Below are 135772 nucleotides of genomic sequence, written 5' to 3' on the forward strand. Positions count from 1 at the left end.
GACCTCTGAGTGCAAACTGGATTACATCTGGAGGGGCTCGCTCGGAATAACACCTCTGAGCGCAAATTGGATTACATCTTGGAGAAGCTCACTGCGGTCGTGAGTTCTCAGAATCGGCTCTTTGAGCACAAGAATGACAACATCACGGAGCGTAAGTTTGATAACATCATGGAGAAGCTCGCGGCTCCCCAACGGGAGATTGAGAGACCAGTGTCGGACTGTTAGAACAGCTTTGAAATTCATATGAGCTGTTCGCACTAAAGTAAAAACCACCATCACTTCATGCGGAGACCCCTTCGGCGCCAGCTGCGGTCTCAAGGCTGGAGCTGAACAAAACACCCTGATAACGACTGTGTTGAGACTGTTCTTCCCATTCTATGCAAAGCCACCTGGGTTGGCTGGAAGACTGTTTACTTAGCCTGGCAGGGCGAAGGACACTGTCTCAGCTGAACTCTGGACACACACACACACACACACACACACACACACACACACACACACATGCACACAGACATATATACACATGCAGATGTACACTCATCCCCCCTCCCCCCTCCAAACGCCTTCGACGCTTATTCCCTTCCAATGCTGACGGTGGATCATGGAGACCAGCGCATAGGCTGCAGGCCCGGATGTACTGTCTACATTGGCTGTCTCTCACCCTTTACCCATCCCTGTTGCTTGTCATGTGTTTCTTTGGTGTATTAAGAGTTTTTTTCATGTGCTATGTGCAGAGGTGTTTTTTTTTCTGTTCTCAAACTGATCTCCCTGTTGGAGCTCAGTCTGGGGGAAGTTATTTTTTTCTCCTTATCTTTCCTCATGTTGTGCTTTTCCATGTTATACCCCTCTGACCTGTCTTCCCCATGTGATGTTTGTGTAATGTGTGTATGGTCGGAAGGGTAAGACGGCGCTGGCAGGCTGGCAGCCTTAACCCAATTTCCCTCGGGATGAATAAAGTATGATCAATCAATCAATCAATCAATCATAAAAGTTCCAGTACATTTTTCATTTGAATGGTTCTATCTTGTCACCCAAAGGCCAAATTTTTAATGCATTATCCATTTTCCTTATAAATTGAATTGTAGTTCTGCAAATATTTACTTATTTTACATTTAACTGTGTAAAACGAGCACCTTTTCAGAAATGCTGAGATGATGGAGGGACATGCTGGAGGATATACATCTATCTCTCTTGCTCTTTCACATTTTTGCAAAATGGGTGTGAACCCATTGATGTCAACTATGCAACAATTAGTTTTTCTGTGCCTTATGGTGTAATTAGCCAGTACAGCAATATTTTACAATACACACCAGTACTGTATTATGCATATGCTGTATATGGTGCCGTAGGCGGTACTGCAAATGGACATTTGTTCCATAACTACTTGTTCTCTGTGGTAATTCTCCACAGCCACAGGATGAGGTCCTTTGGGCATTTGGCCAGGATGTCTCCAGGGCAGCACCTAGGTGATGCATTTTGGACGTGCCCCACAGTAAGGAGGCCCCACAAGAGACCCATATGTCAATATACATGTCTGCTGCCTATAAAAACATGTATCAGGTGATGTCATCCTGACTACAACCTGTTATTCACATACTGCACCTCCATAAAGAATATATTTGTACTATAGAAAATAAAAGCTAGAAAACAAATTATTAGTAATCATTAATTACAGGTCATCTATTTCTTAACACCCTTTCATGACAGATGAGTGTTTCCTTTTTTTATTGTCACTGATGCTTCTGGTGAGAATATCTCATAAACAACACGGGGCAGGTTCACTATAACCAAAACCCCAGACTCACAGTAAACATCATGCCACTGTTGTAAGATACAGCATCCACAGCAGTGTAAAGTTAAGGAAAGTTTCTTCATATTTCAGAGGTCGCTCAGCAGAGAATGATTTAAAAGTGTATGCATGATGTGGACTGTTAAAATTGATGACAATTAGCACACCAAAATATAATCAATGCTATTTTTTTTTTTATAAAGAAGGAAAACACATTTTCCTTTTTCATTTAAATATAAATTTTTAGATTAATTAAAATTAAAGCCCAATGCAATGCCAGCTTCTAGCTTTGCTTAACGGTGTGTAGAACAAACCTGATGACATGAACTCCCAGAAAACTTAAACATCAGCCAAACACATCCAAGCATTGAGGGGTGTGAGCAAAACAAACAAAACAAAGCTGACTGATCCCAAAAACAGTTGGTTATTGCAATAAACCCAAGAGTTATTTCTCAGAATGTTTTACTATGTTATTGGTTTATTCTGAGCAACATGAAGGTTAACAGAGCGAGAATTTTTTTCCTGAAGCAAAGTGATCATTACAGTCTCAATTGTTTGAGTTTGTACGGAGATTTCTCCACAACATGTGCTGTCCACAATTATTGACAGTCGGATATAATAAGTTGCTTTATTTGGAAATGTGCAGGGCTCGTCTCTGTCATCGTTTGACAGAACTGCACCATCAAGATGTGGCAATTCCCAAATTGGCCAGCAGGTGTCACTGTGGAGATGGGTTTCAGATTGTTTCGAAGCCTCGACACTATTGCGGCACAAATGGTTTCAATTTTTCAGTGTTTTACGAAGGCTCGGTTGGCCCATCACTATTTATAAGGTTTTTGGAAAGGAAAGGCAATGAATACAGAGTGCCAATCACACATGAACAGGAACAGAATCTCCTCCACTGTCTCACACACAGAAACGCCAGGCTTCAAGGCAACAACAGAAACCAGACTTACTGATCAGAGATGGTCTTTCTGGTTTTGAAGTGGGCCGCAGCACTCTTGTCTTTGGGAATGGCTGCACTACAATGACTTTACACTCAGCAGCCGTTTGGAGGAACATGTTAGAGCCGTTTAGTCCTGTACTCCTCCTGCACATGTGCTGAAGTTATCATAATAACGTGCATGCGTACGAGAAGGTTTTAGTTCAGTTTTGTTGGCATAATCAGAGAATGATAGGTATGCACCACTGACTCATGTGATGAGTAAAACACCTGCATGGTATGCACCTTACCGATTGTTTCTATCATGGAGACTTCAGTCTTTGCTTTCAGTTTAGGTTAGGTTTTCTTTCTAATTCTATTTAGAAATCTTATGTTTTCAAGATTGTCCTAATTTGTGCCTCTGCCTCTGTACTGTTCCTCATTTCTGTTTTACTTCTAGTTGATTGTGGTTAGATTTTATTGTCATTGCAGAGTTTATTATTGGGCATTCCTGCTTGGGTTCATTGTGACTCTTTAGTCATTTCTGTTTACTTCTTGTTATTTTATAATCCAGATAATGTTAGTGTTAAGAGTTATTTAAAGGTATATCCTTGTCTTTTTATGTATTTAAGACCAGCCTCCTCTAGTGTTTCCTCGTATGCCATTGTCATATCTATTTAGTGGTTTGTTTACTTTCTGTTTTATCTGAAAGTCCCTTGTGTGTGCTTACATAGTCCTGCCCTGCCTGTCAGTCATTGTTTCAGTATCTGTTTGTGTGCTCTTGTGTTCTCCTCGTGATCCTTTTTGGAAGTTTTCTTATTTTTTATTCTCATTTCTACTATTCGCTGCCCGGTGTTGTCGATTACTCCTCGACCTTAATAAAAGGTTAGTTTTTTGTTACTCCTTCTTACCTATGAAAACTGCATTTGGGTCCTAACCTGCACTGCATGACAGTTTACTTTGGAGGAAGTAGTTTCAATGCAATGTGATAATAGTATGTGAACTTTAGTTAACTATATTAAACTAAAAGTGTGTGTTGTTTATATGTGTTTTTGTATTTTAAAGGTGAAAGTAAGTAGTAAGAACTCCCTGTTTGACAGGTTGATTGTGGTATGTTAGCACTTTAGGTGTTACTAATGACTCTGAATCTCTTTCCTGGAACCTTCAAAATATATGCAATTGTTTTAAAACGCCTTTAAAATGCTCCAGTATTCATTGGATCAAAATTTTGATGCCTAAGTAGTCCAGTGGCTTTGAAAAACCCTGAACAAAAGTCACATCAGGAAACACGGCTTGTTTGGGAATAGCATGTTATGACTTCCTTTGGTGAATTTTGCAAGAATGTATGAATATTTTTCCTGTTCATCTCAATGTCAGAGTGCTCAAACACAGGTCACTTTGGAGCCCTACCTCTCCGGCATACTTTATTATAGAAACCTCATTCGAAGGTTATGAATTACGGGAGTGGCTGTAGCTCAGGTCACCTTCTAATCGGAATGTTGAAAGTTCAATCCCAATCTGCTTCTGTCTGCATGCCAAATCTCCTTGGGCATGATACTAACCCCAAGTTTATCTCCAGTTCATCCATCAGTGTATAAATGCGTATGAATGTTAGACAGAAAGCACTTATATAGAAAGATAGAAGTGTGCAAAGTGCTTTGAGTGGTCAGAGTAGAACAAAACTACATAAGAACCAGTGCATTTACCATTTTAATTCAATTCAGTTCATCCATTCTGACGCAGAGTTAACACAGAGAAACGAACCCCACCAATTCCATGTCTTTGGAGTACTGAGAGAAAACCTGTCCAAACATGTGGAGAACATGCAAACTCCACACAGAAAGGCCCGACTTACAGGACTTAAAGAATCTGTTGCTAACATCATGGTGCCAGATGCCACAGAACATCTTCAGGGGTCTATTCTATTCTATTCTATTCTATTCTATTCTATTCTATTCTATTCCTCAGTGGGTTAGGGCTGTTTTGTTAGCAAAATAGGGACCAACACAATATTAGGTAGGTGAATAACATGATGTCTGATTGGTGTAAGGTTTCTCTGACTTTGAGATTGTGGAGAACTTGGAGGACTTCCTACAAATTGAAGGAAAAACACATGCTGGGCTGGGATATCTTTGCTGTACTAATTATATATGTTTAAATGTGACTTAAGAATGATCTCAATCAAACTCCTTCTCTAACAGGAGATATCAATTCTTCTAGTTGCACTTACAGCCCCGATGGGAAAGAGGGAGCGTGAAGACACCCAGATGTCCAAGAAGATGCCAACTTCCCCATTTGACTACAGTAGTTCAGATGATGGTAAATATACTAAGATACAACACTGAAAACCTTCATATTCAAATGAAACTGCATGTTAAGCAACTTGTTTATGGAGCATAAAATTGGCAAAATTTGCAATGACAAAATATTGTCATCTTCAAAAGTAACATTTCTGCGACATAAAAACATGAAATGGCAGCAAACAAACTCATGAAAACATTTGTAAGTCTCAATTTTTGTTTTCTTTCTTTTGAGCTTCCAATCAGGTTCCATCAAATAGCCAGGACTATTTCAGCAACAGACCTTCAGAGACAACAAGTAACCCTTACAGGCTGTACCCCAACAGACCTCAACAGACAACAAGTAACCCTGACAGGCTGTACCCCAACAGACCTCAACAGACAACAAGTAACCCTTACAGGCTGTACCCCAACAGACCTCAACAGACAACAAGTAACCCTTACAGGCTGTACCCCAACAGACCTCAACAGACAACAAGTAACCCTGACAGGCTGTATCCCAACAGACCTCCACAGACAACAAGTAACGAGTACAGCCAGTTCAACAATCAGCAGGTCCAGAGCAGCAGTGCCTCCACAGATGATCCGAATCATGTCCGGCTCATAAACCACCTTCAGTTCAACAGCAGACCCCAACAAACAACAAGTAATGATTACAGACAGTATCACACAGTCCACACAGACTTGGCCGCCTCCACAGACCTAGTGCGCAATCTCCAACTGTCCAGAATGTGTGGCTGTGTGGCTTGCCACATCTTCTACTGTAACACTGTAGTGAGGCACAATGCTCTTAGAGGCCGGGAAGGCGGTGTCATAACATTAGAGATGGGCATACAGAATAGAGGCAATAGGCGGAACAATGGCTTTAGATACTTCATCAGCAGAAGTGTTATTCATTATCTAATGGTGATCCATATAATTATTTTTAATATTCTGCTTTTAGTAATGTCACTCTTGTTTCATGGCAGGATATAAATTACTCTCTGAACAAACTGCCACCAGCATTAGATAAAAATGTGGAAAATTTTTTGATTTCCTGGAGATGCCAGTTAACTTTTTAAAAACAAATGCAGTGGAACAAATAACTCTAATAGGGACTAATTGAGAAAACTGGTGACATCTGGCAAGGTGTAAAAATCCTGGAGGAGCATACTGTTCAGATGTCCACTGTGGCAGGTAGCTCAGTACGGGCAGGTGGAGGTGTGCTGCTGGTGGTCCTGTGGTCTGACTATGGCTACAGCATGCAGTCAACAAGGTTGTGACCACTGGAGCAAAGATTTGAGTGAATTTAATATAATGAACTTCTTCATTTTACTTGGGATATTTACTTATGTGCAACTTTGTTTTGCCATATTCTGTTTTCTTGAACTGGTCATTTGAAAGATTTCCCATTTAAAGCAAATCTGCACTGGCTGTTTCTTTAATATATACTCAGTGGGTTAATGCAGACTTTTTCCTGCTCCTGTGTCTTAATGAACAACAAACTGGCACTTTCTGTAATCACTCTGTGCAAGTCTTACCTTAAACTCCACCAGGGGGCAGCATTTCACCAGTGCTAAATATTTTTTCTTAACCTTTGAGTTTTATTTTCAGCCCTACTTCCATGTCCTAGAAAGGCTTCAGCTTTTGACCGTAATTAAGAAGGTGCTCCTAATGACAGGTCTGGTTGACTCACTGCACCATCTTGTGGCACAAATTGGTTAATACATGAAAGCGGAGCACAGGTACACCGATATTTTGGGCATAAAGTTCTGGCCGTTCTTAAGAGCTTCAGTTCATTTTGGAAGTAATTTACAAAACCTTTAAGTGAAAAAAGAAAAGCACAAGCACACAGCTGCACTATTGTGTGTTACCAACTAGTTTAAACGGTTTTAAAACATGTAAATGCTAATGGGCTTTAAACATGTTCACACTGAGAGTTAATAACAGTCCACCACTGCATGCATCTATGGCATTTCTAAACAAACCCAAGTTTAATGTCTGTCTCTGTGTCTACACACACACACACACACACACACACACACACACACACACACACACACACACAACTGTGTATTTATGTTGTGGTATTGAGTAACAGGGCAAGAGGCGGATGTGATCCACCTGCAGCTGCTGTGCACAGCGAGCGGTTTGGAGATTCAGGTCAGACTTGCGTTTTACACCTTCCTGCGATCTGTGAGCTCTGACACGCTGAGAGCAGCTCGGCACACATACATTCAGTCTGTTTTCTCATTTATTTTGCATGAGGCTGGCCAGACAGAGTCATTCAGTGAGGAACTCCTGTTATGCTACAGGAAGAAGCTGTTTGATTTCTAACCACCTTTCCTCTGTCTCTGGCTGAATATTACTGAGATGTCTGCTTGTGTCGGTGATGACTGATGGATAAGTGTTGGCTTTACAGCGAGATTTTAATTGCGACTCTTCTGTGTAACTCAGAATAGGATTAATCATCTTATTGCCTCAAAATCTCTTTATTTTTTATACTTATTTATATTCTGTATGATTGTTTTTGCTTCTCTGTTAAAGCACTGGATAAACTCTGTTTTTCTTTTTTAAAAAGGTGGCACTATAGAAATAAAGTTTTTATTAATGAGACAGCATTGAAATGTCAGATAAAAAAATAGAAATAGAGTTATATGTTTCACATGGCAACAGTGAGAGAATAATAAAGTGCACATTATTTTCATACTAGGTCAGTTTTCAGCCTGAAATGAGGAAAATACATGAAACCTGACTGAGGCTTTAACACTGCAGGTAAACCAGTGGTTGGAGAGAGGTGGAAAACTGGAAGAATCTGGAACTGGTTCTACAAATATTCACACAAAAGATCAAACTCTGTAGTAGAGTTTTGCACTTGGGGATTTCCTTGTTCGGCCAAGAAGAAGACTGCCATGTTTGTGGTCTGCAACGGGATTACATTCAAGACATCACTCATGATTTTGTCTACTCTTTTTGGACATGAATGGACCTCCCTTACTAAATGCACATGATGCACTTTGAGTAATATGATATAGGTGCTTCTCTGTGTTATTTATCTATGACCTGAGTAATGCAGTAATATTCCCTGATCAGTTTAAAGTACAATAAAATGGTCTCACGTTTAAGCTCTCTGTTTGATTTGGTTTTACTTTGCACATGATACAAATCACACAGAAAGTAAGTGAACACAAAACAAACGTGTGCCGAATCAACTAAATGACACAATCTGAAAGAAAAAAAAGATAAAAAACCTATAAAGCAAAATTAAACACTGACCAGTTTTAAGGCTTTTTATTTTCTGTACATACAACATTTTACAAAAGCACGAAATCCAGATTTTTAATCACGACTTAAAAACATAAAGAGGATAAAAAATGACATGCATCATCTGTACGTTGCTGTATTTGACACTCTTCTCCATGCAGTTAATTAAAACGTTAAAATAAATACACTATTTTCTATTTTATCAGCATTAACAAAATGAATCAATTAACAGTAAATTTGCACGATGGAGTTGAGCAGTCGATTAATGTTTGACTTTCTGTCACACTTCATCGAGGTAATGGCCATTGATTGGTGGAGAAACATCAGCGCTGCCATGAATTATAAAAACAATCTAATACATAACAGAAGAACAGAACAGGGATGTAAAATGCATAAGAATTTACTTTTCTCTTTGCTTTTTCTGAGTAATAAAAATATATCTCTACCATTTACTGTTTAGGAAGCATCTAAATAAGAAGAGAAGCAGTTATTAAGATAACAGGATTTGATCTTTATCTAATGCAGATCACGTGACTTTTTTAAGACTACAGAGGAAAATTAAAGAGAAGCGAGTCTAGTATCGTTTAGTGCTTTTTAAAGCATGTTTCAGTTTCTTATGTAAATATGTAGTTTCATTGATTGATCACATCCTGTGTTTATCAGCAGTCATTCAAAAATATGAATAAATATGTTAATAAAAATGTTTGAACAAATGACTATATTAAACTGTCTTATAATTGTTTTTACAGATCAAATGAGTGATGAGAATATTTAGAGGTGATGGCATGTGATGTGTGCACAAGCAAACATCCTCTTATGCAAGTTTCATGCATGTAAACCGAGAGTGCATCTAAGATTTCTCTGTCTAGAACAGACTGTGTGTGCTGCATGCTTGAGAACAAACTATACAGGAAAGCAAGTTTAATAAAGCTTAAAGCAACATAATTAAGTTCCAATTCACGACAACAGTCACCTCAAAGCACTTTATACTGGAAGGTACAAACCTCACAATATTGGAGAGAAACCCCAGTCTCAGTGTTCAGATGGTCTCCTGTGAGATCAGGCAATGGTGGGGAGGAAAAACTTAGTTTTAACAGGAAGCAACCTCCTCAGGGAGAGGTAGCCACAATCCAGTCTGAGCCTACAGCAGCATGATTATGGGATGGTTCAGAGCCTGTCCAGAGCTTACTATTAGCTTTGTAGTAAAGGAAAGTAATGATAAAGCTAATAGACTTTTACTGTAGAGGCCGGTTCAGTGCACATGTGCTGGAGTGCATGTGTAGCTGCTGGAGTACATTTGACGACTAATTAAGAATTCTCATTTAAATTTAATTCCTCATGGTTCTGAAAATGAGATGTGCTCGTAGTATTTCGGACTACATGCTACTGGTCCCAGCTGTGGACACCATTCCTCAGTCTTCCTTCAGGAAAATGATCTGTAAGCATCAAGCAAGTTTTTAAATTGTGGACCGTTGATTCTGTAAATGAATAATAATAATAAATACTACTACTACTACTAGTACTGCTTATAATAAAAAAAAAAACCCGCTAATTTAGCCCACATTTGAGAAATTATTTTGGTATGCGAGGTGTTGTAATAATGGAAGTAAATAATATAACAAAAATAAAAATACAAAAATAGTCATAATAACATTGTTCGACTGACTTTTTTAAAATTAAAACCTGATTATGTGTTTTTGTGTGGTATAAAATATTATTTATTTAATTTATCTGATGTAGCATTTCAGTGTCGATGTATGATCTTGTGATTTCTGGATTCCTAAAGATCAGGGCCCCTTTTTGTTTTTTAATGAATACACATAAGTTCTTAAAAAGCTGCAGATTATCTGTGTTTTTAGATTTTTAGATTTTAGATAAACTACTACCATGTCAAAAAAAAGCAGAACTCTATGTAAAATTTTCCCCATCTTCATTTCTTATGACCATTCTGGTATCTTCACAAATGGTGCAGCAGTATCCTGCTCACAGTCTCTCCTGCTTTGATAAATGCATCTACATTTCTTATTTCTTCATGTCTTCATGTGCTCTGGCAGGTTATCAGTCTTTCAGGTCTCTGCAAGTTGATTTAAATAAGACTGTACATTAGTGAAGTTCTTTGAAGATTTATATATTCAGCAAGTAGGTTTGCAAGGTACATTTATCATCTGAATATTCTTGAGTGTGTTGTACCTGCAGGACATTGAATAAGCTATTAGCATATATCATTTGTATGACTGTTATGTGGCATTTTAAGTACAAAACATGATGCTGAACTGAAATTAAAACTGTATTTGTTTAATGTTTTATTCTAAAATATGTGGAAAATCACTTAATAACATGGTCAGGACATCACTAACATGGTAACCACAGGCACAGTTATCCACCCACTTGCTGTTATTTGTGAGGGGCAGCCAATCGGAAGAAAGATAGCTTAAAGAGGGGAGGAGCTAAAACAGAGTTTTTCAAACAAAGGACAAACTGAGAGGCTACACCAAGATCCATGTAAGAAATAATAAGAATCATTTTGAGTTGCGAATCATGCAGAGTTATTGTAGAAAAAAAAACACAAGGTTAGAGGTCCATTTTGATTTCTTGTGTTTTTTGTGTCTACTTATGTAGAAGAGCCGTGCAGACAGTTTGTGCAAAAATTGAAACATTTTAGTGTAAGTGACAAATAATGCTGCCTGCTGAGTGGTTGATTGCACTAATAACTTAGTAGTCCAGTTTCTTTTCCAGTTATGCTCACTTCTACCTTTAAAAACTAACATGGCAACAGTCAAAACACTGACACTGAGGCTTCAAAATGTAAAGTCCAGAAGCCAGTGGGTGACAAGTCTTTGGTTTAAACCCTAAATGCCAGCTCAGCATCTGTCTGGGGATCATATGATGGCGCAGCATCTATAGTGAAGTTTCGCTCTCATTGTAAACTCCTAGGTATTAAGTTTCTGTTATCGACCAAACTTCCCTTTATCCAACTTTCAAACTTTGAAAAAAAGAAAAGCATGAGGAAGAAAGTCTCAAACCAGTGAGTGATGTCCTCACTCACTGGATCTCTGAAAACTGGGGTTCACTTAAGATGCTTGCATATTAGAAGAGATTCAAGACATTTTGCCACTTGGCGATATAACTGCTAGTGAGACAAAGTGGGCGGGACCTGAGATAAATTTTTCTCTATTTGCAGTTGAGTGACTGAAGTGACTCTCAGTGAGAGTGAAGAGTACCTGTGATTGACGTATAACCTAGTAGTAAATACATTAAAGGGTTACCTTAGCAACTGGAGCCTGGGACGTCTTCCAGCACACGGCCATCAGCTTCAAAGCAATGTGCGTGGAGCAAATTTTTAATAGCTTTACGTTACTTTGTTAAAATCTTTTATTTTTGATTAATTTGATTGATTAAAAAAAACAACAAGCCCCAACATGCACGTGAAAGACAGCATTGGAGCTTCTTTGAGCTTCTTCTTTAATATGTAAATTGTGTGGTATGTTTCATAAGTTTTCAAGTATATGTAGGCTTTCACAAAACATAAATACATACAAAATTTTAAAAAATAAATAATTGATCCAATCTTAACGATGCCAAGATTTACACTGGGAATTTGTGACAGAAGGATAGCAGCAAGAGTGAAAGGGAAGGTTTACAAGATGGTAGTGAGAGCTACTGGATTGGAGATGGTGGCAGAGGTGAAGATGTTACGATTTTCAGTGGGAATGATCAGGATTAGAAATTAGAACATCAGAGGGACAGCTCAGGTCGGACAGTTTGGAGGCAGCGCTGCAGGTTTGGACATGTACACAGGAGGGTAGTGAATATCCTGGACAAAGGATGTTGAAGCTGGAGCTGACAGACAGAAGGGAAAAGGGAAGACTACAGACAAGATTTACTGATGTAATTCAAATCAATTTTATTTATACAGCCCCAAATCACAACAACAGTCGCCTCAAGGCTCTTTATATTGTAAATTAAACCCTACAATAATACATACAGACAAAAACCCAACAATCATATGACCCCCTATTAGCAAGCACTTTGGCGACAGTGGGAAGGAAAAACTCCCTTTTAACAGGAAGAAACCTCCGGCAGAACCAGGCTCAGGGAGGGGCGGCCATCTGCCGCAACTGGTTGGGGGGAGAGAAGGAAAAGGGGGGGGGGACGTAGTGAAGGAGGCAGATGATCTGATGTGATGACTCCTAAATACTACTACTACTACTAATAATAATAATAATAACAATAGCTCACTTGTTTAATGTTGGGCTCTGATAAATAATAAAAAAAAACATGCTCTTCACCACTCAGAGAGAAGACACGGCGGAACCCGTGGCTTTTATTTTGATAAGGTGGACTGAAGTCGGAGGGAAGGCGTCGCTCTTGGTGCAGCTGCAGCAGCAGAGCGAAGACCACAGTCTGCAGGCGAACGCTGAGCGTGTTTATCTTCCGTCTTCAGTCGACTTCATTCACTCTACTGACCCGTCGGGGAAACTTAATTCAGCACAGAAACGGGACTTTAATTTGATTTTTTTTCCCCGATTAAAAAAAAAAAAGAAGTTTAAAATATGCTGCTGCGCTCAAACTGCGCAGGGAGAAGCGGGCAGGCTTAGAATAATCTCGTCTAAAGTTTGATTCGACTCCAGAGGGGAGGAAAGGTAAGCCGAACCACGATAAATATCAGAAATATTCAAAGCAAAAGCTGTTTGTTAAAAAGACTGAAGTCAGCTCCTGCTCACTGCTCTTCCTCTTTCTCTTTTTCTCAGTTTCTCACTTCTCCATCTCTCATGTTGGTCGCTAAAAAGCAAAATGTGTCGCTTTTAATTTAATATAAAATAAAAACAAATAAAACACAAAACAAGCTCGTTCTTTCAGACTTTTAAATTCAGTTGAATTCATTACTTAAGGCTAAACTTCTGTTGAGGCTCTGACATCTTCTGGTTATTCGTCAGTGCCAGTAAACTCATGGCAGAGCTTCACGCCTGCAGTAAGAATTTCTCGCATTTTCTGCCAGTTTCTCAGCTCTATTTGAATCGCGTTGTTTGTTCCCCATCATGCATGCTTAGAGTACCCCCAGCTTTGGGGAAGTGGTTATAAAAGCTATTGTTGGTGAGAAAGAAAGAGCTAAGTACACCCAGCCTACTTAGCTCATAACTGACATTAATTCATCAGACTTGTGAACAGCTGCTTCTCTGACTGCAGTTGGGTCAGACCTCATGTTAGAGGCCTGTTCCATCTCCTGAGCTGTGGTGAGCACATCCTCCTCTGCAAACACTGCACGAAGCCTGTGTTGAAAGAATGAGCATCAGGAGCCACTTTCTATTTGACAAACAGACTAAAAGTGGAATAAATTCAGTTTCCTCAAGTGTGGAATGTGAATCCAACAGAACGTGTCGAGGTCCAGAAGAAAAATGACAGAAAAAAGTTGTTAATTCAGTGAATATATGCTGCATTTTACTATTGGGTCATAAAAGTGGCTTCAGGTGCAATAGGCAATTTTGCATCATGTTCTGCTTTTAATAAAGCTATCAAAATTCTTATTTTTAAGCATTAGTTGCTAATTTCTCAAAGGAAAACACAGAGACCCTTTGTTATTTAACCGTTTTTAACTTTTCCAAGTTGTGAAGCGTTGACAAATGAGAACATTTATAGAGAAGTTGTAATGTAATCACAGTGTTTGCAGCTAATTAAACTTCCATCAACTCGATGTTTTTTCCCAAATCATTGATCCACCAATCCAACCTTATCCTGTTCCCATTGTGATGATGATACCTCGGCTTTGGGTATCTGCTGATGACAGTTACCATCTTATAGCAGGGTTACATTAATGAGCAGTAGTCCAAACTGGAAACGGGGCTAATATAAAAACGATTAAAAGCAGGTCTGCTTTAAGCTCAGTGTGAGTGTTTAGTGATATTTTAAATGGTCATGCTAGTTTGGCCTGTCCTTGCTCTCAGTGCTGCTGCGAGTACACACGGAGTGGAGCAGACCGAAATAACTAAGGTGAAATCATGTCAATCGAGTTATTTTACTGGAAGTGCAATAAAAGTTTCCCAGGGAGCGAAAAATAGTGACTCAGGTCTTTTGCGGCTACGTTTGTGTGTTTGGCAAACATAGAAAAAAGGCGGCGTCACGAGCGTGAGGCACCTTGTTACCTGTTAGCTTCCTCAGTGCTTTGTTGTGACGTATGAATGATCCACCTTCCCCAGTCAGTACTGGATTAGTATCAAAGCTGCATCCCCAGTTTAGACAGGCCCAAGGTGCCACTTTGGATGGGGAAATTTCACATTTACATTTTATTTTTTTTTCTAATTTATTTTGAATTTTACTCAACAACTTCAGATAAACAGATACTGCGCCACGTGGAAACTAACAGTTTAAGACTCCTTGGAAAGCGGTTCAGCTAAAGAGTTTAATCTAAATACGTATATGAATTTTGATGTAAAACACTCATTTATTTAACATAAAAAGCAAAAGAAAGCGACACAAAACAGCTTTTTGGATGTTTTTTTTTTTAGTTTTGGCTCCTAAAAATGATTAAAAGAAAGACTAAAAGCGAGTTTAAAGGAAAAACTGCTTATACATCTGATGCATCCTTTTACAGGGAACATATTCCTGGGTTAGCTAATAATGCTTCTACACTAGATTTAGTGAATGATTTTAATATTGTTGTGTCTGGTTTTACTTGGAGTTTTCCCATGCTGCAGTCCTCTTTGCTTTAACTACCTGTAACGATTGTACGCCGTGTGATCTTTCTCTACATGTCCACATACTGAACTCCTTAATATCCACTGGTTTATATGGTGGCTTTACAAATTCATGTTTTACATTTGCACCCTTTTGAAACAATAATCATGATGTGCGACAGTTTTTAAAATGAGTAAATTGTACTTTAGTGGCATTTTCTGTAGAGTAAAAAGAATTTCTGAGCAGCATGCAATTTCTCCCAAGTCATTTTTATTTACGGGGCACACAACAAGCAATGCTGAGGAAAACCTTTATAAATATTAATCAATCTCCCATGTACCTAAAAGGTCTGAAAGTAGTCTTGACTCAACAGTGTTTAATTTATAACATCTACGTCTGAGAAGCTTAAAGCAGCAAATTTCTGCCCTAAAATTTAGATTATAAAAATGATTTTGTTTGTTTTCCTCGTCATTGAAGATGATTGATAATTTCTCAATCAGTACCCATCAGGATTCCTGATATATTTGATATATTTGCTTCATTACCATCCCAGCAAAGTTGAAGCTTTATTTTTTGAAACTTCTAATTCAGAGAAAGATGTCAGTGACTTTGCACTGCTGATGAAATCTAAGAAGTTTCAGAGCACCGGTCTGAACTCTTGCATTTGCATGGGTCGCTGCACAGACGCAGTTTATGATGCAGGTGCATCAACATGAGAAAGACGCTTCTGAAAGTTGCAGTTGGTTGCTAGTACTACTGAACAAATGCGTGCAACCTTCTGTTTGCTTTTAGCATTTGGTAAGTATGCTGAAAAAGACACTAATTAAGTTCTAAACTAGTTCAGGTCAGCAATCGAGTTATTTTTAAGCACAACATGCTGAGATTTATCCAGTTTAATCCTCAGATATGGAAACATTTAATGCTTGTGGAAGCTGGAGTTACTGAATTTGAGGCTCTGAAATGCTTCTTTTTTTCCCTCTTTAGTACTAAATAATGTGACTTTTTGGCTAAACATGGCATTTGAAACATTTTTAGGCCACATAAATTCAGACTAATTGAGAAAATAATCAGTCTTGTAAACCATGACCAAACTGGATACAGCAGAGACAACTTTGATGGTCTAAATAAATGAGTACAGAAACGCTTTTAAGGCATATTTGAAACTGTACTAGCAAGCTCTAACCACAAAAGCCCTGGCTGCATACTGGTCAGCGTTTCAGCTGTGCAGCACATAACAAGGGGGTTTCCTGAAGCTGCAGCCTGTTTTAAAAAAACACCTTGAATTGCACCTGTTATTTTTTTTAATGGACAGTTAGTTTGATGAACTAAAATGAACCTTCATTAACTTTAACTCCCCTCGTTTATTCTGTGATTAAAAATCCTTTTAACCATTCGTATTAAAAAAAATTATTTCTTTTTGTCTGAAATCAGCACGTCAGGTTCACTAAAGCAGCGCTCATTGCCACACCGTCGGTGTTGTTCCGAATATTTCATTAAAACATTTCAAACATATACAAAAGTCTGTTTTAGTAGGCAGCATCATTCTTGTATTTGCACCAGGTACTACAGAGCAGCAGAGGTACAGTATTTATAATTATATGTCCACTTTTTGATATTTTTTAGCCACTTTAAATATTTACCCAATACCAAAAGAGAAGTCTTTCAACTTTAGTCTAAGGAGCTTGGAAAGAAAGCGAGTGGACTTAAGTTTCTTGAGGACGTTTCACCGCTCATCTGATCCGTGGCTGTGGTCAGCTGTCAATCCAAAGGTTTCAACTATTTATCTGTGAGTTTTACCCATCGCAACTCTTTAGTTATTACTGAAACAAGAGTTTATCAACTGTTATTTCACAATTTTTAGCTGTTTCAGCTGACAACCTTTGGTTTCTGTTGTGTAATCTAAACCCGCACTGATACTGAATACACAATGAGATAGAAATGATAAAATGATCTCTCTGCCTCCTGGTGTGTCCCAGCTCTGCTAACAAGAGCTTTAACTCTCGCACTGACATCCTGAAATTTCTACGAAAGAGGCCGTGATACAGCTTCAACTCCTCAAACCATGAAATTCTCCAGTCTCGTGAGACTGGATGAAACCACAAACTCAGTTTCTTACTCGTCTTGTTTAGAAACATCAGGTCCAGCTCATCATCGCTCGGCATCTTTCAAGGATTGGTCCATAACTTTAAGCTCATCATTTCAGGTCTAAATCTGTGACTTTTTATTGATGGATGTCAACTGTTTACCCATATCCTTAAGGGTTTCATGGCTTTTAGTTAACCATTTCAATCATTAAAATGGGATTTGCAGTTTTTACAACTGCTAATCTGTGACCTTTAGCTATTCTTTTGCAGTTGTCTTTTTTAGTTGTCATATAAGCAGTAAGGCTTGCAAAGATGACTTATGAGTTGTGACTTAATAAACTGAGGCTTTTAATCTAAAACAATTCAGATATTTTATAAACAAGAAATCAATAACAGAGTCTTTAAAATGATGAAAACTAAATAAGGCATTAACTGAGCTAACAGACCTAATACAACAACACATGAGAAGAAGTTTAGGGTACTTTTCCATCACTTGCAACTCTTCCTCTTATCTCCTCCCAAGGGTATGAGAGAGAGGAAGAAGTGCGAGAACAGACGAGCCGAAGCTGCCAACTGAGAAATCCTTTGACTTTTAGCTAATGTCACTTTTAATGTCAGTTACTTGTGACATAAATAAATTCCACGAAACTTGTTTTCTTTTCGGATCAAGTAAACCTACAAATAGAATCATACACCAGTACCAGTTCTCTTTTTTCTGCACTCTTGTTGATTTCAATCATCATTTGCCATTTTTTTTAAAATCTGGGTTATTCGTGGATTAGTTTTATCTGTTGCTATGATTAATTATGCTATTTCTTTTCTTATATTATCGTTATCTGAACCACATTATCAGACTGTGACGCATGCATTTCATGTGAAAAATAATCAAAATTAAGGTGTGGCTTTGTGTGAGACCACAGCTCAACAAATTTTTTACTGTTACATTTTCAGTCACGTCATAACGGTTTGCATATTCTGTTACGTGCATACATCACTGAGAGATGTATCACGTGACTCCTCAGCTACCACCCAATGACAGGACCCCCCGCCTCTCTTGTTTCACAATTTCCATGTCTAACCGTTATGTGTTGTGTCATAAAACTATTATAATATGGCACTGTGCACATGACTTAAATATTAAATAATTTAACTGTTAATCTGTGATTTATATTTAGCTGTTAATGCATAATTTTTAATGTACCACAATTCAACTGTTAATCCATAACTTTAACCAAATATTTGAACGTTATTTGTATAGTGTCCTTGGATTTTTGAAATGTGCTATATGATTCAGTTATTATCCTTCTTATTACCATCTGATGTTTTGAACTAACTGATGAATCTGTCTGATTAATTCAGCAGTTAATCCCTGATTTTTATTGGGATACTTTAGCTGTTCCATGATGTTCAGTTGAGTAAATCAACTGCTAATCCAGGATTTTGATATGGCTAATTAAGATGTTAATCCCTGTCTTGTATTTGTCTAATTCACATATTAATCATAACTTTTAGGTGAATAATTCAGCTTTTAGTCCTGGATTGTTATCTGACTATTTTGTCTGTTAATCCTTGACTTCAAAATAACTAATTCAGCATTTAATCCAACAACTTTTTTTTTTTTATTCCTTACTTTAGCTACACTTATTTTCAGATTGTTTTTGTCACTTTTAGCTGACTACTTAAAATGTTAATTCCTGTTTTTTATCAGCCAAATGTAGTTGGCAGTTTTCGGCTTTCATTGGATTACTTTAGCTGTTAATCCCAGGATTTACAATGATTAATCCAGTAAACTTTGAACCGTTTATTCCCTGTTTTGGCTACACCTTTTTGTGTGTTGCTTCAGATAACCTAGCTCCTCTATATTGGCTTTTACATACTTCCCTGGCACCTGCAAAAGTACCGCTGGCCTGGAATAACTAGTCTAATTAACAGTAACTGAAGGTTTTAACATCTGAATTTGAGTGAGGTTTCAGACAGCTGTTCATTAATAAAGATAAAAACCATTATAAGGGTTAAAATTTATTTTAAGGCTGTGTGTGGTTTAACAGGTGGCATTTGTTTGCTAGGTTAATATCAATGTTGGGCGTTATGCAGCTCTGTGTCTCTTGTCAGAACTGTGTGTGCTCTACAGCTGCAACGATAGAGCCAGCTTTTTCACGAAAGCTTACCACATCCTTCACTGTGTAACCACAAACAAGCGAAGGTTTTATTCACGTTGGTGGGAAAATAAAATAACCAGCTGTGATGATAACTGCTGTCATGGGATTCAGATCATTAACATTAGATCCACGTTTTAGAGCTCCTTAACTGGAGTTGACCCCTGTCTTCTCATCCTTTCTGTATACGTTTAAATAAACTGTAGGAAATGGAGAAGTGGCGTCTGTGTCTCTCCATAATGTAAAAATGGACGACAAATGAGGTTTTCCAGTTCCTGTTTACTCCTCGCATGTCATTCCCTTGTCTTTATTTCCATGTCCTATAAATGACACGCTGTGCATAAGTATACCAGAGCCCAAGGTGGTGATTTCAAATGTCTTATAAGAAATATTGAGCTCATTAGCACAAAAGGCTAAAAATATGTCGGCACTGCAAGACTGATTGGTTCGTTCCAGGCACAGGGTGCACACTGAAACCCATTATAAAATAAAATAAGTATCATTAGAGTTACTCTTGTAGTCCAAATATAAGTATATGGTGATGGAAGCATAATAACTAACATTTGGAAACAGCTTGAGCTCTTGTGGCTTCCGACAGACACACACCACACTGTCAGTTTAAATAAAATGCTGTTATCTGATTTGCACGTTCAAGTTTCACTGAACTGTTGCTGTCAACTTTTTTCTAACGTGGCATGAACGACCTGGAATGTAAATCACAACTTTGGTGTTTGTCTTCATCCCTGCAGAAAAAGCCCTTTGCCACTTCTCCTTCTTCACGTTCTTCTAAACCTCCCTGAAACTTCAGCCTCTCTCAATGGAAGCCTCAGGAAAGTATGACTTTATCGCAACAGAGGACGAGGAGCTCACCTTCAGAAAGGGTGATTTACTAAAGGTCAGTATATGATTAGATAACGAAGGCATGTTTTCCATTTCCCCCGGCTTGACACATTTTGTTTTCGCTTTTGAACAGATTATAAACGTTGAAGGTGATTGGTGTAAGGCGGAGATGAATGGACGAGAAGGATATGTACCACATAACTACATCGATTTCCAGATTCCGGGGTAAGAGGCGGACCTATAGCCTTGAACTACAAACAGATATCTTTTGAAAATCCAATGGATGTGTAAAAATCGTTCCTTTGTGGGGTCTTGAACTGAGGCGTGAGCTGCAAATTGACTCACGATGCCAATGTTTTTACCCTTTGAGTGGAAAATCTTCAGCGTGTGTGCACTGACACAAAACAACAGAGGCGGAGCGAGGGGCCTGGTGGAAAAGAAGTGAAAATAAGGTTAAAATCAGTGTCGAGAAACACAAATGAATTCAGTTAAGTGTCATAACTTTTGCACAAACTGCTGTGAGAGCTCGTAGTAGGGTTAGAGTTGGGTTCACATCAACTGTTACGACCCGGCTCGAAGTGACCGTAACAAGAGCGGGATGTCACGCGACTTCCCGCGCCCAAACAGACACAGCCACAGCATTGGACAGCATTTAGGCAATTTGAACTTTTTTATTGTTGTGAGTGAGACATTGAGCCTCAATGGGATTACCTGTATAAATAAAGGGTAAATAAAAACGACTAAAACAACATTGGTTCATTCTTGGTTTTAAACTTTTGTAACAATTCCTGGCCGCTTTGTGCAAGAGTGTGAGTGGCTTAGTTTAGATAACCAGCAGCATTGTGGCCTCTGTGTGCAGGTGGTTTAAGGAGGACGCCAGTCGCAGTGCTGCAGAGGACATGCTCAAGTTCAAAACTGTCGGGGAGTTTCTGATCCGAGGGTGCCAAACCTCCCCGGGCGATTTCTCCATTTCTGTCAAGTGAGTAAAGCAATGGGAAGTCTTAAAGTTTGGCTCACAGCTATATTTAGGCTGAAGCTAAACGCGTACTTTAGCGTGCCAACGTGCTGATGTTCAGCATGTTTAACTATGCTTAGTCAACATCTGGTTTGACAGTTAAAGGGGAAGTAAATTATAGAATATTACCGAGTCACTCATTCTGTTTGTTCAGCTCTTTGACAGCATGCTAAACATATTAGTACTTCAGCGTCTTCAACCAGCTTCAAACTGGATATTCGTTTTTTAATTCATAAAACAGTAAAGAAATAGTTTTACATTTGCTTCACATATAGACCAGACGGGGCTAGATCCAGATCCAGAACCATATGGTGTTGTTTTTCAAGAAGAACTCATCACATAACCTGATGTTTTAGCTTCTTTTTCTTTAAAAATGTAAACTGAACATCTCTGAATTTGGATAAAATGAGACAATCGAAAACATCACTTTGGATTTCTGATTACTTTTCTGCTCTTTTTTGACATTTACTTGATTTTTAATGATTAATTCAAGAAAAAGTTGCTAGTTGCACCATGTAATGTGTTATAAAAATTGTGCTAAATCACAAAGTTTTTCATTTGGCTCAGTGGTGAAAGTCTGCTGGTGTCTCATATTGACCGGTTTTATGTGTCATGTAAACGAAGGGAAGATGCTAAAGTTTTGTTTATGTTATGTTTCTACCAAGCGACTGGCTGCAAATGAGGTCAATCTCCAAATACTGTTAAATGATAACTTAACAGTACACCTTCTAAATATGGTCTAAGAAAATAACATTGTAAAAACTGTAACTCAAAATAATTTGTCCAGAAACCAGTGGGTGATGATGCTGTCTGTTTTATTAATAGTTTATGGTTTCAAGCTAAACTTCCAGCTCTGTGTGCTGTTTGAGTGTCACGTTCAAAAATGCCGAATCTTGGGTTTCAGTTGAAACCAAACTTCCTTTTTCCAACTTTGGTAACTAATAAACACCAAGATTTTGCAATGGATGGCACCAGCCACAACACCGAGAGGTTATTTGACCACACTGTCCTTAAAAACAGATGCGTATTCACTATGTAAAGAAGATTTATATAGGGACTTGCAAATACTTCGGATCTTACAGACTCCGTTAACCTATCCCAGAACCCCCACCGCTCCTGGTAGCCTTTTTGGTTTGAACCATAACCGGCTATACACTTATAAAACTGTCTCTTTGGTCCAACTACAGTTCCCATGAAACAGACCAATCGGATTAATATAAAAGTACGTTATATCTGCATTATTTCTCCCAGCCAGCAGAGGGAGACTCGTCTGTTTTTGCAAAAAGACAAGCTGATGAAAAAAATAACCATACTTGTCACTTGAACTATAACCCCAGTGAACATGTTTTTGATGAGTTTATAGTCTCAATGGCTAGTTTCAGGTCTTAGTTAATACTTAAGTCTTATTTCAATACAATACGAGGTTAATTTTGTAACAGGGTATCCTTTGTTTATAAACAAACAGTTAATTAAAAATATCATTAATTAATTGTGGATTTATTTTATTCAAAATCCTATTCAATATGGTTAGTATGGTACTAAATTCTGTGCTGCATGAATTTATTTTATCTGTCAACCGCACCACCAAAGTCAGTGGGCGGGACTAACACTGCTCTAGCCAAAGCCATTGCTTTGCTTTTGGTCAGTGTTTGTTTTATACTAAGTATAAAGAGTTTGAATTTTCATACTTGCTTGTTCCTGCGTGACAAGTACAGTCAGGACTGGAGGACACCTCAGAGTGAGACGGCAGGTTGATAACGTCTGACACTTGTACAGCTTCACTGAGTACTTTACTGCCTTTTTACGCCTCAGCCATAAAAGCCTGACGGGGTATTGTCGTCACCCTGCTGGGTGGGCGGGTGGCCAGCCAGGCGACGTAGACATGAGAGTTTGTGAATGCGATAACTGGAGATTAAAGTAGAGCTGGGCGATAGAACGATAACGATATGTATTGCGAAATAACTTTTTCTCGATAGAAAAATTAAACTATTGCGATAGACCTCATCTCTCTTGTCCTCTTAAAAAAAAAAAAAAAAAAAAAAAAGAACAGCCAATCCAAATTAAGTAGCGCAGAGTCAGACCAATCACAGCCGCGGCGTCGCGTCACGTGACTTGTTACGTACAGCACAAGTGCCAAGGCGCACATGTGTATTTGTTTTTGCAGCCGTGCAGCCCGGGTAATGAAGGAAAGGAGTTTGCCGACTAGAGAAAAATCAACCGAGAGCGTGAGCGAAGGCTATTTCAAGTCTGACAAAAAACAGAGTAGCGCGCACTGTAAATTGTGCCGAAAGCAAGTCTGGAAATACAATAAAGCGGTGCATGCTCAATCTCTGACTGAAAGCACTGATTCGTCATTCGGCTTTTGTCAGACTAAAGTAACTGTTAAAACTGTTTGAAAAGCTAAGCTATACAACAAGGAGAGATTGAGAATTTCCTTTTAGTTCTCAGTTTATTTGATATTGACAAAAGTTAGTCAATTTTGTCTGTTCTTCTGTAAAACAAACTTAAGATTTATTTTTAGAATTAAAATTTTGTTTCTAAGTGGAATTGACAATTTAGTTTTGTCTGTTTCGTTTGTTCTATTTTGAAACTTAAACGCTTTAGCGGCTGCCTTTTGTGTAGTTTGCAATATTTGCCTTTATTTATCTGAAACTGATGTCTCATGTTCCTTAAGTACATCTACCCTGTTGAACTTATTATGGGAAATAAATATTTAAATCAAAACAAGCTGCTGATTATTTCACATTTTACTTGTGAGCAACGGCACATTTAAATCTTACAAATATAGTTATTTGGCTTATATCGTGATATATATCATTATCGCCTGAAATGAAAAAAACATATCGTGATATGAAAAAATCTTATATCGCCCAGCTCTAGATTAAAGCGACTGATACCATCGATGTCTCTACTAAAAATCTTGGATGAGTTCGAATCTCAGTGGCCTCAACCTCAAGGTGAGAGGTCAGAGGGAAAGTTTTCTGAAAATGTAAACACAGTTGGATTAAAAATTCATTTAATTAATTCATTATGTATTTAACACATTTTTTATTTCCAGTTTTAATGAATTAATATTTTGGTAATGTATTTATTTATTTCATTTTGGCACTTTTGAGGCTGCACAGTTATTCATGTGAGGCTATTGTATAGTTTTTTTTTATAAAATGACACACAAAATCTATGTACTTCGTTTATATCAGGGGTGGGGAACTCCAGGCCTCAAGGGCCGGCGTCCTGCAGGTTTTAGACTTGTCTTTGATTCAACACAGCTGATTTTTAAATAGCTAAACTACCTCCTCGACGGCCGTTTATCAATGCCCAAGTACGCGAGTACGTACTCGCGTTCTTGGTGAGTACGTACTCGCCGAGAACGCACGGGAGTAAGTACCCGCCGAGAACGCGAGCACGGACTCGCGATATGTACAATTGGAACACCTGCGTACGTGATGATGTCACAGGTCCGGAGTTTTTACTGCCGTCCCCTCCTAATTTAACTGTGAGTAACATGTCATGAAGCTTAACTTTAATCACAGCCAAACCGGTTTACTCAGGAACAAATAAAACACTGAAATAAACCAAACATTAACATTTAGAAGTGAAACCTCTATTAATAAAAATAGTGTACATGTACATACGTGTACATACCTTAATAAAAACAAGCAGGTGAGATGTTAGAACGCTTTTATTTCTATTTTAGTGGACACTCAATACTATAGACAGCTGCTGGGGTTTCTTTAACCTGAGTAGTGAGAAGTCCGCGAGCGGGGGGGGGGGGGTTGAAAACGATGTGCCGGGAGTCCGCTGTCCCAAGTCCACACCGATGCATGCTCGATAAAACGGGCGGATCGAGAACACATCCGGGACTTTTTCGCGTTCTCGGCTTGATGCGTACTTCGAATTGGAACAGTACTTGGTCTCCGACTGATGACGTATCACGAGTACACGAGAACGCAAGTACGCATATTGATAAACGCCCAACATGTCTTGAAGTTCTCCAGAGGCCTGGTAATGAACTAATCATCTGATAAAGGTGTGTTGACCCAGGGTGAGATCTAAAACCTGCAGGACACCGGCCCTCGAGGCCTGGAGTTGGACACCCCTGGTCTATGCACGCTGTAGACCAAAAAAAAACCAGTCAAGAAAATCACCAAATTGACATTGGAATTGTTTGAATCATTTTAATTTGCATGTGCTTAAGAAAATAATAAGGGTTGTTTTTAAACTGCAAGTGTGATAACATCTATTAAAAGGTCAGTTAGAGTTCCCTAATATTTCGGCGTTACAGTGTCACGCCCTCTGAGCTCTTTCCTCTTTCGCTGGAGATTCTTATTTTTTATCACCAAAGGCAGCTGCAGAATAAACAAGTGAGGCAGAGGTGAAGTCAGTTTATCCTCTCGTGTCCGCTGTCAGACCACCAGCGCAGATTACTCCTTTTAGCTGCTCTGATTACAGGATCTGTCGGGACAGTTTGAAAGACTGTATGTTAGTTATAACACCCGTGAAAAATATCTCCAGTCCTAAACGGTTTCAAGAGTCATGTATTTTAATTTTTCAGTAACCAGTAACAGGTGCTGTCTTTTAGTATGTCCATGGGTTTTTAATGTATACAGTTGTGGTCAGAAGTTTATGTACACTCAGGCTCAGGCATGAATGTCTTGGTGATTTGGGGCTTTTAATGATTTCTTTGAACTATTCGTTTTCCAGGTTGGAATGACTGTACCAAAAACATCTTTATTAACTGTAATAAATGTGATTTGGGTGCACAAGTTTAAGTTTATTGTGGATTTTCTCCAATCCACACAGACTCAAAAGTATACTTACAGGGACATTCAGCCACACTAATGTTTGGTTTAATCTCATTTAGCAAGTTGCACCTCGACCAAACTCTTTTCGTAGCTTCTGGCATAATTATTTCTGGATATCTGACCATTGTTCTTGGAAGAATTGAAAGAGTTTCTTTAAATTTGTTCCAAAACCAGTTTTAATGTGTGTTTGGGATCATTGTTCTCTTGGAGCACCCAATCTTGCCCACGTTTTAACTGTATAGTAGTAAGTTCATTATTACATCCATGTTGTGCAATGTACCATTGGCATTAAATTAGCACCAGAGCGTGATGCTACCACCACCAAACATCCGTACAAACATAATTTGGAAAGAAACTGAATTTTCGGGGACTTCAGCATTGACTTCAGTTTTCAGCTGTAGATCTCTGTATGACTGCAGACTCTGTATAGTTGGGCGGTAGTTTTGCACAATAAATTCGCTGCTTCCTGGGTGTTGACTGAATTTTTGTTGTCATTTGCTTGAAGCAACACATCACAAGCACTGTACATACAGTACCGTATGATTGATCTATTTCTTCTGTGTTTAGCAGCTGTAATAGTAGTGAAAACGCTGGGCACACCTTAAATAAATAATATCCACACTTCAAGTGCCCTTAGGCCTGTTATGTGCCTGGAGTAGAATTATTTTTTTACACTATAAATTGACCCAGTCATGTGCTGAGGGAGTTTTTGTTTGATGTTGTAGTTTTGTGCATCGACCAGCAGAGGACAATCCAGATAAGGAGAGAGGAACCAGTGGGATGAAGGAAACAGGGAGTCATCTGTTATGTAGATGTTCCTGCGCAGTGGCTTTATAAAAGAACGAGAAGCAGAAAAAAACCTCAAGAAATTAAACAAATTTCAACTCCTTCTTTCAGGCCACTGTTTTATAAAAACCTCTGACCAGGATTAGTGCATCAAGGTTTTCTCTTTATAATAAAGGGCCACGAAAGACTCAATTTACTCAATTTTATTTCAGTTAACATCATTTACATAGTCTCACACTTGTTTCAATTTGGAAGTCTGATATGATCAAGGAGAGATCTTTCAGCCTGTCTCTAATCCAGTTTTAAGACCTGATTTACTTCAGTTTGGTCTTTACTGCATATAAATCTGCATATAAGTGGAGGTGATAGATGTGAATCGTCAAATTAGTGTAAAAGTATAGCCAGACTGAAGCTGTATGAGGGGCGAAAAACTGATCTTTTACCACTTTTTAAACCTTTCCTTAATAAAGTCCAAGAGTCTTTAGTCTAAAAACTGTAAAAAAAAAAAAGAAGTAATTTTTGTTCCTTATTAGTTCAAGAAAGGCTTCAAGAATCTGAAGGTTCAGTCTGCTTTTTAGTTAAATGAATAGAAGCCACTTCTCACTGAGGGGAAGCGGTTAGTTCTGACCCTGAAATGTTATCCACATAGTGTTGTGTAATTAAAAATGACCTTTTGATACAAGTAGAAACTTTGCTTTAGGGATTCACACATTATTTAGTCTGTGGGCCATGGATAGTAAAGATCTAAACTTTATCTCTTCTCCTCAGACATGAGAATGACGTCCAGCACTTCAGAGTGATGAGGGACAACAAAGGCCAGTACTTCCTGTGGCAGGAGAAGTTCACCTCCCTCAACAAGCTGGTGGAGTTCTACAAAAGCAACACCATCTCTAAAAGCAGGGTGATTTGCCTCAACGATGGCAGCCTCAACGACGGCAAAGGGTTCCCCTCCCCATCCCAGCCGGTAACGCCTCGAGCATATCTACGGAAATCAAAACCTGATTATAAATTTTACATTTTGCAGAAAGCATACAGTAATGTGTCACACCGAGATAATGGGATAAATGATGTGACAGTTTCTGTGGTATTGCAGAAGGTCAAACCACATTTCAGGTGTCAGGTTCTTTTACAATAAATTTGCAAAAAGATGACGTGTTAAATTTGAGTGTAATGAGAATTTTTTTTCTAGTCATACTGAGAACATTTTTAAGAAAGACTATTTGAAGCCAGCTCTGCAAAATCAGGGAAAATTAGTCTTTAATAGACTGAAAACATGACTTAGAAAACTGATAACCCATGATGATGATCTAAATGCCAAACACTCCAACGATGACATTTTCCAAAAGAACATTTTTACATGTTGATTGCAGAGAAGCTTTTGAACTCTTATTTTTAACCCTCTTGACCTTTAGAGAAGAACTCTCAGAGAATGTCCTGGGCCAAGATGGGCAGCATTAACCTGGCATGCTTTTGTTTTTCGATGGTAGGATAAGCTGGAAAAGCCTAAAAACAAAACTGTGCAGACAGAACTCCACACACAGGGGTCTCCAACTGGCTTCAAATCATAGACTGTGTATAAAACATGATGACACATGAAGGAGCTGACATTTAGAAACCTCAGCGTTAGCGTGCTGGATGCTGTCATACTCGTTTTTTGGAGCTAGAGGTTTCTATATTTAGACATATTTTACTGAGTTTGTTATGCTAGCAAATTGGACTCAGAGGTACCTGCTAATTGTGCTAAGGCTAATAAAATATGAGCTAATTGTGCTAAGGCTGAATATGAGAATTTCTCTTGTCATAACTGAGCCTCACATTATTTATTAAATTATTCCTGTAGAAATGTTCCAAAAGGCACCGACGTTGTACTGTAGCTCGGCAGCTATAGCTAATTTTAAACACTAACCACCTTTGAATGCGCAGTTGGTATCACGGCAGAAACTATCCACAAAGACCAAAACTGCTTTATTGACCACTCTGTAAAATGTTTATTTCTTTTAAAGCTGGACTTGTTGACATGGGACTGTATGGGGATCTACATTTGGGGGCAGCCTTAAGTGGCCATTAGAGGAATTGCAGTTTTCATGCACAGACTTCATAGTTGCGCTCTAGAATTTGCTGCTTTGGTTCAAGCCTCTTTGTAACCACTTAAGCCACTGTGTTAGGGGTGCAGGGGGGAAACTGAGACTGAATCAGATATATAAATGTGCTCAGTTTCACAATGCCTCCCTCCCTATTATTAATAGAGGCCTGTTAATGTTAAAGAAATGCTGTAAAAGTGAAGCAGCTGAATGTGAACGAACATGCGAAGAGGTTTAGCTGAACCCACTGAAAAAAGCGGAATGATCACTTTGTCATTAAAGCTAAGCTGCAGGAAAGCTGTAATGTTTTAAGCCTGTTCAGGCAGAGAGCGAGCGGGAAATACATGAAAAAATTGGAGTATGTTTTTAGTTTATGATTCACTGATAAAAAGCAGAACTGTGACCAGTTGCCCCCCCCCCCCTTGACTGATCATGTAAAAGAGTGTGAAGAGGAAATGAAAGCTAAGAAGGATCAAAGTGATGGAGGGAAACTGTAAAAATCCTGAGAAACTAAAAGCGCAACACAAACCTCTACGCGTCTTATTCGAGTCTTTGAATTCTGCGTCTTTCTGTTGGTAGAGATTTTATAATTAAAATATGTGGACGTACACATTTCCGAGTTCTGGGTTGGACGTTGTCCGAGATTTTGCTCCATGTTGACATGATAGCATCACACAACTGCTTCACACTTGTCGGCTGTGCCTCCGTTATGCAAATCTTTAGTTCCATGATCAGATCCCAAAGGTGCTCGATTAGACTGAGATCTGGTGACTGTGGAGGTCATCTGAAAACAGTGAACCAGACTGAGATGATTTGAGCTTTAGCACGTTACCCTGCAGGAAGCAGCCATCGGAAGACGGGTACACTGTGGTCAAGAAGGGATGGACAGGGTCAGCAAAATACTCAAGAGGACTGTGGTGTTTAAACGATGCTCAGTTGGTACCAAGGGGCCCAAAAGTGTGCCATAAAAATTATCATCACCACCAGTCTGAACCATTGATAACAAGGCAGGATGGATCCATAGGTTTGACCCTAACATCAGGATATTGCAGCAGAAATCGAACTCATCAGACTGGGCACAGTTTTTCCAATCTTTAAGTGTCAAGTTTTGGTGAGCCCGTATAAATCGTAGCCTTAGTTTTGTGTTTTTGGCTGACAGCAGTGGCATGCAGTGATGTGGTTTTCTGCAGCTAAAGCCCAACTGTTTCAAGGTTTGCAGTGTTTTGCATTCAGAGATGCTCTTCTGCATACATTTGTTATAATGAGTGGTCATTTTAGTTGCTGTTGTCTTCCTATCAGCTTGAATCAGTCTGGTCATTCTCCTCTGACCTCTGGCATCAACAAACCATATTCTGATGCTCTGTTTGAACCTCAGCAGGTTGTCTATATGCACTTGTTGCAATGTGATTGGCTGATTAGATATTTGTGTTATAAAGCAGTTAAGGAAGTTTATCTAATAAAGAATAATTCATTCTTTATTAGATAAACCTCCTTGAGGCAACTGTTGTTGTGATTTGGTGCCCTATAAATAAAATTGAATTGAGTTGAACTGAAAGGGAAACCAAAAAATGTTAGCTGGATGTTAGTTTAACCTTTGGTAATAAGTTCTTCATTGATCAACCACTCACGTCTACACTGAAAGCTCAGTAATGTTGGGTCCTCTGATGAAGTAAACCAATTAGATCAATAAATTTGGAGATACTTTTGAGAATGTAATGCACTTTTTTGTGTTTTACTTTGAAAACAATCAAATTTGAAAGCAGCTCATGCTAAAATTGGGCGTTCTTGTTTTAGGAACTTGTTAATTTGTATTTATGATGTTACATAAAGGTTTAAAGATGCACTTTTCTGCTTCAGTCTATTTTAGGAGCTTAAACGTAGACTCATATTACATTACCTGCGGTTGTTCTTGCTTTGAAGTCTCTTTCACTGTAAAAATCAATCATGCATAAGATGAAAAAAGTTAGATTTCTGAACATAAATAGAAATAAAAACTGTATCTTATCTACTTCCTGTTGGCTTCCTTCCTGCAGGTGAAGAGGGGGAGTTTGCCTGAGCAACGTACAACACCAACCTTCAATACGGCGCCACGTCGATCTTCAGACCAGAGTTCCAGCTCGATGGTATGAGCTACAGCTTTTCTTCCTCTCAGCTCTGAAGTCTCTGATAGCAAATAATGTGCAAAGGTTTTAGCCACAAAGATAACAATAGGTTCTTTGTAAAGCGCTGCTTCGCACAGAACTTTAAACCAAGTGCAGGAAACAGAAAAGCAAAATCTAATTTGCCTTTAAAGAGTTGAGACCAAGCTATTTTAGGCGGGGGTGTTCGTAATGTTTTGGCTCATTGTTCTGTGTTGTACAACAAGCAAAAGCAGGAACGTAAAGTGTGTGTTGCTCTCTGCTTTAAGGGCAGAAGACCCGAGCTGGAGGCGCGAGCGCATACGATCGGCCACACAGGAAGAAGCAGTCCTTCTACTTCGGCTCAGCCTCTGAGACGCACCTCTGAAACCTTGCCTCTGCCTCAGGTCAGCCCGGCCGTGCTTTGATGCTTACTGGCTGTGGTAAACACAGGAAACTGTAGACCAGCTAACATCATGTTGATACACTGCGTTTAGCCGGGTGACATCAGCGTTTATTCTAAACTTCAAATAAAACAACATGAAATGAAGTAGATCACAGCTTTAAGATTTTAATAAAAAAATGGAACACATATCTCAGTACTCAGAGTAAATGGTGATAAATATAAACAGTTGTGTGAAAAACTGGGTTTGCAGAGCCATATTTAGCAGCAGCAACTTGAATTGTTGTTTTCTGTATAACTTTCTCGGTCTCTCACTTCGCTGCGGAGGAAATTAAGCCCGCTCGTCTTTACAGAGCTGCTTCAGTTCATTGAGGTTTGCAGGCATTAATTTATACACAGCTCCTCCTGTAAGGTTGCACCACGTTTCAGGCACTGAGAGGTCTGGACTGTGACTGGGCCATTGCAGCACCTCAGTTCTTCTCTTTCCAGCCATTCATGCAGCCGCGTCATTGCGTGACTCAGTCTGAGCCAAGCTTTAGCTATCAGGCAGCATCACATTTGACTCGAGGATACTTTGGTGTACAGAGGAGATGTTTGTGCCGATAACACGTTTGGTTTTGTGCATCATGGTCAAACATCTCCACTTTAGTTTTATCTGTACAACGGATGTCTTGTAGTTTATTCAAATGTAACTTTACAAACTTAAGCCATGCTGCCATGAACAGTATTTCTTCTGGCATCCCTTCCAAACAATCCACACTTGTTCAGTCTTTTTCTAATTGTGCTGTTGTGAACTTTGACCTTTAATATGCTAACTGATACATGTAAAGTCTAAGATTTAGCCTCTTGGGTTTTTTAGCTGTTTCACTGAGCATTGCTGACCTCAGGGGGAAGTCCATGCACCCAGCAGCCAAAATCTCTGCTTTCATCGAAGTGTTGTGCCTCGCCAATGATCAGTAAATTAAGAGCATTTGATTAGCCGCTCCTGGCAGCCGCTTACCCTCTTAAATCCTGTGCAGTCGTTGTGAATGCACTCAGTTTTGTCCTGGGAACATGTTCTTTTTCACAACTGCCTTTACATAGAAGTGAAAAACACGTTTAAGCTCTATTAAAAACTGCAGTCAAATCACACCCACTCAAAGTGTCGCAGTCTAAAGCCACACTTTGCTTATTTTTGAATAACAAACTTTGAGTATCGGTATCAGGATATATCATAGTTTCAATAAACTGTACTGTCTGTGATGTAGAGGAACAGAAACAGAAGTATTTGGCAGTCTGGATGTTTGATCTGTTTTCTGGTAATTCAGAGGAAAAAAGTGCATTTTGGGTAAACTTTAAAGGCTCATTTCACTGTGTGCGATGTGTGGCTGCTAAACACAAGTTACAGCATATGACTTTTTAGCTAATGTTAAAATGCAGAAGTCAGGAAAAAGCAGCAGCTCCTGTTTTGTGTGGGGTAAGAGTCCAGTAAAGGACTCTCACAGCTGTGTCCGTCAGGTATTGATCACTGTTTGGTTTCCACCTGCAGAGACCATCCACGCTGCAGGTGAGGGCGCTCTACAAATTCACCGCAGAGGAAGACGACGAGCTTGAATTTTCCCCCGGCGACATCATCGACGTGCTGGATAACTCCGATGCGTCGTGGTGGAAAGGCAGGCTGAGAGGATCGATTGGGCTGTTTCCCGCAAACTACACAGAGCAGCTGTAAGGAAACGCCATGAGCGATGATTTTAAAACGCCTGCGCGCGTTCAGACTCGATCTGCGGCTGCGTCGGCTCTTGATGAGTTTCTGAACGTGAACCAGCAGGCTTCTGTATGCGCTGCGTGTCAGCCTCCTACCAGAGGACTGAGGCAGTGCAGCTTTATTTACAAAGGAGCAGAGACACCTGCAGGAACTTCCTACAGCTCCCACATGTTCACCTGGCACACAGGAAATGCTGCAAATGATGCCTGAGGATGTTGTTTGTATCATGACGTGTCCGTAAGCATGTTGTCTGAATGCTCGCTGGCCAGGCTGCTGATGAATGGACTGTCTGCTCACTTTTGACACATTTTTATCAAAAAATGTTATTGACTTTTTAAATAAACTTTTTTTTTTATCACCACCTTCATGTTTAAATGATGCTCACTCATAACGAGGGCCTTCTGTGGGGTTTTATCTTATCACATTTTACCTGTGATATTCCTGATATTTATTTGGGTGTTTTTATAGTTTTAAAGGTGAGTTTTTATTTATTTTATGTAAAATTTGATGTTTTATTCTTGGAGTTGGTCTCTGCATGATTCACAAATCAAAATAATCTTTATTTTTTATCTCTTACTGGGCTTTGGTGCAGCTACCAGCCCTGAAATTAGCCATTTTAGCTCCTCCCACTTTAAAGATACATTTTTGTATTTACCCCATGAATTAAACTCTCACCACTAGTGGGCAGTGTGTTACCAGAAAGTTTTTAATGAATCACATTTAACCAGCGTTAATAATGTCACATAATATCATTTTAGAGTCGTAGTAAAAATTATAAAAATGATTTCCACATCCATTTAAACTAGGCAGTGTAAGACCTAAGTGTAACGTCAATACAAAATAAATAAAATGCAGTTGTTAAGAATAAAAAAATAACTTAAAATGTGAAAGTTAAAAAAACAAGGTTGAGGTTCAGAATATTAAAGATGCAGTAAAACCTATAATTATATTTATTAGACCCTGCTGTATAACCGAGTCTTTAACAATAAAAAGAAGAAAAGACTGTTAATGATGTGGTTAAAAAGCCATGAAGCACTAATCGAGCTAACCATAGTCCTTGTGAATCACATATCGACAAAAAGCTAACATAGCAAACATAAACTGTTGCTGCATTTTTTTTTAATTTTTTTTTTATCGTTAATTTCCCAGACTCGGGGCTGGCGGCGATAAAAGTCGCTGTTCTACGACGTCTTCCTCTCCGTCAGTATTTCCTCTTCTTCTTATTGCTGACTGGATGCTACATGCACCCACTGTACCCTCTTGTGGTTCAAATGTGCAAATGCACTGTTTACGTAGCGCTTTTCTCCACAGTTCGAGCACACATTCACACCAGTACTTTTTTCTCTGCTCAAGCACTTTTTTTCACACCTTTACACAGTTCGACATGCAGACAGCCCTACAATATTTAACTTTAGCCGATTTGTCTTCAACACACTACAAACATGATATGGAAAGCATGGCCGAGGTTGTTTCTTTAAATTTTTTTGGCTGTTTTAATTAATTTTGAAAGCTTTAAATGTGTTTTAAACACAGGAAGTTGCATTCAGTGCTTTTAAGGCTTCACTTTAAGCTAACTTTCTTCTGATTGGTTGTCTCTCGCAAACAAGTGGGTTTGCAAGCAGGTGGGTGGGGCTTTGGTGCTCACAGCCAGAGATGAAAAAGTTTATATTCACAAGGTTAATGTGAACATGAACCAATGGAAGACAAAACCTGACAGAAAATTATAGAAATCATGGCAGATGTACTTGAATTATTGTCCACCTGCGTAAAGTTAACCAAAACTCCAGAAGTACAGGTAAGGAGAGTTGCCCTTCAAAATAAAATCCTGATTAAAGACAAAGAAATTGCACTCATTTTACTTTTTTGATGCGAAGAACAAAAAACTCATTTAAAACTTCCCCACTGACTTTGAGACTTCTGGAATTAAATAAAAAGACACTTATATACTTTACTTTTTCTTACAAAAATTCATGTGTGTATAACAAGCAGCTAGTTGTGGTGGTTGAAGGTGATCCTATCAGTAGCTTGTCGTACAGCTATGGCACCTGGAATACTGAAGTGGAGATGAAAACAGCCCAACTCAATACAAATAAACCCAATATCACATTTCTGACAAAATAAATTTGCTCATAGACTATAAAATAGAAAAAAGTAAAATACTCAATAAATCCAAACATCTGTGTCTTTGATGTAAGAGAAAGTTCACTGTCTGTTGTGGTGCAGAGCTGATATCCATTTGTTGTCCAGAGTCATTCAGTCAGCCGATGGAAGAATCCAAAAAGTGTGCAGATATAAAAGTGAGTTAAAAACACAGCTTTTTCTCTAAAGAAAGCTCACTGAAGAGTAGCAGGACAGCATCTATTTATAGCTGCAGAAAACATCCTCCATGTCTTGTGGAATGACATCAGTGACAGATTTTACTGAATCATCAGATGAAGGGATTTTTGAGCAGGGTACCAACGACACCTTTTAGTTTGCAGAGAGCACTGCTAATGTAATGTGCATCCATTTCTGTATCAGAAACTTTCACACAGGCTCTGTGTCTCGTTAAGATCCGGTGCTCTCTTACTTTAGGCCAGGGATGAGAAGCGATGTTTGGTTTCTAAGTGACTAAGATAACATGTGCAGAAACAGGAAACTTTTGCAGTAATATCTCCAGACAGGTTTTTTTTTCTTTAGGTGCTTTTGTGTGCCGGCACGGTGGCATCGTGGTTAGCACTGTTGCCTAACAACAAGAAGGTCCTGAGTTTGACTCCACCGTCTGTGAAGTTTGCATGTTTGTCGTGTTTGCGTCAGTTCTCGCCGGGTGCTCCTGCTTCCTCCCACAGTCCAAAGACATGCAGTTAGTGGGGTTAGGTTAAGTGGTAACTCTGAATTTCCCATAAGTGTGAATGGTTATCTTTCTGTTAGACTGGTGACCTGTTCAGGGTGTACCATGCCTGTCACCCTGTGGCAGCTGTCATAGGCTGTAGCTCCTCTGCAACCCTGATAATGATAAGTGGACATGAATAGATGTTTTTGTTTTTTCCCCTCATCACTACCAATCAGGGCCTGGTGATGTGTTCTGATATAGAAAATGTAAGATTTAAGTCCTTACTTTTTGTGCAAAATCCCAAAACACACCATTTGGGAACCTTTGCTTCAGAGCTATTATAGTTTTGTATTTTCTAATTACTTTTTATTTTTATTTTATTTTGACTTTTTGCTTTCAGTTCAGTTTAGTTTATGTTGGTTTCCAGATTGGATTTTCTTGTTTACGTTCAGTTTATATTGTTTGAACATGTTTAGATTTAGTTTAGTTTTTTTATTTTCACTCTTAGTTTTAGTCTTTTTGATTGTTATTGAATGGAGGGAATATGTCAATGGCAATATTTAGGAAAACCAGTACAGAAAGTACAATAACAAGACAGTAATAAAATTTAAATGTAATAATTTTTTTTTTTTACCAAACTGAAAAATATATCAACTTTTTATTCTTGGCTTTGCCTGTCCTGTCCGGCACTGTTGCAATCAGAATTCTTGTCTGAAAGCCAAGAAAGGTTGACTTCATAGTCATAGTTTATTCAATTTTTATCAGAATGGAGAGGACCGAACAGAATAAGGAAAGAGGAGTTGGGAAGAGAGTGAACAGAAGGAGAGGGAGAGAAAAACAGAGAAGAGGGATAAAGAAAGAAAAGACTGACAATCTGCTGAAAAACACAAACAAAACGAAAACAACACAGCGGGAAACCACAGCAACAACCAACACAACCACGAGTAACAGTAAATAATAAATATTAAATGTTACTGAGCAGCACATCGTGTTAATGATACATGATATGTTTCGAGGCAGCAGCTGACGTGTGAGTGTCTGTGAGTACTTATTTGTAAACCTGTGTGTGTGAGTGTGCATGTATTCACAAGGTTTTTCCATCTAAGTGTTTGATAGTGGGTGTGGGGAGCCACAGCTCTGCCCCCCAGGACATGAAGTAGGCATGGAGGAGACCCAGGTCCCTGACATCTACAGGCCCCATCAGAGCACGAAATCCCAAGGAGGACCACCGCAGGGGCAATCACGCCACCCACCTGGAAAAGGAGGAGAGCCCTGGACGGGGGTCACCCAGAAGCCACGGTGGGCCGCGCACGATCTGATAGTGACGACCAGCCTGCAGGCTCCACAAGCAGACAGCAAAGCCAGAGCAGACTGAGCCCCGGACCCAGAGACCCGAGAGCCCCCACACCCTGCAAGGGGCCCAATAGAGCCAGGAGGGCCAGGCCCCGCTGAGCAGCGGAGCCAGAGTGAGCCAGTACACACCCAAGCACCCAGCCCTGGACGACGAGAACTTTTTTCAAAAGTCTAGTTTTTATTTTTATTTTAGTTACCTAAGATGCTTTTCTGCATCTAGTTTTAATTTTAAATATATTTTTACTTGGGATGTAAAACAAAACTCCAATCCGACCTGCTGGAAGGCTTCGTACATAGATTTTGAACTTTTAGCTGCATTGCCATAAATTTATATATAAAGCTTTTCCTATTGATAAAGACTCCACCGGCATTACCATTTATACTACACCAAAGTAGTCAAGTAATAGATAGACAATTAAATGTTTTTATTATGCTGTGTCTACAGTTAAAAATATTTCTGTGAATTAAAAAAACTTGTTTTAATGTTTTAAAAGTACAGAACCGTCTGGGCAATGAGCCACTGTTAAAACTGCATTTCTACTTCTCATATTAGGTCAAGTAAGCGATTAAATGAGTAGTTAAACTTCTTTACAATGATGCTTAAGATCAAAGTAGTGTGTGCCCCCATAATATAAAATAAGTTTGACATCTCTGGTTGACTACAACAACGTTCCTCTACTCTGAAGGATCCACCACTGATAAACTTCCGTTGTTGCCGTTTGAAAGTTGTATTCTGAAAGTTTACAGGCCGGATAACGTGGGCCCTGCCTGTTAGCTCCGCCCCCTTGCTACCTGTCAGCACAGGTATTGCGGTTCTTGGGAAGCAGCAACAACAGCAGCGGGATCAGTAGCGGTGGCGCACTGAGGGGGAAGTTATTTTTAAATCTTTGGGCCATGGCAGAGTCTCAGCTGGTGTGCATGGATGATGAGCACGTTAACGAGAAGGTCCCGGAGTCCAAGCCGGAGTTTTACTACAGTGAGGAGCAGCGCGCGGCCCTGGAGCAGCTGCTGAGGAATGGGGACGGAGCCTTCAAGATGCGCCTCCAGGAGGACAACACCAAAGACTTCCTCTGCGCCCAGGAGGTCAAAGTCATCCGCAAAACCTTCCAGGAGTACGACACGGACAGCGAGTCCGAGTCCGGGGAGCACGACAAGTCCAAGGGCTCCTCCAGCGCGGACTCCGGGGTCCACTCCACCTATTGGCCCCAGATGTCCGACACAGAGGTCCCGACTCTGGACATCGGTTGGCCCGGGAGCAGCGGCGTCTACAAGGGGATGACCCGGGTGTCCGTGTACACCCACCCCCCCAAAGAGCAGGGACCGCACATCAAGGCGGTGGTGAGGAGGCTCATCCAGGAGTCACACAAGGTAACAGAAAAGAAGAGAAACCCTGCATATCCACCCTGTTTACAGCATCTAAACCAAACTCAAATTTAAGCACAAGTGTTTGAAAGTTTTGCTTTAATTATTCACATTTTTTTTCATAATAACCCACCAAATCTGGGACACCCTGACTTATACAAACTTCAGTTGTTAACCTGAAGTGATAAAAACAGTCAGGGCTGCAGGTGAGTGTTCACTTAGTCTGTGATGTAGTGCTTATAAAGCCAGAAAACAGTGAGAAGTATTCAGTTTTCTCCTGATTTAACTTCAAACCCACAGAGATTCAAATTCTACAGGCATGAAATAGTGAAACTTTAAATAAGAAGAAACCTCTGAGCTTTCCTGCCGAGCACTTTGCTTCTTACGTGAAAATGAAATCCATGACTTGCCTCTAAAAGTGCTGATACAAAAATGTGACTGCATGCATCAAACAATAAAACAGGTGGAATAAAACACCTGCAGATTCAGATTTAGGAAAGTTTACCAGTCAGCTCCTGCACCTGAACCAGACAAAGGAAACTCATTTCTCATACGGTGGAGCAATTAAAGGAGAAACTCCCTGACCTACTTGTAACAAAGAAGGAGAATAACACTGTAATACTAACAGCGATTGGCTGCAGACGCTCACCTGACCACGAAAGTCACAAAGACTCCCCCCCCCCCCAGACTGAGCCGGTTACAGTCAGTCCTCATGTTTCATGTCTTGCTAAATTCATCACGGCCTGCAGTAAATGTCAGTTTGAGTTAAAGCTTCAGGTTTTTAGGATTTATTTTGAGTGCAGAGGACAGGTGGAGTGAACTGTGAACAGGGCCTGCAGACAATGTTAAAAACAAAATAACAGGCAAAAGTTTTGATAATCGATCTTTTTAGGGTTAAAAAATACTTTAAAATAATTTAAAATCTCCATATAAAAAAGGGGGTTGCTGCCTGAATTGTTCCAAGAATAATTTTTGTACTGAGTTTGTTTTCGCTCCGCTGAGTCGTGTAGCACTTCCTTCCTCCAGGCAGGGTTCAAGTTTTTCACATTTGTTGTAACTCAAAGAGCTTTTTGTTGTTTTTCAGCTGTAAGTCAAAGTGAAAATAAAAGATACACATCTGACTTTTTACCTGGAATTTCCATCGTCACTGCACAGCGCTCTACTCCGGTGATCCGAGTTTCAGCTTGCAGCATAAAAGGGAATGATTGACTCATTCAGGGTTTCTCTGGGAACGTCATAGTGGGAAAAGCTGCTGCTGTTTTCTTTTCAAACAGAAACTCAGTTGTGTTTATTGCTTCATATATTCCCTCTGATATTCTCTGATACTTCTCGTGGGATTTCTGTACTTTTACATAAAGTAGTTGTACTTTTGCTGCGGTGTCTTGTGGCCTTCAAGTATAGGACTTAAACTGGCTTATTTCAGACAGAGGATGAGCTGAGGGGATGTACTGAGGTCTAGCATAAGATAAAAACTGATCATTTTGACCTGTGCTACTTTATTAGTGACCAGTAATACAAATATTGAACTGGAAATGTTGTGTGGTATGTCGCTTTTAAATACTTTTTAATAAACTGAGAGCCTAATAAGAAGAAAAGGTTCTGGAGGTCCAAGTAAGTCCACTGCTGTGTTTGAGGTTATTTTAATGAGTGGTTCTCAGATTTTGGCTAAAGGTTGTTCTGTTGTCAATGTTGTCCTGAAAGAGACGTTGTTGTGTTTCTATCTCGTTGGGTCCCTGCAGACAGGCTGGTTTGACTAAAACAGGATCACCTGATCGCCCATCGCTGTCTTTATGAACAGAACTACTGACATTAATGCACCCCCGAGGTGCTCCAAGGTTTTTCCTGGCTTTATCTGGTGTTTAGGTTCCTATTCCACATGTCGATGAGATTCTTTTGAGTTTTCTCCCGTGAGTTATCAGAATACAGATCAAACAATCAGGGTACCAGGACTTGATTTATTAAACTTTTCTGTTAAAAATGTAATTCATCCCATGATACCATTGCTAAAAGCTGATTATGGGAAACATAAAAAAGATAAATAAATAATAATTAAATATAAAATAAATATTTTTGGAACATTGTGATGCAGTAGGTGTTTCTAAAATTGATTTAGTTGGAAGTTTCAACAGAGATTAAATGTTTTTTTCAGCCTTGAAAATCTCATTGATTGAAGTTATGAAAGTTCAAAAATACTCAAATGGAAAAACTAATGAGAAGTGTAAAAGTGGCAAAATTCCACCTACTTGTGTGAGCTGTCAGAGGCTGTAACACTGACAAATTCCATATTCTGAAGGCCGCATTTTTTTAATGGTTTCATTAAGTTACTGAAGTTATGGAATCAGACGGAAACGTTTCTCAGATCTGTTTGATTTTAACCAGCACACTCACTGAGCGAGTGTATCCTCACGTCCTCTTTCTCAAAAACTTAATGACCAGCAAACTGCATGCAGCGTGTTTGAGGGACATCTGCAAGTTGTAGCGCTGCAGTAGCGTTGTTGTAACGCTTGTTCAGAGAATTTTCTAGTAAGGTTGAAGAAGGTGAGGGTTAACGAAGCCAGCGTGGGTTAATAAAATGATAAAAGCTAAATGAATGGGAGAGTCCTGTGCAAGTTTTAACAAGCTGAGTCATGAGCGATGCAGAAGGGGAAAGCTGAGCGGCTGAGTGGCAGCTTCGCATCACGACACGCATCCAGCAGAGCGATTAAAACCTCTCCCACAATCCTGCAGACCAGGTTAGGGTTGGCATTTAACAAACCACTCTTATTTTTTTCAACTTTTCTCCTCGCCCACTTGGAGTTTTGCACGACTCCGTCTGATTGGCTCAAATCCCAGGTGCGAAAATCGAAGCTAATGAGGAGAATCGCTCACTTGCGATTTGTTTTGGCAGGCAGCACCAGAGGCTGTATTTGCTGGGTGGAAAGACGAATAAAGATGTGCAGAACTCATCATATTTGAATAGTTAATAATCCACTTTATTATCCATCTACAGCAGTCTGCTCAGCGCCATGTCAGCTTAATGAATCAGTCACAGGCTGGGATTGCTTCCCTTCAGGTAAAATAAATCATCCCCTCCTAAAAGCCTGACAGATACTTGAAAGAGTCCTTGTGGAGTTTAAGTGGTGCACGCACACACATGCTAATCCTGGAAGCATAACATTACTCTACAGGAGATCATTATCGCAATCCAAGAGAAGAGTTGAGATGTACATATGAAAGAGCTGAGGTGACGGTTACCGGTCGAACTGCATTCAAGAGAAAAAGCAGAAAATGTCGCCTGAAAGGGAAAAAAAACAAAGAGTTCAGCGATTCAGGTGATGTCATGCGTATTTTCATGCAGAAGAAGAAGGTGCACTTCACCAGAATCCCGACAGGAGAAGTCATTTACACAAGGTGTTGTCCATTCACGTCACAGGGCTCAAGTGTTTGATCCAAGTTGCTACATTGGAAAGTTTTCCATTATATCACACGTGATGATAGACACCAGAGAAAACAAGCTAAAGCCCTGCCATGAACAAAGACTAGCAGCAGCACTCGCCAACAAACACCCAAACCTCTCCAGGTGTTTCCAGGTCGTTAAAAGTAGCAATAAAAATATGACATTTATCTTTTCTCATGTCTAAAGTGTCACTTCAGCTACTAAATAAATGGTGTGTAAATTCTTTTTTTTTTTTAGGTGTCTGTACATCATAAAAGATGAACATGGCTTTCGGGGCTGAAAAAAACTGATGCTAAATTGGATCAGAGTGACTGTGAGGTGTGTTTTTTAACTGTGGGCATTTGAAAAAATCTTGCTTAAATATAAATGTGTTAGCTGTGGACATCACTTTACCCCTGAAAGCCTACTAGGAGTAACTGTAACTGAGCTCTGAACTGAGTGGTTTCTGTTGTATTTCAGGCTTCTTGCAGAACAAAACAACTGTTTGCATCAGACGTTAGTGAGGGTGGTCTCTGCTTATGCAGCTACACCTGGAAAAAAAACCTGGAAACTGTTCTAATGGTTGTTAAACCACTTCTCTATGGGGGGAACTGTTGTGTTTTTCCTTATTTCCTGTAATATAGACAGGTACTGTGCTCCAGGTGGACCCTGTGAGCCAAAGGCTCTAAACACTGTTTCAGTTGTTCTTACTGATGATGGTTCTGTGTTACAGAGAAGTCCCACCCACCTGCTGTTCAAACCTTATGTTTATGAGCAGCAGCCAATCAGGAGAAAGTTTGCTTAATGGAGGAGGGGCTAAACCTGAAACTGCTTATGTCAGGCAGAGGGGGAACTCGGGGTCTGCTCGTATAAGACAAATAAGAGTTATTTTGAACTGTGAGTCATGTAAATACTTCTCTGCTGCTGACAGGTGCCTTTAATTAATTTTTAAAGCCCTCATTGAAAGCACAATGCTATTGGCAAATCTCTGTACCCACCTAAAAGGAGTGGTTGATTTAAAAACTCAGATTTCACAACAGCACCATCGTAAACCTGCTGTTTGTGGACAAACAGCCCAAACCTCTTTTAGGTGAACTTGTAAACCACTACAACTGAAGTGGATCTAATCTGCTCACTTTCAGCTCCATATTTTTACTCTTGGAGTCTAATAGAGTAGCTTTGCATGAGTCACGGTTCAAAATAATCCTTCTTTCTCTTGTGCTTGGTCTTGTTCCATCCTCTGTTGAAAATGAACTTGTACATACACTTATTTTATTACTTTAAAACAGGGGTGTCGAACTCCAGGCCTCAAGGGCCGGTGTCCTGCAGGTTTTAGAGCTTACCCTGGGCCAACACACCTGAATCAAATTATTAGTTCATTACCAGGCCTCTGGAGAACATCAAGACATGTTTAGGAGGTCATTTAGCCATTTAAATCAGCTGTGTTGGATCAAGGATACATCTAAAACCTGCAGGACACCGGCCCTCGAGGCCTGGAGTTCGACACCTGTGCTTTAAAACAAGTGTATGTTTATCAAGTTTATCAGCCAGAGCTCGTGGAAGGTCAATGCAATAAAACAGTCTTGGCAGGTGGAATAACCGTTGGCCATACCAAGTGGGCGTGTATGAAAATAACGCTTCAATTTCCAGAAAACCTTGAAATAGTTCAGATTAAGCATTTTCTGGATAGATGTTTTTTCCAAAATAAAATGCATCGTAAGCAGTTTGGATGAGAATTTGATGACGGGAGCTTCACTGAGTCATGCCTGGTTTACTGTGTTATTCAGACTCGTGTCTTCCTGGAGAACTAGTTTCAGTTTGCTGGATGAGTCCCAAACAAACTGTAATAGGGAAATGGGAAAAAAAGAGTCACATGATCTTTTGAAACTGCTCTTAAGGGTACAAAAACCAGAAGAGGCTATAAAACGTCTCAGTACAAACAGCAGTCTTATTGGTCTAATAAATCCAGTACATAATTAAACTGTATGCTGTAAAGTGTTATAAATGCATCTGTTGGAGATGTAGCTGCTGATTTCTTGCTCAGATTAGCGGTGCTGTGAGTCGCAGCCGTTGTTGGCATTTGTCCAAACTGTCTTTGCTAAAACTTTTAATCACCTGGAAAAACAAGTTATGCAGAAGTGTGAACTGCTGCCGTGGTGGAAGGTTACGTGTTTAAACTTCATATCACAAGACTAATGACAGGTTAGCGCCCCGGTGCCTTTGTTCGGACTGGCAGTGGGAGTGGTGGAAACATTCAGATGTTGTTTTAATGCTTAAATGGTGCGTCCCGCAGCCGGATTTAAAAGTAAATACACAGGAATCGTGAGCTCGGTGACTTTTACCCATCAGGCTGGTCTGAGGTGTTTTACAGGAAAAAACCAGAAGTGGTTTCAGCTTTTATTTCCTTACACTTACTGAATTACCTGTGCACTTGCCAGCCACTTTATTATATTCAAGAAGGTGCTGGAAACATTCCTCAGAGGTTTTGGTCCATGGTGAGAGCATGAGAGCATCATAGAGTTGGTGCAGATTTGTCTGCTGCACACCCATGATATGAATCTTCCGTTCCACCACGTGCCAAAGCTGCTCTACTCTGGTGACTGTGGAGGGCAGTGAATTCACTGTCATGTTCAAGAAACCAGTCTGAGATAATTTGGTGCTTTGTGTCATATGAAGATGGGTACACTGTGGTCATAAAGGGATGGATATGGTCAGCAATAATACTCAGTCCTGAACGGTTACTAAGACGGTCAAGAAAATATCTCCCACACCATGACATCACCGTCAGCAGCCTAAATGCTGGTACAAGGCAGGATGGATAAGTGCTTTCATGTCATTAAAGCCAAATTGTGACCCTACCATCTGAATGCCACAGCATAAATGTAGTTTGTTGCCCAAGACACTTTAAATTTGTGTGATAAAGTGATCAATGACGACATAAAGTTTGGACTTGTGTATCTGTGGATGCTTCCTCTGTAACTTCAGGGTTCAGAACTCCGAGTTAAATTGAAATCATAGGTATGCTGCAACCACACACTTGTGTTGTAACCTGACGTGCATCTTTCTAGAGAGGAAAATACTTGTTGCATTGTTGCAGTGACTGCAGTCATTTCCTCTAACTCATTTCTGGTTACTCCTTCGTGTGCTGCTATTTTTCAGACTGACTGGAAGGGAACTGAGCAGCTCGGATAGAGAAACTCAACCACCAATGGGTATTTTAGCATCACGGGCATAATGTGCACAAGTATAAATGCTGGCAATGGTTTCGGCCTGTTGCACAGCCTACAGTCTAGACTCTGTGTAGATTTAAAGCCAAATATAAATTAGCTCGGTCATGCTGTGACCGCAATAATACCATTAAATCCAGAGGCTTGGCTGAGCTTATCTTCAGTCATAGTGAAAAATAAATGTGTCATATCACACATTCTAATATATCTGCTGATTGACTGATACATGAGGACACAATAAAAATGACTGATTTGTTTTGTCTGTTAAAGTTGGTAACAAGGTATCTTCTGTCCCTCTAATTTATCTTTCTAACCATTCATTATTGCTGACTTTGCCTTTATGTGTGTGTCTAATATGAAATTCTTTTGTCTGTTTGTCTCTTTAACAACCAAAAACCTCCCTGATTCACATCAAAGGATGCCTTTGATGATTCTCTAAAAACTTACATTTCTGTTCCCATGACTAAAGGCACAAAAAGATGGGCTCTTGTTTTTTTTACTTAGTCCCAACGTCTTTCGGGTTTTATTTCATATATTTTCTGTTATCATGACACCAAAATGTGCACATGACTGCGGTGACATAACCGTGACGTCCGCTCGTTATTGATCTGTCAGTTACGAGTGGGTGTAAGTGTGTATAGATAGACTGCATTTTTACATGACTCATTTCACGAGTATAAATTTTTTTAATATCTTTAAAGTTCACACCAAGGCTACCAAATTAATTTCAGATGTGTGGGACGAAAAAGCAAAAGTAAAAGAGAAATAGTTTTGGTGATGGGGCTGGACCTGGAGTTGAACTGCCAACCTGACAGCTCAAAACCATCTTTACAGCCTCTGTAGTCTGTAGCTCCATGCAAAATGTACTTAAGTTTAACAGTAAGCAAATGAACTGGTATAAATGAAAGTCAGGACCACCTTATGAACCGTTAAACAACCTTAAACTAGCTTTGAAAGGAAAATTGCAACCAGCGTGCGGTGAGCACACATGGTGCGAACATTAGGGGATGCCCTCAGTCACATGCTATCTGCTTAAAATGGCACTAAAACTGCAACTTTGAGAGCCTCGATCCAGTTAATCTCAATATTTTGTGAATTATTTATTATATTTAAATAATATTCACATACTTGTATATTGTGTATGCTTGCTGTTAAAGTCTTCTTCTTTTGTTCAGCAATTGTTGTTTCCAAATTTTAAAAAAATATGACTGCTCAAATAACTGAAAAAGAGCACAAGTGTTAATGGATATGCACGAGTAACGTGAGATGGCTCCTCTCCCCTCTGTTTCTCCCAGGTGGTGGCCATCGTCATGGACCTCCTCACGGACCTGCAGATTCTCCAGGACCTGCTGGATGCTTCGTCACGGCGTGGCGTGGCAGTTTACGTTGTGCTGGAGGCCAGGGGAGTGCCCCACTTTCTGGATATGTGCTCTCGGCTGCAGATTAACGCGATGCATCTGCGGGTGAGCAAACAGAGCGCTGCAGAGAGAGGAGGCTCTCTAACACAGTAAACAAAGAGGAAATGAACATGGAAAAACAGCTCAGTAGGTCACTGCTCTGAGTCCTGGAACAATGACGATGATGGCTGGAATTATCCCAGATTAAAACTTATTCTGAATCATAGGTCAGGCTTTCTGGGAAATCGCTGACAAGTTAATTACCTCAAAGGTTTGATCTAGTTAAAACATGAACCAGGAAAACTTGGCAATACGTTTTAGATTAACTGCTCCTAAAAGGTCAGAACTAACCACAAAAACCTTAAAAGACATTTTCCCACTTAACCCTAAGGGTAATTTTAGGTTTGATTTCTCATAACTGCCTTTGCAGCAGTGCATTGGAGGTTACAGGAATTTAATTTGTGAAACCTGCCAATTTACTGCTCAGAAAAGTATCCAGCATCGAATGGATGAAGTAGTTTTTAATGGGACTTTTAAAGAATTGATACAGCTTAACGTAAAACATAAACAGTTGACGGTTAGCTAAAATTTTGAGTAAATGGTTGGAATAAAAATATAAAATTAACAAATTAAATAGTTAAGTCAGCAAAATAGTCAATGATTAAGGCTGAAAAAAGCATTTTATATAAGTAACTGAAATAGATTGCAAAGATTTGCACGAACTGTTACACTAGTTAGCTAAAAGTAGCGGATGTAGCGGTTAGCTAAAATTTTGAGTAAATGATTGAAATACGTTAAAAATAGGATTAAAGTAACTGATTAAATTGTTCAGTCACAAAAAAGTCAAAGATCGAGGCTGAAAAAAGTATTATCTAAGTAACTAAAACAGATCATTAAAGGTTTCGCAAGAAAGCTTTAACTAGTTAGCTAAAAGTAGCGGATGTAGTGGTTAGGTAACTGATAAACAGCATGAAATGCTGTCAGCTAAACGTAATCAATAAATTGTGAGGAAATGGACTTGTTGGAGCACTTGTGGAAATTATATGTGAAAATAAAAAGAAGTATTTTCCTTCCAGAGTAAAACAGGAAGGGTCAAATTAATAATTTTTGAGGAATTAATGGAAAATTGACTGCTGAGCCGACGCTAGCACGAGCTAACATGTAATTGCTGCTTCTTGTGGTGCAGAAGCTGAGAAGTGACATTAGGTGCTGATGTAGATTAAGCGCAAATAGTGAGTCATCTGTCATACTATCTTTACCGTGTCATAATACCCCGTCTTATCTGTTGTATGCAGAGTTTTTCAGCTCCAGTCTGGTTTAACCGGAGTGGTGGAATGGCTGGCCATTGTGGTATCAGTTTATAAGGCTGTGAAAGACCCTTTCAGAGTGCCGGGCTCTGTTACTCTTACCAGTGACAAGGGAACATTCATAGATCCTGAGAACAGATCCAAGGACAGTAACTTGACACTCTCACCCCACGCCAGGGTTGACAGCACAGGAGAGCCTCCTCCCAGTTTGTCTACTCAGCATTTACGTCCTTTTCTTTTCCTGCTTCCCTCTAAGTAAACAGAGGTGGCTAAAGTGTTTGGGTTTTAGCCTTTACTTATTAAGAAAGCTGACTTTGTTTCTGGGTGTGCCTGCAGAAATTTGACTTGGCATCTCTGTAAATCAGCCAGTCATCCTTGAAAAAGCCACGGATGCTCGATAGCTGGGGTCCGTTTACTCAGGCTTACCTGTGTGACATTTTTGACACAGGTAAGCCGGTGTGTAATCCAACAGGTGTTTCTTTTACAGAATCTCCGTGTGCGGATGCTAAAAGGTGCAGGGCTGGCCCTGTCCTTTGGAAAACTGCCAGGCTCCCTGTGCTCCAAATACATGCTGGTGGATGGAGAGAAGGTCATGTTCGGGTCTTACAGGTACAGGTACAAACCAGTGTTTCTTTTTGTGGTCAGGTGCATTCAAAGGAAGCAGAAAAGGCTTATAAGGCAACCTGTTTTAATTTATCATTTTATGTAAGATTTTATAGCACCCAGAAGAAGAAAAATGTAAATAAAAATATAAAGTCCCATAAACACATTTTATTAACAACACAACACAGAAAACTGAGAAATTTCATGAAAAATATGAACTTATTTTGAATTCAGTGGCATGGAGCAACAAAAGGCTGGTAAAGTGGTATTTCAAAAACAGCTGGAGGAATGTTTTGCAAGTATTTGTGTTAACCCTTTAAGACCTACCATAGAACCAAGTCCGCCAGAGGTTATATTATATTTTTACATGCTGTGGAGCCATTTTTGGGAGCATTTCAAGTTGCTATACATGAATACAACCATTATAGCCCAAATTTTAATAATATGTATGCATTAAGTGCATAGTAATTACATAAATTGCAAAACAGTGCAATAAACTACAAAACATTTGAAAATAATTTTTGTTTTTTTAACACATATTTCTAGTTAGAGAAATTTAAGAGGTTTATCCCTCAAAACTGTAAATACAAAAAAGTTGCACAAAATAGTTTCCCACCACATGAAATTTATTTTGAGTGTCTTCATAGTTTTACTTTTGAAATACACCAATTTTTATATACTATACTACAATCCTATAATGCAAATTTGCAAAAAAAACAGCATATGCATCAAAATAAACTATTTCCAGCAGTGCAATTTGAGTTCTAAGCATCCCAGAAACGATACAGAAAGTCATAAAGTCAAACATAACTTTTAAAAACACCAGTATAGGTTTATAAGGCCCTGAAGGTAAAAAAACTAAATTTCCGCGAAATGACGTCACTTCCGGTTTCGGGCAGGTAATGGCGGACAGGATAGTTCGCGCTGACGTCTATTCCAACGTAGAAAGTGTTATGAACAGCTGATCGGATCGGCAAAGCGTGTTTCTGGAATATTATGTTTTTGTTGCTGCAAGTGGTTTTTATGCAATTTTTGCAAAGCTATATGTGGAAGGAAACCGTGACCTAGGGCAAGCTGATGGCATAAGATGTAAGTACCACTCCTCCGGTTTCATATGCAAAAAAAATTATTGTGCTAGCTTACGTGGTTGCAGTTCTACAGGGATTTAAAAATAGTTATGCAAAACGGAGCGTGAAATGTCGCTGTCTTCTCTGTCTTTATCTTCATATCTTATACCTTTGTGCCTATTGAACTGGCAGTTTGCACATCTGGAAAATCTACCGGCACACCTACATTTGCTACAGATCAGCATATGCTCCCATCCAGACAATGACTTTTTCAGCTAAACTACAGACAGTTTCTATTAGAGTAGCACAGAATAGATGCAGTATGTGAACTGACCAGCCAGCAGTCCAGGAGCACCATGAAACTAAAAATACGACAAAGAAGACAGAGGACTGTTGAACAGCCAGAGTCCTATATCAGACCAGAATGGGAGAACAGTTCTCTTCTAAAAGTCCAGCAGCTGCTCTCCTTAGTTGTTTACAGGCTGTTGTTAAAAGAAAAGAGGACACTACACAGTGGGGAAACAGGGCCCTGTTCCAACTTTTTTGAGACATGTTGCTGCCATCAAATTCAAAATGAGCCAAGATTTTTCTTTATATGGTTTAAATATTTGATGCTTCTGTGTTTTATTTTGAATAAAATATAGGATTATGAGATTGCATTCTGTTGTTATTTACAATTCACACAACGTCCCAACTTTTTAGGAACTGTGGTTGTACAAAAATTAAATTATATTATATACAGCAAGGTGTTTGTTTTCTGATGTCTCTTTTCTGCAACGTCCCTATATGCTGTAAGGAATGGGATGAATTTAAATATTCACACTAACAGATAAATCATGTAATTAAGGTATGCTCTCGTTGGCAAATGGAAAATCCTTCAAAATAAAAGCCCAGCTTAGCGTGCCGAGTCCAGTTGGATGAGTTGTATCTTGTTTTTGGTCAAGACTTTGAACCGCTTGACCTCCCATATTCTACTCCGTGTTACGGTGACATGTTCAGAGTCACATTTGAGACTCATTTGGACAGTTTCACTTTTACACATAATACAATGTCCCTCTGACACAGTTTCACTCCAAAGCAGATTAACTGATCCTGACATGGTTATTAAATAGCCATTATTTGTGTTTCATTTGACTGACTTTTTGTAACTTTTGTATAAACCCAACATAATGAGAGCAGCTTGTTTGTGACTGTTAGGTGTGAGACATTTTCTCTAAAAGCAGCCGGCACACACAAAAGGAACTCCATTAAACCTGCAAATAACTCCTTACACACTCTGAAGCTTATTAATCTTGTGAAATGACCAAAGTGCTTTTTAAACACACTCGCTTCTTATCTGCTGTTGGTTCAGTGTGGGAAAAGATAAATGTATTGTTGTAGGTCCGCTTTTTGGTAAATGTCGTTGGTGACCGAGCCGGACCTTTATGACCTGGGAGATTATTATAAGGGAATCGTACCGCTTTCTCCTGAGTGCTTATTTAAAATGATTAAGTAGTTTCAGGGAAACCATTAAAACAATTAAAAACCTTACACTCCTAGGTGAAAGTATGACATTTAAATTAAATCCTGCACCAGGCGGTGATGCAGGTGAATTAATTATCCAGCTCTTAAAGATTTCTACAGTTGATTAAGTCACTTTTGTTTTAGTTTTTGTTTGCAATATCGACAAATTAAAGGCATTTAGCTCCTGTCTGTGCTCAATGTACCTCTTATCTTCCTCATTCATTTTTAATTGTATTAATACATTGCTTTGTTTTATTAAGTTCCTTTTTATTCTACAACCTTTTTCCAGTATTGCAAATGGTACTGCTGCCAGATGCACACAAAAAAGGGCTTTCTCTCCTTATCCTTCACATTAAAAGCCCTTGGCATATACAGTGCATGACTGCTGTAGTAGGCTGAAACATTTTACGGCACATTCTGGGATCAAAATAAAACCTTATTTATTAGTGTAATAGTTCAATTCAGTTTTTTTCATACAGTGTCAAATCACAACAACAGTAAACCAAGTAAATGAATGATTAAATGAATGATTTGAAACAAACAAATAAATAGATAAATTTTATCCCTGCTGGGGATAAAAATAATTCTGCAGAGGTGAACATATGTAAATCAGAAGTGGGGAGATCATATTACAACCAGTGCACGTCTAAATACATGTTGCAGTTAACGGCAAAAAAATATTGAGCCTACATTTCCATATAGCAGTGATATCAGTATGAACATTGAATATAAATGTCAGGTATCAATATAAACAGTAATTTTAATACAAGTCTACAAAGAAAAACATTCCTTTTAACCTGCAGCAATGACAGGAAGTACACGCATTTTTGCACGTGTTTAATAAATCAGGTTTCTGGTGCAGATTGGGCTATGACAAAAGCTAGCATTTATCTTTTTAAAAATCTAAATCCAGGACATTAAATCGAATATTAGTGATGGCCACACTGGGAAATGGAGATCACAGACACATATAATGCACTTAAATGCTTTAAATTAACTGAAACATCCCCGAAAGACTTCTTTGATACAGTTTAGTCTACGTAAAGGCAAAATAATGTCATTTGTTCAGTTTTAGTTGGTTGGTTTCCATAACCTCATACATGCTGATAAAACAGCTGCAACCATTAGTGCAAAGTTCAGAATTACAAAAGGGCTCGATTTCACCTCTGAGCTCCGAGTTTGACAGGATCCACACAGCCGTATTCTCGTTGTTAAATCGCAGTTCTGAAAGCTGCAAACACACAAAATGAGTCTGAATGCACGTCATCTGACCACATCAGTGATGAGGCGAATCTCCCTTCACTGACTAAAGTCGGAACTGGAGGGACCGATTTGTAGCGGGTGAAAAGAGCGCAGTCATGTCCTGACTCATGCGTGATGCCTCATTATGAATGCAAGTTTAAAGAGGCTGCAGCTATGTGGTCAACACCGAGGCCTCAAAAGTGATTCTACAGACGCAGCCGTATTGATTCTACATTTTTATACATCTTTGACTTTCTTACTCAAATCTAAGCAGCCATAACTGTAGTGAAGTTGTGAAATTAGCTGCAATGATTGGAGATGTATCCCCGATTCTTTTCACTAAATTTAATGCATGCATCTCAAACAATGTAACGCCACCAAAGAGTCAAAGTTGGTGCCGTGTTCATGGAAGAACCATGTGCAAGTTTTGCCTCAATGAGTTCCCATCGATCGTCTTATAACCCGACTTTATGCTGCCACTATCCACCAATTTTGTAGTCTCACAAAATTTGGCACCAATGTTAAGATCTGTTCTTACTCAAGTATTTTTTGGATGTTTTAGTTTTCAAAAGGAAACTTAAACAGGATATGAGGGATAGAGACAATAGGGATTATAAAGGAGGAAAGCCTGGGCAACTTTCACTATGAGCCAACAGGTGAGGTTCATGGTTGCGTTCAGGCATATCTCTTCACCATTGTTTTCCCACTGTATGCTTTTCATAGTAAAGCTGTAGACAAGTGTATCTAAAGTGTTTGTTGAATAACTGCATCCATAGCTTGAGGCAAGCTCCATCAGATGCCTTGTTGTGGAGATCTGGCCCTGTTGCTATAAAAAAAAAAAAGTAACTTAATTTGCATGAAATGTGTTCAGTGGTCCCATTTGGTGATGCTGATGTTAGCCTTAAAAAAACTAATCAGTGAAAAGAAGCGTGAAAACTTATGGCCGACACATCGAAACACCCCTGACATAACCGCCATATTGGATTTCATCAAATGGTCACAAATTTCTTCCAGTCTTCATCAAAATTTACACAGTTTACATTTTTAACTCTGAAAGACCCGAACATGGTGATGTAGCTGTTACAAAGGAAGCAAGGACATATCCCATCAAGGTCATACTGAAGCACCGTGAGGCAACTGTTGTTGTGATTTGGCGCTATTTAAATAAAATTGAATTGAAGTGAATCTCAGCAGCTGGTGATGAATGGTTACTGAACCTGCTGACTAGACTTTGAAGCACTTCTTGTTGCCCTAAAAAGCCCAGTTTGACCTCTGAGGTTGTTGGATTTCGCCAAAACCTGCTAAATAGGAGAGTGTGGGTGTATATATATGTATATATATATATATGTGTGTATATTCTTTAAATGGCCTTAAATAATAAAATACAAGCAGTTGTGTCTCCCAGTGTTTTGTGACATCTTTCTTGTCCATTACCACCACTTTGGTTTACACTCCTGTTTTTTTCCTGCAGCTTCACTTGGAGCTCGTCTCGGCTGGACAGGAACACGATCACGGTGATGTCGGGACACACTGTGGACTTCTTTGACAACGACTTCCGGGAGCTGTATGCAGTGTCTGAGCAGGTGGACCTCTACAGAGAGTTTAACATCACTAAACCACCACTTCCTACACCAGTCATGAAGCCAAAGATGCAGCACATTCGGCCTTTGCCTGTCACTACATCTCGCTTTCAGGTATCGGTTGGGGACTCCAGACAGATTGACCTGAAAGTTCCTGCGCATAAGTACCACAATCCCAAGTACTCGCTGGTTTTCGGGAACAGTTTGGGTCTGACGGGTTCGCTACAGGACTTGTCGACTCAGAGGGACTCGCTGGTGGGTGGGTTAAACCAGAGGAACGGTCTGCAGAACGGCTTTATTAATGCAAACAAAGAAAAGTTGGACCGAGCCTCCCCACAGAGTCCAGGTTCACCTACAGAGGAGGATGGAAAAGGAGGCCAGAAGAAGAACCAGGCAGACGGACCAAAAAAGCGCAGCTCCTTCAGGCATTTCTTGAAAGGCAGAGGAGCCAATCACAGTACAGACACTATAGAGGAAGGCGTGGTCACTCCTCAGAGCCCCTCCCCCATTATCACAGCAGACTGTAAAGTCTCAGTGGCCAATGGGGTCGCAGGAAATGAATCCGATGACTCGTTTCAGTTCACTGAGAAACCAGGACTACTGAAAACCAAAATCAAGAAGCCGTCGAAGTTCATTCAGAGGAGCGTGTCTATGCAGACCATCAGCACGGGAGATGAAGACGGTGCGTACGAGAATCAGTTATTGTGCGATTGAAGTTTGTGATTGTGAATTAAATTGATGGATTTTTTTTCCCTTTTATTTACCAACAGGATTCAAAAGTCGCCGCCGGCATCAGAAGAAGAACTGCATCCAATCATGAGAAAAAAACAAGGATATATTGACATTTGAGGGTCTGGTTGTAAAACCTGCTGCAGCGGGTGAGTCTCGGTATCGCCTTACTGCAACCAGCTGACGTTTCTTCACGAAAAATGAGCGCAGTGTGTCCCTCTGGACACGTATGCTGCTTCAGGCTGAGCTGAAGGCCGACACTAGAGACACGTTTTTGGCCAAAGTGCTCATGGGAGATTTTATTGACACTATTAAATTTATTTTCTACACTTTTTTGGTATTAAGTTATTTTACAACTAAAGTGTTTTCATGTTTTACACTCGTGAACCTAAAGAGTGAGAGAGGAGCTGATGACTGATCCAGGTGACATGGATGGATTACATAACACCTCTTAGTTATTCTGGTGTCCATGGGGACAGGAAAAGTGATCAGATGTGGTGTTGTACCTGAGTGTAACCTTACTGAGGACCCTTGGCAACAGTGTTCATGGGAGTGTGTTGTACAGACTGTGAATAATGTATGAGGACCTGTGCGTCTGCACTTTGGGATTTTGTTTTGATACGCAGGTGAAACAGGCCGGAGAATAAAATGTGAATCCTTGAGAACCACTTGAGACACAAATGATCTGAACTGTTGCAGAAATGGAATAAAAACAAAAGGAAAAAAAAGTGTTTGTGTGATTTGGTGTCAGTTAAAGAGCAGCATGCAGACAGACAGCTTGTTATTTTCAGAAATGTAAACCCAGGGAGATCGCTTTTTGAGCCCTGAGATTTGATGAGGATCAGCAGCGAATATTCAAAGCTTTGCCTGACTGCACAGCAGGAGGTGGGGGTCAGATCTTATGTTGCTTACAAAGTTAGAAGGAACACGATGTCTCCTGGTGAACTATAGCTGAGTGCTGCTGCGTGGTGAGAGGTACAGATGGGGAGGGGTGCCTCTTTCTGACCTAAAGCAAGTTCCTATAGATTTTCAGTTTTGTGCTTATTTAAAAAAAAAAAAAAGTCAATAAATCTCAGCCAATGACTGAGGCTTAGACTATGAAGCAGGTTCAGCATAAAAAGTCAGGCCTTCTTTACATTTAATTGCCCAACTTAACATAAAACTCAAGTCAGCTTTGAGAGAACTCACACTGTTAGCAGCTTGAACTCTTTCTGCATCAGGCTCTGACAGTAAAGGAGCATTTAATGCATCATTTGACTCTTCCTCCACACAATCTGGGTCGATTGCGCACCGCCTACTTCGGTCAGAGACATGATCAGATAGAGTAAACTAGAAAAGAAATCCACTCTGATGTTAAAAACAAGTCAAGAGTTGGTGATGCTGCAGAAAACTTTTTGTCTCCATGAGTGGATGTACATATTTGTTTCACCACTTAATGATGCAGGTGATTTAAACTGTCTAGAAAACTGGATACATTTAAATATCAGTCCATTCATGTCTGACAGTCCTAGCGGCCAATGACAGAGACCTGTAAATTAGTTTGTGGTCAGATCACAGAGAAATTAATCAGATTTGATCTACTTTGCATACAGACTGATTAATTTTCTAATGTCTGATCTATTAGCCATAATTCCAGCAGTGAAAAATGGAATTTGGGGTACACTAGGACCAACTGAATGAATGTCAATTCCTCTGACTATGTGGTGCTTTTTGCACTGGTGTAACTTTGCTGCACACTGCTTTGTTTCTCTCCAGTAGTTAATTACTCCAGTTACAGTTTGTAGTGGAAAAAATCAGTGAAAATGTTGAGCTTACAGAAGATTTTAAACCAAAGCCCTGAACATAATTTGCTCAGGACCAGGTTCTGAGTTTAGCATTAGTTACCACAATGATGTAAGGGTAAGACGGCAGCCGCCTTCATCACAGCGAAAACTCGTAGTATCTCGCTAACCTGTTTGGGGAGGGTTAGGTTATGAAGTGAGATGAATTTAAAGGTACTTATTATAAATTCCTGTGTTTAAATAAAGTGATTAACTAGCTCTAACAAATGTGTCTGTATCGTATTTAAGAGATGTCAACTGAAGCCAAATTAGGGCCGGGTTGTTCTTTTCTGTAATACCTTTTTGTACCACAGGATGGTGCAGCGAGTCATGTGACCTTTTTTAGCTAGACATATTCATATTTATGGCTTTTTGAGGACTGCTTGGTGCTTGCCCCCCAGTATTGCAAGGGCTATACTAAAACTTGGATGTTTTATGATGTTTTAATTACAACATGCTGACATCAGCCAGCTTTTACAGCAACATGCTTATGTCTAACCTGTGACTTTGAGGCATTACATGCTACAGTGGTGTATTTTATTATTTTTACCTGTATGATTAGAGCTGTAAAAAGCTAGAAAGCTGTAAAAACTTGAGATTTTAAGATGTGTATGTAGTGTGTAATTTCTTGAAGCTTTATGGCATCACTATAGATCATAGGGCATCGTATTGAAAAAACAAAAAGTGTGTTGTACAGCTCTCGCCATGCCCTTTCATTTGATATATTAGTCGATATGGTTTATCGAAAAAAAAATTTCATCGTCAACTTTGACCTTGGGCGCCAACAGTGAAGCTCAAGGTCGAATGCTTAGCCAGCTTGCGTACCCCACAGCCTAGCATATTGATGTGAAGTTTGAACACGATTCATAAAAAATTGTGGGCAACATAAAAGAGCTGTTATTGTTACCTACCATCACACAAAATTGAAAAATGATATCTTGAAAACTGCTAACAAACAGAACTGATCACACAGTTGTCGACTGAATATTGCGTCTGCGCTTTGGGATTTTCGCCCCTTCGGGGGAATAACAATTCTACTTCCTATTTAGGTCACAACCACTTACAAACCACTTTCCTGATGACCTTATGTGCTCTGCTTCTAGTGTAAAGGATAATTGGATGAAACATGAAGTTCAGTTTAGAAGCTTTGGTTCCTCTTTAGGTCAAAAAATAAAATCAGGTTGCAATTCACAAGTCCTTATAAATGTACACTGTCCTCAGTTTCACCTCTCATTTGTGACATCCTGTTTTGAAAATGCCAAGATGTTGTTGGTGATAATGCTCAGCTCAAAACTTCACAGAAAAACTTCACTAACCGATAGATGCTGCGATATCTGTGTCGGTCTTTTTTTACGGCCCAAACAGTCAGAATTCACGCAGCTTCAACTCCTTTATAGTCACTACAAAGCGAAACCTCCCAAACCCAGTATCACATGTAACAGCCATGCCAGTCCACCAAGGTTTTGCCGTGATACTGGGTTGAACATCTTTATCAGTTGTGTAAATTGTATAAAGCACTTTAAGTGCTTCGAGGTTATTTATCATACACATTATGGTGTATGATAAATATATGGTGTTGAATGCAGCCCAAGGGGACATGACTGCTCAGTTGATAAGTTCAAGTCATACTGAAAAAACAGTTACCTTTGCAAATTGTGGTTGCTCTAAGAGTCAGAAAGAACAATTATCTAGGGTATTTCCTCGGCTACCAATTTTTTAATCATAAGTTGTTTGCAGTTGTGTGTGAAGTTTCACACCCCTCGCTCATCACACCTGTTTCAAAACACAGAGATGGTAACTGTGAAAACATTCAGTTAGAAGCTTCAGAATGGCACAAATCAATCACAACTCAGTGGGAGACATTCTTTTATACTGGTAGCCAAGTAGAATACAATGGTTTTAATGGTCCAGACCCCTTGAGATGGCGAACAGAGGAGAATTTGACACCGCTGCTCTAAACACTGAGCTCAGTGTTGCCTTGCTCATGCATGTCTCATATGGGACTGATATTGTTCATATTTAAATACTGTAAGTGTAATTAGCCACACGTGAAATATGGATGTTAGCAGTAAAGTTTCTCGATTTAATCATTAATACTACAACCTTGCAGCTAAAGCCAAACTGGCTGAAACAAGCAAACAAACAAAAAAAAATCAAGTTCAGGTTAGTTTATTTGTACCTGCGGATAGAGTGGATCATCACAGAGGAGCCCTCCATCCTCGCATGCATGGCATAAGCAGGTAAGCCTAATACAACGTAGTTATAATAATAGTAACACATAAAAGCTGTTTTTTCATGCGAGTGATGGTTCCAGGAACCAGCTTTCACACCGTGCTGTTCTGCACTTTGTGACTGTAAACCTGCATCCTGAAGAAAGAAAGAAAGAGTGAAACTCACTGTGTGAAGGGTGGAACAATGAAAACATCTGCCTGCTGTGCAAGGATGCTGGGTTCAGCTGTGGCTCACCAATCAGCCTGTGAGACCGTTTCATAATTTGATTGAGTGAGTTTCTGTTTTTTACAGATAAGAATCCAAACCAAGCCTCTAAAGGAGAAGGCATGGCACTTTGAAAGTGGAAATAAGTAAGTTTGCTTCAAAGTAACTGTTTCAAAATAGTGCACACATCTCACTGTCTGACCGAATCGGGATACATCTGTCCGCCCCCTTCAAACAGCGGAGCAGTGAGCGTGCTTTTAGCTGGAGTGATCATTTTGCAGTAACCATGAGTCAACATGTGACTGTTTACTATGCTTACTAATATGGGTTTGGTATGTGTCATTTTATGAGTGGCAGATAAGGTGGTATAAACATAAACCATATCAGGCTACTGTGAGAGAAATATTCATGAAATTGACAAAGAAAACTACAGAGTTATTTTGACTTCATTCTTTGAGTTTGAGCTGTGTAGGTTCACATACTTTTGAGGGGAAATAGGTTTTAATTTTTCAGCAATTATTGTCTGTGAGAAGTGTGGGACAAAAACAAGAAAAAAAAAGCCAAAGTCAACTAAACACAAAGGTTAGATGATGCAAAGTTGCAAAAAGAACACTTTTTTTGGCACAAAGAAATGAGCCAATACGCTGTAGGTTTGAATAAAGCTGTGAGAAGATGTATATTTTCTTTTCTTTTTTTTCTCTCTTGTATGTTTGCTCCCAGGAAACCACAACTCTATCGCAACATCAGACACGCTGCATCTTCACAGGAAAAGCCTCCACACAGCACATATCATGTTAATCTGACAATAACAGGAGCAAAAATAACAAGATAACACATGATGTCGTACCTCGCACAGTAATCATCACAGTAATAATCTGGTTAACGTATTCAGCGAGTCACTGTAGGGGTTAATAATTCAGCATGAGCTTCCTGATCAAAAGAAAGGGTGTGGAGTGGTAATGTAGCGCCATCTGCTGGAAAAAGAACTGCACAATTTTAATATACGATATACTTCTTTAATACACGAAAAGTAGTTTGATTACCACACAAGTATAAAGTCATTAAATTTTACAAAAAATGATCTAAAAACATGCTGTACAAAGATTTATAACTTAAAATTCATTTGAATACACAATAACAAAAAAATCATATTTTCATTTACAAAACAGCTGGAACAGGTTTACAAAAGTGCTAAATGCATTTTTACACAAGCTAAAGTGTGACTACAGCACATCAGGGTCAAGAAACAAGTACGAGTGCTTTTTAACCTTTTGATACACATTTATAATAAACTGTACATTTTATTTGCTACATTGGTCTGTAAAATCATCCACTTTAAATATTCTAATATGAACAAATAAATATATGTAACTTCAAATAGTCTGCAGCCACGGGGAGACTAAGAGTTTACAAGTACACATACACAAACATCTGTGCCATTGTATTTGTGTTTTTGCTTCATTTCTGTGGTTAATTTTTGTAAAAAATTTAAGTTCTTTTTCCTTTTCAGTTCCTTATTCTGTTAAAATGACAGCACTCTTTCATTTTTATCTGGGTTGCGTTTATTCTCTCTTTTTAGATGCTCACAGATGAATCCTGCTGCTGTCTGATGCTGCAGATTTGTAATTAATGCAAAAGAAAGACTTCTATAAATAGCTGCAAGCCACAAACCTAATTCAGATCCCGATAACTGTGTCAAACCTTGACCTTGAGTCTCATTAGTTTGGACTGTCAGCAATGCTGTTTTCATTGGAAACCTTTCTAGATTTAATCTGTTTAATCCAAGTTAAATTGTGGAACCAATGAATCAAGAAATTCTCTCTACAGTGTTTATAGACCTGTGCTGATCCTGAATATGTGTTCCGATTTTTTCCAGCGTACAATAAAAATGATATTTTACTTTTATAATCATTTTTGGTTGCACACAAAGTCTAAATTAAATTCTGACAGTTTTCAAAAGTTGTGGCATTCTTCTGTCATCTCAGTCCTTTGATGTCAGGTGGTCATAAAACTCAGTTAAGTCGATCTTTCTGTTGTCTTATATTCCAATAAAAGTTTTTTTTTTCCTCCTGCAAGTATTGAAGTTCAATCATGCAAACATTATAGAAAACCAATACTCGTGCTCTCTCTGTTATCTCAGCCAGTGGCTGCACGCACAAGGACACCATGATGGGAGATACTTTCAAAAGAAATCGAGTTTTCAGTCTCAAATTCAATCTCTGAATTTACTTCATCAGTAGATTCAGCTGTGGTCCTAAACCAAACTCATGAAGTTTCTGTGCTGAGATTTGACAACTACCTGTTTTTCTCTAGGTATCCAATTTGGGAATCTAGCTGTAGTCTTGCAAACAGTGACCCTACAAGACCTCCAGTCTCTGCAAATGCTGGTTTATGACACACTGGCATCAGATGTGAAAAGGTGCCAGACTTTGGTCTTTTGTAAGTCTTTTTAAAAAAGAACTGAAGATGAAGAAAAGGCACATGTAGTTCCAGCCTTATTCATGCATGCATTGAATCTGTTACCTAAATGATACCAGGTCTGACCGAGCAAATGCCATCTCAGCTTTTACAACAAAGTGACCACTAATGTGAACATTGATTCAATAAGCTGATAAGTTCAAATGCTTTCATATTAACAGAAAAGTGTGCATGACTAAAAGGCGTGTATCAATTTATTTTTTGATACTTTGTTGGCATTTTGTGTCTCAGTGAAGTCAATATGTTTCACTTCAAAAACATTTTGTTTCTTTTTGAAGTTGTTTTCTGTCTCTTTGCAGTTGTTTTGCGTCTCTTTCTAGTCATTTTATGTCTTGCTAAAGTCTATCTGTGTGTTTTTTTAAGAAGTTGTTTTATCTTTGTGGTCATTTCCTGTGTCTAAAGTCATTTTATGTCCCTGAATTTTCCTTGTGTGTCTTTGTTATGTCTCTTTGAGGTCATTTTCTGTCTCCTTGTAGTTGTTTTATGGCTCTCTGGAGTCATTTGAGTCTTTTTGTGGTCATTGTATGTCTTCTAGGTTAGACTTTCATGATTGTTATAGCTTTGCAGCAGATGTTTGTCCATCAGACTTGTCGCCCCTGAAGTCGGAGCGGCAGTGCATTCATTTTGCAGAAGTAACGTGAAAACCACGGTTTACTTTTCTCCTTTTTACACTACAAGTATCACATCCCAATTTGCGCAGTTCTTTGAAATACAGAGCAATGACGTCTTGGTTTTATCTTTCGTGAGCAGTCATTAAAATGAAACATGATTCATCAGTCAAACTAATCCATGATCCACTGATGGTGCTGTGTCAGTCCTTTGAGGAAGTGTTGCTGATGATCTTTCTTTTGCGTAGTGTCACCAAGTCATAAAAAGGGTCCTTGGTGATGCTCGCCCTGAGAAACAACATTTAATCGATTTAGTTTGAAAACCGAGACCTTCAAGTAACAGTAGTAGTAGTAGTTTTTTTCAGTTTTGAGAACTTTGGTGAGTGGAAATCTCTAAAGAATGACTGTAAAATGACTTTATTGCACTCTTTGTAGGCCCCTCTTAATGCATGATCTTAAGAACACTGAGATGGACATTTTCAGATATTCAATCTTGATGATGACTGTAATCACTCTAACTTAGCATTAACCCTTAATCACTTTAATCTAAATATTTACAGCTTTCCAACCAGCCACTATTCTACTTCTAATGTCCAATAAAAATGTTAGCATGATACATTTTGATAATGATCCCATGTTGTGGCCGTGTAACTAACCACATGGTAGCTCATGTAATGAACACCCTCGTCGACCCTCACTGACTACCCACTAACAAGCACAGGTACTGATGTTTTGTCAAAGCCAGAGAAATTTACACTGGGTGTCTTTTAGCATCAGTGCTGTTAAGTGATTTCTGGGTACAAGCGTCTCCTGCATTGAATGCTTTTGTGTTTTTAATGGGTGTCAAACATAAGACCAGGGGGCCAAAATCAGCCCAGCAAAGACTCAAATCTGGCCTGCTGGATGGTTTTGCAAAATATGAACAAGGGTATACATTTTTCATGCTTTACAGCTAAGTGATAGTTAGATGTAATAGACAAACAATTACATGATGGAAAAATCCCTGTTTTCCTTTGTGTACTATAGATATTTCAGTAAAAAACAAAACAAAAAACCCCAGAAATTTTTCATTAATCGACAAAAACTTTACATTTTATAAAAACAGGACAGTCTGAGCAGTGAGCTACCAGAACTTTTTCTTTAATTTTACAATTTTATCATGTAGAAAAACTGAGCTGTGCTGTTGAAATTGAACATTTTTTAATCTTGTATTAAGATATCTCAGAGATTAAATGTGTACTTAAATTTCTTTACACTGACAGTGTTTCACTTCACTTAAGGTCAAAGTGGGCTGTATGTGGTTGACATCCCAGCTATACATTGTCACCCACCCACTTTTAAAATAATGACCTGACATTATGCTTGACAGGTTAACATGCTAGGTGGGTGTATAAAAGTCTGCTTTGGAGTGGCTTTCTTCATTTCTGTGCCTGCTTCTAAGTTCAGGTCCTCTTCTACTTCTCTAGCTGTGGTGTGCCACAGGGTTCTATTTTGGGGCCTTTACTATTTCTGATTACGGATAGGTTTACGCGTAGGTGCTTAGGCTCTATTAAAAGTCAAATGGATGACAATTTTCTCTAACTAAATGAGGAAAAAAGTTGTCTTGTTTGTGCTCTGCCAGATTTGTGTCTAAGATAAAGGAAACTCTAGGTCCCCTTCCCACTTTTGCGGAATCTTCAGTAGGATATCTTTTGATTCAGCCATCACTTTGGATACTCATGTTATATATCTCGTTCACTCTTGATTTTGTCTTCTTTGGAACATCTTCCAGATCTAAGTACTCACACCGTTGCTAATTCAGTTGCATGGGCTCCCCATTAACTTCATAGTCCACTTTAAGACTCTGGTTTAGACTTTTAGAGCTCTGAATAGGTGAGCACAAGCATAAATCAGTGAACTTTTACATCCATATGTCCCCAGTAGGCCCCATGAGGTCTTTCTTTGATCAGGGTCTAGTGTCTATATAGCACAGAAGGCTGAAAACTAAAGGAAATGGAGCTTTTGCATCAGTTACCTCCAGACTCTTGAACTCTCTCCCACTGTCTTTCTCTTTTAGCATTTTCTTATGGAGCACTTTGTCATATTTCTATAGAAATATGTAATAGAAATTTATTTTTACTAGCTTTACTGACTAAACTCGTGGTGTAGGCTATAGTGCACACCATGTGAAACCAGGCCTGATTTCAGTATGGCCATTAAGCTTGGGATCAGCACTTTTTCATAGTGAGTAATTCAAACCGCACAGCATCATTCATGACTAACATCCCTCAACATAAATCTTAAATTGAGACAATGACATCAGACTTGAAAGGCCTCTTGGGATCATATTTGGCATCATATGAATATAACAGGGGATCTGGAGGTGGCAGAGAACTAAAGTCACCAGAAAACTGAAAGAGGATGTAAAACACTGACTCCTTCCTTCTTGTGCAGATTTTGTCACTGTTTCAAACACATTTGCATTAAGCATCTAATTTTGCCATAGCTGGTGGTTCAAGGTGTCTATGAAAAGCACACTCTGTGCATATCTCTCAGAAACAGTTACAATTTGTAACTTTGTAGCTTTGACAAAACAACCTGTGAGGTAGAAAGTTCAGTTATATTTATTCTAACATGCAAGAGTCTTTGAAACTCCCAGCGCAATTTAAATTAATTAGCCAACACTTTAATATTTTATTTTTTAATCTAAACCATTGGTTATCTACAGATAACACCATTTCTTTGCTCTGTATGGTTACCAGGCAATGAGTGCATTATAAAACTGCAGGTTTAGATTTGAGATGACATGTAGGTCATATAAGTTTGATCACTGTTGCTTGTTTGAACTCTTCCTGATCATGTGCTTCACATTAAGCCTCGATAAACATGAGTCACTGACGCACGTGGCCGCCCACGTGTCCTCTGCAGCATCAGTTGCTCTCACCTGATTGCATCTATCCAGTCGTCCCGTTCCTCTGCGCTGGCTGCACTGAGCTTATACGACTGGTGTTTACCCTGGACCACTCTGCCTTTGTTCTCCGTCTTGCAGGCCTTGATCTTTTGTCCTTTAGGATTATATAACTCCAGGCAGAACTGTTTAAACACACATGCAGACCCACATGTAGCACCGTTACTGTGTGCATATGCCTTTTGTTTATTTTAATAATCTTCTGATAGCCTCCTGACTCACTGTTTTGAGCACTTGTGCTAGAAATTCATTTAGCAACTGCTGTATGATTCATTGAGGGCTGTGGTAGCAAATAATATGTGTGTGGAAACTCAGCAGTCATACAATGTGATGCAGAAAGTGAATGATGCTCTACCGGTTTGCTTGAGTCTTGTAGTGCCCTGACACACAGGTTCTCCAGAGGAATAATCCCAATTGGATCTTTATCCTACAGGATGAGAGTGAGGATGTTTGACATGGCCATGTTTTATTGTCATCATGACTTAATGTAGCGGCAGAAAAAAAAATTAAACGTACTGTTGTGTATTCAAAGTAGTACAAGCAGCTGTCTGTCAAAATGAACCACCTTCTCTTCCAGGTTTTAACTCGACCACCTGTAATGAAGCAAAAAAGACATTAGAAACCCGAGCAAAGAGAAGCTCTGACGTCCTGTCTTGGAGTCCGGGTTTATCGTGTGGTGTTAGTTTCTTCATCTCACCTATTTTAAGGAGCCAACCCTCGCGGTCTGGATTAAAAAACGTCAGTGTGAGGTCATTCCCATCATCCTCTGGGATTTTGAACGGCTCACTACGGATGCTTGTGTACAGTTTCTGAAAATCATTTGAAAATGCACAGAAACATCGAATAAGCATTTTTAAAGGTCTGATTTGAGTAATTTAGTGCAGTGTACACAAGAAATCATGTGGAAACACAGATGTGACATTTTTACTAAAGGTTAACAGATTAGCATCAAAGGAACCTAATGTATATCAGTATATCAATATGGAAAAAAAGAAGACAATGAAACAACAAAAAAAATCCCTGAAACTATAGATAACCATCAAGAAATAACCCCAAATGTGGGTCTTTTCCTGATTCCTAAACATCCAGATGAACTCATATAAAATCACCAGATTATTGTAGCCTGATCAATACCAACATTTTTAGATATTTTTACATGACAACAGTGATTTTTTTTTTTTATAAGATTACTTCATGTTGGGATACATGGTTAGGTCTATTAAATGAGTAAAAAGAACAGTATCTTAGTATTTAAAGAAAACTCAATACTAAGTTTTCTTTAAATACTCTGGAAAGAGTAGCTTTCTTCAGCCTATAATGTACTGCGTTTTTCAACCATTCACTCACTGCTTTTATTATCTATTTAATAAAATATATATAATAATTATTTGTGATTAACTATTCAAGTAACTAATTTCAACCAGTAATCTGCAATGTTTAGCTAACAGCTTTGTTCTCTTAGCTAATGACTTCAACTGTTAGCTAACATTTAACTACTAGCCATATTTTGTGATTGCATAATTTTAGCAAGCCACTTCAAATATTCATATTCACTACTCTTAGTCGCTAATTTTGTTTAGTCATGTTATTAGCCAAGCATTTTAACTGCTTAAATATTACAGTATGCTTGAACAAATCCAGTGTTAGCTTAACTTTAGATGTTTATCCAAAACTAACATTAAATTAGCACATTAGTCAGTTAAACTGATGGTGATACTTAATCATGTTATTAACTAAATAACACTGCTAATAACTGCTCCAAGTTTTTATCTGCTATTCTGTCATAAATGTAGTTTATTTAAACTTAAATACATACTTTAATAATTTAAAGTATGTTAATTGAGTGTGGTTTCTTCTTAGTATACACAAAATTAACAAACAAATTGCTGCCGTTAAGTTTTAATGATTTCTGAAGTATATTATTAATTTTAGCTATCTTTTCTTTTAACAAACAGTTTCAACAGTTTATCCACAGAAATTTTAACTAATATATCAACCATTAATTTGCCTCATTACTAGTGTATTTTAATCAACTCTGCATTACCTTGAGTTGTTACATTACATTTTCTGCTCATACTTACTTCCAGTAAATGCTGAAAATAACATAAACTTTACCCCGAGGTAACACTGTAACACGGAGGGTGATTTAAGGTATAACTGCATTTCACTGCGCAAGAATGATGTACTACTGGGGAAACCCATCAGAGATTATTGGTGTCAATAAAGAAGTAAGGGTAAGCTACGTAAGGAGATGAAAGAAATGCCCTGCAGTCAGTTGACCACCCTGACCAAGGAGCATTGCAGTACTTCTGCAATACATTTAAAGGATATCAGAGTAAACTATGATGCTGTCACCAATCAGCACCTTGGTTTTTCTATCACCTGACTGTATAGGTAGGGCCTGACAAAGCCATGAAATAATGAAGCCAGCTGACCGTGAGCAGCTCAGTGGGCAGGTCCTCGCCGTTGTTGATGCCTCTGTTCATGGAAACAAATCGCTGCAGAGTGGGTTTGTCTTTCACGTTGGGGTTGTGGAGACTCGTGTTGAGCATGATGATGGCGAAAGAGAGGATGTAGCAGGTGTCTGTAACAGAAAACCACAGTTTAGCTTTCTTCATCACCTTGTCGAGTGCACACATTATAAACATCAGCTGCTTAGGCCAAAAAAAGTTTTATTGGATAATCTGTTAACTCTAATCAGGGAGGCCTGAGATGTTTCTCTGGCTTTGGGTTTATTTTTCAGAAAGAAAAGCAGATTTTTCTTAGCAGATGATGAGTCTTGTATAGAATTTTGTAATTACAGAAGCAAAAATGTGTGTTTTAATTGGAGTGTGTGGGAAAATGAATCAGCCTCTTTGTGCTTGTACCTGTGGATTGGAAGACCCCGGGGTTACAGCCACAGTAGCGAGCTGCAAACGCCTCCATCATCCTGTCAATCTTTTGAGCTTCTCCTGGGAGACGAAAGCTCCACAGAAACTGCCTGCAAAGGTGGAAGAAAAAGAAAAACAACACACACAGGCTGGTAAGAAGGAGGAGGGTTTCGTCACAAGGACGAAAGCAAGACTAAAGGTAAAACTGCTGCAACACTCCAAGCTTCCTCTCACAAACCTCAGTGCTTGCACCAGATTCAGGTCTGAGAACTCGTGCAGACCAACAAACGCTTTCAGTATCTTCAGGTGCATTTCCTCCCTGTGTGACAACCAAAACAATGAAAGATAATTGAATAATGAAAACCACAGCCCTCAAAATCAGGCTCAAATATAGAATACACATTTACCCTCAGAGCACACTGGTTTCATAGCATACATGAAAGTCATGAAGTCATGTAAATAAGAACATTTTCAATCTAAGTACACCTTTTCCAGGCATTTCTAATGAAATACACTCGATAAGCTGATCATAAGCTATAAAAGCAGTATGCTAGTCTGGAGCATTCAGGTGTGTGTTGCTACAATGCTACAATCCTCCTATCAGGGAACATCTTGTAAGGGCAGGTACAATGATCAGAGAAATACAAAAAGTCAGGTTAAAGGTTAAAGTTCATGATGAGTATGGCTTGTTTGGAAGGGTGCCTGGAAAAAGCATCATTTAGATTTGCAAAGTTACATGGGAATAAACCACAAGAATTCTGATATGAATTCTATCATGACCGAATAATGCACATTATTAGCATATTAGCACAATCACCTAATAACAACTGTCAGCACAGTAGCGGAGGGGTGATGATTTGGGGACCTTGCAGTCTTTAAATGGATCTCAAACTCCTTTGTAAACCAAATTATTCTCAAATCAGTTGAGGCCATCTGTCCTGCATCTAAACTTTGTCCCAAACTGGGTTCAAAAGGACAACGATACCAAACACAGCAGCAAATCAGGACAGAATGGCTGAAAAACAAAAGAATCAAGGTGTTGCAATGGCCCAGCAAAAGCCCACAGCTCAACCTGGCTGAAATGCTGTGGTGGGACTTTAAAGGAGCTTTGCGTAAATGAATGCTGCGAATTTCAATGAATTGAAACAACTGTGTAAAGAAGAGTGGGCTGCATTTCTCCCATGCTGATGTGAGAGAACGATAAAGTCATACAGAAAGCGATCTGATAAACGATTGGTTTCATAAAACACTGAATCATGAGGTGCACTTTTTCAGTTTTTTAAAACATTGCTTCTGCATTTTGGTTCAGTTTTTGTTAAATAAATAATGACACTGTGCAATGTGTGACGTGCTGTTGTTCATCTGAGGTTGTATTTACTTCATTTTAAGATATGCAAAGGACCAGAGGATTCTTTTCATCATCTCGTGTTACGTGAAATCTTAAAGAGGAGTTTTTGACAAATGGTTGCAACCTTTGGAAAAAGGTTTGGTGTAAGTGTGCAACATCTGTCTACAAAGTGCTCTACAATACGAAAATGTCAAATTTTGGGCAAAAAAATGTTTTCACACATCACTGGAAAATATTAAATGGAACATTGAAACCATCAAATAGTGTTAGATGGTGCTTTCAAAACAGCTCACCACATTAGTGGTCTGCTTATGAATGCTACCCCCCGATGCTACCCTCCAACCCCCGAACACTACAGCCCACAAAAAAAACCCAAACAAAAAAAAAACTCCTCCATTTTCAAAGGTGCATGTATGGTTTTATGTTTAGTGTGCAAATTGAAACCAATCATGTATGTGGGTGGAAACCTGGTGAAAAGTGAATCTTGGTGGCTTTTTAACGTATCTACATAAACTGGTATAAAGTAACCTGCTGCAGTTTCTCATTAAATTGCTTAGTAAGTTCAGCACAAACATAAACATTTTTTTTCACAACTTTAAAGAAGGAGCAGGGAAACTTATACTAATACTCCACCTTTCTCCCAAGAAGTTTCCTATGGCGGTCTTATTGAGCCCCTCCTCTTTGTAAAGAAACTCTGCCACAGGCTCTGCTCGCCATTCAAGAAGGCCATTTTCAACCAGGTACTGGACACCCTGCAGCAAAGGGGGGAATGGAAAGTCAGACATGTAAGAAATGAATTTGAAAACTAGGAGGACAAGTTTTTAATCAGTGAATTAAATGTCTGTTGTGTGTTTTCATCGAGAAGGCAAATTAAGCGACAGGAAGCTTCGTGTTAGGTTTTGGCCGCAGCTTTTAGTTCTTCTTGTCAGTGCTGCTAATTCTAACCTAGTCTTATCACACATTAAAAAAGTTTTCTTCTTCTTCTTTTAAGTCACAGTCGCCACTAAGCACCAGCACACAAGATGTGAAGGGTTGAATGAATATTGCATGTTGTTATCGCTGCATCTCAAAAAGGTACTTAGAGACAGATCTTCAAAATATGACTCTTAATTCTGAGCGCATACTCCTGCTAACCAAATCAATTCCACTTAACACCCTTAACCCCAAGAAGACTTTAAACGTGTTATCCGCCCACTTGTCTGCAGGCCTGAGCGCAGAGTGGGCTCAGGCCGAGACACTCAGCTTTGAGCCGAAGACCCAGAAAGGAAGGAAGCGAAAAAAAAAGAAAAAAAGATGGAGGTCGCAGTGGTGAAGTGGCGTCTCTGCCCCACTTCAGGGAACAGGATGTGGTTTTTCTCGCTTTTGCTCACGTTGTGCGTCTGCGTCTGTGCACTGGTTGCACTTCTGAGCATCACACACACATCTCTCAACTCGACATCCGCTGTGTGTTGAGATATCTCTGTTACCGAGTTGCTGTTGACCTTCTGATACAGAGATGTTGAAGTGAGTGAAAGTAGAATTAAAACTTTTACTGTGACTAACAAAGTTTCCTTTAATCTTTTGAAATAAACAACACTGCATGTCAGAAGTAAATATAAGAGTATGCACTACGAAATAGCACCATTTATGTATCATCTACAGGTATACAGCTCAAGAGCAGTGACCCTACAGGTGTCGGCTCCTCCCCTTATCCTACTGGATAATGCTTGTGCCACCCACCATGGTTGGGTTACTGGATCAGGCACTGATATGCTGCTAAAAATTAAAGTTGAAAAATATAAACTATTATGTTAACAAACCTTGTCAAGGTTTAGGCACAAAGACAAACCTGTACATGAAGCCCAAGAAGTGCCTTTAGTTCCTCTAATGGCCACTTGAAGGTGACTTCAAATCAGTCCCCACAGATTCTTGTGTTAAAGGACTGAACTTTTCAAGAAAAATGATTGTTTGTCCATGTGGATAGCTTCCCCTTCATATACCCTTGGTACTTTTCTTTATTTTAAGACCTAAGTTAGGAGCTTTAGTGTAAAGTTATTGGAGTCAAAGGTTAAAATGACTACTTGGTCACAGTTGCAGGACCTTCATTATAAATTTTACATGACATCATGATAAACGTGACATCAATATCTGAGGCTACTTTAACAGAAACAGCACTGACACCCTTTTACTACAATTTAGTTTTTAAAAGAAACACTGAGGATGACTTAAAACAGGAAAAATATAGCTTATAGTGATGTTTGGTTGACCCATCCATCTGCCCGGACCTCCACCCTAAACAGACTTTCTGCCTCTAACATTTTTGCAGTCATGTGACCACTGACCATGTGATGTTAAGGGTTAGTTGGTAAAAATCTCCTTGCAACTGGTTTGGTCTGATTAGTGGATTGCTAATTAAACGTTTGTTTCAACACTGAAGCACAATGTTTGTATATTTTCAGCTTGTGTCGCACTTTTTCAAGTTTTACTTCTGCTCAGTGAGTAGTTAGTGCGTGCTTCAGACTGGTGTCTTCCATATAAACTACAGCCGACTACAGAAATCCATCTATAACATCACCTAGCTTCTTTGTTTGCTCCTGTCGCTGTCACTGGAAGTTATGGAGTTTTTAAAAAGATCTCCTGAGGTCACAGAGTAATGAGCTGCTTAAATAAACAAAGTAAAGGATTGTCTTACTTTGTAGATTAAATTAAAAATCTTTCCTTAATGTATGAAAACTTGTACACAAAAATATGATATAAACTCACCTTTTTGGAATCCATGTTAAATTTCTTTTTCCCACGTAGGAATTTCCTGTTCCTCGCAACATTTTTACTGCAACAGAAGACAAAAAATGTTGTAATGTTATAAATCATAAAGTTTTGTAGCTCATTTTGTTGTATATTTTGAACTGAGAGCTGTTTGCCTTTTTTTCGTGTTGAATATGAGGAGCAGACTGCTAGATTAATGTTTGGTTTCCTTTTGCTTCAGCAGTTTTCGATTTACTAAACATAAATAATACATATATTGGTATAAAAGGCAATGAAAAGATAACTTTGTGACTGATCAATGTTCAAGTTAAAATAAATAATTTTTACTGTGAATTCATTTATCACACTCCAAACTACTTTCCGATAACGAGCGCTTTGTGATAAGTGGTAGGTGTTTTTGTGGCGTGTGTGCAGCAGTACTCAGAAACTGAGGTTGTGATGCCAGTAATTCAGCTATGTATAAATGTAGTGTCACACTAGACACTTATTATTGCCTCATAAGTGCAACAGCAAAAAGCAGAAACTCCAAATAAGGACTTCCCATAATGTCAAAAGACATTTTTTCTCTCCAAATTTCTGTGACTGTAAGTGTGCTCATTAACTTTGTTTTATTACAGCTGGTGCTCCAGTTGGTGCCGGATCACACTGTCTCCTCCAAAACACATTGTCTCTAATTACCAGCCTCCAAAGATGACTAAAAACATCTGAAACATTTAGCAAAATAATGGCTAAAAGGTTAAAATAAAGGGCAGCACGGATGTGAAGTACCTGAATTAAACTGTGTGGATTGTTTTAAAAGGAAAGCTGTAAAAATTGCTCTCTGTGGAACAATTTATGGAGAAAGTGATTGGAAACGTCAGGTGAAAAGGCTTGAGAAGCAAATTTAACTGCAGAGGGAGTAGGTGGCCCCTGCCCCTCCTGACTGCTCAAGGCCACCACCAGCATATACGTTATAAAATACATCTCCGTCTGTGACATTAAAGCGATATACACATTCTTTTTGGTCCAGTATTATTAGTGATTCTCAAAGTGTGGACCACAGCCCCCTGTAGGGTGGTTTAGGTACTGCATATGAGTGAGGAAAGGTCGTTCAAATCACTGTAAAAACATTCTAATTAAATATTTCCAACAAAAAGCAATAATAAAAATAAAACAATTTTCTATCATGTAAAAGATGGACGTAGATACACCAGCCAACAGTTTGTGAAATCTCTTTATAAAGTCACAATTTGAGCTTTTGGGTTTCTTGAACTACCAGCTAGCTAAAACAAGGGCTGAATCTGACGATAAAACCGTGCTCTTTTTGGCTAATAACTCGTCAATCACAAATAAATACAAGATGACCTGAAATGATCAACTAATGAGCTCATCAGGAAAATATTCCCTGGGAGAAAAGGAGCTGAGAGCAGTTTTCCAATGGAAAATCCTTGTGTGAGTTTGAAAAACTGATGGTTGTCTGCTGATTCTGATTGTGCAACTGGTTGTACATGGTTGACCAGCTGGTTGCTCAGAAAGTGAGCATGCAACAGCCTCAACCTCTGGACAGCCACTTTAGATTGCAGTTGGTCAGGTCTTCTGATGGGAGGCAAGCTGTATTCAGATTGAGTGAAGTCACTATCAGACAGATTGCTGAGGGTTTGCAAAAAACTTTCTTTTTGCATTAAGGACTCAACTCAGCTGGTTGCCAGCTAGTTGTATTGTGGTTATATTCTTATTTAAAAGCAAAGGGTTTCCCTAATGTGACAAAAGTATCACTTAGAGATGCAACTAAGTGTTTGGGCCACAGAAAATGTACAGATTACATAGTGGGCTTTGGGATTCTAAATATGGGAATGGTTGGTCTGAAAAGTGGCATCCTGCATAATTTTTTTAGACCTCTGAGGTCTAATAGGTGGTAAACCTAACACTAACAACCTGAAACAGTTAATCCGATTTGTTCATCAGGCTTGTGCAGTGCATCATCACACTGAAATGCCCCTGCTTCTGACTTGGTCAAATGCAAATCTGAGTAAAGGTGGCTGTGCGACTGAGCATTACGTGTGGCGTAGGAGACTAAGCTGAATCAAAGTGTCACTTTAACAAGAGGAAGAAGCCATGCTGACTCAGAGAATAGCTGCTATAAGAGCTGTCCTCATACTCACTTCTGCTCCTTCAGTTCAGGGCTGTGGATTTCAGGCATGACGTGATTGATCTCTAACCTGAGTTTCTGCAAGAAAGAAGGCAGTGATGTTAGAGAAAGACCAAGGTTTGGTGTTACATCACAGATACTCACAGACTCAATGATTCATGGTCAGTTTGTTGACTATTATAAAGCAGCCTTCAAATCCCTCATATCTCAATTAAAAGTTATGTATGAATGGCCTTTTGTGCGCTGTGAAAAACTCTGCCGAGGCTGCTAGGAGTGGGTGCATACAGGAGAATAACGAGGCATTTTAATGAAAGACCTTAGAGGAAAATATTCACCGCAGTACCTGAATGTCATCCAGCAGCTCAAACTTATGTGCCTCACTCTGCCTCCTCTGTTCTGGTGGGAGTTTCATTGGAGCTGTTGGGTGACAGAAAGCATCAGTTACACTTCAGGATGGGGACAAATACACTTGATAATGCATTAATTAGACATGCAACTCTGTGGACCGTCTTGACAACCTCTCACACACCCCCGCTCATTTTCACACACACTCATATGTCACACATTCACCCTTCACAGGTTAAAGAAGTGGTCAATCAACACGCTTAAAATAGCTGCTTTTCTTCCTCTTTTAAACAAAAACAGGTTACTTTTGAGTGCAGTGCAGCCACTACAGCAGAATTTAAGTTCAAATAATTTGTTATAACATTGTAAAAAAGTTCAGTTTCATTCCTGGGCAAAGACATTATTGTGCATTAAAATTAATATGAAAATAATATGATATTCAAAGCATATTATGTAAGCAGTTTGAGTTCTAAACTAAACCACACAAATAGTCAACACAAACATCATCAAAACCACTTGTAGTTTTAAAGCAGCGGCAGCTTATGACAACGATTGAAAGTAAAAGATTAATAGGCATACCTTTTCCCCAGAGGAAGCTGTCTTTTCTGCGTATGGCCATGTTGTTGATGGTGCAGAGCGACTGACGGCTGCACAGGAAACAAACTCAGTCAGAGTGAAAAGAGGGCCGGCGCTGCCATTTGGAGACACAGCAGCGACACTGGAGGCGCTCCAGAGCTCAGCCAACAGCACCGCTTACAATTCATCTGATGACGTGAAACATGGTAAAATGGCCATTGAGCAACAGACAGCTCATTCATGACCTTATCGCTATTACATGTTATTACACAAATACTGCAGCTGTGACCACTAAAAATAATGTCATAACATCAACAGGATAAAATCAGGCATTTTTAATTTAAAACAACGGCGATTTTTCGGAGGTGGTGGAGAAGACATTCAAATGCACTGCTTTCACAGAAGCACTCCAGTTTATGAATACTGGATCAGCAGCTAATGCTTAAGCTATTAAAATATTTGTTTATTCAAAAATGACTGAGGAATGCTGATAAAAATGCATAAATGACTTAAATCTGAGGAACTCAAATTGCGACAGGAAAGATGTAGGCTGAAGCTTTCGCTTAAAACACCCACACTTTATACAGAGGATATTGTAAATATGTATTCTGCACTGCAACACTTTTACAACTAAAGTTCACAAAAAAGAAAGAAAAAAATGAAAAATGAAATGGCCTTCACAGAAGCACACTGTGTTAAAAATAAAAATGTGAAAGCAAGCTGCAGCATGAACGTTGCAAATGTGTCCTAATCATGAGAGTTTTTTTTCTGTTTTCATTTGGATGTGCACGAGTGTCTGGTTCTGGAAAAGCTTTAAAGCCTTCACATGAGTTATGAAGTGCACCAATAACACAACACGCCACTAGCAACACCAGACAGTGTAAATCTGAATGAAAATATGTTGCCTGGTTCATAATAGTGCAACAAGGGTTCTATGTATTATACTGTTATATGTATATGCAGAGTGAGTATATATACACAAAAATAACATATAACGTACTGTAGCCTCACAGCAAGATGGTTTTGGGTCTGAGTCATGCAGACATGCACTTACTGAGGTTACATGTGGGCTAATCGGAGAGTCTCAGTTGGCTGTAAGTTTGAATATGAGTGTAAATGGTTGCCTGTTTCTTTGTGTTAGCCTTGTGACAAACTGGTGAGGGTGTACGCTGCCTCTCGTGCTAAGACAGGCTCCAGCCTCCCTGTGACCCTTAATTGGATAAGCAGAAGAAAATGAATGCACATATACATAAAAGTATAAGAATAACATAGCAAAAATAAATATCACTAAGATTTGTTCATAAATATTGCACATTAGATTTCTCTGTTGGAAAGCTTTGTTTTGACTACATGGAGCAGTCCAGTCATTTGTAGCGCTGGTGGTTTGGGGGCATGTTTAGTGATCTGCTGCAGATCCTGTGGAAAGAGAAGACCCAATGATCATCACTGTCGTCACCACGCGCTGCAGGGACTTCCAGTTAACCATCCAGACATCACAGATATGCACAGGGTAGGTCATTTCTTCTCTATCAGCACGAAAAGAGCAGATGCTGCTGTGACAAGGACAGGATGTGTGTTATCTGTACGACAACCTCCACTGTGGTGTTGTTGATAACATGTAGTGTGTAGCTGTGCCGGCTTCTGATTTCAACGATGATCTCTTTGGTTTAGTTGACATTCTGTTCCAAGTTGTTATCAATGCACCACTCAACCAGTGCAAGGACTTGCTCAGTTTTTCCAAACCCTTTTTTCTTTATGTTCAAGAAAAATATAAAGTAAGTAACAGGATTATCCATCCATTAAGTGGAGAGAACGCACGCAGACATGAGAAGAACATGCAAACAGAAAAAGGGCCAAAGCCAGGACTCAAAACAGGAACTTTCATAGGCAGCAGTGCTAACCACCTCCCACTCTAACTGGAAATTGTAGCAGTTAAAGATGCAAAATGTAAGACTGATAATTTAAAAAAACTGTTAATGACATTCAAAAATTTTCAGCACAATGTGAAGTAAAATGGTGTGATGTTACATCAAAGAGGTCTGTGTTAGGAAAGTTGTTCAAGGAGAGAAGACACACAGGGATATACTACAAAGTGAGCATAATGGGTATCCATGTATGTGAAACACGCTGTCTAACCTTGTTAGATCTCCATGGTAACCGCTGCTGAACCCATAACCCGACCTTGTTTGACTTCATTTTGTTTCAGTCCATCCCATACACAACCATGTAAAACACCTTTTTGGTGTAACTTGTACACCATTGTCACCACCTTAGTTATAAGCCTTTCTGGTAATGCCCCAAAAACCTTTAAAAAAGGTTAATTTATTGTAATTTCATGCCTAATAAGGTGCTACACGTGCAAGATATTTGCGGCACGGGAACCTAAAAGTGAAAAGGTTTTTACAGGAGAGGGAGAGAAAATGTACTTTCCTCTGCCGCCACATCACAGCAGCGAGAGGAAGCATCAGCTACGTCTTCATCTGCATGAAGGCAACACTTGAAAAGAGCAACTTCTTTCATTTTTAAATATGAGGCCCCACCTAGTGGGATGTCACGTTTCTAAACACCAGAGACTGTTGCTATGTTTCACTGTGTCAGTACTTTTGGACTCCTTTAGCCTCGACAGCAACAAGTTTTCTATTTTTAAAGAAAGACTGACATAAGTCCTAAAAAGTTTATAAATGTTCAGTTCTTCAAAAAAGAAATTCTGATTCAGCAGAAAAAGGAGGAACCAGAAAGAGGCAGGGACTTTAAGCAGCTGATATGTTGCTTTTATTTCCTTCAACCATATGGTGTATGGAGTGTATGGCTGTGGTAATAAAGGACAATTTCACACAGTTTTTAAGCTGTTGGACAACAGTGGAGCTCTGTGGACACTTCGGATATATAAAAATCAGTGATAAAGCTATTACGAGGCAGAAGATATGCTACACAGTAAATTTAATTTCTCCATTTTGTAATGAAAAGTAAAACTTTTGGAGGATATACAGTAAATAAGTTGACTTTTTCATTCAACCGCTGATTGGAAAGTCTGAAAAGTTAATGTTTCAGTAATTTTGTTTCAGGACGTCAACTGTATCTCTGAGGATTTTTTTTAATTAAAGGAGTGAGATTAAGACATGAGAAGAGGAAGGATAGATCTACAAGAATCTGCAAACTGAGTAAACTAAGAAAGGGGGAAGTTACCAAAATAAATCACTGAGTGGAAACAAGGGAACTAAAGCAAAGAAAAACAGGAAACAAAGACAGACAAGGAGAAACTTGGTGAGCCTGGGAAATAATTATAAAAAGATGTTATCAATAAAACTCCACACTAACACTAATAAAGAAACTGCCCATGACCTTCATGCTTTAGACTGCTTTAAACACTCCGCTTCTCCTCCTGGATCAGACATACTGTTGTGGGGTGTCAAACTTATTATAGTTCCTGGGCCACCTGCAGTCTGATTTAACCAAGAGGATCTAGGCTGTAAAACTGCTGAATAATAAATGATAACATTTTCCCCTTTTTAAGTGTAAATAAGTACTTTCTGAGAACTTTTGCATGCAATGATTCATCAGCAGAAGATAGCTGAGGTCAAATAAATGTAATTTTAACAATATGTGTCACTTTTTCCACTCTACTGTCATTACAAAAGAGATGCTTCTGTCATAACCAGAAACCAAGCACCTCAGTGCAGCTCTTTGACTTGTAGGAAAAATACAGTGAAAAGGCTTAAAAACGATGTCGATATAGTCATACACTACAGTAGTATACAGTATGTCATCACACCTCCAGCTCCTTCGCTCCATGACCTCAATAAACACGTTCTTGCCAGTTTATGTCTTATTTAACACATTTCCTAAATTAAGGTCCTCATTAGAGTCAATAAATATAAGTATGATTTAGGGCGGCTGTCGTATGTGCACACAGTGCCAAAAGATTCTTAGTCACCAAACACCAAGATGATGATGGTAAAAACAGTCCATGTCTAAAAGATCTTATTGCAGGGAGAAGATGAACTGTGGGGCAGCACTAAGGTCCAGCATAAGATTCATGTGAATTAATTTAAGCTGTGACTCATGAGAAGCAACTGAATTCCAGGAGTCCAGATGGAATTGAGGCCCATAGGTCAACTTTAATGTGGAACAAATGGCAAAATCTGTAAATAGACAAAAACAAGTCATCGAGTGTGCGTAGGTGGATTTTTCTGTGCAATAAATCAGATATATTTTAGACCTCGTGAGTCAGGTTCATTGTCTTTTTATAACTTTTTGCTCTGTGATTCACTTACTGGGACTCTTCACAGTTCCTCTTTGTTTTCCTCCACAATAAACTCTTGATTGAAAAGACAAACTATCCTGTTTTTAGAGTCACATTTGCTGTCAACAGAATATTCCCTCACAAAGCACTTTATCAGGACCAGCAGTCAGCCAGTCATTTGGCAGGGCTTCACAGCATAAAACCCTCCTTCAGTTAACATGAGTCTGGCATGACTGCTGGCAGCAGATAGGCTGGTTTGCGAGAGTTTGGTCAGAAAGATGGATGAGCAGCAGTTGTTTGGATGGACACTCTTTGCTGATGCCAGAGTTCAGAGGTGGGTGAATGACAGAAGAAGATAACCTGTGTTCAGCCCTCTTCCTTCAGAGAAAAACAGAAAAAACAAATCTGAGTCTGCAGTGGGCACAGGCTCACCTTCTAGCGTTAAAGTTTGGTATTAGCAGCATGAATACACAGCCTGTAATGGGACTGACCCAAAGTTGCACTTCCTCTAATAGCCACTTGAGGCTGCTGCTAAACATTAAACCCCACAGACATTAAATTTTTAGTCATACTGAGAAAAAGGAGTCAATTTTATAAATGTTGGTCATTCTAAGTTTCAAAAATGAGGATCATCTAGATTATGCTCATTAAGTTTCACAGTCAGATCAACCCCTCTCTCTTTAAATCAATTTTCAACACAAAGATGATGATGGCAAAAATCCTCGGGGCTTCAAACACCAATGGATAATGTCATGATAGTGACATTCATCTTATCTTTTTCTATCTGCCTCTTAAGTCTGACATCATTAGCCGTCACCGAGAGTTTAAAACTGTCTAAATTCTTTCATTTGTATTAAAATGATCAGTGCGGCTGCTCTACCAGGTGTAACAATAAAGTTTAACATCCAGGCATCCATGAAAAACAGACGTTAGCAGTTAGTTAGCTTCCAGTTTCCATCTAAATATGATATACTTTGAGGGATTTCTGAAAACCTAAAATGTACAGCTCTGCTATCACTTTGGATAAAATGAAGAAGGAAAATTAAGCAGCAGGGACGTTTGTAGGGTTACTGAAGTTGGGCCAGCTGGCGTATAATGGTACGCTGCGTGTTGGCTAGCTAAAGAGCTATGGTTAGGATATTAAAAACACTTTTGCAGAGTGGAGCTGGAGGATGCATTTAATTTTTTTCCACTCAATTAAATGTGAGAGCCCCAGACGGGTAGAGACGAATGCAATCACACGACAGGAAAAACATGCTGTAAACGGACCAAACTTCATCAGGACAGCATCTGAGACAATCCGTCCAAAATACGAGGTTAGTCATTTATATATTGCTGCATGATTTGGATTATTTGCTATGAAAACTTTCTGATCCTCAGCTTCATGTACTCATTCAAGTCTTTGTTAACCTCAGAGTGGTGCTTTTCTGACCTGTTCAAATATTTGGTGTCTGGCAAACTGTGAGCCCAACCCGGTCTCATGGCAAAGCTGATGGGCTGTAGTTACATCGTATGGTTTTAAAAACGAAGCTTTAAAATGTGCTGCAGATGAATGCCAGTAATAAAAACTGAGAGAGGCCAACAGTGATCACTGACTATTTTTAAGGGCTTGTTCAGATTAAATAGAACAAGATACAAAGCATTAAAACACCTTAAAATGACAATAGCCTTAATAAACACAGTGTAGTTTGGACCCGGAAGCAGGGTTTATATGTCATCCCTTAACAACCGAATGGTGGCTTTTATATGGAATTTTTTATATGAAACAAAAAACTAAAAAAGTAACAAAAGAAAAAAAGCCCAAACAAAAGACAGCCAAAATTTGCAAAAATATGCTGCAATGCAGAAGAGAATTCAGAGTACAGGAGACAATCTGTCATACACTAGATTTCAGCTTATATGCTGAGTAAATAATTTGCTTAAACGGAAACAAAGGGAGGAAGTGCAACTACCGGCAAAGAAAAGGAAATGATTACTTTGTGTGCCTGCAGGTTGGCATACAACCTGTGCTGTGTAAAGTCTGCTGCTGGTGGTGTAATGGTGTGAAAAGTTTCCATAGCACACTGAATGTTGTTTTCAGTGTTGTTATTGACGATTTGAGTCCATTTATGGCCACAGTTTGCCATCTTTCAGTGGCTATTTCCAGTATGAAAATACACAGAATTGTCTCTTTCCTGGTCACCAGCTCTGAAACCAATTAAAAAAGTCCCTTTGGGATGTGCTGGATTCACATCATAACAGTGCAGCTAACAAACCTGCAGAAATAATGTGAATCTCAAACAAACGTTTCCCACATCTTGTCCAGACCAAGAAATTAGGTTGTTTTGACAGCCAAGAGAGGCTCATTGCATTAGTATTAGTGCGGCGTTCCTAATGAAGTCCTCACTGAGTGTATTACTGCTGTTAAAGAAGCACTTCAGTTGTTAAGCATACTGACTATTCATTTATGAATGTGTCATAAAATATAAAACAAACCCTGATTTTATTATTTAACGCCTCTCTATGGTTCAATTGAAGCTGCGCGTGCAAACATTGTTAATCATAAAGGAGATAGTATACACAAACAGGGAAGGTTTGGTTGAGAATATTACTTTAAGTTAGCGTGTGACTGTGCTGCTGCAGGAAAAACTGACAGAATGTGACTCTGTGTTACCAAAAAACGAATTCGGCAGAGACATGAATAGGCCAGATAAGTCTGTCAGTTCGTTCTCAGATGGGTTGTTCTGAGCTGACCCTTGTCAAATTAGATCTATTGCCACCAATGCCAATCAACTGGAGTATTTGTTACGAGATGAGGTAATCTGCCTGCTGCAGACTCTTCTGTCTGCATCGCTTTGACTGATCTTGCTGTAATGGCTTTCATTATTGTACTCTGTCCATTATGAAGAATCCATTGTTCCCACTGCTCCATTCATAGGAGAATAGTTTGTTGCAAGGCAAACCACAAAATGGATTTAACTGGGTGCTGGATATTTGTGCGGCGGTCCAAGATGTTCTTCGGCCTTGGATTTTTGTTTCGTACTGAAAAGTCACTCTGCTGTGAATAAAAAAGGACTGCAAAAAGATACAAAACAATCACAAGTGGCATAAAACGTAGACACAAAATAACAGATGAGACAAAAAAGGATGCAATAGAGACACAAAACAATTACAAAAGAGATGTGAAATAATCAAAAAGAGATTTAAAAGCACAAAAAAGAGAAAGTAGCCACAGAGCCTCTAAACAACCCAAATCTGTACAAAAGAACTACAAAGGGATAAAAAAGAGTCACAAAACAAACACAGAATAGATACAAATTAACCACAACGGGACACCAAACAACCAAAAATATCACAAAGCAATCTTAAAGAGAAACAAATTAACCACAAGGAGACACCAAACGGAAAATAAGAGATAACCCCCCCCCCCCACAGAGACGTGAAAGAACTACAGACACAAAATAATCCAATTTAATTTTATTTTGATAGGGCCAAATCAAAGCAATCGCTGGTGGTGTGCAATACTCTAAGATTTGGTATTGATCCGATACCGAGTAAATACAAGGCCGATTATCGCCGATACTGATACTTTTTAGTAATTAACATAGATGCATCACCATTGCTAAATGTGAATGGGTTTTCATGACCTTTAAGTGTTTTGGGGGGGATTTTTCCTTTAAGTTATTAATTAGTTTAAACCCAGGACAGAAATACTAAAATGAGTAAGTCTGTAGCACATCTAGTTGTAGTTTAAATATAGTAATCATACTGTATCTGTTTCCCAGTTAACACAAAGGGGTAATTAAATCAAATCTGAGCCATATTATAACTGGAATGTTTGCTTTAACTCAATTATATCAATGTCTTAATGTAATTGATGCTTTTTTAGTTGATTAAAGTAAGAATTAGCCAGCTGCACTTTAAAAATTACAGTAATGCTGAAGATAACTAAAATATTACTGTTACCACCATCATGTACCTGGATACTCTCTGCCATACTGCACTGCTGGGCGGCCTGGCTAGCTGAACATGCTTGCTTCTTTGCCTAACGCTGCTGAGTCACGTGACAGGACCAAACTGTGGCTGCTCTGCGCTGTGACACTTGAAAGCAGCGGCACTTACACAGGCAGCCAGGTTGCCCCTTTGATTAAACTGCAGCAGTGCATGCAGGAGAGAAACAGAAACTAAAGTATCGATCTCATTACACATGGATTGGATCGACCCGCCCACCACTAGCAATCGCCTCAGGCGCTTTATATTGTAAGGTGATGACCTAGTTCTACAACAACAGACCTAAAATAGCTAATTAGAATTACAAAGGAGACACAAAGAAACCCAATTAGAGAGACTTAAAATAACCAAAGAGAGGTACCAAACACTCACAAAAGAGACACACTTAAAACAACTAATCATCTGAAAAGAGGCACTAAATAAAACCCTACACATAAACTGAGCACAAAGAAGCCACAACTTGCATTTAAGGGAAATTAACCACAAAGTTTAGATAAACTAAGTTTATGCAAGAGTTTAAAATCTAAAATTACCCAGCTCTTCACTGGGCTGATGATTCAGTCTAATGTCACATTACCCCCCTCTGTGTCCTCCTGCCACTTTTGGCATAAATGCAAAACCATATACAGTACAGATTGGTTCAGAAACATTTGTGCAGAAACAGTTTTCCTGTTTTTATATTTGCAATCAAGATGTAACCAAAGGATTTATTTGGTTTTAATACAAGAGATTCAACAATCTCTTTCAACTGACTATCTCATCTGGCTACCTTTCTAGTGGAAGATTTAATATCATTTATTATCCAGTGTTTACACAGACAGATAACTGCATGGGAAAAGTGGGCACATGCCCAGGGCATTAAGGTTTTATTATTGTATAGCATACAATGTTTATTTAAAGGGTATTAGTTAGTAGCATGATTACTGTTGGTCTGGTGGGAGAAAGGCAAACTACGAGAATCGGCAGAGCATAAACTGTCAGCAGATGTGTCAGAGTGTCCGGATGCTAATGCTGCTAGAATGAGTTCACAGGATGACTGCAACATTAGGATGAGTGATGTTTGTGGTGCAGCAGTGCTCACACTACCAAACCAACTGTCTGAAGTTAAGAATATTCTCTGGCTCCTGTGGAAAGCTACTGAGGAAAAAAGCTTTTCTTAATGATATAGGATGTTAAAAATCAACTGAACTGGATCAGAAGCAGGACTTTAACAACTGTATTTTTCTCTCAAGAACATCACAGAAAGTTAGTGCTTAGCAGGGGCACTTCCAGTTGTTTTACATGGGTTGCCTAGAAAGGGAGCCAAGAACGCCTTGAGGCGACTTTTGTTGTGATTTGGCGCTATATAAATAAAATTGAATTGAATTGAATTGAATTGAATTGAACAAGATAATTATATTATAAATATTTTATTATATTAAATAGTTTAAAATCAGAGCAAAATCTAATGTAGAAAAACTGTAAAAATCACGCACATAATTTCATGGACATGAAGATTTGAGTGTTAGTACAGATTTGTTACATGAAAAGTTGACCTACACACAGCAGAAGACCACGCCAGGTGGAACACCTGTGATCTAAGAACTGGAAACTGAGGTTGCAGTTCACACAGGCTCTCCAAATTGGACAATAAAATATTGGAAAAACGTTCCCTGGTATGATGAGTCTTGACATCTGGATGGTAGGATCAGATATTTTGGCCACTTAGTAACAAATTTAGATCATTTAAAACTGACAGCATACCTAAATATTGTTGCTGACCATGTAAATCCCGTATCCTTCTTCTTGGGAGTATAAGGTGTCCCAAAGCTCAGACTGTTTTAAAATGGCTTCTTGAACATGACAGGGAGTTCACTGTACTCAAGTGGTCTCCACAGTCACCAGATCACGATTCAACAGGACAGCTCGTGTGTGCTCCAACAAATCTGCATCGATTGTGTGACGATTTCATGTCAACATCAACCAGAATCCCAGAGGAAGCTTTCCAGCACCTTGCTGAATCTGTGAACTGAGGTATATGTAACTTATGACACCTAAAGAGATTACATCAGAACTGTATCTCAGTAAACCTTATGAGTAAAAGTACTTAGTTACATGCTTTCCATTGTTGGACACTATAAGATTAACTCTATCCTCATGGCTTCAGTTGGGGATGAGGGGGGTCATGTGCCCAGTGCTCAGGAAGAACACTGTTCACTGCACTTTCGTTCAGATTAAAGTGTGTGTTTGACTCCTAAAGATGTTTATGTTGTGTTGAACATGGCAGGTACAGAAAGCAACAGAAGAGCAGTAATCTAACAAGATGTCAAAAAAGCGAATGCAACAAACACAAACTCAAAGTAATGTGGCTGGAGTTGTAAGCTGCCTCGTGCTATGAATGTACGTTTTTCTAATGGAGTCATTTGGCAGAGACGTAGACAGACACTTACATCGATCAGTATGCGTCTCCAGTCTCTATGAGCCTTGATTCAGTCAAAGCAAAAATAATTGCCTCCAAAGTGGGCTCCAGCAGCTGCGGTGGCGACGGTCTGAAACAGCAGCAGCGAGTCATGAGGACGAAGCATTCGGTCTGAACCTGCTGCATAAAGCGCAGGTGCGACAGAAGAGAGGCAAAATTGTCCTTGATATTGGTAATTATTGAGGTGCCATCCATCCCATTTTGTGCCATTTAGAATCTCCTCGCCTGCATAAACAAGTGTACTCAGTGTTTTGATTTGGTCATTAAGTCCCAACAACAGGCCCTCATGCCAAAGCAGACACACTTCCACATGTGAAACTTTGATTTCCAATACTCCTCTTTAGCCTCTCGCTTAAGGTCATTGTGTTTGACTAAGTTGCCATGGTAACCACATATCTATAATGCAAATGCTGCCTTGTCAGATCCGTGAGCTTTAGGTAAGGAAAGCAGATCTATTTACAGCAGCGGTGTGTAGGCATAATGCACTATAACAGTGTTGGAAAGTCACATAAAATGTAGCAGTTAAGTATCTCTGCTGGATACTCACATTATGTTATATAACAAACATTTGATACAGTAAACAGTGTACTTATGACATCATCGTTAAATGAAACAATCGAACTGCAAAAAGTCAACAGAAAAAACAAACAAACAGTTATTTGAAATGGACTTCTGAGCAAAACATGTTCAGATTCAGTTTTAATCCAAGCAGTAAACCCTGAGCTGAAAAATGACGTCAGTGAAAATCTGCAGCTCCTCTAATGACCATGAATCCCGTGTCAACTTTACAGCAGAAATAATCATGTTTACAGCATGCAGCAATATACAGCTCTATACAGGGTGAATTCCTGTATTACTAATCCATTTGGATACCAGTAAGGCTCAAAGTTAGAGGTGTGGTAACAGCTTTACCTGAAACTGAATCACTGAACTACACCTTGTCTGTCCAAAACTATAACACATGTATATACAAGATGTTTAATAGGTGGTATGGCTATCTCCCATCTACACATGACATATCAGAAATGCAGAAAGACCTACACTTCTCTGGCAGTGCGTAGGTGGGCTTTGTTCTGTTTGAGCAGAACAAAGCCTACCTGCGCACTGCGGGGGTGCCGCAAGACCGACACAAATACCACACGGCACTTTCATAGACATCCAGGGCTGCAGCAACAACTCGGACATGCATGCCATGCCAGCATCCAGCAGACAGTGTAGTCCAGCCTCGGTCACCCTGAGTCAGTTGCACTACAGTGGCACTAATGACGTTGATATTGTGTGTATTTCATTTATGCCCAGTAAACAAATTACCAACTTGAGTGACATCCCGTTCTTAATCCATAGGATTTAATATGATGTTGGTCCACCCTTTGCACCTATAACAGCTTCAAGTCTTTTGGGAAGGCTTACCGCAAGGTTTAGGAGTGACTTTATGGGACGTTTTGAACATTCGACACTGATGTTGGACGAGAAGTCCTTGCTCATAGTTTCCACTCTAAATGATCCCAAAGGTATCCATGGGGTTGAGGTCAGTGTGCTGCAAGCCAGTTAAGTTCTTCCACTGCAAACTTGCTCATCTATTATGGACCTTGCTTTGTGGAAGGTGCCCAGCCATGTTGGAACAGTAAGGGGCCATGAAATTGTCCAAAATGTTCCTTTCACTGGAACTAACTCCTGAACTCCTGAAAAACAACCCCACACAACCAAACTTTACACTTAACACACTGCACTCAGAGAAGTACTGTTCTCCTGCAAACTGCACAAACCAGACTTGTCCATCATATTGTCAGACAGTGAAACCTGATTCATCACTCCAGAGAACACGTGTGCACTGCTCTGGAGTCCAGAGGTGGCGTGCTTTACGCTGCTGCATCCGACACTTTGCATTTTGTATTGTTTGGGTTAGGGTTGCATTAAAAATGTGATGAAATGCGGGGCGACCCCTTTGGTAGCAAAAAGTTCAGTTGTAAAGATGTTTGAGAAAATTAACCCATTTCTCACTTAGAGATGTAGAATCTCTTTAATATTATCACTATAATTGATTTATGACTTCGACTTTTATGACTTGTGTTTGCTCCTTGGAAAACAGAATGATTAGTACTACAGCAAGTATTAAGATATTTATAGTGGATTTGTTCTCACAGAAGCTTCATAATCATGAAGTTTGGCTTCATAATTGTGCACTTAATAGATTTCAGAGAATACACAACTCAGAGAGATACAAGTGAATAATAATTAATTTAATTACATTAATTAAATCCCAGAAAAGGTGCAGACATACTGAAAAGGGAAGAAAAGAACAGCAACACTACACCTGAGAATTCAGCACGTGGCAGCAAAATCACACTCTTTAAAAATTTAATTTCTGTTTATGTACTTAAATAATTCTCCTTTACCATTACCACTTTACTGTACTCAGGCTTTAAAAAAAGATGTTTTAAATCGAGCCACGATGAAGTCAGTCAGGTGTTTTGGGTGCATCACACAGACAGAGAAACCTGTTTATTACTTTATTACCAATTAACTGAGCAGAAGGTCACATTAGCTTTCAAATCGCATTTTAAAATACTCAAAATGACACCACAGCATAATCAAGAGGGCATGCTTGTGGGGGTTCTCGGTATCTCGTGTCATTTTAAGGGCTTCGCAGCAGTAGCATAAGGTCCTTTGGACCACTAAATACTGAATACTGAGACGTTTTGATATTACAGATATTACAGACTGTTCATATGTCTACACACTGTCACATAATTTGCTTTGAGCTTCAGCAGATTGTCCTTTGTGAACAGCTGACCTGCGCTCCTACCACGATATTCACTGCTCTTTATAGATTTAGCCAACTTAATTCAAAAAGATATAAGCAGGTGTAATGTGAGCAGATTTCTAACCTGTGGACTTTATGAAGCTAGTATAAAAGGCAGACTTTAGTGAGTGAATCTAATCAGCTTCATCACCTAAAATATAAATTGATATCTGCGACCCGTGATGTAACCTAGTAACAGCTCCCTAGATGTAACCAGCCCAATATAGTGCATCACTGTAAGTGTTATCACAGTAAATCAATTAGATTAAAAGCAGTTTGATTGATATAGCACCAATTCAAAACATCAACAGCCTCAGGGCATTTTATATTGTAAGGTAAAGATCCTACAATAACATTTGTGCAAACTAACCAGTTTAGCCTGGACTAAACTGTGTAGTGCAGTGTTTTCATGCAACCACTGAATTACAGTGGTTGCATGAAAGTCACAAGAAACAGTTTTGTGTGTTTGCTGATATTGGCTGCTGCTGAAAAATGTTTATACCTCTTCTAGCTAGATGCTTAAGTACTACTGTATGATCACAGCTCTACGTTTGTGCCATGAAGGCATCACTGCGATGAAAAGGAAAAAGGCTGTGCTGAGAGTTTAGGAGGGCTGTGGGATATCATTATTTTTTAAATTATCAAGCAAGTATATAAATGTTACCAGAAGCAATGCCCTGCTGCAGGAAAAATTACTCTCATTTAATAATTATATGCATTAACCAGCCTATCAGATTTAATTACTCAGTAACTGAAGGTGCTGTTCCGGCCCACAGATGCAAACATCACATTTTTTACTTTTATTTTTGACTGGATACCAATTTTACTGTTCAGAAAAATTAAAATTACCTAGTTTGATTTCACCGAGCTATTTCTGTTTGTTTGTCAGAGTTGCTGGATCTGAATCCATTATAGTTTTGAGGGATTATTGACCAATGCAAGCTTGGACACAGCAAAGTTTTTAGCCTTGCTGGCTAGTCTAAAGTAAGAAAACCCTTAGAAAATAGCCAAAGCTAAGCATGGTTAAATGGATGATGTTAGGGTTGCAAACATAATTTGAGATTAGTTTGCCGAATGTGGCTAACGTTAGAAAGCTAGCATCCACATCCACTTAATTCACACTTTGTTCATTTATAACGTCTTGCCACAAAAATAGAAAGGTGCTGCTCTGGCTAGTGGTGGGTGGCGTCATAGCATCTTAGAACCAAAAGGGAAAACTGTTTTATCAAATAAGAATAAGGTGTTAAGAATAAGAAGAATGTGCTAATTGTTTTCCTGACTCTTTACATCCAGCTGCAAGCCACTCCAGTGCAAGTGCAAGTTTCTGGTGTTTTTTGTCGTTTGGAATTATGTTAGTCTACTTTGTTATTCTAGGGTTGATTTTGTAGTGACTTGGTTATTCTGTTTAGCTTTTGTTTATTAGATTCCCCCTTGTGTCTCTGCCCTCTGTGTGTCTGTGTGTATTTAATTGTGTGAGTTCCTGTGCCGTGTTTCTCCTCATGTTTTATTCCGTCATGTTTATTTATGTTCCCCAGCTCGTCATGTTGTCTCTCCCCCTCCAGTCTGCGTCTCTGTGTACTTCCTGTTTTACTTTGATAGTCTCCCATCAGTGTGCGTCATGTTGTGTTTGCTCTTCCCCTGTCTCGTTATGACTATCCGTGTCAGCTGTGTTCCCCGTGTGCTCCTACGTCCCTCGTTATCTTTCTGTGTACTTACGTCAGTGTCTCCCTCAGTTCCGTGTCGTATCCTCCCTCTTCGTGTTATTAGGTTATGATTTTCCCAGTCTAGTTTGTATGGATTCGCCATTCAGCAAATAAAGCTGGTTTTGAGTTCACGTCCCATCTTTGAGTTTGCATTTGGGTCCTCTCCTGCCTCTGCTACACAGACGTTTGTGACCTGATGAAGCCAACAGAACCACATCATCTGCAAAAAGCAAAAATCAAATGCTGAGGCCACCAAAGGAGTTCTTCACAAATACATAAAACATATGAATATGAAAAATATGGAAAGTTTGTCTTGTTGTTTTCCATCGTACAACCTAACACAGCTCTAGATAATGCCCTGGACTGATAAGGGATGGGAACTGATAAGAATTTAATGATTTGATTCCTTATTGATTCTCATTGGCTCCACTTTGGGAGTCACCGTCAGAGCATATCAAAGTCATTACATTCTGCAAATTAATTGCATACTGTGTGGTCAAATGTTTGCACGTATTGGAGTAATTTCCACTCTTTGCTGTAAAGTGTTGAGTTATTACTCAAAAAAAGTAATTATTAAACATCTTATACAGTAAACTTTCTTAAAAGTAATGCAGTACATTACTTAATTACTCCCAGGAGAAAGAAATTCATTGTACTACTCATTACATTACTTTCTCATTTCTCTATAGAATGACCCAATACGCATTGTCTGATAATTACCATTTATCAGTATAAACTCATAGGCTATATAGTCCCACACACCAACACATATCCCTATCCTACTGAGGAGACATACATCTTTTTCTTAGTATTCAGGTGTGAACGCAAACTTGAAAACCATCACAAAGAGAGTTCAGACTGATCACCACAGTGATTGTAGAAACATGAACAGATAGAATCGGAGGCTGCAGCTTGACTGCTCATCAATTTGTTTTCTGTTGAAGGTCAGGGTCAGGTCTGCTGGTCTGGGCTCGGCATTCATCAGTCTGGGTCCTTAGCTAGCTCAGCATTAGCATGGATTAGCATGCTTGCAAAAAGCTCAAGTTGTCTTGGCAGCTTAAGTCAGTTGTTCCTGTTCTGGATGCACTTTACCATCACGTTCTAGTCTACTGTGCAATAATTATAAAAGTAATGTCCAAATCCAACTGTAGACTGCTAATAATTTTCTCCTCTGACAAATTGAAATCAGCTGATTGTAGCGCAAGTACAAATGGAACTGATAAGTGAGGTCAATAGTGAAGCAGACTAACAATTCCAAGGAACTAAACTACTGGGAACCAATGTTCCCTCTAATTTTTCATGTGTCTGAGCGAACACATAAACTCCCTGAGCGGTCCCTTGGACCACTGTGAGCAACAGTAGACGTGTGCACTGTGGTCACGCCAGCATCGAATCCATCCAAGTTACATGGTTTATTAAAATAATCAAATTACAGAATTTACATTTATGTTAGACTACTTTTAATTAAGTGCTTTAGCCCACTTACAATGAAAATTTAAAAAAGTCTTGTTCATGACCTGTGTAGTATGTTAACACTATTGGAAGTAAAAATAACTTGAACTCCAATTTTGAAAACACAATTTTCTTTCTTTTTTTTTTTTTTTTTTTTTTTTTTTATAAAGCTCTGACTTGTATTATGAGTCTGTGGTCTGGGAGAGAGTCCTGTAACTCTGTCTGCAAAATACAGTGACCAATGTTGGGCAATTAATTATATAATTACTACTTTTAAAAAGTAACTGAGTTTTGCAAACAACAGGTTTTTTTGCAGCTATTTACCTAAAAATGCAGCCAAGGCGTTTTTTAAAATAAACATTTCAAATTATTTACAGAACAATCAGCTGTTCTGCATCAAATCTGATGCCACATTAATTATTTGTGCCACTCCAAAAAATAATTTCTGTCCACTATGAGATGAAGGAGAACAACAGCCTGATACCTGCAGGCCTGACAACAGGAGATGTATCACTGCTGTAACACCTGTAACATTCAGCAGCCGCCTCATTGCCCTGACACACACAACAACACTATTGACTACACTACACACTAACTACAAAAAACAACACACTAACTTTAGACTCCAAACATGCTAAACGTCGCAAATCTCTCACATCTCAAAACACCGCCGTCAATCCTAAAACTTCCCCCCTTTCTAAACATCTAAATGCCATGTTGCCATATCATTTTTTGATTGGTCGACATGGTACATTTTTCCACCAATAGGAAAGGGTGGGGTTTCTTTTGGTTTTGGTTTTGCTCACAGGCGGAGAGTGATTTCGGGCGTTTTCCTTATAAAACACAGTTTTTACCGTTTCTTCCCGCAGTAAATATAAACAGCGACAGTATTCAGGAAAAACAAACAAACACTGCATATATTTTTATCATAACTCTGGTTTTACGTGGCCTATCAACACAATTTAAAAACTGGTATATAGTCCACACATTTCCCGTCAATTGTTCCGTCTGTCCTGCTCACATCTCTGATGGTTGGACACGTTGTCATTAACGTGGCTTCACTCCACATTAGCCACGCCGCTTTGCTAGCTAAAACACCGGTGTCGGCACATAAGGACGCTGTCATAGCCTGTCAACGATGTTGATATACGAATATGAATCGCATCATTGGCTGGACTATGGGATAATGTGGCATCGTTCTAATCCCATACTGGAGCAGCCAGCCACTTACTGACTCACACTGCAAAACAGAATTGTTAATTCAGGTTAGATTTTTTTTGTGCGCAACGCAGATTTTCTGTGCGCAGAGACCGTGCCAGCAGTGCGCAATTGCGCACGCACGCAGCTTAGAGGGAACATTGCTGGGAACCAGCTCTCTACAAGAACCAGTTTCTAGGCATGACAAGGGAGAGTGGAGGGAATGATAGCACTATCATATAATGTATGTAGTTACTGTGCTGCATCTCCAGCTGCCTTGGAGTAGTATCAGAGGTTAGGGACCGTGACCTGCTTGCCATTTAAAAAGCATTCTTATGGCTCCCCTCGCTGACATTTAAGTCAAAATATTATTTCTTCTTCACAGAGCAGTTTCTCTTCTTCTTCTGATCACAAATGTGGTCATTTAGTGTTCAAGGTCAGCTGAGAAACAATCCATGTGCCTTTGTGACAAATGCATCCATCATCAAAAGCAGCGTGATGACTCACTGCCTTTCATTCACCGGCTTCTTAAAAGATGATGAGCCACATGTAAATGCTTTTTTAACTTACATTCACTGACTGAAGGCTGCGCTGTATTTGGACAGAAATAAACTTTTGTCCTCTCTGGTTTTCATCGACTCCTCCTCACAATAACTATTCATCTGCTCCTCTGTCAGAGGCTAAAAAACACTCATTTCCAGAGGAAAGCTGAATGCCCCCAAACAACTCCTCAATTATGTCTGTGCTGAATCATTTACTTTAATTTGTGCAGCGTTTCATTTCTTTCACAGATAGCAAACCAGGTCAAGATGATTGTGGATGTTTCAAAACCAAACTGTCGCTCTTGTGGGCTCGTTGATTTTTGTCCTTGAAAGAAGGAGCCAGAGTATTGGTGCTGTTGTTGCTGCATCTTAAATGTGAAAATTTATATTCTCAGTTAAACAACAACTGATTGTTGACTGATTTTTTTATGCATTCAGGTTTATTCGTTTCCATTAAGGTATGAATCACCACTTGACCATGACCATAAATATATTTCCTTGATCTCTAAACAGTCACAACGTTTTAACATCTGTGACCTTTACCATGAGCAGATTGAGTAAAAAACATCACAAGAAACACACACAGGGGAGTTTACCTGAACTTGAAAGGGTTCCCCATTCATTTTAAACATAAAGGTCAATACGCAGACTTTAAAAACAGTTATATATAAAGTTTTCTGTGACGACTGAATCTTATCAGTATTTATCTCAGTTTCAGTTTTAACAGTGTGACAGGTAAGTTGGAGATCACCAAACCACTTTTTTGATGAGCTCAAATTGTTCCCCATCCACTAATTTGGTGTTTATCTTATTTAGAAGACACTTGTAGCTCAGCACGTATGTCCAGTCATTTGAATTTGTCTGATTTGGAGTGTACATCCCTGCAAGTTCATGGTTTTTAGGGACAGAGGCATAAAAGCAAAGATGCAGAAACATCTATGCATAAATAAGCACCAGAAGCATTTGAATACAAAAAAGATATACAGTATAACATATTACATAAACACTAAAAATTACTCATAAAAAGTTACAGAAGAACACAAACAAATTAACAAAATTACAGAAACACAGAAATTTAGTTTAAGGAGCTAAACAGCTTTAGCTGAGTGACGCTATTCCACAAAATCCACAGTTCCTCTAATGGCCACTTTAGGGTGACTCCAAAAGGGAGTTGATCGCCATACTCTCTTAAAGACTCAACAGGCACAAATTTACAACAATACATACTACATAATAAATCTTATTTATAGTCTGGGACAAACAGTTTTGGCCTCTATAGATAGTTTCACCTCTCATAACAACTCTGACCTCTTCAAATCTCTGTGTGAGCTGCTGAAGTCTTCTGGAGCATTTTAATGGATTATTGGACTAATACTATGTCTTGTGGTGAATTACAAACCATAACCGAGGTTTGTGCTTGAATTTCTGAGAGTGGAGAGAGATGGGACCCAAATGCAGACACGGTGATGCAGGATGATGTTAAAGTGAAAGTGAGCCTTTATTTTGGGTGGCTGTACAAAAAACTCCTCAAAGCAACCAACGAAGGGATGAACTGAAAACATTAACAAAACCTAAACTGGGTGAAGCTACACAAACGAACATGAGGAGCAAAGAAAACACAACTAAAACCTGAAACCGGGAATGAGGAGCATGAGACATGAAACATGTAGGATGACAAGCAGCGGTAACGCAGACGATCCGATAAAGAACAGAGGGAAGCACATGCTATATACACACACGCACACAGGGAAAGGAGGAAACTGCAGACAGGCAGGGAACACAGCTGAGACTAATCAGACGAGACGAGATAATGCGAAAGCAAAACTCAAAACACTGAACATGAGACTCTCCAAAGTAAAACAGGAAATACATGAACGTGGAGACAAAGATGACACGGAGGAACACAATGGAGGCACACTATAAATAATGAACAAATGACCAGAAACTAACTAAAACGATAAGTATAACATAAAACATAAACACGGAGTCTGTACCATGACCATCTATATAAGTGAAAAATCATTGATCAATAAGGCTTCAAAATGCAGCGTATAAGAACCAGTGTGTGTCACGGCGCTGACATCCATCTTTGAGACATCAGCCGTTAATTTGTTCCTAACATGTCTAAAAGTAGCCCAACTAAATGTAACCCTTACTTATTTTTTTAACTGTAACTCTTATAGCTTGGAATTTATATTTGTGAACTACTGATCGTTTTCTTACGCCTACTCTCATGGATCTTTATTTATTGTGCATTTAGGTTTGCTTAGATATATTCTCTAATTGAAACCTATTAAGCTCTTCATCGTTGAGTTGATCCCTCCCATCTATAAATCTGCTCAATGTAAACTTGATACATAATGTGGAAAATTACCTTTAGTGTAAAAGATTAGAAACAACCATGATTATGGGTAAGGCTATGGCAGGTCAGTCATGGTCTGGGGGAGTGCAGGGTTTTTTCCCCATAGAGCCGGTGGTTCCACCTCTGGGTGGAGTCACCGCATTCCAGCGTGCAATCTGAACCTGTTAGCAATTAAGCTACCGGTACTTAAGACCAGCGCTTCGCCAGATCTTCAGCTAACCTCTGTTAGTGTATGCTGTCACAGTTCTCGTGACATTGTTTACAGCGATATTTTCTGCTTACCAAGTGTTTCTCTGCTTGCAGTCCTCCATCCGATCTCCACGCTCTGACTCTGACAGTACTCATCTTCATTTGGTTTAACGGAAGAGCTCATGCTCACTTCTCCTACCTGCCTGCCTCCCTGCCACAGTTACTGAATACCACGGATCATCACTGGCTGGAACCATCACCGCTGCACTCGCTCCACTTACCCCTCTCATGCCAGTCCTTCACCTGCAATAAGTAAGACAGTATTTGCCCATGTTTGCTCTCTCGTGACCTGCACCGGAACATCTTCTGAACCCTGTCTCCTCTCGTTACAGTGACTCAAAGGCTCCTGGTTTCGTTCCCCGGCCTGACTCCCCTTTTCCCCACGCCACAGACTTTCATGTGTATATAGTTTCCTAGTACTCCACGTTTATTGTACACTTCATGTTTGCTACTCCTTAGAATCTCACATATGTTTCATAGCTCACGTAGCATGATAGTTGTAATTCTCTGTTTGTAAATAAAGTCTTGTAATCACGTTTACCAGTGCCTCCGTTTGTATCTGCAATTGAGTCTGTTTATCACTGTCATAGCAAGAAAAATACTTTTCTTATTTATATACATCCATCCATCCATCCATCCTCATCCGCTTTATCCGAAGTCGGGTCGCGGGGGCAGCAGCCTAAGCAGAGAAGCCCAGACCTCCCTCTCCCCAGCCACCTCCTCCAGCTCATCCGGGGGAACACCAAGGCGTTCCCAGGCCAGCCGAGAGATATAATCTCTCCAGCGCGTCCTGGGTCTGCCCTGGGCCTCCTCCCGGTGGGACATGCCCGAACACCTCACCCAGGAGGCGCCCAGGGGCATCCTTGTCAGATGCCCGAACCACCTCAACTGGCTCCTTTCGATGTGGAGGAGCAGCGGCTCTACTCTGAGCCCCTCCCGGATGGCCGAACTTCTCACCCTATCTCTAAGGGAGGGCCAGCCACCCTTCGGAGGAAGCTCATTTCTGCCGCTTGTACCCGCGATCTCGTTCTTTCGGTCACTACCCACAGCTCGTGGCCATAGGTGAGGGTCGGGACGTAGATCGACCGGTAAATTGAGAGCTTCGCTTTTACACTCAGCTCCCTCTTCACCACGACGGACCGGTGCAGCGTCCGCATCACTGCAGCCGCAGCACCAATCCGTCTGTCGATCTCCGGCTCCCTTCTCCCATCACTCGCGAACAAGACCCCGAGATACTTGAACTCCTCCACTTGGGGCAGGAACTCATCCCGACCCGGAGTGGGCACTCCACCCTTTTCCGGCTGAGAACCATGGCCTCAGATTTGGAGGTGCTGATCCTCATTCCCGCTGCTTCACACTCGGCTGCGAACCGTTCCAGTGCGAGCTGGAGGCCCCCCACCGATGAAGCCATCAGAACCACATCATCCATAAAAAGCAGAGATGAGATTCTGAGGCCACCGAAGTGAAAGCCCTCCGCCACTTGGCTGCGCCTAGAAATCCTGTCCATAAAATTATGAACAGAATCGGTGACAAAGGGCAGCCCTGGCGGAGCCCATCACCCACCGGAAACAAGTCCGACTTATTGCCGGCAATGCGAACCAAACTCTCGCATAGCGGTTGTATAGGGATCGAATGGCCCGTAACAGTGGGCCAGACACCCCATACTCCCGCAACACCTCCCACAGGACACCCGAGGGACACGGTCGAATGCCTTCTCCAAGTCCACAAAACACATGTAGACTGGTTGGGCAAACTCCCATGCACCCTCAAGTATCCTCGAGAGGATAAAGAGCTGGTCCAGTGTTCCGCGACCAGGACGAAAACCGCATTGTTCCTCCTGTATCCGAGGTTCGACTAACGGACGAACTCTCCTTTCCAGCACCCTGGCATAGACTTTCCCGGGGAGGCTGAGGAGTGTGATCCCCCTATAGTTGGAACACACCCTCCGGTCTCCCTTCTTAAAGATGGGGACCACCACCGGTCTGCCAGTCCAGGGTACTGCCCCTGATCTCCACGCAACATTGTAGAGGCGTGTCAACCAGGACAGCCCTACAACGTCCAGAGCCTTCAGGAACTCGGGCGGACCTCATCAACACCAGGGCTCTGCCACCGAGGAGTTGTTTAACTGCCTCAGTGACCTCGACCCCAGAAACTGGCGGGTCATTCCCCTCATCCCCAGACTCTGCTTCCTCCTCGGAAGACGTGTCAGTGGGATTAAGGAGGTCCTCGAAGTATTCCTTCCACCGTCTGACAAATATATAAATAAAGAAACCAGAGGTCATCACTGGAGCATGTGAGAGGGTAACTTAGCTTAAGCCCTGTTGGTACAACCAGCCTCTGTACATTACCTCTGTTCTCTCACATGGTGGTGTTTAAATCCATGTGTGGTGTTTCCGTAATAAAGTTGCGAACACTCCCAGAGTCTTAATGGGAAACCATCACTGAATGGAAGATTGGAGGGCAGCCACAGAGTTCATCAGGTTCAAACAATAAACACACACTAGAATTAGTATTTGTATGTATGTATATAGTACAAATTAGTCATGTATACTATTTTATTGATTTCTGTATTTTAAGCATCTATCTCAAAGACTATTGAACATTCTGAGATAAATACATTTCTCTCCTCTGCAATGTGAAGGTGTTATTGCTTCAAACATAAAGGACCCTTTAGTGTGCTGAGCCACTGTCAAAGTGCTGCAGTCTCTGAGAGGCTATACAACCTTTATACTGTGTGAACATACATGGAGTGCGATGTGATCTCCTCTTAGGGGAATGCTTGTCCTCCGAACACTTTAGAGGCATTGTCTTTGCAGAGATTGCAGGTTTTTGGTGCCATGTGCATTTCTTCAAGCAGTAAAAACAGAAACTTTGAAGTTAAGATAAATAAAACCAGATACTGATTCTAGGGTGAGATTTACTAGTGTTTCTATTAAAAATGCTCAAAACGGTTTTGTTTGTGGGACTTTTTTTAGCTTTCTGTCAGTTTTTCCTGCAGATGATTACACCCTTGCTTCTATGGAAGTGCTGCTGCATGACAAGCAGAATAACAACAATCCCTACAGAAATGACATACAGACCATGCAGATAATCAAACAGCAGAAACTGATGGGAATAACAAAAAAATACATCTTATCATACACAGTATGAGACAAGAGGACAATTAAGATGCTTCAAGGGAAGGATTTGAGAATATATCGTGTGCACTCTTGTGTGTACTGTCATGTATTTCACAGAAACATGTTGACAACACTATCACGAAACAACAAAACTAAAAACAAAAGGAGACAAGTGGCCATTAGAGAAATTCCACTTTGGCATTTCTGCATTTTCTTTTTCAGTTGGTTTTTGCATCACCAAGCTTAATTTTGGAGTGCTGAATGCATTAAATAAAAAGTGCTACAGGTAGGCTGCAGGGTATACCAAATAGAGACAATGAGGAGACGATGAAACTCCAAAAGAATGGAACAAGAGACATAGCCAGGAACTCAAACAGAGAACACAGGAAGGTGAACAGAAGGTCTGACAAAAACAAAAAGCAAAGGAGAGACACAGGTGTCTTTAGGGCACGGCAGAACAAACCACTGGTTGCTAAGTGGTTGCCAGGTGGTGGTGAGTGGTTGCTGATATCACTAGGTGAAGATGATTGCAAAGAAGATGCAGCACCAACAACCTCCTTGTGATGACTTTGATTTCTAGCAGATTGCATTAAAGATACAGACTCGTCTTTAATAAGCACTCAGCAAAAAAGCCAAATGATAGTGAAACTTGGAGAAATAGATTGCTGAAAATATGCAGGCCCTGAGTCCAGTTGCTGAAACCTGTTAACCACCAGCCTTTTGTAACATGTTGGTTGCAGCAGTAAGTCACAACTTTTACTTTAAAGTCTTAATTTCTGGTTTATGGTGCTCTCTTTACAGTTAACAAGAAGTCGATAAGAGTTTGCAGACAAGTTGGAGTCTTCCTCACAAACAAAGGGCAACCATAATATTCTGATAGCAACCGATTTGGTGACCGACTTCCTCTAGCGACTAGCGGTTAGCAGGAGTTCAGTGACTGGTGTCTAGACCTGGGCTTCAGCATTTGATTTAACAGTGACTGCCAGGAACCTCCAGCGCCCACTCATAACTGTTTGGAGATTACTCATTTTTCCCCCGTGACTGGTGTTTGTCAGGGTGTCACTGACGGATCTCTATGTCTCTGTGACTGGGCCTTAAGAGAAAACCCAACTCTGAAATAAAGAACAAATAATCAAAAGAAAAAGAAACAAATAACATGGAAAAACATGAAGACAGACAGGGAACTACAAAGAGCAGGGAGAAAGAGAGGAATCAGAATCAGGAATTATTGAACTTTACGTGTAAGGAAGAGCTCATTTTTGGCTACAACTGGATGTAATTAATGCACAGCACTGGCTGTAAACCAGGGGTCTGCAGGGACTTTGCAGCTTTTAGTGTGCAGCTCATTTAGCATGGTCTATAAAGCAAATATGACTTTTTAAAGACATGTTACGAGAGTGTTTCAATTATGTATATGTGTTAACTCATTCTCACAGAGTCTGTGAGGACGTGCTCATATTAAAAATGTGGGTATAGAAGTCTCAGAACTCTAAATGATCAGATAAAAAAGACTCATGAATAGATGTGGAAGTACACTCCAAGATTCAATTAAGAGATGTAGAGTTCCTGCACTTTACTTAATCTTACTCTCCTCTCTTGACATTTTGAAACCTGGTGAGACTTGAGACGAGCAGAGGGCCAGTCCAAAGAAAAATGAACTTGAAGACAGGGATTAAAGGAAACTAAGAAGTGGGTCTGTGAAGGTTACAGCCTGAAAAGAGAGCCACTTATCTAATCGGAGTAGCAGCTGGTTCCCGTCAACACGGATAAAAGGAGCACGGAAACAGCTTTACTTTTTCATTAAGAGTGATAAGCGTTCAGCGTAAGTAGCCGTCACACCTGAATACACAAACACACAAGATGCGACTCTGATTTTATTCCCATGTGTGGAGATGAGGTGATTTGTAATATGGCTGACAGAGTGATAAAAATAAATTATCTTGGTTTAAAAAAATAATTCTACAGATGGGCCACATAGGGTGGTGTACTGATTTGTTAGGTAACATTTCCCAAAAGTTATAGATTTAACAAAAATAGCCCTGAAATCTGATAAAGCCTCCAGCCGGCTTAAGAGGCTCCAGTGAGCCAGATACACGGATGCATGCTGTGGTTATGCTTTGAATCACAGACACGGATGGCTTGCACACCTTCAGCTATTTAGGATTCAAAATGGAGCAGCTGCTTGTGGCATGATGGCAAAACCTGCACTGCAAACTGGCAGATGTTGATTTGTACAGCACACGCCGACCCTCAATTCTTTTTATTTTCCTAGGAAAATGAGATATGGATTCAGCAATTACATCTGCAAACATACATGGAAATGAGGTATTAAAGGCAAAAACAGAGTTTGTACAATTCTGCCTGAAGCCTGTTAGGAAAGCTTTCTTGTGATTTCTTTAAGTAATGATCAGGAATAGTTCTCAGGGCCTCTGGAAGGACCTTCAAAGCTCTTCTTTAGATGTCAGCTGCCTTTTGTTTTGTTCTCTGTCAAGCTGATCCCACACTGGTTCAATCATGTTAATCTCTGGGGAAGCCAATTCATGACCATTAGTGTTCAATTTCAGGTACGCTTTTGCCAAAATGACTGTTGTTCCCAAACAGACACATTCCAGATTGTACTGATTGTACTGTACTGTAAGATCCCCCAAACCACTGGATGAAATGCAGCAGAGTTTAGCCCTGCCACGTCTTCGACTTGTCCAGTTTTCTGCAATTTTTAAGGACAAAACTGCACATGCCAAGTTTTCTACTAATAGCTCTTTGGGAATCACCTTGTTGGTGCAAAAATACTATCTCATGCTTATCAAACTGTGTTAAGTTTAGCTTTTTTTTCATCGATTCAACCAAAGAAATTAGAACAAATGTTATTTTTTGTGACAGGCTTCGAGTAAAAAAGTTCCTAAAGATGTGATTTAAAATGGATTTTTTGCTAAGTTGTCTGTTATGTGGAGACACAAGACTGTTTTTTCTCTTGAGTTAGATGCATTTATTTAATGCTAGAATGATTCATAGGTCAGTGTTAAGTGGCTGAAAAAACAAAAAATATTCCTATGAAAATTGTCAGATAAGGACCGGGCTGAAAATCAGTGAAAAAGAAAAGAGAAAAGAAAAGCTCTGAAAGACCTTCAGAAAGTGTGTAGAGTGATTGCTCAAGACCACTTAAAAATGACGAGAAGGTCTGGCTCTGGGAAAGAAAATGATGAAGAAATGAAGGGTGACTCGAGACTTTTGCACACTACCTTATGGTGGTGTACCCAAATCCTCTGTTAAAAACTAAGAAACATTGATCATATTATGGCCGCAGCCTTTCACCGTTTACCACAAACATTAATGCTGGTATGATCACAGAGGCACCACTGAGAGTTAAGAATGGTTCGGACTGAGCTGTTAATGAAACTGTAATGTTATGAAGCTGTGCATATGAGTAGCAGAAGTAAAGCTTGCAAGAGATAAAGCTACTTAAGCCTTATTATAGAGAAAAGAAACTGCTGAGGCAATTTTTATTGGGGTTTACTGGCAGCAGTAAAGACTAGACTTCATGGAGTCATCGAGTCCAACGGATTTTCATCCAAATATTGAAAACAAACATCATTTTTAAAACTGCGTTGGTTTGTCCAGTTTCATTTATGTCTCTGAAATTGGTTAGCTATATATAAAAAATATCTATAATTGCTAAAAAGTTAATGCACCTGTGGATTGTTTAATTTGAAAACTACTGTGAAGGTTCATCGAAGCAAACTACAAAAACACAGTCACTGTCCAAACACTTATTGTGTGTTTGCAGCAGATGTCAGACTCCTATAATATGAGGGAAGATTTTAATTATTTGTTTTTTCAGTTATACATATCTAGAGTGTGGAACCATCTGTTTTCATAATGATTCTTAAAGCTTTCCAAGTAATGAAGATGTTTTATAATCACAGTCTGTCTGGAAGGATGATGACTGTCTTATTCCTAGTGAGACACTTTAGATTGAACGGTTTGGAGGAATTAAACATCTGTGGGAGGTGTAGTTGGCTCCTCATCTACAGGTTGCTTGAAGGTTAAACAACATAAACAGCTGATTATGATGCAAACTAGCAGTTGCCAGCCTGATAAAAACATCTTGTAATTTGGTGAGATTGGGTCTCAGTCACGCAGGCCTAGAGACCTCCTGGCAACCTGTGGTTGAAAAGGGGAAAAATAAGGTTTCCTCAACAGGTTGGTGAACGGTTGCTGGGGTCTACTGGCAGTTGCAAGATAAAATTGGTTGGGTAGAGGTATACAGTGCAGCAGCGACAACCTTCTTGTGACTGCTTTGGTCAGATTACTGCGGCCACTTATCTGCAACCCATTGCCAACTACTCACTGAGCAGTGAAGAGTGTGATGTAATGGGCTGAGGCCCAATTTTTACTTTGAAGGTGAAAACTCTCAGTTTTAGGTTTGTGTTACACTTTTTCAAGTTTCTGTACTACTCAATGAACATTAAGTAAGTGTTTGCAGACAAGTTGCTGTCTTTCACACAAACCGTATGACTGTGGCAACCAAAGCAATTACAAGGAGGTGCAGCCCCCTCTTTGTGACTAATTTCACCTAGCAACAGCCAGCAACCACTTGCCAACCGGCTGGGGAATAAATATTTTTCCCTTGCGACCAGTGGTTGCCAAGGGTTCTCCAGCCAGTCTCTAGGCATAACGGGAGTCTTAGACGTTATCATCAAAACAGGAGAAACATGCAGAGTCAAAAATGACCATGGCCGCTGAGGTTATCTACTAGGTCCAGTCTGCACATAACTGAGTAGTCTTGTAAAAAGCTTCACCATATTAAAATTGTTTGCAGTGAATATTCATGCCTAAAATGTCCACCCTTAACAGATTTAATAGATTTGAACAACATAATTATGCAGCAAAGCCTTTATCAGGCTTAGACTTAAAATATTAAACTTCATTTAGTAACAAATGCAGTCCAGCCCTGAAGCTTAGTTTTTATTAATTTGTCTTTTTTCTTCCCAAACATTATCCAAAATAGAAATGGAAATGTGTGATGTTTGAATAGGAAGATTGAGCATAATGAAAAGACAGTGCTTATGATAAAGTGCACTGATGTCTGAGGGAAACTAGGCTGCATTTGGTTTGTGATTAAATGTTTTTTTAATTGTTATAAATCCATTAAATGGGTAAATGGGAAATGACAAGTAAAATGAATGTCCTTCTGTTTAAAAAACATGATCTATTCATTCCTGTGTCCATTATTCTTCTTTTGGACAAAAAGGGTAAAAATTTTAACAAAATTTAATTTAAATTTGCTTTTCTTTTTCTTCCCTTTTCTCTTTGCCTGAAAGCTGAAAGAATATGTTAGTCAGTGAATGGCAGTTACATCACTGGAGTGTTCATTGAGAGACAACAATTTGGATGTCAAATCAGCCCTTCTCTTCTCTGGTCACAGAAGGTGGAGGTCAGGGATGAAGCTGCCAGGGATGTAGTGTGTTGTTCCAGTTCACCTCAGCTGAAGAACACTTCGCTGTACTTTCCGCTCAGTTGCTGAAGTACATCGTTTGAGTTAAGTCGACTCCTTTTTCCTATTTGTCTTTTGTTCGTCTGAGTCTTTATGATTGACAGCCTGAGGTTCTTTGTACAAGTGCAATCTTTCCATTATTCTACAGACAGGATCGATTCTCCCTCTTACAGAGGTTTCTGTAATGCTTATTGATGAAACTGCCCTGGTTTTCTGTATTTATTTAAATATCTTTTTGTGTGTAGTTGCTTAACAACAAGAACATAAGTGCTATTTGGTGGTTGCAATGCAAACCAACTTTTCAGGGTCTGTCTTTTGAACCAGAATGGAGGCAGTTCTTTTGATGCCCAGGTATAACTGTACGGGCGACTCCAGTTCAACTGGTCAGACAGTTCCTTGTCTTACTTTCATAAAGAGAAATCTGCAACAGTCCTGGATATGGATGGAGCCACCATAACATCACCCTTAAGTTTGTTGTCTCCCTAATACAAAACTTCACGTTTTAGCTTTTTGGCCATTGCCATGCATTTATGGAGCCTAAAGTGACCATATTTAAAGGCTGGCATGCTCAGTTATGAGCCAAGGGTTGCATCCATATGTCACCCTTTTTAACTTAGTAGTCAAAATCGGTCAAATCCAGAGTAATCTGTCATCCAAAGTCAAGGAAAAAACAAATATCTGAGAATCTACTGTTGTTGGGTTCAGTTAGGATGGTAAGGAGACTGGCAGTGGCAACTCAACTTAGAAAAGAAAAAACCCTCCACTCAGAATGAGACACTGACAACAACTTAAAGGAAAAAAGTGATTTGAGTGTATTCAACATTTAAATGGTCCAAAAACATAGACATGAACAAAACATTTAAATCATTTCAAACATGTAATCTTCAACAATGTCCAATACATCACTTCAAGTGTCCATAAATGTGTCAGGTACGCTGTCCATTTCAGTTCAGTGCACTTAATATTCAGTATTTGGTAAGTGTTCAAAGCTATTTGGATTGTCTTTAGTCACAGTTCTGCTTTTTGATGCATTAGTTTTTGTGTTAAGTGGTATCAGATCTGACTCCAAAAGTGAAAAAAGTAGCAACATAAAGTGTCCTGAGATCTCAGTAAAAAAAAGTGCAAATCGTTGTATCCTACCACCCTCCAAGGAGCAGGTGGCCTTCAGATTGAGAGTGTCCTTTGTAGGCATCTCCAGTGGCATCCAGTCCTTAGATGGCACCGCTCGGTCCGTAGCAGCAGATTTCTACCACATAAAAAAACAGCCAGTACATTAATTCCGTGGCTCAACACGTTACAGGACTGAACCTTTCACAACAGCTTTTGGGCATCTAGATCCCTGCAAGAAAGTTACCACGCTATGGTGCATTCACGGTGCATGGGAAAACTCAATACTTAACAAAAAGTACCACTTAAAATTAGAATAAAAATAGAATACCATTGGCAATAAAATAACCATGGGTTACACATACAATGCACAGATACAGATATCTGCTAAATAACTGACTAATTTCACTGACCAGAACCACAGCTCAGACTTCTTGGATGGGGTGTACTGCACTGCAAACACAGAAGTCCAGTTAACAAAAGTTGAAGCTACAGCTACAGCTGCCTGCGTCTGCAGGACTCTCCTCCAAGTGGCCACTAGAGGAACTGCAGTGCCTTCATGTTTTAGCCCTGGAGGTTTCTTCTTGGCAAAAACAAGCCAGCCTTTTCCTGTTCTTTTAACACTTTCAACCTAACAATGTAACAGACACTGGTGGGTGGGGCCCAGTCTAATTACTTATTGTCTTGTCTGCTCTCAGAGTGGATTATCAGTCCTTTATCAATCCTCTACAGCCACACCAGACATGTCCAAGTCCTCCTTCACTACATCCATCGGTGGCCTTCCCTTGTTTCTCCTGCCTTTCAGCTCCAAAACTGTTGCAGTTTTATTCAAACCACTGATGTGTGAAGTCATCCTTGATAAGAAAGCATATTGTAACAGTGAAGTTGTTAATAAATATTTTCTTTAATATAATTAAACAGGGAAAAGTCTTTTTTTCTGAACTAAGTTCCTGCAATAACCTACAGGAGGGCAGTGATGTGTGAAATTATTTCTGGTGACACTATGCTGCCCAAGTTGCATGCTTTTGTAGCTGTTTTTTTTAGTGTTTTTTGTAGATGGCCCTTGAACACTCATTTCACTGCACATCTTTCCAATGACAACTGTTTCATAAAAGTGTCCAGCTCATACTCTTCATGAAAATGGTGATTTAGCAACATACATGGAAATAGGGTTTGAACACCTTTGTTCAGCATCTTAAATATTCTGTACAGTAAGTAGTCTTCATGAGTAGTTCTTCAGGACATTTAAAGCTACTTAGTTAGATAGTTTTTAGGCCTGCCACTTCTTCTTTTGTCTTCCACCTGTACAGTTTGCTCAGATGTTTTAAGAACACACTGCAAATGATCCAAATATGGCAGATTTTCAGCAAATAGCTCTTTGGGAACCATCACGTTGGTGTAGATTTTATACCTGTCAAACTGTGTTGTTTATTTTTTGTAGATTGAACTAAAGAAAGTGAAACAAACGATGTGTTTTTTTGACAGGATGCTAGTAACAAAGTGCTGAAGATACAATTTAAAATTGGTTCTTGTTGTCTGTTGTTAGTTATATGTAGTTGTCTGTTATGTGTAGACCCAACACTGCTTCAACCCTTAAGCTGGGTGTCTTTTTTATGGTTGAATGATTCACAGTGTTAAATGGCTTAAAAAATGGACTGAACATGAGTGAAAGTAGACAATTGTCATGGTCCTCTGTCCTCGCCGTGCCGACCTGCCTGTTTCTGTCTATTCACCTCAACCTCTCTGACACATTCTTCTGCTATCCTGCTTTGTGTAGTTATGTGTGTGTGTTTCTGTGTATGTGTGTGTGTGTGTATCTGGGTGTGCTGGTTTTTTGCAGTGGTGGCAATCAGTGGAGATTTCTCCCCTTTTGGTTCCACACACCTTCTGGCAATCACACACCTGCCTGTGATGACCTCGTCAAGAGCCACTACTTAAGGCAGTGCTTGAGCTTCTGTCTGCGATGGCTACAGTCAGTGTAACCTCAGCTCTGGTGTTAATTTATGGTTCCTGTGAAGAAACTTGTGTCTCATGTGTAGAGAAACCTGTGGAGTGGAGCTGTGAGCAAATAGTTAATACTGAGCGAGCTGTAGTGGAGAACAGCCTTCTGGAGTAAAATCACTGGCACCTGGGACCAAACACGACTGTGGAACCGAGGTTTTGGGATTGTTGTTGTTGCACATTTTTCACTTTAAATAAATTCATTGTTATTCAAGGAGTCCTGCATTTGAGTCCTGCTTTGCCTCACAGCCAACCTGACACCACTGTCCAAAGAAAAACTTTAAAAGACCTTCAGAGATCCTGGAGAACTAACCAAGCCTCAACACCAACTAAAAAATATTGCAAGAAAGTCTAACTCCTTGGAAGAAAATATAAAGAAATGAGCGGTGACTTTTGCACAGTACTGTATATTAAAGCCAAAACTTCATATAAACGGGTTGCTCTGGCAGATAGATTGAAATTGTATTGAGTGTGTTAATTGTGTATGGAGCCACAGGTCAGTGTATTATTAGTGCCAGGTCGAGTCTCAAACCCAGATAAATAGGGACGAATCTATCAGGAAAGCCATCCGGCATGAAATCAAATGTGCAGAACATCAGGCATGAGATACTATACTGGATCAGGGTAGACCAGGATAACAATGACTGCTACTGGTGCCATTAATCAGCAGGCTGAGTACTACTACTGAAACTGTGCTACTGCTGGGTAGAGACACAAGGATGCAGTGAGAGAGGAGATGCAGAGGGTTGGTGTGACAGAAGAGAAAGCAAAGGATTCGGTGAGATGGAAGCAGATGAGTCACTGTCATGAACCTTAACAGGAGCATCTGAAAGAAGAAGAAGCAGAAAAAGAAGAAGATTGTGTATTTAGACTGTGTTTCATAAACAATCTGGCAACGTGGGTAAAATTAAACACCCAACTTACTAATTCGGCAGCTGGGAAATGGTGCTGAAGTTTGAACAATTCTACAAACAACAGTTTGCATATCAAAACCAACATGCCACACAATTTTAAAGTCGTAAAGTATCTTGTAAGAACCAAGCAGTTCTGTCAGCTTTTATGTTCAGTGCCTCGGGCCTTGAGTATTAACATATCACAAGTGACGTGTCTCAAGATGTTTGGTATAGAAACAGTTTTATAACAGCAGGTGGTTCCACGTATGGCTTTGATTCCAGTGTCTGCCAGTAGCAGCAGCTTCACAAAGGCCAAGTGGATGTGCAGCCTCCTCCCTCATCAAAACCAGAAAAAAGATCAGTGGCAGGCTGAGTGCAGTCCACACTCTGGCAGATGTGCTTCATTCAGAGACAGTCTGCATGCCCCAAAACTCGAGTTTTATTCACCAGAATTTTCTTTGACTACAGCCCTACAGAGCAGGGAGGTAAACAATGAGCTGAAACTCATTATAAAAGCAGCAGCAGATTCAGCAGATAATCCCCTGCAGGTTCATCACGACAAGAAAGAAGTGCTGTACAGTCCTTGAGTAAATGTAGCTTGCCCCACTAAGAAGCAGTGAACCTTTAACATCTCTCCTGTCTCTGTTTACTAATTCATACTAAACACTGAAAAAGAGCCACACTCATTAAACAGCTAAAAGGCAGAGAGCAGGGATCTCATTAAGAAGATCCTGTTTTTGTTACGCGCTCGCCCACACCTCATCATCACATCTGACTCATCAGAGTCTTCGCAGGACTGTCTAACAAACAGTTAAAAGCTAAAAGTTAAGGATCACACTTTAAGGTGGATGCCTTCTGAGCCCTAGCGGCTGCTTTCGTTCACCCACGTGCAATCGATAATCCCTCTATTTTTATGCATGTGAATTTAATTAGACAAACATTACATCAGGTAATGAGCTCGAGCTGGAAGCAGGGTCTGACATCCCCTTTAAACAAAGACATCCAGAAGATGTTTTAATTTGACAGTTTCATTGACTTTGTGGAGCTGTTTTTTTTTTTTTCCTTTAGGGATCAGGTTTGCCATTTACAGTCTGTGCTATTTGTAATGATAAAGCAGGCAGGAAAGACGTGGGCAGTGTCCGTGACCTTTTTGATGCTGTAGGAGTCTGGTCCCTGAGGCGCTGTGCAGCTTGCACTCTTCACATGGATGGTAAACTACAGCAGATAAAGAGAATGTAATACCAAAGCTATAGGATTGTTACGTATTGTGCCCGGTCCAGACTGAGCAACTAAAAGGATAACCTTGATTTTTTCCCAGGCAGAGCCAGTTGACAGCTCTTTTGCTGAGACCTAATCTGAACCATGGAAAATATGAATGGGAAAATCCGATAATAGACCTTCTACAAAAGGCTGGTGACAGCAAACACGTGAATGTTAGTGCTGCAGCACTTCTGTTTGTAGCCTTCACAAACATTTTTATATCTGTTTCCTTTTTTGTGTTTTTTTTATTAACAGCAAATTTCCTGTTGTTCTCTTTTGTTATTATTTTATTGTGATACAGTGAAAATTTCTCATTTCAGTTTGATGCATATTTGTGAATCTGACTCAAAATATGCAGTTTTGCCCTAAATTTTTCACAAATCCAGCATCAAAGTAATTAAGTAATAGAAAAACCATAAATGACAGAAAATTACCTTAGAAATGTTGTGGGGATTTTTTTTTCCGGTTCAATAAAAAAAATGCTTTGAGTTGACAAAAACATTTTGCTTTATAATTCCAAGAGAGTCAGCTCAACGAGCTACCAGAACTTTTTCTGCAAATTTACACATTTATTTCTTACAATTTAAGCCCAAAGAGTCGTGCTGACAGATTCTACAGTGTTTCTCTTTCATTTGGAAAAAAGAAATTGCACTTCTTTTTCTTATATTAAAATACTGCTGTAAAAGCACTGTAACACCAAAACTTCTCATCCGTGAGATAATAAAGGTCTATTCTATTCTATTCTATTCTATATCTTAGGCACTAAATGTGTAGTTAAACTTTACACTGACAGAGTTTCCCTGGCCATGACTTTAGGCGACGGTTGTGATTTGGTGCTATAAAAATAAAATGGAATTGGACTAAATTGGTCCGGCCCACTTGAGATCAAAGTATGTTGTATGTGGCCCACAGTGTAAAATGAGTTTGACATCTCTGCCCTCGGAAAATATCTGACCTGATTTTGAACTCAAGTTCATACAAAATGACAAAAGTTATACTTAAGCTATGTGCAGTATAATGGAGGCACTGGTGAGTTGAAAACCTCTTTTGGGGTGCTCAAGCATCCCCAAATTTCATCCTAGTACCCCCTAAAAATTGCTATAGTAACAGTAGTAATAATAATGTATTTTGGTATTATCTGACATACTGGAGTCTCTACTGGAGATGGTGCAGCTTAGAAGGAAAACAGGTTTAAATGTCCAGTGTTCTTGATGTCACGGGGTTAGGGTGCACACACACACAAGGGTACTGGATGCTTCAATGCTAAGGCTTGTCATCAATAAATAAGACGTGGTGCTCGGGACAGAAAGAGAGGAAGAGGTAATTTCATGTCACAAACTTTAGAAGGCAAAAGTGCAAACTGTTCTGATAATGCCCGGGTCATTGCTGTGACTTAAAAAGTGTCTGGTTATGTGTATTTGCTCTCCAAATAATATCAACAAAGTTCGCTAAAGTAGGCTAAACTGTTAGAGATTGTGAGCTTTCTGAGTCACAGTCTTCTTGCATATCATTCGCTGCCTGCCAAGGAGCTGATGTCCTTTATTATTTTAGTTTCCTGTTCTAGTTGAATTGGGCTTCATTATTTATTTAAAGTACACTTATGGATAATGAGCTCAAGCGCCAAAAGGAAAGATGCTGTTCTGAAAATTACATTTTTTCATATGTTACCTCTTAACTGACCGCCAGTAGTAGCAGCCCAATATTCAATTCCAATATGACTAATTGATATGAATGGAGAGGAAAATAGAGAGAGAGAGAGCAAGAGATGGAGAGCTGTCTGAAGACAGCAAAAACAGACAGCAGAAAGAAACAGGTAAGAGTGGGCGTGTGGCCAAAGTCAACACCACTGTTATAATGCAAAGGCAGCTTCTGTTTTGCCTGCATTCACCAATGGTGATTTCACACAACTAAGCAGTGTGCTACATTGTAATCAAATGTGGAGTCTCCCTAACCTGATTTTATAATATCTTATGTCACCTTATTTAAGGTGACATAAGAGTTAAAGGGAAAACAATGATTGTTTAGCCAGAAAAAAGATTGATTTGTATGATTTTTAGAGGAACTGGAGTGTTTAATCCTACATTATTTGCTTGATGAGTTGGTGGACGGCCTCCGTGTGACTGAAACGATGTTGTGTATGTTTCTACTTTGTTCTGCTTTGCTAAAAATAGTTCTTCAACTTGCTTTAGAAAATTCTGATAAACATGACTAAACCTTTGCCTCAGGTTTGATAATTGAAGGGTCCACTCCAAAACAGCTGCATTAAATTCAGATGTGCAATTATTCTTCCAAATTATTTTTAGACACTTCAATCAGCCATCCAACTAATTAGGTGGCTTTTAAAAGAAACACTGTAACATGTATCTAATTAAACTGACATTTGGAGAGTTATGAAGGGTTGATGACATTTACTAGGAGCTTACGCCATCATTCACTCACTCTCTGGTATAAAACTCACAATACTAAAAGCAATTTATTAACTATTTATGTTTCATCAATTATAAATTGCAGTGCACGACATAAATGACGTTGTCACTGGGAGCTGAGCCCTACAAAGGGTTTTATCCTAAAATCGCCCCTGACTCCAAGACTAAGCTCAAGCTGCAGTATGGATATACTCTTAAAGTGTGACCTTATTATGGTGAGCCAGTCTCAGGACATACGGGGGTATTGTCGACCACTCTTATCTGCATGAAAAGCACCAAACCACTTTGACATCTGGTAGTCCTATTCAGTGCCTTTTTGTCTTCAAGTGGTCCAGAAAAGAGTGGCCAGTAGTAGGACCCTCTCTCAGCCTTTGTGTGTAACTTTGAAGATAAAACAAATCAGGTGACATCTTCGCTTTTATGCACTTGAGCTCATTTTAAATGTTTTGCAATCTGTTTAATCTGCAGTGATGCATCATATTCTATAAAGTCATGTTTGTAGTGCGGCTGTTCTGCGAGGACCACATAACACTAAAAACACAGCTCAGAGGATCACAGCTGAAGTTAAAGGCAGGGTGTGACATGGTTAAATGTAAATATCTGCAGGGGGACTGAAAATATTAATGAAAAGTAAAGTAAAAAATAGTAAAAGAACAGGTTCAACTTACACATTTAGTCAAGTAGGTAATCTAAAACTGCTAGTGGAGACTCCATCTATTCTACACGCCTGTTTTATTAAACTAGATGTAGCAGGAGCTCATCACCATGCACTACTTTGCTAACATGCTAAAGCAGTTATTAACAACTTTTTCCCAATATACTCTAAATCTACCCCACATGGTCAAAGCGGGTAGTAAAAAGAAACATGTCTGTTAATGATGATAATTAACGGAAGTTTGTTAAGTCGCTAACCCTAGCTCTGTTACCACAGAAAGCAGAGCTAGCTACAGCTTGTCTGCAGCACGCTCGTCTCGAATCAGTTTTCCGTCAAGGACCAGAAGTTCATCCACAATGTGCAAACACCAGATAAAGCTACTGGCCTCTCAGCTTCACAAACTTGTTAAAAGGACACAGGCGCACGCCATCAGAGTGGATCTGGCTTCCACAGACAACAGCCAGCTGCAACCATGAGATGGCAGTAATTTAAAGGACAGATGCAAACAGGCCAGAAGCTTAATGACAAATTATTATTTTCGATGAAATGAGAGAGATCACTTTAACTTTAACTGGTTTTAATTTATGTCTATTTTTAGATTTCACTGGGCAAGCACTGCTTGCCTTCTTAACCTGACTGGATGGCCTGAAAATATGAGGCACAGTGAGTGTAAGTTACAGTAATAAAGTTGTAAAAACAAACAACTAAAGCACAATATAAAAACATGAATGGAAACATTTGAAGAGTGATCAGTGACTCTTGATTGCTGTTACCTTAATGTATCGTGGCTACATAAAGACACACTGCAAAACAATTTAAAATGCTCACTTTCAACTCAGCATGTTTATTGTTGAACTCCACTACAATAGCTTTGCATGATTCAAATTTCAAAATAATCCACATGTACTTCATATTGTCCTTTGGTGTAGTTCCTCAGTTCATGCTCTATCTGAAAGCTTAATTATTTCCATTTAATTAAATATTTTCTGACTGGCTGCTCTTTTCACATCATGTAGACGGGGCTTCCTGAATGACCATATTAGGGGCTCTCTCTGACAACAGAGACCCAAGAGTAGAAAAAACTGTGAAGCCCAATTGTTTAGAACCTTATGAAATTAGAGTTTTGGCAGTTTTCATGCTGACCTCATTATATAAAACTTTCTCCACGTTTCAGATGAGCATACATCTGTCACCAAGTAAGCAAAAGGCACTGGTCCTCTTAAAAAAAACAGTATTTTTGTAATCTTAATGGTAAAAAAGGTGATGTCTGTTCTTTTAATGAAGAAAGCTTGACATTTACTGAAGAATACGACTTATCTTCCTAAAGTGACATTTATTTGGATAAACTGACCACATATTTAAAATCCAAATGGGTAACTACTCATCTAAATATCCATCCTGTTGTAAAAACTATAACATGCTTGGTAGATCACTTCCCTTAAGTGTGTTTTTAGTGTATTTTTTGCTGTGTTCTGCTCATATTTTGCCCTTTTCCCTGTGTTTTTATACACACTCTATAATACTTTCAGTACTGGATGGCCCACATTCTTGTGGAGGTTTCACCTTTCTTTCACAGTCTGTTTTCACCGCAGAGGACACACATATATTGTATGTGAAATGTGGAATGAATCTTCATCTGGTTGGCCGTGCATGTGCACTCACACAGACTCACGCGCTGTTGCGGCAGCAGATGGGCTCATCATCCTTGTTGTCATGGGTGTTTTAACGAGAGTGAAGGCCTCCTTTTGTAGCCTTGGAGGGAGAGAAACGCTTTATTTCAGAGAACCGCCTGTTTGTGAAAGCACAGAAGAAGTGATTATAGGGAGTCTGGAAAAAGAGCTGCACTAGCGGTCTGTTGATTGGTTGCACCATTCAGTCCATACATCTGAAAGGAAAATGTTGATGACAAATCTGCCGAATGAGATCTGTGGTGCCAACAAAGCAGCGCTAGCACACAGGCCGTAAATTAGACACATGCTCATAATAAAACTATATTAAAAGATGTCTTTCTTATTTATCAGCTGGACTAAAAATTCTTTTACCCACATTGTCACCAATCTTGTGAACATTTGATGCACATACGATATGGAGTTAAATCAGGGCCATAATGTTTGTTCAGTTAAAAAAAAATTTGAAATCGAAAATATGTAAACTGAAAGCAAAAGTCACATTTTTAGAGTGAACTTTGAAAAAGAAAGAGTTGGATTTAAAATTTTCAGATTCAGATCTTTTAAATTAATGTACAAAAAAAAATTCTTCAGGTTCGGATTTTTCTCTCAGCTTCAAATTTTTTTTTTCACTTTCAAAAAAAAATTCTTCAGGTTCGGATTTTTCTCTCAGCTTCAATTTTTTTTTTTCACTTTCAGATCTCTATTTTTCAGTTACAGACTTTTGGCCCTGTTTTGGCGTGGTGGGCGTGGCTACACACAGAGGGGCGGGGAATCATGAGTGACAGCAGACCGCTGCAGGCTCAAGATGGTCCATTTTTCATGTTGCCTTCAGGAAACCTGGGAATGAACATAATTTATCAAACACCTCCTGCACTGTATTATTTGATAATGTTTAGAAAACATGTCATGCATAACTGCTAAAACTCAGTTACTAAAGCTCTTTCAAGCAGTAATGTGTACAAATTACGCCGTAACTGATCAATTATGAGACGTTTTCCCAGCCACTAGAACTGGTCATTTCCCATGCTCTCAAAGTAGCGCGCATTGTATCGGGTGGGGGCTGCTGTTAACTTGTCCCTCAGTGAACGATGGCGTCGTCTTCCAACAACATTGCTGGCGCGAACAATCAGGTGAGTGTTCAAGTTTGGAACAATTACACTGCAGTCTGTGAATACTACGAATTTAAGAAGTGGCTATTGTTACGGTTAATTTTTTTTTCTGTTTTTTTATTTTATAACGTTTTTTGCTGAAATGCTAGCTCAACAGAAACGCCTCGCTATCATTTTCGGCTGAAACTTACTTCGAAAGGTAAAGTAATATTAACAATTTGATCCTTCCCCAAAAATATGGAAAACATTTTAAAAGACTCCATAACTAATCGGGCTTAGGATGCAGTCTTCTTTCTCAAACCATGGTATCGGGGGAGTTTTAACGAGTACTTTAGAAAATCTGGTATCGAGGCCGATACCGGTATCGGTGCATCCCTATGTTTAACATATTTCATAATTTCTGTTATGTTTTACCTATTTTTTTTTTTTTTTATATATGTGTTTTTTAGAATGTGAACTACAATTCTACAGTGGAAGCCGCTGCACAGAATCTTATTACTGTGCTCACTCAGAATCTTTCTCAGGGACAGCACCAGGCAGCACAGGGAGTAAGGCAGGAACAGGGACCTCCCTCTGTAGATCAAGAGATGGCAAGGTTTTAAATTAAATATGAAAATAAATGATTTAAAAAGTTTTTAACCTTTTTGGTGTGTTATAACTGTGCTGTCATTTTCATGTATTTTTCTAATTCCGTTCAGATCTTTCCCTGGTTTCTTTGGAAAAAAAAGTTTTCTTGGAAAACGAAAGATGCATAATCCAAGGATCCCTGTGACACCACCTTTTAAAGCATGGAAGCCTTTCAGTTTCTATGTATACTTGCTGAACTGTAATGCAGTAACAACACCTACCTCCTCTGAGGAATTTCAGCTTGCACAGGCAGGACTGGGTAAAAGACATCTCACAATGTCCAGGGACATGAACCATGAAGAGGTTAAAGGAATAAATACATAGATTTTCAGACTTATATGTCTCTGTAAAGATCATCAAGTCTGCAGGCATCACAATATTGATCTTCTTCTGCAGTTATTTGGACTTCTTCAAAGTGAATATCCTAAAATGCAGGGTCTGACTGGAGGATGGTTGCTCTACAAGGCTACAGGTAGTGTCACGGTCTGGCATGGCGGACCGTGGGGATGTGGGGAAAGGAGGACCCAGTCGCGGTACTCTACGATGCAAACGGTGCTCTTTATTTACAGTGAATGGAATAATGACAATAAATCCCCTGTGATTTCCCCTGACTCCCGTGTCGTGTCTCAGTGCTCTCCGCTCCCGTGTCTCAGCACTCCGCGTGCTGGCTGCTGTCTGGCGCACCACACTTCTCCTGGGGACACAAATAGAGGCAGCCGTCAGGACACATACAACCGCGGGCATACACATACACTAACTAAACTGGAAAACTAACGTGGAGTCTAACGCAATGATCCCGCGTCGGTGGGAGCTCCAAGACTCTCCTAAGTAGCTCCCCCGACGAGCCCTGATCAGCAGCAGGTGTGTGGCTTTGGGTGTGGCCAGGCCGCCAGCAGGGCCACACCCACCAGGTCTGCAGGTGCTTGACATCCTCTTACAGCCAAACACATATATACACACACAAACAGTAGTGGCAGCAACACCAAAAATATATATACAATACAAATAATATAACATAAGGCCATAGCTGGTCAGAGATCCTGGGTCGCTCAGACCCAGGACCCTGACAGTACCCCCCCTCTAAGGGTCGGCCCCCGACGACCCCAAAACAAAACAAAACCAGAACACAACCACCCCAGGGTGGGCGGCGGGGGGTAACAGGACGGAGGGCCGGAACCAACCCCAAACGACCAAACTGTCAAAACTCAAAAGTCCCAGAGGCTCAACCGCGACTCCAGCGGAGGCACAAAACAGTTCAATAACCCCCCAAAAACGTGGCGGGAGAAAAAACAGTTCAGGCGCCAGTAACTATAACACAAGAGTTCCGGTGGCCTACCTCGGGTCCCGTGATAGCAACAGAAAACTTCAGGCGGCCTGCCACGGGTGCAATGGTGGCGGTGCCGCAGCTCCGGCGGACGGCCACGGATCCGGTGGCAGCGGCGCTGCTCTAGTGAGCAACAGCGAGGTGTGGCACATGGCCGATGACGCGCTGGTCGCTGACGTGGACGCGCTGGACGTGGATGGTGTGGAGGGCGCGCCGGACGTGGACGACGTGGAGGGCGTACCGGACGTGGACCCTGCACACTGACCCCCCGCGTAGGCTGATCGGACTCCTCCCGCCCGCCGACCTCCGATGGCTGTGCGCACTCCTCCGGCCTGCCGAGCCCCTCTCTCGATGGCGGGCACTCCTCTTGCTCGCCGAGCTCCTGCTCCGGCTGCAGCTGCAGCTGCAGCTCCGGCCCCTGCAGCTCCAGCTCAGGCGGTGCGCGCTTCTCCGGCCCGCTGAGCACCTCCTCCGGCTGCGACGCGGGCTCCTCCCGCTCGCTGACCTCCAGCTCGGGCTCACTGAGATCCTCCTCCGGCTGCGACGCGGGCTCCTCCCGCTCGCTGAGCTCCAGCTCGGGCTCACTGAGATCCTCCTCCGGCTGCGGCGCGGGCTTCTCCGGCTCGCTGAGCTCCACGGTCGGCGAGGCGGGCTCCACAGTCGGCGAGGCGGGCTCCTCCGGCTGCGGAGCGGCTATAGATGGATGATCCGGAGGTGAAGATGGCGACGCGGTAGCTGCAGGTGGTGCAGATGATGGTCGAGCGGGTGATGTGGATGGTGAGGCCAAGAGTGCTGCGGTCGCTGCAGTCCGATGGGACGCTGGTGGAGAAGTAGCTGCAGAGGGTGGAGGTGATGATGGTGTGGCAGCTACTCGTGGTAAACTGGACAGTGATGCAGAAACAACAGACGGGTGAAATGATGGCAGAGTTGGTCCACCAGGCATATCGACCTCCAACTGAGGACGAGGATGAGAGACTGACTGAGTGACTAGCTGGGCAGCAGACTGAGTGACTAGCTGGGCAGCAGACTGAGTGACTAGCTGGGCAGCAGACTGAGTGACTAGCTGGGCAGCAGACTGAGTGACTAGCTGGGCAGCAGACTGAGTGACTAGCTGGGCAGCAGACTGAGTGACTAGCTGGGCAGCAGACTGAGTGACTAGCTGGGCAGCAGACTGAGTGACTAGCTGGGCAGCAGACTGAGTGGAGGGTGATGTGGCTACTATGAAGGGCGGAGAGGATGAGAATGTTACAGCTGGCTCAACAAATTCCAGGGGTCCAGAGGCAACTGAGGCCTCCAGTTCAGCCTCTGGGGAAGCCCTGGGGAGAACTTCTGTCTCCATACGGCCAGTCTGGGCCAAAAAGTCATCTGGGTCCGTATGCTCTGACCTCCCTAGCTCCAAGTTCACAGTCTCAGAGTGAACTTCTTCTGACCTTTTGGAGGTAAAGCAAACAGTTACTGACCCCACCGACTCTGAGCTAACTATCTCAGGGCTGACTATGCAAAATTCTGCCCCAGAATTAGCACTCAGACCACATTCGTCCGTCGGTGGTCCAAAAATCTCCACTGGGAGTTCAGTTACACCTCTTACAGTTTCTCCATTGTTAATTGCCATAGTGGCTATAGTCTCTATTTCCGTGTTCACAGGAAGGGAATTTACAACACCGGCAGAGTCCATTTTACTCACTGTGGCGTCCAGAGCCGCTGGTCCTGAGTCTTCAACCGGCACAGGAGTGAGTGTAGATGTGGCTGAACGCTGCTTGCGAGGACGCCTTCTCCTCCGTGAAGGCGGGGCCAGGTGTATGGAAACCGTCCTCCGCTGTTCATCTGTGTTTTCATTTTCAATGACAGGATTAATAGAAACAAATGAGTCCGGTTTACTCACTGCAGTAATGAGTGTTGTTGGTCCGTCGCCAGCTGACCGGGCTGAAACCGCAGGAGTGGGTCGAGGTGTAATGGAGTGATGATGGCGAGTGCGACATCCTTTCTGTAATGGAGGATCAAACAATTGTGCTGCAAGCATCGACGGGTAAGTCCTCCGCCGATGCACGAAAAACCAAGCGGCTAGAGCGTCTAAGAGAGCAGCCGTACCTTCCTTGCTCGGACCACCCAAGCCGAATAATTCAAAACTAGAGCTCCCCCTTAAACTAGTGACCAATGGCTTAAGTTTGTTAATGTCCAAAAAGTTCATGGTGAAAGTAGCGGATGAGAGATAATCGTCAAAGACCACTACCTGTATATGTCTCTTGTGTGGGTCTACAGCCTGGATTACGCTCCGGCAGTAATCCCAGAGTTGCGCGAGCGATCTCTCCTCCAACTCGCTGAGCTCCAGCTCCGACGCTGGCGCCTCCGGCGGCGGTGCTGGCTGCTCCGGCCCGCTGAGCTCCTGCTCGGGCAGCACGGGCTCCTCCGGCTCGGGCCGAGCAGGTCCGGGTGGTGTCGTAGCAGGCGGCACTGCTACAGATGGTGAAGAGGTGAGCGGTGTGGAGATTGCTGAATGAGGCGACGCTAGCTGCACAGTAGGCTGGCTTACAGCCGCGTCAGCCGTGTCGCCATCCACTGGAAACAAATAAGCAGATGAGGTGAGAAATGAAAAAGTGTCCTTATCACTCACCACAGCCGGCTCCTGAGATGTCCGGGAATTCGGCTGCGGTGAGGAACGCCGGCGGCGAGAACATCGTTTCCGAGTAGATGTCGGGGCCGGCGTCTCAGGCTGTGAATCCACCAACTGTCCGGGCTGGTGAGCAGCCTGAGGAGGAGAGTGGAGGTGGAGGGTCGAGAGCAAGAAATCCAGAACGACTGGATTGAGGGAGTCCACCAGCCAGGGGAATTTACAAAGCGTTTCCTGCAGCCGCCTCTCCACGGCGCGACGCAATACCTCTCCGGGCTTCTCCCACCACGACTCGCATAGGCGGTAAACTTTGTCCATCACCTCCTTCCTGAGCCTCTCCTCAGAGACCGCTGGGTCCATGTTAGGCGGGATCATTCTGTCACGGTCTGGCATGGCGGACCGTGGGGATGTGGGGAAAGGAGGACCCAGTCGCGGTACTCTACGATGCAAACGGTGCTCTTTATTTACAGTGAATGGAATAATGACAATAAATCCCCTGTGATTTCCCCTGACTCCCGTGTCGTGTCTCAGTGCTCTCCGCTCCCGTGTCTCAGCACTCCGCGTGCTGGCTGCTGTCTGGCGCACCACACTTCTCCTGGGGACACAAATAGAGGCAGCCGTCAGGACACATACAACCGCGGGCATACACATACACTAACTAAACTGGAAAACTAACGTGGAGTCTAACGCAATGATCCCGCGTCGGTGGGAGCTCCAAGACTCTCCTAAGTAGCTCCCCCGACGAGCCCTGATCAGCAGCAGGTGTGTGGCTTTGGGTGTGGCCAGGCCGCCAGCAGGGCCACACCCACCAGGTCTGCAGGTGCTTGACATCCTCTTACAGCCAAACACATATATACACACACAAACAGTAGTGGCAGCAACACCAAAAATATATATACAATACAAATAATATAACATAAGGCCATAGCTGGTCAGAGATCCTGGGTCGCTCAGACCCAGGACCCTGACAGGTAGGGGTAACAAATGTTTATTACATGATAGTCACATAATTTGCACCTATGTGAACTAGATCTGGGCTCTACTTTTTTCAGGTGGTCAGGGTAAAAGGAAACTGACACTGGTCCCTCCTGATTCTGAAGGTTACACAGGGACCCTAATACGCAGTATGACAGGAAATGGGAAAAACTTGCTGTATATAGTACCTTTACAGCAAGAATTTGACCTTACTCCGTTACCTCCTGATGCAGTTGAATTTAAAAATATGCCCAAAGCACAATGCCAAACATGCAAAGTAAGTCTGCCATTGCATATTTTGGCTCTTCATGTGCAGGAGTGCACAGAGTCTGGGTCTTCAGCTGAAGACACAGAGGTACATACATCTTAGAACAATATATGCATTTATTTTAATGAAATTGCATTGCATTGAAATGTCAATAAAAAAATTGACCCACTTGTTTTTTATCTTAATCAGCAATGTTATATGTCTATTAATTATGATAGGCATGTCAAACCGAGGTCCAAATAGTGTCCGTGCAGCCTTCTGAAGAGCACACCGACACAGAGGAATTGGATGAAGAAGTAATATCTTAATAGAAATGAGTATAGACCATTAACATAACTACAATGGAACTCTATTCAATATTTTAACTCTCATTTCTGTTTTAGAAACTTCAGTGTCCTATCTGTAACTTGAAATTTGCACCTTATTTCCTTGAAATCCATGCAAGCACATGCGGAGAAAGGTAGTTCAAAAAGCATGGCTTTTAAAATATCATATAGGATATAACATCTTGAGAATTTCCCATTTAAACAACAACTTTTTCTTTATTTTTATTAGAAGCAAAAATGTAATAGACGTGGATGAAATTGAGGAGAACATAGTAGAAGAGGACCATATGAAAAGGTAAAAAACATCACACACACAGATGACTATTAATACTCTGAACTGAATAAAGAGTGTTTATTCTTTCATTTATTGATTTTTTTACTGTCGACGATGTGTTGGATGCGATTTGTCAAAGAGTTGATGTGGAGAAGCAGTTCAGCATCCTTATTTCAAGAACAAACATTCTGGAGAGAGGCCTTCTGCAGTGGCAACGTCAAAAAAAAAATTCACCCACTGCCATGTTGAAGGTGTCCTTCTTTGGGGAAGCAGGAATCGACACTGGTGCCCTTCGAAAAGAATTTCTCACAGGTGAACTTAAAGAGATCCATTACTTTTCCATTCGTATTATTTATGTTGAAGAAATGACCAATCCCTAAATTTTATACTTCTGTAATATACATTTTATCTTCTAAGTGAACTCTGCTCCAGTTGTGTTGTAAATATGACTATATTTCTCCTTTACTAAACTATACATCAATCATGTTTATAATTTGGGATGGACTGATATGAAAGTTCTTGGCCGAAACCAAAAATGAGAAAACCAAGGTCGAAAACCAAAACACCGGTAACACAAGGAAAATAGTCTTTTTTTTAACCATAGCATGGCTGTGATGTGACTATGTTGTGTTATGAGCTTACTGGTTTGGTGTTGATAAAAGGTGTCAATATTATTGTCTCAAGTACACCTTTCTGTATACTATGATTTATTTTTTGAATCATCCATCCATCCATCCATTTTCTTGGCCGCTTATCCCTTGTGGGGTCGCGGGGAGTGCTGGTGCCTATCTCCAGCGGTCACAGGGCGAGAGGCGGGGTACAACCTGGATGGGTCGCCAGTCCATCGCAGGGCATCTTTTTTGAATCAATATTTTCATTTTGAATGGAATTTTTACATATCTGGAACAGATGTATGATGTTGCTTCAGTACATCTGTCATGTTAAGCCTTCAAAATCAGTGAGACACATTATGATATATATATCAGTATTGCCTCAAATGAAAAAAAAATACTGTGATATGAAAAAATCTTATTTCACCCAGCTCTAAATGAATGTTTTACATCGGATAATTCATAACTTTCTTCTCTCAATAGAAATGGTCGCGAATCGAGACTCGTTTCTTTGAAGGACCACCACACCAAAAAGTCCACGCTATTCCTTACTGACTTTGACAGTGGACTCTTCAGGCATGTTTATTTTAAAGAAAGGAAAACTGTCATGTTTTATACTATAAGCAATACACTCATGCTGTTTGTATAAGTAGGACTGTTGGTGAGATTCTGGCCGTCAGTTTGGCACAAGGAGGTCCTGCCCTACATTTTTCAGCCAGTGGGCTTACAGTTACCTCTGCAATGGGCAGATCAACCCAACACAGCTGGATAAAAATACAGTGGCAGATTCACAGTTATGGTTACTGATTGACCAGGCGCTGTATAACTAGTAAAAATATTGCCTTAGTACACATTGCAGCTATATAATTTCATCTGTTAAATTACTTTTAGGTGGAATCTTCAACTGAGCAGTCACTTCAGGGCCTTACTGATGAGATTTTAAACTGTGGATTCACTGGAGCCATCTCGGTTCAAAACAAGGAACCGATTGTCCGGTATGCTGTGACATGTTTTCGTTTTTCTATATGAATGTGAGAAAAATAGCATCTGAAGATGTTGTTTAATCTCTTTTTGTACCCACAGAGCCATTACACTCCATGCTGTGCTTAGATTGCAGCCAATGTTGGAACAACTCAAGGAGGGTTTGCAGCTGTATGGCCTCCACCTGCTGATTAAGCAATACCCAGAAATCTGCCAGCCTCTCTTCGTCCTTGGGGAGATGTGAAAGTGAGTACAAACGTATTTTCAGTTTTACATGTATGTATTACATACATTTACACATTTTGTTACATTACAGACACAAATATGAATCTATTTTATTTGAACTCTAAATGAAACACCTACACAAAGTGGTGTACATTAGAGAAGTGGAACAAAAATCATACATGATGCCAAATATTTATTACAAATAAATAACTGAAAACTCTGGTGTTTGTAATTATTCAGCCCCCTTTGGTCTCAGTGTAGTCAGTTGCCCATAGACATTTCCTGATGATTGCTAAACATACAGTAAAGCCAGGGCAACAATAGAAAAACAAAACATTTCCATGTGTTAGAATGGCCCAGTCAATGTCCAGATCTAAATCCAATCCAGAATCTGTGGCAAGATCTGAAAACTGCTGTTCACAAACGCTGTCCATCTAATCTGACTGAGCTGGAGCTGTTTGGCAAAGAAGAATGAGCAAGAATGTCAGTCTGTAGATGTGCAAAGCTGGTAGAAAAATACCCTAAAAGACTGGCAGCTGTAACTGCAGCAAAAGGTGTTTCTAAAAAGTATTGACTCAGGGGGCTGAATAATTACACACACCCCACTTTTCAGTTATTTATTTGTAAAAAAATGTTTGGAATCATGGATGAATTTTGTTACAATTCTCAATTGTTTACCACTTTTTATTGGTCTTTTATGTTGAATTCCAATAAAATATATTGATGTTTGTGGCTATAATGTGACAAACTGTGGAAAAGTTCTAGGGCCTGAATACTGCAGCCCTGAAGTAATCAAGCCGTTGGGTTGCTTTGCTTTCTAATATCATCATAGGTTAATGCCGAGTTTGTCATGGCGTCCATTCACCCTCAGCTGAGTGAGAAGGGAACCTCCAAGCATCAGGTTGAGCTGGACCTGGTTAACTTCATTCAGGACTTGCTTTATGAGTCAGAAGGTAAATGGTTATTTTTGTCTAGTTTATAGTTGTCACATTCCAAAATTATATTCTAAGGTTTTTGTGACAAAAGTTACACTTGTATCAATTAAAATATTTAGATATTTTTTTTTTTGTCCAAGAGGCCAGGGTTCTTCAAAACGTCTTAAAATTCACTCTTATCCTAACAGAAGGTCAAGAACATGTAGCTGACGAAGATGGCCCTCTATCACACCTGCCAGGTTTCTGCAATGGATCACCGGTCAAGGCCATGTTCCTCTCCTCCCCTCAGAAAAGAAGGACTTTGCTGTGGTGGTAAAATTTAATCACAATTGTGAAGCTGACTTTGGAAATCACAGCATCTGCTATCCTGTTGTGTCATCCTGTGCTAAGACCATTGTCCTGCCTGTGAAACATATGAAGTCCTATAGTCAATTCAGAATGGTTCTGCTGGAGGCTTTTCATCTTGGCCAGGAATTTAACAATGTGTAAAGCATAGCATTGTCTATCAATAGTTTTGAGGTGTAACTCAAAATGCTGCTCCTTCCATTTAATGTTCAGGAAGCACATTTCAAAGTTGGAGATTGACAGCCAGAGTTCTTTAATGAGTGGCATGAAGCACACGAAAACATACAGGTTCACTGTTGAAAAATGTGCCAGAGACAAAAAAAAAGTAGTTTGTAATGTGATGTTTGAGTGTTCACATAAACATTTCCTGGCAGGTTCATTTTACATGTATGTCACATCAAATAAAAGTCTGAGCTATTCATGAACCTTCTCTGGGTTGAAAATTCAAAATAAAAATGTTGCCGCCTAGGAACGGTGAGTTAGTACAAAGTTAAGTACATCCAAATAAATGTCTCGGCCATGTGACTGAGAGGGCCTTGTTACATTGACAGTGTCTCTTAGTCTTGCCATGTCCTCCTCAGATAGAGGACATTCAACAGATGGAAGAATTACTCCAGGATTGCTCCCATCCAGCTCACCAATAGAGTTGACATCCAAGTACGCATCCTCGATTTCCTGTGATGATTTAAAAAAAAAAAGATATTTCAAATGACAATTCAAAAACAGTGTTGGGAAATTCTAGACAAACAGTCAGCTCCATAAATATTGGAACATGGGAATTCTACTTTTGGCTCTATATGCCATGCAATGGATTTGAAATGGAACTAACACGATTGGCTATAACTGCAGAGGTATTTGAACTGTTTTCATATGTGCCTTCCACTTAAGGGACCAAAAGTAATGGAACAATTGGCTTCTCTGATGTTCCATGGCCAGGGATGTGATATTCTTGTATTTAGTGAAGCAACTCCTGACAAAAACAGCAGGATACATTTTGAAGTGTTTTGGGCAATATATCTGCTCATATTCAGCCAAATGCTTCGAAACTCATGAGGCAGCACTTGATGGTCCAGATGGACAATCACTTAAAGCATTCTGCAGAAAAAAAAACAAATAGTTAAAAGAAGTGGAATGTTATGCAGTGGCCACGTCAATCACTTGACCTGAATCTGACGGAGCAGTGTTTCATTGCTGAAGACAAAATTGAAGGGCAAATGCCTCAATAATAGCTGGAAGTGAAGACAGTTGCAGTAGAGGCCTGACAAAGCATCAGCAGGTATGAAGCCCAACATCTGCTGAAGTCTCTGCGATCCAGTTTCAGTTATGATTAATGTTCTGTCTCATTACTTTTGGTAACTTAACAAGTGGGGGGTACACATGCAGACTGTTGTAACTCCTACAACTTTTAACTGATTTGGATGCAAATACCCTCAACTTAAAGCTGATAGTCTGCAGTGACAGCACACCGTGTTTTTTTCAACATCTCCAAGTGCACTTTTTGAAACTTGATATTTGTTTTAGTACCTCCACTGTGTCTGGAGTATCAACTGGATTCTGGTGGAGTCCCAGTGTCCACAGTTGTGGGGACAGATTCCTCTCTGTCCTTAGAGGGTGGTTATCCCAACCCTGTCTAAAGACATCCAGATCCCTCTGCAGACGTGGAAGAAATGTATGTTGGGCACAAAACATGTGGACACCATCAGTTGGATCCAGAAGGCCTTCATCCTCGAGGTTGAGAAGGGTTTCATAGTGCACGCTTGAAACAGCCATCCACACATCTCGCCACAAGCGCTCTATTCTGTTCAACATCAAAATATGGCAACGTTTTCAGAATTTTACCCAGAAATTCACTGAATTGAAAAATATATAAGAACATTTTTCTTATTTCCATGGGACATTTATACAAATACTACACATACCTTTGGTTGTGAACACTCTTGCCTGACAGAAAGCTTCCTCTTCCACAGCCCCGGATGGTGAACATGCATCTTGCTATTCCAACATTTTCCACCCCTTGATCCCCTCGAACTCTGAAACAAAATTAAACATCGACAGTACAATTTGTTTTAAATCTAAAAAAAACATGTCACTCTTAAAATTTATTGCAGCCTTTGTGTTTTTAATATAGTTTTACTTTAGACTGGTTACTTGAAGTTTATTGTTTTGGTCATTCAACAGTGTGCAGCTCTGTATAAGCACACCTTTCAAGAATTCTAAATGTTTGAACCATTTAAACAACTGTATGGGGATGTATAAACAACTGATCATATAGGCTACAGTTTACATATTGCATGTCAAAATAATTACACTGCTAATCAAGGGGGATCATATTTACACATTTGCACAATCATTGTGAAAATTAATTTTGTGTGTAGATTTTACCTCAATGGAAAGCCATACTTTTGTACAGCCTCCAAGAAGAAAGCAAGTGCAGTTGATGCTCTGTTGTTGGCAGCAGCACCCAGGTACATGATCTAGAGATGTAAATATCATTAAGTGGAAACTTGGTCAAGTCAAGTTACTATAATTAAAGATAGAAACATGTTTATCAGGTATTGTAGCTTGGTACATTTATTTTATATTTATAAGTACAAGAAAAAAAGCAGGCTACATAATTCCCAAGGTAGCAAGCTGCCATGAGATGTAGCAGTACTTGTAATCAACTATTCACCCAAATGCAAAGGGTAAAAAAAAAAATCCTTTTAGCAACTTGAAGAATTAGTTTACCCAGCATTTATAGTCACCAAATACTGACAAACAAACAGATTAGGAACATTTTGTTCTACAGAAGGATCTCTATATTACAGTATATGGTAAGTTTTATGGTAGACCAAAACACAAGTATTTCACTTTTCAATTAACATCTCATTCAGCTCAATTTTGAAAGTGAAAAATCACCTTTCTTGAGTACCCATCTATCCCTCCGAATATCACCAGGCCAAATCTGTAAAAAGAACAACAAAAAACAACAACTAGGGTATTAACAGGTATAAAACATAATTCAGTATTTAGCAGTATTGTCAGACTTCATCCTACCTTATTAGTTTATGGTTCGTGTCTATATGCATCAAGTAAAGAGGACCTTGCACTGAATATGTCCTTCGTACCACAAATCCCAGCCTTGTCATTCTTGAGACAATACCAGCAGAGTCCACACGGTGCATTGACGAGTACACTCTCTTCCACTGTACATGGTGGCCCATGGCTTGAAGCATCCCTTTCATCATCTTGTATCCAACATGAGGTGTTCTTGTCTTTATAGATCTTACTAAATTGTCCAGCTCTTCATCACTTGTTGTACTGTAGCACTGCTTTATGGAAATGCCATATTCATGCAAACGACGTTTCACTGTCCTCACAGATATTCCAAGAAGTTTTGCAATTTGGGTGATTGATAAGAACATTTCTGTCAGTATCTGGAGCTGTACAGGCGACACATTGTAATTTGGACGTCCCAGCTTTCCTTCTGACACTGACATCTGAGAGGGGGTTTGTTCATTGTACACATTACTGCTTGAAAGAGCTTTAGTAACTGAGTTTTAGCAGTTATGCATGACATGTTTTCTAAACATTATCAAATAATACAGTGCAGGAGGTGTTTGATAAATTATGTTCATTCCCAGGTTTCCTGAAGGCAACATGAAAAATGGACCATCTTGAGCCTGCAGCGGTCTGCTGTCACTCATGATTCCCCGCCCCTCTGTGTGTAGCCACGCCCACCACGCCAAAACAGGGCCAAAAGTCTGTAACTGAAAAATAGAGATCTGAAAGTGAAAAAAAAATTGAAGCTGAGAGAAAAATCCGAACCTGAAGAATTTTTTTTGAAAGTGAAAAAAAAAAATTGAAGCTGAGAGAAAAATCCGAACCTGAAGAATTTTTTTTTGAAAGTGAAAAAAAAAAAAATTGAAGCTGAGAGAAAAATCCGAACCTGAAGAATTTTTTTTTGTACATTAATTTAAAAGATCTGAATCTGAAAATTTTAAATCCAACTCTTTCTTTTTCAAAGTTCACTCTAAAAATGTGACTTTTGCTTTCAGTTTACATATTTTCGATTTCAAATTTTTTTTTAACTGAACAAACATTATGGCCCTGATTTAACTCCATAATACGACAGCTTTATTGTTTTTTTTATTGCTTATTAAGTAAGAAATGTAATAAAATAAATCCCTGCAATGAAAGACAGACAATGGAAAACACATTATATGACAAATATATTAGATGGCAATTTGAAACTGATGTATTTTTATACCCAACATCATGGCAGCTGTCAAATAAGTACTATTTCACATGGATCCACTTCATCACTGGCCTTAGTATGTGGGAGGATTTTGTGGAAGAGGAGCGCTAAAATTTCCCCAAATTCAATAATGTAACCGTGAAGCCTTTGAAGATAAAAACATATTTGACTCCATCTTATTACTTTTATCTTCAGCTTTTTTGGGGCTGGGAGCTCATTTAGCTTCCAATTTCTGTACCTAGCACTCCATTATCAATAAAGAATTGCAGAGATTGGTGTAATGATGAAGCTAAAAGCAAGACACTCTCATAAAAGAGGACTGACGAGAATATCTCCAGTCTGAAATCAAGAAACATGTTACAAGATATATCATTTATACCTCAAGAGCATCTCCAGCTGAGGCTTGGCATGTCCTAAACTAAATCATATATTTAGTATTTGCTCTAAAATATATCAGCATATTTTATTGCTGCAGTGGGCCAAACATATTATAGACTGTATAGAAAGAATTTAGGTTGTCAGGTCTGAATTCCTCTTCTGAAGCCTCATTGTTTCTCATTCTGGCTGCTGTTCTATTTTTTTTTTGTTTGTTTGTTTGTTTGTTTTTTGAGCCTCAGGTTACATGAGTCTACAGCTAATAAAGCAAATAATCATAAATGTACTATTTTTTGGTTCAGTGAGCATGAAAAGGATTGGGTTTGCTCTAGTTTTCATATGTTAAATGGTTATTTCTAAGTCCAAAATTAACTTGCTGATGTCTGACCTTTGACCTTGAAGCAGTACAAACTAAAATGGTGTATTTTACCCGTATGAGTGGAGCAGAATCGGCTGAAATCTTTGGCTCCTACAAGCTGTAAAAACTTGAGTTTTCCAAGGTCTAGTATATTGTTGTGAAGTTTGAAGGCGATCCATAAAACATTGTTGGTAACATATAGTTTTTACTGATTTTGACATTTGGTGTGACCTTGACCCAACTTTCACCGAAATTAAATCAGCTTGAGCTGTTATTGTTTTTAGGTACATTATTATACCATCACAAAAAATTTGAACTTTATATCCTGAAAACTGTGGATGCTAGACTGCTAACATACCAACAGACAGACAAATGGAACTGATTACATGAATAAAAAATTTACTTGTAAAGGATAATCAATCGGATTTTCATATGTGTATCAAATTACATAAGATGTCATCTCTGAAGTAGATAATTAGCCAAAGCTAGAATGTTACATCCACAGGCAGTAAGGATGCTCCGTACGGACACCCATAGATTCTAATTAATGCAGTTAATTGAGAATCATATAATGAAAATACTGATTTTCACTCATTTTAAACTCACTTACCAGTGACTTGATTTAACAAAGATGACAGCTGTCATCCCTGGTGTATCTGTCATGAAGGGAATTGCAAGCATGTTTATTTCTCCTGTAAAGTTGAGTGTTTTAATATGGAGGGGATTGACTCAGTTTTGGAGTGAGCCTCAAGAGGCCACGAGAGGAACTGCAGTTTTTTGTAATTTCTGTGCTGGTTCAAATTTCCAGCCCCACAGGTTTTGCATTAATATGCATGCTCCACCTCTGCGATAATGGTTTGGTTAGGTAACAGAAACATTAATGGATTAATGGATAAATTATTATCTTTTAAAAAGTTATATAAAAAAAGGTTATGAAATAATTTAGTTAGGACCGCACTCTTCTGGACAGAGGTCTTGGATGTTGTTCCTGGGATCTGCTGGAGCTACTCGCCTAGCTTCGGGGTCACTGCACCGAGTGCTCCCATTACCACTGGGACCACTGTTACCTTCATCCTCCACATCTTCTCGAGCTCTTCTCCGAGCCCTCGATATTTCTGCAGCTTCTCGTGTTCCTTCTTCCTGATGTTGCTGTCATTCGGTATCGCTACATCTGTCACTACGGTCGTCTTTTTCTGCTTGTCCATCATCATCATTATTTTGTCTGTCTGTATCTGGAAGTCCCACAGGATCTTAGCTAAGCCACTCGGCACAGGTGTTTCTGTATACTACGCCGGCCAGTTGGTTATAACATCCCATATATGCCCTGTCTGCTAGCATCTTGCAACCTCCTGTTATGTGCTGAAATGTGTCAGGGACATCTTTACACAGCCTGAAGATATAAATTACACCTGAAGATATAAATTACTAACAGATACATGTGTTGTTAATGGTTTAAATAAAAATGTAAATCATACAGTTCAGCTTGGTCTCATTGCCATGGTGGCAAAGAATACTGTTTAATCATCAGGGCTGTTCATCCTAAATCATCCCTCTTCACTGTGAACTGTTCATTTTGCGGCCTTTTTGTAACCCAAACCACTATATTTGCCTAAATCTAACCAAGCAAAAAAACAGTGACTCAACACGTAGAATTCAAATCAAGTACTAAAGGTCCAAACAGGAAGTAAACCACAGTCTCCTGGCTAACAGTTATCCCTCCAGTCTTCTGATGTGGACTTTCTAGGTCTCTAAAATTGATTTGTTATTTTTTTGGCATCTATCATTGCCACAGCTGGTCTGTCAAGGAACCAAATCCCACAAAGCGCCTTGTGTGTAATTGTGAAATGCAGGGAGAAGGTGACAGAATAGCATTACATGACATAGACATTCAATAACGAATTTCTATAATTTATATCAAACATTACAAACTGAAAGTCTTGCTTGCAAAAAGCCCATTTTCTTTCTTTCTTTCTTTTAAACAAAGGCAGCTTCTGATTGAAACCTGACATTTTGGGGATAAACCACAGAGGACAGCAAACAAGCAGGAGGGAAACCTGCACTGTCATCAAATGTGAAAAGAAATTCTTCTTCTTCTTCATAAAGCATTTTCAGCAGTGACAAAAATGCACAAAGAAAGAGGCGTTTATTTCTTTTCTCTCCTTTGCGGCATCATTATGACTCTTGCAGCTGCACTATAGTCGACACTCGACAGATTTTCCATTCCCTGTGTGATCTGAAATGAGAAGCTGAGTTGAGAGATTGGCCCTTTGAAACGTTTGTTGCAGAGAACATGCTCATGTAGCTGAATAGACCTGGAAAAACAGGTTACTTCACTTCATGGAAACTAGATCTTACAGACAGACTTGTCCCAGAGTTTATGTGCATTTGCTGGTAAATGAAAATTCGATACACGGCTGAGCAGTTTTCCAGGAAGATGTGGTGTCGGGAAAAGCAAAGACAAGATGCCTTATCTGTCCATCGATGCTTGACTACTAAAAAAGGAGAACGTGACTAACATGAAAAGCATGAAAGTGTGCCTTTTTCTGACATATACAGACATGCATGCACACCAAAAACATATATTTTTGTGCGTTGGCTATACATTATAAACTTAACATGCATATGATATTAATATGTGCAGCGTAGTGTTTGCTTCACAGCGGTGCTCCATCAAAACAGACCTGAGCTCCGCCAGAATCACTACAACTCATTAAGTGTGATTAAAATCTAACATCTCACCGTCTGTAATTTTAAAGGATCGGCATGTCGAATTTAGGCGGATCAATTAGCAGAAACGGGATACAGAATTCATAATTATGTTTTCATTTGTATAGGGTCACCTGTGATTATGAATAGCTGGTTTCTGTCCGACTGGAATGAGCCCTGCATATCTACAAAGTGAGCAGATCATCTTGCAGTCTGCAGTGCTGCTCCACCATGTTTCTGACTCTGAGGATGCTCAGCCTCTAACTCCGCACTTAATTTTGTCACCTTGTGACAAATTTCCATCTTGCTATGTTTATTTTTCTTACCTACTTTCAGAGATTTTGTGTTTATTTTCCATCACTTTGTAGTCATTTTAAATCTGTTAGATGTTAGCGGTCTCTTTTAAATCATTGTATTTGTGATTATTGCGAGTCTATTTTTTATTTGCCTTCCATCTGTTTTTACTTTTTGTTGCCTTTTCTCAAGGTTTTCAACTCTTTGTGTTTGCTTTACCTCTGTCTCTATATATTTTTGCTCTCAGTATGTTTTACTGGTTTATCTGAATGTTTTTGATAGCTTAACAGTCATTGCATCACGCTTAACCACATGGACTGTTTCTCTGTATGCCATCAAAGCCTGCTCAGATGGGATTGGTTAATTGTACATAATCATATTCAGATATCTGTTTGTAGAGATTTCATCTTATCACTAAAGGTGCGATAATTTCTCTCACACACTGATTCATCTCTGCTTCCACAAGGACAGAAACCACCAAGCTTTCATACCTCATGCAGTAAGTCTTCACAGTGCAACATGTGTGTCTTGTAGAGAAAAATCTGTCCTCTTATGGCAACAGCGTCTTTCTGAACCCTCACAACACATTTGTATTTCATTGAACTGTGAGTGTTCTACTTATTATTAGGCTGTTTTTTATGTTCTCAGCTTAGTTTTTAGTTGCTGTCACAAAGAAATTTATCAGCTTTTGAAGTGAATGATGTTGTGCTCTTCTAAGTTGTTTTACTTATTGTTGGGGTTAGTTTTTCTTTTTGTAGTTTTAGTATTTTTTTGTTGATCTTCTGTCAGTTTTTTGTAGATTTTGTGTCATTATTTGGATGATTTTTCAGTACTTGTAGCTGATTTGTGTTTCTATTTGGTTGAGTTTTGTTTCTGTTTTAAAAAAAACAACAACCTTACATTGGAATGAAAAATAGGACAAACATAAGGACGAGATGTGGCGACAAAACAGTAACAAGAAAAACGTATAAACATTGAAATGTGTGTGTGTGTGTGTGTGTGTGTGTGTGTGTGTGTGTGTGTGTGTGTGTGTGTGTGTGTGTGTGTGTGTGTGTTGAATATTTTTGTGTTGAATGTGTGAGAAAATGCTGTGAAACTGTTAATTCTGTCCAAAACCAACAGTACTGAGATTGGTAAAAACAAAAAGGATCAACAAAACAAAAGCAAATGAAACGAAAAATAAACTGTAATAAATATTTAAGTTTAGTTCTGTGTCATTATACATAAAATGTATCTATAAATGTAAAAGTACAAATAGTAATAATAGTAATAGGGAGGTACTGGGGGAGAATGAAGGGAGGGGTAGCTATCAGTGCCTGTCATGACCTTTGGACACCGGGCATGACTCATGGGAAGTCCTCATTAGGATCACCTATGGTGGCTCAGGGATTCATTATCAGCCGGTCACTGGATTTTTTATTCTGTGTTTTACTCTGTGTTCAATAAATTCAACATTTACGTGTATCTTTCATCATGTTTGATACTGTTTTTGTTTGTGTTTTGCATTTGTAGTTTTGCAACTGTACATCACCATGGGTTTAAATCAACCAATCAAGGTAAAAGTGATGTGCAGACTTTCAGCTGGTCAATCAAAAGGTTGACTGACCAGCAGTTTCGTGGCCAGGTGAGACCTGTCCCCTCATTATCTCATGACAAATGAAGCAGACATAATATCTGAAGTTGATTCAAAGTCCTGAATTTGCGTTTTTTGGCTTTTCAGTTTTATTTAAAAACATGAGGCCCAAAGAGATGTCAGTGCACGTGAGGGAGGCCATTATTAGAAGTAACCTATCACAGAGACAGCAAAATCTTCAGGAGTGACCAAATCAACAATCTGGTACATTTAGAAAAGGGTCTTAAAGACCACAGAAGACAATTTAAATTCATGATCACAGAATTATTTCCATGGTTAAGAAAAACAGCGTGACAGCATCCAACCAAGTCAAGAACACTCTCGAGCGAGTAGGGGTGTCATTGTCAAAGTCTGCAATCAAGGAAATAACAGAGAACAGGGTGCAAACCAATAGTTACACTCAAGTCTAGAAGTGTCGGGTTAGACTTCACTAGAAAAACATCTAATCCGAGATTTGATTAGATTGTACCAGGCGTAAAGAGAAATAAGGAGGGAAGCAGCTCATGATCTACATGAACTGTCGATCATGGTGGAGGCAATGTTGCAATATGGCCATGTATGGCTGCCAGTTGAACCAGGCCACTAGCGTTAACTGACTGCTGATAAAAGAAGTGCAATAAACTGTGAAGTGTACTCTCTGCTTGGATTCATCCAAATTCTGCAAAACATCACAGTGCAAATGGATAATGACCCAAAGCACACTGCAAAAGCAATCCTGGAGTTTCGTAAGGCAAAGAAATTGGATATTCTTCAACAGCCAAGTCAGTCACCTGATCTGAACCCAGCAGAGCAGCTCTTCACTTCCTAAATGCAAATCTAAGCACAGAAACATCCACAAACAAGCAGCAACTGAAGGTGGCTGTAGTAAAGGCCTGACAGAGCATTTCAAGTCCATGGATTTCACACTTCAGCCAGTTAGTGACTGTAAAGGATTTCCATACAAGTATTAAGCACACTCCTCATTATAAAAGTAAAATAATATTAGTTTGTCTAATTAATTTTAAGCCCCTGAAAATGTGAAATTGTGTATAAAAATTGCTGTAATTCCTGAACAGTTAATATTGTAGTTTTATGAAGCCCCT

General features: G+C 39.8%; 7 protein-coding genes and 1 long non-coding RNA gene across 10 annotated transcripts; 4 read left to right on the forward strand and 4 right to left on the reverse strand.

The window, feature by feature from the left end:
• Window positions 1-892: 892 nt before the first annotated feature.
• On the forward strand, window positions 893-8115 carry LOC116314233. 2 transcript variants are annotated; one of them, XM_039610634.1, is made up of 4 exons: window positions 893-3596; window positions 4913-5030; window positions 5247-5657; window positions 7766-8115. In XM_039610634.1, the coding sequence occupies exons 2-4, from the start codon at window positions 4949-4951 to the stop codon at window positions 7999-8001; spliced, it is 729 nt and encodes a 242-aa protein (XP_039466568.1). In that variant the 5' UTR covers window positions 893-3596; window positions 4913-4948; the 3' UTR covers window positions 8002-8115. The 2 variants fall into 2 exon arrangements, with proteins under 2 accessions (XP_039466568.1, XP_031588056.2); XM_031732196.2 differs by having other exon boundaries at window positions 3453-3596; window positions 4932-5030; window positions 5247-8115.
• Window positions 8116-12590: 4475 nt separating this feature from the next.
• grap2a (GRB2 related adaptor protein 2a) lies at window positions 12591-33318 on the forward strand. Of its 2 annotated transcripts, XM_031732203.2 has the most exons (8): window positions 12595-12897; window positions 19916-20061; window positions 20140-20231; window positions 20866-20985; window positions 27381-27576; window positions 30727-30816; window positions 31101-31217; window positions 32742-33318. In XM_031732203.2, exons 2-8 carry the CDS (start codon window positions 19984-19986, stop codon window positions 32919-32921), a joined length of 873 nt encoding a protein of 290 aa, XP_031588063.1. In that variant the 5' UTR covers window positions 12595-12897; window positions 19916-19983; the 3' UTR covers window positions 32922-33318. The 2 variants fall into 2 exon arrangements, with proteins under 2 accessions (XP_031588064.1, XP_031588063.1); XM_031732204.2 differs by lacking the exon at window positions 31101-31217 and having other exon boundaries at window positions 12591-12897.
• Window positions 33319-37891: 4573 nt separating this feature from the next.
• Window positions 37892-55282, forward strand: fam83fa (family with sequence similarity 83 member Fa). The gene is made up of 5 exons (XM_031732202.2): window positions 37892-38490; window positions 46422-46589; window positions 48318-48439; window positions 53717-54507; window positions 54596-55282. The coding sequence occupies exons 1-5, from the start codon at window positions 38017-38019 to the stop codon at window positions 54643-54645; spliced, it is 1605 nt and encodes a 534-aa protein (XP_031588062.1). The 5' UTR covers window positions 37892-38016; the 3' UTR covers window positions 54646-55282.
• A 4542-nt stretch (window positions 55283-59824) lies between these two features.
• Window positions 59825-74975, reverse strand: cyth4a (cytohesin 4a). Its single transcript, XM_031732200.2, has 13 exons — window positions 74859-74975; window positions 74278-74351; window positions 73948-74012; window positions 71804-71870; window positions 69695-69813; window positions 67952-68032; window positions 67711-67823; window positions 67279-67427; window positions 65541-65652; window positions 65360-65436; window positions 65199-65270; window positions 64820-64968; window positions 59825-62184 (listed from the first exon to the last, which is right to left on the reverse strand). The coding sequence occupies exons 1-13, from the start codon at window positions 74896-74898 to the stop codon at window positions 62100-62102; spliced, it is 1203 nt and encodes a 400-aa protein (XP_031588060.1). The 5' UTR covers window positions 74899-74975; the 3' UTR covers window positions 59825-62099.
• A 20746-nt stretch (window positions 74976-95721) lies between these two features.
• LOC120439723 lies at window positions 95722-96284 on the forward strand. Its single transcript, XR_005612700.1, has 3 exons — window positions 95722-95829; window positions 95909-96106; window positions 96187-96284. It is a non-coding gene; the product is annotated as an uncharacterized LOC120439723 (long non-coding RNA).
• Window positions 96285-116703: 20419 nt separating this feature from the next.
• On the reverse strand, window positions 116704-119699 carry LOC120439715 (uncharacterized protein KIAA0754-like). The gene is made up of 3 exons (XM_039610617.1): window positions 117552-119699; window positions 116991-117148; window positions 116704-116909 (listed from the first exon to the last, which is right to left on the reverse strand). The coding sequence occupies exons 1-3, from the start codon at window positions 119557-119559 to the stop codon at window positions 116865-116867; spliced, it is 2211 nt and encodes a 736-aa protein (XP_039466551.1). The 5' UTR covers window positions 119560-119699; the 3' UTR covers window positions 116704-116864.
• On the reverse strand, window positions 119666-121487 carry LOC120439831. The gene is made up of 4 exons (XM_039611089.1): window positions 121447-121487; window positions 120824-121111; window positions 119770-120742; window positions 119666-119683 (listed from the first exon to the last, which is right to left on the reverse strand). The coding sequence occupies exons 1-4, from the start codon at window positions 121485-121487 to the stop codon at window positions 119666-119668; spliced, it is 1320 nt and encodes a 439-aa protein (XP_039467023.1).
• A 3998-nt stretch (window positions 121488-125485) lies between these two features.
• LOC120439716 lies at window positions 125486-128514 on the reverse strand. Its single transcript, XM_039610626.1, has 6 exons — window positions 128124-128514; window positions 127986-128031; window positions 127470-127561; window positions 127007-127117; window positions 126612-126885; window positions 125486-125762 (listed from the first exon to the last, which is right to left on the reverse strand). Exons 1-6 carry the CDS (start codon window positions 128489-128491, stop codon window positions 125553-125555), a joined length of 1101 nt encoding a protein of 366 aa, XP_039466560.1. The 5' UTR covers window positions 128492-128514; the 3' UTR covers window positions 125486-125552.
• Window positions 128515-135772: the final 7258 nt, after the last annotated feature.

This window comes from Oreochromis aureus, linkage group 4 (genome assembly GCF_013358895.1).
Source record: "Oreochromis aureus strain Israel breed Guangdong linkage group 4, ZZ_aureus, whole genome shotgun sequence".
NCBI classification, from domain to species: Eukaryota; Metazoa; Chordata; class Actinopteri; order Cichliformes; family Cichlidae; genus Oreochromis; species Oreochromis aureus.

Bases quoted from the DNA above. Each gene is read 5' to 3' on its own strand.
- LOC116314233 (XM_031732196.2), top strand. From the start codon at position 4,949: ATGGGAAAGAGGGAGCGTGAAGACACCCAGATGTCCAAGAAGATGCCA. The intron at 5,031-5,246 runs GTAAATATACTA...CTTTCTTTTGAG, and splicing joins CTACAGTAGTTCAGATGATG to CTTCCAATCAGGTTCCATCA.
- grap2a (XM_031732203.2), top strand. From the start codon at position 19,984: ATGGAAGCCTCAGGAAAGTATGACTTTATCGCAACAGAGGACGAGGAG. The intron at 27,577-30,726 runs GTAACGCCTCGA...TCCTTCCTGCAG, and splicing joins TCCCCTCCCCATCCCAGCCG to GTGAAGAGGGGGAGTTTGCC. The intron at 31,218-32,741 runs GTCAGCCCGGCC...TTCCACCTGCAG, and splicing joins AAACCTTGCCTCTGCCTCAG to AGACCATCCACGCTGCAGGT.
- fam83fa (XM_031732202.2), top strand. From the start codon at position 38,017: ATGGCAGAGTCTCAGCTGGTGTGCATGGATGATGAGCACGTTAACGAG. The intron at 48,440-53,716 runs GTACAGGTACAA...TTTTTCCTGCAG, and splicing joins GTCATGTTCGGGTCTTACAG to CTTCACTTGGAGCTCGTCTC. The intron at 54,508-54,595 runs GTGCGTACGAGA...ATTTACCAACAG, and splicing joins CAGCACGGGAGATGAAGACG to GATTCAAAAGTCGCCGCCGG.
- cyth4a (XM_031732200.2), bottom strand. From the start codon at position 74,898: ATGGCCATACGCAGAAAAGACAGCTTCCTCTGGGGAAAAG. The intron at 74,352-74,858 runs GTATGCCTATTA...GTCACCCAACAG, and splicing joins CAGCTTCCTCTGGGGAAAAG to CTCCAATGAAACTCCCACCA. The intron at 69,814-71,803 runs GTGAGTTTATAT...CCTTTGCTGCAG, and splicing joins TTAACATGGATTCCAAAAAG to GGTGTCCAGTACCTGGTTGA.
- LOC120439715 (XM_039610617.1), bottom strand. From the start codon at position 119,559: ATGCTTGCAGCACAATTGTTTGATCCTCCATTACAGAAAGGATGTCGC. The intron at 117,149-117,551 runs GTAGGCCACCGG...TTTGGCTGTAAG, and splicing joins TTGCTATCACGGGACCCGAG to AGGATGTCAAGCACCTGCAG. The intron at 116,910-116,990 runs GTTAGTTTTCCA...TTGTGTCCCCAG, and splicing joins ATCATTGCGTTAGACTCCAC to GAGAAGTGTGGTGCGCCAGA.
- LOC120439831 (XM_039611089.1), bottom strand. From the start codon at position 121,487: ATGTATGTACCTCTGTGTCTTCAGCTGAAGACCCAGACTCT. The intron at 121,112-121,446 runs GTGCACTCCTGC...CCTACCTGTCAG, and splicing joins CAGCTGAAGACCCAGACTCT to GGTCCTGGGTCTGAGCGACC. The intron at 120,743-120,823 runs GTTAGTTTTCCA...TTGTGTCCCCAG, and splicing joins ATCATTGCGTTAGACTCCAC to GAGAAGTGTGGTGCGCCAGA.
- LOC120439716 (XM_039610626.1), bottom strand. From the start codon at position 128,491: ATGTTCTTATCAATCACCCAAATTGCAAAACTTCTTGGAATATCTGTG. The intron at 128,032-128,123 runs GTAGGATGAAGT...TTCTTTTTACAG, and splicing joins ACGAACCATAAACTAATAAG to ATTTGGCCTGGTGATATTCG. The intron at 127,118-127,469 runs GTAAAATCTACA...ATTTTGTTTCAG, and splicing joins AAGTATGGCTTTCCATTGAG to AGTTCGAGGGGATCAAGGGG.